Source organism: Sipha flava, unplaced genomic scaffold (genome assembly GCF_003268045.1).
Source record: "Sipha flava isolate LNK unplaced genomic scaffold, YSA_version1 43_pilon_pilon, whole genome shotgun sequence".
NCBI lineage: Eukaryota > Metazoa > Arthropoda > Insecta > Hemiptera > Aphididae > Sipha > Sipha flava.
This window is the reverse complement of record NW_020273171.1, coordinates 443-144,621: the sequence shown is the minus strand read 5'-3', so window position 1 is coordinate 144,621 and position 144,179 is coordinate 443. Positions and strand designations below refer to the sequence as shown.

General features: G+C 29.4%; 6 protein-coding genes across 15 annotated transcripts in view; 4 read left to right on the top strand and 2 right to left on the bottom strand.

Annotated features, from left to right (window-relative positions):
- Positions 1 to 16,811, bottom strand: part of LOC112689307 (protein borderless) — a 22,089-nt gene extending 5,278 nt beyond the window's left edge. Inside the window, exons 1-9 of one of the 2 annotated variants that reach the window (XM_025562952.1) lie at positions 16,409 to 16,811; positions 14,799 to 15,114; positions 12,848 to 13,126; positions 11,519 to 11,709; positions 11,172 to 11,387; positions 10,521 to 10,774; positions 8,507 to 8,682; positions 7,113 to 7,340; positions 232 to 349 (exon numbers count right to left, since the gene is read on the bottom strand). In XM_025562952.1, the coding sequence (XP_025418737.1) occupies positions 333 to 349; positions 7,113 to 7,340; positions 8,507 to 8,682; positions 10,521 to 10,774; positions 11,172 to 11,387; positions 11,519 to 11,709; positions 12,848 to 13,126; positions 14,799 to 15,114; positions 16,409 to 16,624 (1,893 nt within the window). In that variant the 5' untranslated portion in view covers positions 16,625 to 16,811 and the 3' untranslated portion in view covers positions 232 to 332. Of the gene's footprint in view, positions 1 to 231; positions 350 to 7,112; positions 7,341 to 8,506; positions 8,683 to 10,520; positions 10,775 to 11,171; positions 11,388 to 11,518; positions 11,710 to 12,847; positions 13,127 to 14,798; positions 15,115 to 16,408 lie in introns of those variants that run through there. The other variant, XM_025562951.1, reaches the window with a different exon arrangement.
- Positions 16,812 to 18,687: 1,876 nt separating this feature from the next.
- On the top strand, positions 18,688 to 25,613 carry LOC112689352. The gene is made up of 11 exons (XM_025563022.1): positions 18,688 to 18,791; positions 18,883 to 19,020; positions 19,093 to 19,302; positions 20,683 to 20,867; positions 20,928 to 21,003; positions 23,967 to 24,018; positions 24,086 to 24,134; positions 24,228 to 24,388; positions 24,460 to 24,490; positions 24,865 to 25,023; positions 25,431 to 25,613. Exons 1-11 carry the CDS (start codon positions 18,744 to 18,746, stop codon positions 25,567 to 25,569), a joined length of 1,248 nt encoding a protein of 415 aa, XP_025418807.1. The 5' UTR covers positions 18,688 to 18,743; the 3' UTR covers positions 25,570 to 25,613.
- A 1,106-nt stretch (positions 25,614 to 26,719) lies between these two features.
- Positions 26,720 to 40,766, bottom strand: LOC112689351. Its single transcript, XM_025563021.1, has 4 exons — positions 40,612 to 40,766; positions 40,469 to 40,523; positions 26,881 to 27,002; positions 26,720 to 26,814 (listed from the first exon to the last, which is right to left on the bottom strand). Exons 1-4 carry the CDS (start codon positions 40,642 to 40,644, stop codon positions 26,797 to 26,799), a joined length of 228 nt encoding a protein of 75 aa, XP_025418806.1. The 5' UTR covers positions 40,645 to 40,766; the 3' UTR covers positions 26,720 to 26,796.
- LOC112689350 (UDP-N-acetylglucosamine transporter-like) lies at positions 36,036 to 42,284 on the top strand. Of its 3 annotated transcripts, none has more exons than XM_025563020.1 (2): positions 36,036 to 37,381; positions 42,077 to 42,284. In XM_025563020.1, the coding sequence occupies exons 1-2, from the start codon at positions 36,522 to 36,524 to the stop codon at positions 42,258 to 42,260; spliced, it is 1,044 nt and encodes a 347-aa protein (XP_025418805.1). In that variant the 5' UTR covers positions 36,036 to 36,521; the 3' UTR covers positions 42,261 to 42,284. The 3 variants fall into 3 exon arrangements, with proteins under 3 accessions (XP_025418805.1, XP_025418804.1, XP_025418803.1); XM_025563019.1 differs by lacking the exon at positions 36,036 to 37,381 and adding an exon at positions 40,871 to 41,025 and having other exon boundaries at positions 41,140 to 42,284; XM_025563018.1 differs by lacking the exon at positions 36,036 to 37,381 and adding an exon at positions 40,871 to 41,025 and having other exon boundaries at positions 41,115 to 42,284.
- Positions 42,285 to 58,360: 16,076 nt separating this feature from the next.
- LOC112689330 lies at positions 58,361 to 113,883 on the top strand. Of its 3 annotated transcripts, none has more exons than XM_025562980.1 (15): positions 58,361 to 58,756; positions 90,900 to 90,951; positions 104,771 to 105,069; positions 106,509 to 106,751; positions 107,368 to 107,592; positions 109,287 to 109,615; positions 109,696 to 109,861; positions 110,346 to 110,597; positions 110,662 to 110,850; positions 110,933 to 111,261; positions 111,325 to 111,536; positions 111,600 to 111,816; positions 112,263 to 112,550; positions 113,427 to 113,535; positions 113,606 to 113,883. In XM_025562980.1, exons 3-15 carry the CDS (start codon positions 104,827 to 104,829, stop codon positions 113,756 to 113,758), a joined length of 2,955 nt encoding a protein of 984 aa, XP_025418765.1. In that variant the 5' UTR covers positions 58,361 to 58,756; positions 90,900 to 90,951; positions 104,771 to 104,826; the 3' UTR covers positions 113,759 to 113,883. The 3 variants fall into 3 exon arrangements, 2 of the variants coding, with proteins under 2 accessions (XP_025418765.1, XP_025418766.1); XR_003149118.1 differs by lacking the exon at positions 113,606 to 113,883 and adding an exon at positions 113,290 to 113,365 and having other exon boundaries at positions 58,362 to 58,756; positions 113,427 to 113,517; XM_025562981.1 differs by lacking the exons at positions 58,361 to 58,756; positions 90,900 to 90,951 and adding an exon at positions 101,412 to 101,710.
- Positions 113,884 to 119,529: 5,646 nt separating this feature from the next.
- On the top strand, positions 119,530 to 142,956 carry LOC112689359 (G1/S-specific cyclin-E1). Of its 5 annotated transcripts, XM_025563038.1 has the most exons (11): positions 119,530 to 119,993; positions 139,904 to 139,990; positions 140,446 to 140,777; positions 140,837 to 141,034; positions 141,102 to 141,315; positions 141,382 to 141,493; positions 141,570 to 141,700; positions 141,783 to 142,038; positions 142,106 to 142,269; positions 142,356 to 142,366; positions 142,486 to 142,566. In XM_025563038.1, exons 2-10 carry the CDS (start codon positions 139,937 to 139,939, stop codon positions 142,359 to 142,361), a joined length of 1,467 nt encoding a protein of 488 aa, XP_025418823.1. In that variant the 5' UTR covers positions 119,530 to 119,993; positions 139,904 to 139,936; the 3' UTR covers positions 142,362 to 142,366; positions 142,486 to 142,566. The 5 variants fall into 5 exon arrangements, with proteins under 5 accessions (XP_025418823.1, XP_025418818.1, XP_025418821.1 ...); XM_025563033.1 differs by lacking the exon at positions 142,356 to 142,366 and having other exon boundaries at positions 119,534 to 119,993; positions 142,486 to 142,955; XM_025563036.1 differs by lacking the exons at positions 119,530 to 119,993; positions 142,356 to 142,366 and adding an exon at positions 136,101 to 136,251 and having other exon boundaries at positions 142,486 to 142,956.
- Positions 142,957 to 144,179: the final 1,223 nt, after the last annotated feature.

The following is a 144,179-nucleotide window of genomic DNA, read 5'->3' as shown; positions in this document are numbered from 1 at the left end:
AATATATTTTATTTAATCTAAGGGAATTAGCAAATGTTTACATTGTTCAAACATTTAATAATTACCTTTTTAAAAACTTTTATATTATTAAGTTTAAATAATACATTCAAAATTTTTTTTACAACTTATTGATTTTAATATAATTATTTATCAAATTCAATTTTATAATTTAACCAATGTTTTGTTAGTAGTTAGTAAAATACAAAATATAAGTATGTTTATAGTTATTTTACAGTTATACATTTTCAAAATATTATTTACTTATAGTTAAATTTGCTTAAGGCGCTTTTTCACCTCAGACTTTTTCCATCGGTCACTAGACAGTGGCGCAATTAGACATTTGGGGGCCCTAAAATAAATTATAAATTAGGGCACTTTAACAAAAGATGAAAATGGTCTTAAAAAAATTTAAGATACATCACTTCCAATCCTTCCCATAAGGTAATCAAAACCATAGCATTTTTAATAATTTCATAAAATTAATATCCTTATAAATTAACGTTTTTTAAATATTATAAATTTATAAGTTATAATTATATTATTTCTAGAGCATATTGTAAAAAATTATCTACAAAATGCTTAACCTAAGTAATTAAGCTTTTTAACTGTTTAACTTTTACTGTAAATAGTAACTATCCCTGTGACACCCACTTTCCTGCTCATTGGCTATGGTTTGTTGAGTTGCGATCAGTGGCGCATCTACCATAGCAAAGGTGTTGCTTTAGTAATACCATCGATTAAAGGGGGGTAGGTGTGTAGGTGCTAACAGTTTCAGCTATTATATATGGATTATGTTAGAATAATTAGAAAATAATATATTTATATCGTGTGCCATATTTAAAAACTACGAACTACAGATACAATACAGCAGAAATTAGCTTTAAATATTAGATACTATATCCAGGTTTCTATTAACCAGTGGCGTCTTGTGAATAAATATTTTAGGGATACTACAAATTTAAACTATTAGTAGCTTACATTTACATGATAATTATCAGTGGCCATCACTGGGAATTATAATTAATACTTCACAACATGACCATCAAAATTCAAAATAAATCATTATAATTAATTTTTATTTTATTGAGTTATGAGTGTATATTTTATAACCTTTGACGATTGATTTGTAATCTGTATAATAAAAATTAAAACTGAAATAACATTTGTAGTTCTTGTAAAATAAAACAGGAAACATTAAATATTACAAATTTGTCGAGACATAAAATATCTTGTTTGAAACAAAAAACTTATAGCCAGTAAAAATATTGCTTTTTTTTGTACAAATGCCTTCTTCTACATCTGCCAATGTTATAGGTAAGTGTTATCAGTGGCGAACATACGGGAGGGGGAGGGATTCCGGGTTCAAACCCCCCCAGGGCCAAAAAAAAAAAAAGAAGAAAATTATTTTATTATTGATGACGTGTAATATATTTGTAGTTTCATTATTATGCTTTGAACTTAAAATATACAACCATACAAATATTATGATTAGAGCGCAGATTTGTATGCACTTGAAAGTATCGAAATATGCAATAAAAATCATGAAAATATGCAAAAAATATGCAGTCAAAATTATAAAAATATGCAAGAAATTTTTATTTATTTAAAATTTATAATTCAACTTATAAAAATTAATTACTTAAATACTTAATACAAAAAAATTTAGGGAATTTTCTGAACTTAATTTATTTTTAAAATTTTTATTTATTATTAAAATAAATAATCATATGCATTTCAAATTTATCTTCTGTGAAGCTATGTCGTTTATCGGTTAACATATTTTTAAAGACTGAAAACGAACCTTCGATGTCAACCGAAGTTATTGGGGCATATTTGAAGCAAGTGGTATGTCGATACGATAATCGACTGACACAGCAAGAGCGATTAAGTTATACGTCGTTATCGATTATTTATTTTATAACAAAATATATATATAAATTATTATTTAATGACTATGAAATTTATTTTTATTTTTCTACTAGACAAAATACTATTTTATAAATTTTTTTTTAAATTTTCACTTCAATATACAATTAATTTTGAATTTTGCCAAAATATGTAAAACTATGCAATAACCTCTAAATATGCAGAAATATGCAAAAAAAAATTTCACCATTAGCTTCAAATTATGATTCGTGGAGATAACTGACAAAAAACCAAAAATGTTGAAAGGAAAAAAATATGCGATTGCATAGAAATCCGTGCTTTAATTATGATAATTAAATAATTATATTGATAGGAGTTTGAAAAGTTTTGTTAACTATGCTGTTTTTATATTCCAATAGTTATTAATTTACTGTAATGTAAAAGTAAACTGTAAATTGGTAAAAAAATTGTATAAAATAATATCTATTTATAGCAGTTATTCATCTTATTTATTTGTGTAACAAAAAAAAAAATAACGATTATTTTTATTAAACCCCTCCCAAAGAAAGATTGAATGTACGCCATTGAGTGTTATTAATTATTATTTTATATTATGTTATAAATATCCATACAAAATTAACCTACTCATTTGTCTTAACTAAAATCAATTCATGTATTAAAGTAGGTAATAATTATCAATTAATAATTTATTGATACCCAATTGCTTGATTCTTTCTTTAAAATGTTCATCCATAGGTTGATAAATATTAATTTTTTTACAGAAATATGTTGTTCACTAAAATATACCTCATTTGATTTCTACTTTAAAATTTGAATTTATACTTGCTATAACTATTGTATTTGATTATCTAATATTATTAATCATACTAAATTTATAGTGAAAAAAATGCGTACCTAATCTTGTGTAAGTTTTACGTCAAGTTTGAAAATACTTTTCAAAGTACTTAGTATCAGGGACCGAAACCTTGATGAATTGTACGGATCCTAAAAAAAAAAATTGGTTCTGGTTTTGATGCCGATTCTAAAATAAATAAAATTTGGGTTTCGATTTATTTTCGATTTAAAAAAAAAAAAAAACTAATTATTTTAAATTTAAAATCGCATGCATTTTACAATTTTTTGATTAAATTGCTGCAACTAGGTAAATTTTGGACTTAGGAAGTTGGTTTAAGTACCAAAATTCATTGAAAAAATAGGCAAAAAATAATTAGTAGTTAAAATAGGTGGTTGCCATTTCAGAAAAAAAGTTGTACTGCGCATGCGCAAGTCTATTTAAGTTAAAAAAATTAAAACTTGTAAGATACTTGTCGCTTATCGTGACTGCCGTTTTTCGTTCGATTGTAAATCCCAGATTTGCATTGTAATAATATGACACGACACACGACAATGGTCCAACACTAACTGCATTGAAAAATGGCAAGTAAAATCCCCACACCAATGGTAATAATAACCACCATTCAATACGTCTCGCTAGGTATAGACATAATTTTAGAATTCCTCGTTATTATGGAACTGAAAACTCACAAATATCAATATGCAGTAAATAATAACTAATTTTGTTGCAATTCCTATTACAGTATTACATTTTTATCTGTTGTTACATAGAATTATTGTATACTTTTATAGTTAAATGACGTCTAAACTCTGTAAGTACTTGCATGATTATTTTTGAATATTATTAATCCCGATAATAATAATAGATCTACGTATTTGTATATTTACTACGAGCCGCTACTGGTCATGGTAATGATTTTATAATATTGTTAAATCAATAACTCGTAGTATAATATATACTCCATAGAATATTAACAATAACAAAACAGTAAAAATATAGCATAAATATCTCATTTAAGCCGTATGTAAATGTTTATAATAAAATATAAGATAAAAAACCAATTTTTATTGTTTGTACGCCGAATAGCCACCTGCATTATTAGGGGGCCTAAAAGTTTCACTTTACCAACTTATCCTCTAGTAACGTCACTGTCCTTAGACATTTCTTATACTATCAAACTGTAATGTAAAAACTACCTATGAAGATGTTCGATTTCTAAAGTCTTAAATCTAATTGGATAAGACGCTCTTTTGTTCAGGAGTTTAATATAAAGTGCAGTGATTGTGTGAAAATAAAAGTAGACATTTTACTCGTTTAAATGTTCTTATCATATTCAGTGGCGTAGCCAGGAAAATATTTGGGGGTAGTCTATCAGACATTTTGCGCCGCGGTAGACGGCATTTGTACGTGCCGCAGCACATTTCTGAACACACACTATAAAAACATAGCCCACCCGGTCGAAACGTGTGTGGTCGACTCCGTGCAGCCTTTAATCAGACACGATAATGAGACCGCTTGTGAGGTGGTCGGTGCACCGGGCAAAGAATGTTCTGAAATATTCTACATCAGTGGTACCCAAACTCTTTTGTTCGCGGAGCCCTTATGTTCTTAAAAAAACAATTACGGAGCTCTGAATTTTTATTCGAGACAGCAATAACTATCAATATTTTATATTGAGAAAAATACACAGTCTAAAATTAAATTTTTTTTAGAAGCTCGGATTTTGTCATTTGCTGTGAAAACTGTGGTAATTTTACGTTTTATTGATAAATTTGCTTCATTTAACTTTGTGAAAATATCAGTCAAGTAATGAAGTCGGAATAATCAAATTTTATTAGAAGTCTCAGGTGTAAATTAAATGGGTGTCACTAAAATGTACAATTCATTGCACAATTCGAGTAATCATATCAGTGTTTTTCCTCAATAACTAAGAAATATAATAATATTTAGATTTAATTTATTCAGATATGCCCACGATAAGGTTATCATCGACCCACGGTTATCGATAAGTCGATAATCTACCCGAGTCATGGGTCTTACCAATAAGATATTCCGAACAATTGTGTTTTTGTCAATAAACTCAAGATATAGTCTATTAAACTCAGTGGTTGAATTGGGGGGGGGGACGCAGAGGGTCTGGGCTACTCTTCATTTTTCTTCATATTATAGCGTACCCCTTAATTTAATTCATCAAGGAACGCAGGGGACGCAGCGTCCTTCAACAATTATATGAATATGAATTTGTTTCTAAGAAAAAATTAAATAAATATGAAAAAAAATTGGAAACGATTAATATTTTATTTAATTTTTGGTATTAGTTCGTAATCTGTTCATTATTATTAGCACATATGTATATTAGGAACGCAATAATAAAATATATAATAATGTTATATAATTTATGTAACACGTTTCAAGTGTTTCCACTGCGTATTAATTCGTGGTACAAACTGCTAAAAATATAACTATTACGAAAACTTCCCTGGGTGTACCGACGATAACGATCTATAGTAAACCATTGACAATAATAATATATTGACTCCGTATTTTGAGAATCCGTCCGTTGTTTTAGTTATCGACGATTAACAAATGGTGATCGTTTTCAAGGAAAATTAAATATTATTTATATTTTATTTGGAAACGAGGTGCGCCACGAATGAGTAATCAGTATTATGTTAGCTTGTCGCGTACTCGCGTATGTAATTTATAAATTGTAATTTTGTTGAAAATAGTAAACACCTCAACCGCACTCCTACAGTCCTACATGACACGTCAGCAATAAACAAATAAACATGAATAAACGTCAAAAATTGTCCATATCGGACTTTTTCAATAAAAAGAAAAACAATAACCAAGGTAATTAAAACACTTTAATTTAATAATAAATCATAGGCGTGCGCAGATTCCTGTTACCGGTGTACTTTTATTTTTTTTTGATAATCCACCCTCATAAATCCCACCTTAAAAAAAAAAATAGATATACAAAACATAAGTAAGTAGAAATAAAATTTATTAGAAAAACTGATGTACAATCTGATTATCAATGAACGTCAGTCCCGGCAATTTTTATTTTTTTGTAATTTGATAAAATTTATAAAAAAAACTTGATTTTCCAAAAAAAGTTATTAGCCCTTTTTACTTAAGTACCTAGTACCTACCTAAAAAAAAAGTTAATAAATACAGTTAAAAGTTCCTTAAATTTTTTTGGTCATACATTTTAAAGCAATACATATACATAACTATGATAAAAATAATTATTATTTAACTCTCAGCAAATCTTAGTCCTAAAAATAATGTGACGGGATGAAATAAATTATTTGATTAATATTAAACTTCAAATATTAAAATTAATATTGACAAAAAAAAATTAATATACTAATTACAGAGTAACATTTATAATCTATAAATTTAATATTTACTTTTTGTAGGCAACAGTAAAATACATGAATTATTTTAAATTGAAAGTTAATTGATTAATTAATTTTATCATGTGGCTATATATTTACATTTTAGATTTTAAATTTGCTAGACGTGTTGCTGTGTTGATAGAATTAATACAAATAAATACCTATTAGTATTGTTTATTATTTGTTATAGATATCTGTGTTAATCATTAGATATATTTAATTATTTATATTGTAGATGCATTTAGGTGGTGGGGGGGACAAAGTCCCTCACGGTTTTTTTTAGATTAATTTGCTTTAGAACGCTAATTGTTCAGCTACATTTAGAGTCCACCTTTATTTTTTTTTCCAATTCAACCACTGATTAAACTTTACATTTTTATTACCATTGTTATGAAACGGATTTGTATTTCACTTAACATATGCTTAACATGTCCGATGTAGTATAAAAAACATGCAAATGCATGAACTTAAGAGCTCTGATATCGACCATATTGAAAGAAATTACGTTTAAAATACAAAATTTCTAGTATGATTTGTTATTTCTCAAAAATTAAAATATCTAAACTACGTATCGGATCCAATCACATTAAATTTCATAAATTTTAATTATTTATAAAATAAATTATTTTATATTAAATACCCCGTAATTCACGTGTATTCCGCATATATTTTATGGTTTGTTTTAAAATATTCTAGAGTCATTACCCCCTGATTATTAAATTTTAGTTAGTTCTTTGGTGCTCATACATAATAACAATATAATAACTAATAACTTAAACTATATATTAAATTAGAAGATTTTCCTAAATTCCTGATTATCAGCTGGATAAGCCACACTACATTGGTTACTGAATTTATAAACATACGGGTAAACATATTTTGTAAATCACATATTCATATTCTTTTTCTAAGGCTAGACAAGTGCTTGGTTTTACCAAACCCCCTTCCAAAATATACCACTATATTATTGGCACTCTAAGACTCACCTATGTGACGATCATTGGCTGCTGTGGATGCTGACCCGAGCTCTTTACCGTCGACCGCGTCGTACCATTTCACCACGTACCGTTTGACGCGCTTTTCGCTGCTGTGATTTCCTATTGTCCACGACACGTTGTAACCGGTCCCGGAACTTTGGACTCGAACTTCTAAAGGACCATAGTCCGCTGACGCTATACCACCTTTGCGTGAATCCTGGCTGGATCTAATGGATTCTATATTTGACCACCGTGGGACAAACAAACGAAAATATAAATAACCAACGGAATATTACTAAAATAATAACGATAACACTATTAATTACAAATAACGATAATAATAACACTAATAAGTAATAATAATAAAAAAAAGGACGTGCAATCACATCAACACGGCGTACGTTAAGTACTTTTAAAAACCAAGTGCTATTCCAATTGATCGTACTGTTGTACTTCATATGCCAATTTTAATCTTAATGAAATATTAATCACGTAAAATGAATAATATTTTTTTGCCAATAAACTCAAGAACCATGATTTCAATGATTATTTTTACATGGGTTCATGTGCTACAATATATTAAGAAACGCTGATTCGATTATTTTTTATACCACTCGATTATTAATTTTACGTTTTAATCGATTATTTCGATTAATAGAAAATCAATTTTTAACGACTGATTAATCAATAACCGAATTTTTTAATATCTGAATAACCGATTAATCGATTTTTTTTATTGACTGATTGACCGATTAATTGATTTTTTTTTAATGACTGATTAACCGATTATCGACTTTTTTACAATGGATAAATTGATTCCTTAACTTCTACACAATTTTCTACAAGATTTACAGGATGAAATGTTGATGTAGATGTCCACTTTTATACGTATTATTATTCTTAATACATTCCGAATCATTGAACTCAGAACATCATATTAGCATTTAGCACAGATTTAAAATTTAAGTATGTAATCAGGTAATCTAATATTATTTATATATTGATTAATTAGAAATTCGATTATTTCTATTATTTGGCGATTAATCGAATTTTATAAAAACTAAAATAATCGACAGGGAAAAAAGTAATCGTAATAATCGATTAATTCAAAATAATCGAACAGTTGTATGCTGACCTATTAAATTTTTTATTTTATACATGCACGGTTAATTTTTCAATTTTGTTTTTTCAATTCAATCGAAATTTCCGAATTGAGCGAGTAAAATGTATCGTTATGGGTTTAATGGCCTTTAAATTGTAATAGCAAATTCAAAAATATTATATGCACACATTTTCTGGTGCATAATATTATTACTATTAATTAAATCATGTTACATCGAATATAATGTCTATAAATTTATGTTTTCTCAATTTAAGTATACAATACGGGGAGACATTTTTACCTTTGGGACGCGTTAGAATAGATCTGCTGAACAAGGACTCGCCGCTCGTCTCGTCCCGGCACGACACCATTATCTCGTACTCTCCGTCTGCGTCAAGGTTCCACAAAATCGCTTTTCCTTCGCTGGACGTCGTTGTTGCATTCCAATTAGAAGTTACTGAACTCATGTCCCTGCTCCTGTAATAGTAACGGACGTGTAAAAGAACTATTTTAGCTCGAAAAAAAAACTATATTCACATTAGGTGTTTTTCATCTCATTGATTTTTTTGATTTTTTAAATTGGTATTAAAATTGTAAACTTATACTTACATAAATATTCTAGGTGACAGGTGAAATAAGCACGTGGTGTAAAACACTGACGGTTAAATAAATATTATAAATGTTAAATAATAAATATTTTTAAAATGTCGCGGTATAGCAATAAGAACTTTTTCGTAGTGAAAGGCGAGGATATCTACTACAGATATTTACTGTTTATACTAAAAAAACTTTATTGCAGTACAGTTAAGTAGTTAAAAACTCACTAAAAAGGTTAATAAGTATATTTATTTTTGGTCAAATTTAATATAACTATAATAATATAAAACTATTTTATTAATATAACTGATTCCTGTTTTACTGAAGGTTTTACTGTTTTACACCTTTAAGTATTCCAAATATAATTAAAATAAACTACTGAAAAAGATGATTAAAAAGTACTATGAATTATATTTGCTAAGGAAACTAATACTCCATAAAGTCTAATTTGCTAATAATTTTTTTTTTTATTATTATTACTTTTAGGCTTTAATGACATCGATTATTATACTGAGTATTAACGTGTTCATACACCGGTATTTGTTGACATGTCCATCAGTGTTTGGTAAATGTTGACCACATTTGAAGCATGATGTATTTAAAAGGTATTTTTGTATTATTTTGTAAAATCGATAATATTTTCCATTGTTGTAATAAATAAAACTATATATAAAAAATTACTATAAAAACTATATATTAAAAAATTAATTTGTTAAACTATAATTATTTATGAATTTGATATCTATTTGATTATATATGTTGTCAGACTTGTCAACATTCACTAAATAACTATTGAGCATGTCAACAAATATTGGTAAATGACCGCATTGTGAAATATTTGAAATAATTGATAACATTCACCAAAATGATCGGTGAATGTCAACATACACCAGTGACGTTTATAATTCACTGTCATGCGGTCATACACCTTAACATATATAATATACGACCATTATACCAAAATACTTATTCTATTAAATCAAGGGTTTATAATAATGTTACTAAGTTTTCGATTTGTGGGAATGACTAATACACAATAGACCAGAGGCGGCCAAACTTTTTTCGGCCACGATCTACTGAAAATATACTTCACCTTAGAAGATCGACTTTCTTGGAAATTTTTTTTATAAACCAGAATAAATGATAAAAACTTTACAGGTAAAACTTATCAGCAATTTGTTCATGACCACCACGATTAATTTTTGTGCGTGTGGCCTAAAAATAAATTCTAACATGATTGACTCAGAAATCGTCCGTGATCGACCGGTCGATCGCGATCCACCGTTTGGCCGACCCTGCAATAGACTTATAAATCCCGATATCCGATAAGATTTACCTTTAGGTTCGCCACTGTGTTCGGTAATATATATATATATTAGAGACCTTTAGTTAGAGTTGAAGAAAATAAATATTATAGAAGCTGTTGAGTTAACATAATCGTATTAAAATTATATATATTTTTTTTTTAATTTTCTTACGTTTACCCCACTCTTCCAATAAAATATAAAAAATCACTCCCTCTCTAAAAATTAAATTTTTTTAGTTGCTATTGAATAATTTATAATGGGGGCTCAAAATTTTGATGTGCAAGTAGTCAAGTGGTCTGTTTACGGCATTGTCTATATATTACTTAAACAATACACATATGTACTTATAGTCTAAAACGAATTTAATTGTACGGGCTAAATATGATAATATCTTTTAAGCTTATTACTTACCACACGGTGCACAATGAATACGGTCGTTTCCAATAAGCCACGATGTTCTTGTCGGTCGAGTTCACGTGTACGTCGAAATGTTTTCGATGGAACAAGTTTTCCTCGACAATCAGTTCCGTTTCGACCGAAATGGTGGCTGCGATATTGGACGCCACACACCTATAAACACCTCGGTCTTCACTTCTTACGTCAGTCAATGTGAGGTTGCCGCCCGTGACCGTCACTCGAGGATTGAACAAACTACCGCCATCTGCCTAAAGTAAGACAACAATGCGTACTGCAAAGAATAAATTAGCGAGTGCACTTTTCGTTATTTCCCTTCCCCCTCATTTACGAATAATACTATTAGTACGCATAGTGTGGAAAACCCGTGGAAAGTCTATAATGGATAACGTCTTTCAATAAATTCTGGATAAAGTAATAACAATCAATATTATTGTATTTATATTGCAATGTAGAATTGCTACTAAAATTGGAAACGATGAACGTAATGAACGAATAGAATGGTATGAATTCGAAGTGACGCCAGATGTGTTTTTATTTTTTTTTTTTTTTTACCGGGTGTGAAAATTGTTTTAATTCTTAGATCTTTTCTTAGATTTTTTCTAATGTTCTTTAATTATAAGATATTAAAATGACGGATAAACCAACTTTTTGCCAAACGATTGCCGGGTCTTTGTTATCAAAACGCTCCGCTTCGCATGGCATCGTGACATTGTCGCCAAGGTTACGGAAGTATACCACTTTCGGTACAGTTATTAATTTCGGAGGATGTTGCACGATCACGTCCATCGGCGTCGAAGGCCCTTCGGTTCCCAGATCGTTGAACGGAGTGCACGTGTACTTGCCACCGTGTTCTTTTCTCACCTGGACATGTATACATTTTATGTTCTTGTGATATATTATTTAGTGTGCGCATACAACAGGGATCGGTTGAAAAGTTATTAGTATAATTATATTAAACGCGTGAATTTTAAAAACAATAACTTCTTAATCACCCTGTTAAAGTATAGGGATCCGTTCAACTTGTGGTACACTTCGGGTACGTTGTACGTGTCGAACAGAAACCCGTCCTTTTCCCATCGAATCTTCGTCAGCGGCGGGTTAGCGTGGAAATGACAGTCCAACGTACCGGGTTTGCCGAAAGCCAGGAATACCTCGGCGGGCGAGTAGACGATCTTCGCTTTATCTGCAAATGAGATTGGTCATGTTCGCGTGTGATTCGAGCGTAAATTACGCTTTATGTCATGCATACGGATAAGAGCCAAACATCAAAAATAAATTAATCGTTTACACTTATTTACTCATTCACTTATTCACAACATCGCGTTTTAGCGTTCGTGGCTGAAACTCGATAGAACATGAAGATTGATAGTGATTCAGAGCTAATGCTAAAATCTTAATTGGTAGTGGCGAGGGGATTTTAATTATTTAAAAAATAAGGTTAGTTATTGGAAAGTGCTATGAGCAATATTGCAATATTCCGAAGATTCAAGTCCTCAAGACAATATGTACTCGGTTAAAGGAAGACTTTTCAGGATTAATTTTTCGTCGGCGGGGCACGATTTTAGTTTGGTAAGCAATATAGTTACACGAACTTGCTCAGTGATAACCATTATACATTGTACGCTATATTATGTTACATGTTATCTATGTAATATTTTGTATTTTTTAAATAAATAAATAATAATAATAATATAAGAGTATAAATGTGAGCAGAAAACGGTATGCGTGTTTTGCAGCCTTGTCTTTGGCACAGCCGCTTATCATGATTAAGTATTTAAAGCTATTTGCAAGGTTTTTTTTTTTTTTTTTTGACTCAATATGTTAAATATTAGTCTAGACAAACTTAAGAATAAACTATAAAGTTAGTTATAATGTTACTTCTTTTCTTATTGATAATACAAGTTGAAAGCTAATAGATAGAATGAACTTATTTGGAAATAAGTTAATTTTTTTCTAACTAACTAATATATTATGATATTTATATAAAGCTATATTAATATACATTATTTTGATCCCTATTAAAAACAATAATTTATATAAAATGCTTTATATTTGGATTTTTAGTCTCTGGGATTTAAAAAGTACTGTACGTGACTGTATAATTACTTCGCAGATTTAATATCATATCATATCATATCATATCATGATAGCTGCATATTATGGCAAACATTTTAATTCGTTATATTAGAAGTTACATTAAAAACAATTATCTTGTCTGATAACTTGTCAATTAATTTGAACTTTTTAACTCGTATATTCCCGACCTTGAGTATTTTCACATAGACGGCCTATTTCTTTAGCCTTAATGTATTTTGACTTACACTGGACGTTGAGAAAAGCGCCTGCGGATAAGGTACCCTTGGCCGAAACTATGCGGCATGAATAAAATCCGTTGTCCTTGAACGCCGCGTCGTAAACGTCCAACGATCCCTCCGGGGTCACGTGGAATCTGCCGTTCAGCGATGGCAAGTCGTCCAGCGGCACGCCATCCTTGTACCACTGGACAGTAGACTCGGGGTCTTCTTTCACGCAACTGAAATGGACGGACTCGTGTTCCATCCGAGTTTGGTTGATCGGCGGTATGCTCATCACGTCTCCACCTACGCTATCACAGGGTAATCAATAATACATCACATGCATTAGTGTCGCCGTTCGGTCTGTATAGTTATTATTGCTATCGTCACTCATCGTGTAGGTAAACGCGTACACAGAGATATAAAAATTATGCAAGTCCCGGCACGTGACGGTATGCTAATCATTGTACATCAAATTCCATGGGAAATTATGTACAGATATGATAATCTCAACACATAATATGTCAATAATTATAAAAACATATCGTATTTGAAACATTAAATTATGTATGCTTAGCAAAATAAAAACAATTTATTTGCATACAGGTTATATGTGAGTTATATATGCATATATTTCCTATTAAAAATTGATCTAAAACGAAGTGATCTAATCTCTTAAATATATACTGAATATATCTAAGAATTTGTCTATTCTAAATTTTACAAAGATAAATTATTACTGAGTATGTAACACTAATATTCCTTTATTTCATTAGCTTATAAGATGTTTGATAAAAAGTAAAAATAAAAAAAACATTGAACTGTGTACGAAAAATATATTAGTATTTATACAGAAAACAAATGACAGTTTAAGTAGGTACGCTTTATTTTGACGTACGTAGGTAGACGTTCACGCAGTATACGCGGAAGTGTTAATTTAATTTCAGTGAAAACATTTAGGTATCATTGTATTACTTGTATTATTTATTATTCACGCTTTAAACCTGTAATTATATACTCTATAGAGTCTTGGACAATTTTATGATGTTGAGAAACGATTGCTAACAGTTCACGAAGTGATCGCTCAACTCGGGTAAGTACTTATTTTCTTTGCGACATCTATGAGTATAAGGACCGTATCTAAGTAGATACATATTATGAAAGGGAAAGGTTTAATTTAAAAAAAAAATAGCATATAAACAATAAAATATTATCATAGCAAATTTAATATAATATGTAATATTCATTGACTGACTCTTGCGGCGGGATATTCATGATTAGTATATTATAAATGCATATAATACGTCATGTTTTAAATAAACAAGCTATTATTCTCACTTCTTCATATACAGTCCATCCTGTCAACAATAAATACCTAACAATAAATGAAGGGACCCTGAATAATATTTACTAATAAGCTGACCTCGTAATCTCCGACGATGTTAAATCATATCAGTAAGTCAAGGCCATAAACTAAATCTGTCACAAACGCTAAAATAAGCATTACTCAGAAATTCACCAGAATGTAGATCGTTTAGAAATCACAACTCTCAGACAGCGTTTAGGTTCACTATATAACTGAGTGTAACTCTTTGCTCACCAACGAACCGAGACCTACCAAACATCTAATAAGAATATTTTAGTATTATTTGGAATTTTTTGGTAAAACGTGCAATTAGAAAAATAATAAAATATATTCGTATATTTAGATTATAAAATAGTTTGAGATGTTATACGTTGGATGCACGAAAATGAATAAAAATACGTGCATGTATAGATGTCACAGACACAGAAGAATCCAACGTGAAATTTTTATAAGTAAATCGCGTTATCTACGAAATATTTTAAGTGCCTAAGGCTACAGTTTCCATAGCCTCCCTCCCCTTGTATTTGGCCCTGAATACACCCCTTTCAAGCCGCTACTGATCATATATGTATGAACATAAAATATATAAATACGCTAGTTGACATGGCTCACCTTGTACGTTGAGTCTAAACCGCACACCTTCACTAGGAGTACCTGGACCGTAGACGGTCAATGTCGAGGGTGCAGTGCTCGACCGAGGTGACGATTTGGACGGCAAAAGAGATGGGGTCGACGGTTGTGGGATGATTCCGACGCTATACGTCACATGACACTCGTAGTCGCCCGTGTCCGATTCCCGAAGACTAGAAACGTTGACGGCGGTCGCTACGATGCCACTGAACTCGGAGGATTCTACGATACTGGTCCGCCCATCATATCGTTCGTCGGTGGTCAACGCACCATTTGAACTCGTGAACACCGTTTGTCCCTGCGAAGTAAGCACAACATAACGGTTTGGCTCGAGTTCAACTGAGTATATACGTGAAATCCGCGAGGGCACTATGGCCTATATGGGATCAAAGATTTGAAAACTCACGACTTGCCACTCTACGGTAAGGCTAGCATAGGGTAATCAACAAAATGATTGTCCAATTATCCCGACAAGTTTTTAAAGAGACGCGTTTTGTTCTGTCCCACATGTAAATGTCCCGCTTTTTATTCTTAGTATTTACTATTTTAGGATTTTTTTTTTTTTGAAGCGCTGAAAACTATTAAATGAAATAAGTTCATAAGATGAGTACAGAAAACATTGAGTGAAAAACGCGTAAAAGAAAAATCCTCAACACCACGAAATTTAGCTAATATTATTATTTTTTTTTAATCACTGGTTTGAAATTGTGTGAAATAAAAAGAACAATTCAATTTCCCGAACTATTTAAAATTTTTGTTTTATGTATTTTTATTGAAAAATATAAGTCAATAAAAGTAAATAACAAATTTTTACGATTTTTTTTTTTTTAATATATTTAATGAACGACTCAAAATACCATAATATTATCATTAATGTATTTAAACCGATTTTTATTATTTATTTTATTTATTTATTTTATTCTAATATTGACGTAAAATCAAACAATCTACATATAATATATTATAACGTCTATAATAATATATGGAGTATACAGTTACGTTAGTGTGTTTTAATACACATTCTAACCCGTAGAAGACGTTAAAATTGTATTTTGTTTAATTTTTGAGGACGAACTATAAATACATAAAAGTTCATTAATTCATGGAAAATCAGCATATTTTCGAGATAGAATGAACCTCAATTTAAAATTACCCAGTAGAACCTCTACTACTCGGCGGCAGTCATAAGGAAAGAAAATTTTAATAATCTTTTTTGCGCTTATTTTATTTGTACCTGTCGAAATTTTGCTTATATGTACTTGAACTCGAAGTAAATATAGCTCTAGACTCTATTCGTGTGAAGAATTTCGAAGGTTTATAGTAAATTGTGATTACAGCATTGTATCTATAGACCTTGGAAATAGGAACGAATAAAACACGTTTTGGATTTAGTAAATTTACTAAAGTAAAGTTACTTAGTAACCGGTTTACTATCCTCGGATGAATCGAGCGAGAGAAGGAAGTCTATTTTTTAATTTTTTTTGAAATTTGACCTGCCACAAGACTATATTGATTCACGAATACCGCAATACACCTTTGATGCAACAAAGAAACGAGAGAGAGAGAGAGAGAGAGAGAGAAGGACCACTCACGTCTTTGGTCCACCGTACGACGACAGGACGAATGCCGGCGTCTGCCTGCGGGGACTGCGGGACAACCGGACACTCGAACACCACGTACCCGCCGACCTGAGACGTCAACAGAATCGCGATACCACTGCCATCAGTGCTAGTCGCAGGGACCGTTTGACCGTTGCAAAAACTGCGGATGTTCGCGGCTACAGACAGCAGCAGGAAAACGCCGAACATGGCGGAGACTCGTGTGCGGGACGTGTACAACGAAAACGTAACGGGTCCGATCCGCGGTGCACGAGAGTGGCCCCCCGGTGCGGTGGCGCGCGCGAATTATAACAATGCGCAAGGAAATCGCGTGCAACTCGGCCGACAACGATGCGACGGGGCCACGTCTAAATTACACGCGCCACCATGACAATTTGTCCGCGTGCGTGTGCACACGTACATAATACGTCTGTATGATTATTATTGCTATTGCTAATAACACGATTGTAACAACAACGCTATTGCTCGGTGTGGTCCCGCGGTCGGCCCACGCCCGCGGGACCATCTCACCGTACAACGAATACGGTATTGCCGGTACGAATATCGTTGTACCGGACCGAGGAAGAACGCAGTATTACGTTTAATGCATCGTAATGCCGTCGTGACGTTTTTTTTTATCCCAACGAATCCCTACGTCCGAAATCGAACGCGCGCACGTGTAGGAGGAGATTCGGGCTTTTATTTTTTTATTTTTCTCGTTTTCTTTCGTTGGCCAACAATATGCACGAACGTTTCAGCTCCCTGTCGCCGCCGGATCGCCGAGCCCGTCGAGATCGCGCGCGATAAAACAAAACTCCATCGCTGCAACGCTACGCCAAATGTTCTATTATTATTACGATTATTGTTATTGCGTATACGTATTATATACGTCGTAAGGTTTACCTACATGATTTTCATAGGCTGTTGTCTCCATCGTCGTCGTCGTCGTTGTGCACAAGTTCGCGTGATTACCATACATACACCCCCGTTGATGGATCACGTAGTGCAACGTTATTATATGCTAAACATTCAACATCAGAAGATAAATCAGCTCAATGTAATAATTGAGTTCGATATAATAAGACTTATCACAACGTATAACGCTAACCTTACAGTTGTACTACCTGCTGTAATATTACGTTGTTGATGTTGAATTATACATCAACAATGCAATATTTTGTTGATCAATTTCGTCCTTGATCAACATTTCAGTTTGTCCTTTGAAATAGATTTCACCAACAGAATGTTATCGTTATCTACTAGGTTTATACTTAATAGTCATGGTTTTCGCGTAGGAATTTCTACGGTTGCTTATATACGTATATACCTACTTTTATATGTAAACGTTGTTTCATTATTTTTTCATATTATTAGTTTATAAAAGAAAAAAATGTTCTTGAATCAATTGAATAACTCGAAAGTATTAAATAGTTTGGAATAAATTATTTATATGAAGCATAATTTGTTAAATTCTTGACTCTGCTTGAGTTTTTAATTTATTTAATATTATATGAGCTATAAAGATTAATAAATATAAAGAAATGTTGTGTTTTTTAAGAGCACATCAATTTGGTATGATTAACGGTGCAGGTGGTTCAGTTTAAGAAATAAGTTAATAATTACTAATATTAGACCATTTTGATAACTTGGATAACTTTTTAAGAAATTAAATATGTAGGTATATACTCAAAATCCAAAAAAAAAAATAACAATTGGAAAATATCATTGACATGCCGAGGTTAAGACTATTACTCAATTCATGAACAAATTATAAAATATAGCAAACGATCCAATATAGATTATATGTCTCCCAAGTATTCATATTTAAAATCATATGTTTACTTGTATCAATATCATTCGTGATGAAAAAACAATAACACTGCAAATAGTTTAAAATTATAAAATTCTATACTATGATTTAAATATGGAACATTTTATGTGCATCAATTTCTTTTAAGTATCGGCTTTTTTTTTCTTTGTCGCCGTTTCTATGGCAAGTGTAGATAGTTACTGAATTCCATACATCCATATTATGGGCAATACGATTGACAACAAATAATACCTTACAAATGTTCTTAAACGTGATTCAGATACTTCGTACACGATATTCATATCTTAATATAACGTTGGATTATTGAACCATCTTCGCAGTTATAGGTGTTGTAGTACACAAAAGCACGTTACCTTGGATACACCGGCAAAAGCTCTAAACACGCAAGGACCCGAGCTTGTACCGTGTGGCTATGTAGGAATGTTGGACTGATTTTCGTCCAATGCACATTCTCGTACTCATTTCGTTTATATATCCGTACGCAAACAGTAGTCAACTATGTCGTGTAAATCGTTTAATATTTGTGTAGTTTTAGATGTTTTGGATGTGAGTATATATCATTATCATCATCACCGACAATAGTATTGGTGAAATATAAACCCAACGTGATACATAAATCTATAATTATTAACTACAGGTTACGTGTCCCGGTGTATGCATATGTCCCAGAGGAATGGTGTACCTCGACATTTGGCTATTCGGCAAGAATGTTTGCACGTCGTATGCGGAGCCCAAATTTCCGATGGTCTTCAACGAAACGTTCAACTTTCACGAAGTAAAATAGAACGAAGCGCGATACTGACTGCTTTTATAACACGTTTTATTAAAATGTTGTTCGTTGTTGCAGAATCTCACAGATCTCGTAGACTTGAGAGATGTTCAGAAAACTTTGGAAGAAAAGTACATGCGTATTGCATTAGTGCAGTTCCACAAAAAGAAACAAATCACTTTAGCCACGTACAAATCTAGTGTTGATAAAGTATTGTACCCCGAACCTAGTCGGTTGAGCTCAAACGGAGAATCAGCGTTGCTTATGAAAAACGAACCTTTGTTTCCAGTTAGTACCTACATAACATTTTCAATAGTTAATTTAAATTATAATACTATACTGTTTTATCGAAACACAATATTCACACGATTTAGTAATAATACCGCAGAATTAGTTAGCAAAATCAATACCTGTAATACGTTTTGTAATCATTTAAACTTTACTCGTACAAGAAATTAACTAAGTTTGATGAAGTATAAATTTTTAAATTATACATCACAAACATTTTAAAAGGTTAGGTATCTGTTTCTTATCCATAGAATTAAAATATAAGCATTTGGTCAACATTTTTGGTTTTACGTGCAGTTATTTAAATGTGTAAAATGATACAACATTGTGTATCCACTATAAGAAATTAAATGCTCCGAGTGTAATTGTTTTTCTTCAATTTCCTAAATAATTTTCTTGAAAAGTGTTTTCTACGCGCTTTCTTCTAAGTACCATTCGTGATAGTTTTCCAATAAACAAATACAAATTGTACTGCAGGAAACATTCTATTCAATAAAAAAATAGATTCTAATAGAATACTTTATCATAAAACTAACTATTATAGATTGTTTGATTCGTTCAGATTTGAGCGTGAATATTTTAAAAAATAATACATAATAAAAAACTAAATTATTTCATTGAATTATAAATTATGAATACAATTTTTTGCGGGCAATATATCAATAATATTTGTATTTTTTGTTATATAATGTTTTAAATCTTATAGTTTTACATAAAGAGAATATAATACTCAAAAGTGTGCCCCAGTTAATGGGGGCTTAATGTAAGGTTTAATGTTTCTTAGGTTGACTATAGGGACTACAGTAGGAAGCGTTTACATGCGAGTGTGTGATGCATAATTGTGATAATATTTGTAGGTCCATTAATAAAATAATCATTTATTTAAAATTTTTTGGCAGACAAACAATATGGCGTAGGACAAAACCATTGAATGTGAATTGATAAAAGAGGTTCCTTTTTAATATATTTAAAAAAATTATCTGTTGTACCTATAGCGCTTTTGTTTTTTTTATTAATTTTTTTATAGCCAAACAAAACATTTTAACTTTTAGAAACGTTGATGTATACATAATTTAAAAACTACTTTTATGAGAGAAAAAATAAAAACGCTACATCACAGATTTTAAAAAAATATATATGAGCCTTTACTATATGAATTTATACTGAATAGTTATGTCCCATTTAAAACGTATTTTTATTCTTAAAAAGTACCAACTGATAAATATCACATCCTCTTGATTATTTTAATTTGACGCTATAATTTGTACAATATAATTTTAAGTTGGAACCATTGTTTCATGTTTCTATTAGTATAACGAACAATAAAAACACGCATGGTAGTCAACTAATACATTATTATAACAATGAATATAATCATAGGGAACCATTTCACCGAAAATTACTCTGGTGACCAAGACCAGCGTTACAGAACAAATAAATACGATTTTGTACGATGATCAGCACTCGTCGCAAATTTCGGAATTGCCTTGTCGACCAAACAGAATGAAAAAAGTTCATCACACAAAATCAAACAACTGGCAGTGTTTTCATAAAGGAGAACATAGGTTATTAAATGTACATAAAATCAATGCATTAATATTATTTACCATCGATCCTATGTGCAGGGTTTATAATGACGATGGAAGCACTATCACAGATTCTGAATCGGAAAGTCAAATGTACTGCCAAAATGCTATTAAGGTGAAATTTCATACCATATTACCTTACACTTACTTAAATCGGACATGGACGTTTTGGCATAGCAGTTTTAATAAATTGTGCATTTGACAAATATATATATATATATACAGTGGTTGAATTGGAAAAAAAATAAAGGTGATCTCTAAATGTAGCTGAACAATTAGCGTTCCAAAGCAAATTAATCTAAAAAAAACCGTGGGGGACTTTGTCCCCCCCACCACCTAAATGCATCTACAATATAAATAATTAAATATATCTAATGATTAACACAGATATCTATAACAAATAATAAACAATACTAATAGGTATTTATTTGTATTAATTCTATCAACACAGCAACACGTCTAGCAAATTTAAAATCTAAAATGTAAATATATAGCCACATGATAAAATTAATTAATCAATAAACTTTCAATTTAAAATAATTCATGTATTTTACTGTTGCCTACAAAAAGTAAATATTAAATTTATAGATTATAAATGTTACTCTGTAATTAGTATATTAATTTTTTTTTGTCAATATTAATTTTAATATTTGAAGTTTAATATTAATCAAATAATTTATTTCATCCCGTCACATTATTTTTAGGACTAAGATTTGCTGAGAGTTAAATAATAATTATTTTTATCATAGTTATGTATATGTATTGCTTTAAAATGTATAACCAAAAAAATTTAAGGAACTTTTAACTGTATTTATTAACTTTTTTTTTAGGTAGGTACTAGGTACTTAAGTAAAAAGGGCTAATAACTTTTTTTGGAAAATCAAGTTTTTTTTATAAATTTTATCAAATTACAAAAAAATAAAAATTGCCGGGACTGACGTTCATTGATAATCAGATTGTACATCAGTTTTTCTAATAAATTTTATTTCTACTTACTTATGTTTTGTATATCTATTTTTTTTTTTTAAGGTGGGATTTATGAGGGTGGATTATCAAAAAAAAATAAAAGTACACCGGTAACAGGAATCTGCGCACGCCTATGATTTATTATTAAATTAAAGTGTTTTAATTACCTTGGTTATTGTTTTTCTTTTTATTGAAAAAGTCCGATATGGACAATTTTTGACGTTTATTCATGTTTATTTGTTTATTGCTGACGTGTCATGTAGGACTGTAGGAGTGCGGTTGAGGTGTTTACTATTTTCAACAAAATTACAATTTATAAATTACATACGCGAGTACGCGACAAGCTAACATAATACTGATTACTCATTCGTGGCGCACCTCGTTTCCAAATAAAATATAAATAATATTTAATTTTCCTTGAAAACGATCACCATTTGTTAATCGTCGATAACTAAAACAACGGACGGATTCTCAAAATACGGAGTCAATATATTATTATTGTCAATGGTTTACTAAAGATCGTTATCGTCGGTACACCCAGGGAAGTTTTCGTAATAGTTATATTTTTAGCAGTTTGTACCACGAATTAATACGCAGTGGAAACACTTGAAACGTGTTACATAAATTATATAACATTATTATATATTTTATTATTGCGTTCCTAATATACATATGTGCTAATAATAATGAACAGATTACGAACTAATACCAAAAATTAAATAAAATATTAATCGTTTCCAATTTTTTTTCATATTTATTTAATTTTTCTTAGAAACAAATTCATATTCATATAATTGTTGAAGGACGCTGCGTCCCCTGCGTTCCTTGATGAATTAAATTAAGGGGTACGCTATAATATGAAGAAAAATGAAGAGTAGCCCAGACCCTCTGCGTCCCCCCCCCCAATTCAACCACTGTATATATATATATATAATATATTAAAATATAATAAAAATGATGATATCACTTGCATTAGTACCATTTGAAGATCTTGACATAGCCACAAAGGTGGATTCAGCTTCTATTCACCGTCGGGCTACTGTATAAAAGAAATTATATGTTATAGCTGTTTATAGGCATATGTAAGGATGATCTTTATCTTCAAAAATAATGTTACAATATTTTACTAAAACTGTCAGCGTTTATTTTTCTTATTGATCATTTAATTCTTCTAAATATTATTTTTTTCCAACGAGGGTGGTACTTTCCCTCAAATCCCCCTTGTATTCTCCTATGAATAGCAACAGATTTATTTGCTGATGAATTACCCGATGAAATATTACCATTACTTGATTAATTTGAGGAATACTATGTTGGTAAGAAAAATTGAAGAAACACCGGTCGTAGATTATCCCAATTTTCTTCAGATATTTGGAATTTATAACAATGCGTTTAAATATTCAAATAGGAATCACAACATTTTGTTAAACATAAATATAAATGTATAATTGTTTAAATTTTATACAAACTATATATAGGTATATATATTACAGGGTGTCCTGTGTATATAATTTGTAAAAAGCACAATTTTTTTTTAAAGCTGCGGCACCAGAAATATCTGCATTATATCGAATCAACGCTTAAATGGCGGTGCTGAAACGTCCAAGACTGCACTTATATAATTCCTAGGTATATTATGTTTATTCTATAATTACAAAACCCATGTAACAAGACATAACTTACAATAATAAGATGTCTCTTTAAATTGTTCAATCAAAGGTGATATAAATTCACAAATGTGTATTGTATAAAAACAGACACATTGTATGGATAAACATTTATATTATATCCTTAATTCGGGGAATCAAGTGACCTTCTTCCCAGACTAAACAAAGAATATTCAGAAAATTTATTTTAGGTACTTCCATCTAAGTAGGTACACTTTAGAGTTTAGATGGTATATTTTATACAACGTACGAACGTTTTTTTGCACATACATGTAGAAATATTTTAAACAACGGAAATTATAATTTTTACTATACAAAGGTAATTCGTATAGAGTACAAAATATGCCACAAATAATATGTGTATACTTAAGCATTATAAAGATAAAACTACAACTCTTGCAATGTGTATAAAATTAATAATGATTATTATTTATTACAAATATAGACTACTAATATAAAGGATTGCGAGTGCCATTTGAAAAAAAGTTGTACACATTGTAAGTTTTAATATAGGTTTATAAATATATAAATGTATATTTTACTCTGTAAATATTTTATTAAAAGGTGAAAACATTAATAAATTGAAAACAACTAAGCATAGAAATGAAACGAGGTAAACATAACATATATATAAATAATAAAAATTGCACAAACAAAATTAATAATGTTAATAATCACCTTCTATGTACTTTCAAATTTTTTTTAGTCATCAAAAAAATATTAAAACGTCATTAGAAATTAAACGTAAATCCTTAGATGATAATAAGCACCAAAATACTGAAATAACATCAAACAAATTTGGTAAAAATATAAAAGCGACAGTTAAAGTACACAACAACAATTGCTGTCAAACAAAGTTAAATAATAGTATGTACAATTTTAATGTATCATTACAATTTCATTATTTTTAGATATTTAAAAAATTGTTTGTATAAAAGGCAGCAGTATAAATGAATCAATAAAAACAAGGTAGGTACCTATTTCATATACCTAGTTCATTATTTTGGTGTCAACTAGATGCCTTGAATAGTAGTAGATTTTAGGAGTGGACCAGATGAGAATTGCCTTCTTTTTGGATTTTATTTTGGGATAAAGTAAAATTAATAATGGAAATTTGATTTTAAAATTGATTTATACGTAAAATTTTGTTGATTGAAAAATTTGTTTGATTTTGTTGATTTGAAAAAATTGTTTCATCCAAAAAAAAAAAAAATCTGCACTTATCAGGGCATATTGAATATCCTAAGTGCCACCGAGGATTTACTGATTTTAAAACTTGGGAAAATAGTAAATCCTCGTAGAGCACTCTTTATATTTTGAATTTTAATACAAATATTTCATAGTGATCAAGATTCCATTCACGAAGAAAAAAACATTAGAATGTCAAGGCATGACTCTGGAGAAGAGTCGAAAAAACTTAATCCTAAGATTAAAGCTCAATTACACTTCGATGTACATCAATGCAGATGCAACAAGTCTAATTATGCATCAAGCCCAAGCTGGTAGGTATAAAGTACTTTATACTGGTATAAAGTTTCAGGAATTAGTTTTGCATTGCTCAATATTCATTATTAACATATATTGTAAAATAAACTTTTCTAATCAGACTTATTGTCATTTCAAAATTTTTTTATTGGTAAATTTATATAATCAAGGAACAGGGTAACCAATAACAATATGACCTATTACATTGAAAGTAGTTTTTAACTAGTTGGTTGTGTTGTCTGAACTATTAATTTTAACCATTTTATTAATAACCATTTTTCTGAACTATTCTAATCAAGATTGCATTCAGAATTTTTTTGTTGTACAATCTATTAATAAATACATTTTTGGAAAGAAATACATTTAATTATTTATGGTTGTAGAATATTGTTTGATAATTTTTCAAATAATTATGATAAAATAGGAGAAACATATGCAATGAAGTCAACACAACAGATATCGTGGGAGATGAAATTAAATACAATGTATCTTTAAGAAACTACTATAGGAGACTTTACGATGGGGCCACTTATCAACTCAGTAGAAATCTTAAACTCCTTTGAAAAACGAATTTTCATTAGTTTTAATAAGTACATTTTAAGTATAAAAGTCTATTATGAAACTATATTTTATAAAAATTATTATCAGAAAAAAAATTATTAAATTTAAAATATATTTATTATTTAAATGTATAAAATTAAATGTATTAATAGAAAAAATATTGAAATTCTGTACATTTTTCATTTAATTATTTATTGGCTAATTTTATAAAAATAACTAAAATGTTGGTTTAAATATTAATTTTTTAAGAAGTACTAGCCATCTTAATTTACTATTGAAATATACAAATTATCAGATTTTATTTGTATAATTAATAAATATAACCTTCATCTTCATATTATAATACAGTTATCTCAAAAATTAATATATACTATAATACTGACAATTACAATAATTGTAAATCATACATAAATAATTTGTATGCCTCAATCATTGATTATTATATTATATAATCAATAATAATTTTCTATGTAAAAATCACAATTAACTAGGTAATGTAAATAATACAGTAAAAGAAATGGAATCAATAAATTTAAGAACACATTCAACGGTATTGTATCCGTTAATATTTATTTTATTGTTAGAGTTAAATTATTTTATATTTATATATTTTAAGAATGTGAAATTAAATAACCAATACATAATACATATATACATTTATTGGACGATTTGACATTATCATATTAGTCAAATTATTGTGCACATATAGATATTAAACATAAAAATTAAATACTTATATAGTATTATCTAATACCCATTTGAAATTATATATAAATTTCTTAGTTCATGAAAATTGTTCATAAAAATATATTTATAAAGTAATAAAATAATATTTTATATTATATTATATATTATTTTTTATTTTATATTTTATATTTTATATATTATAGAATATGTTAATGCAATTTTAAACAAGCTATAAACTGTTTACTAACTAGTGCACAAAAGCAACTAACAAATGTTTCTAATATAAACCAAGATTTTCAACAGAGGTTTATTGGATTTATAGAGTTCTGACCTTATTTTCTGCTAATATTTTTTAAAAATATTTTATTCTACACAAAAATGTAAATCAAATAGTTTTATTAATTAAATAATAAATATTTAAACATTATAATAAATATATAAGTATGTATCTTAATACTGTGTAAGTATATTTTTAGTTCAATTTTTATTTTTAACTAAGTATCCAATATTTAAAATGAGTATGAATCAAAATATTAGAATCTTCATTCGGCTCCTCCACTCTGAAAAAAAAAAAAATATTTTAAAGAATAACTTAAAATCCAAATAATTAATTTTGATTTAAATACATTGATAGCATTTATTTCAGCATCATCCAATGTAGGTCTTTTAAATTTTAAAGGAAGTTGAGTGTGTTCAAGTGTTTGCACTAATCCAGTGGCAGAAGTTGAAGAAGTTGATTCAGGTTTATCTGTAACACAAAATATTGCTAAGTAAATATTTTTGTTTACATCTTGAACAAATACATCTAAGTATTTTTAAGTTATGTAAATTTATTTAGAATGTAAGAAAATATAATAATATTCAATGTTATGAATTTACGTTTTTCCACAATTAAATAACCGTAAATAGATAGTTTTTTTTTCATAAAATGAAATAAAATATACCTTATAAAATTATATTTTTATAACTAATAAAATATATTGTTAAATTAAATAATTACTTTTATTCAATTAATAATCAATATTAAATATTTAAATTTAATATTTGTGGCTTGAAAATGTGGTACCTAATATGTAATTTATCCTTAATAAAAAAATAGACTCAGATGCTAAAAGTTCATAAAATACAGAAAAAAAGATAAGTCAGATGATATTAGTGGTATATTTGAGGTATATAGGTATTAGTGGTATATTAGAGCCATTTGCCTCCCCAAGGCTTTTTATCATGTTTATTGTTTTACGGAAGCTGTGATTATAAGTTAATTATTATTATTATGACTAGGTACTTGCATGTCATGCATTTCCATAAAATACAGTACCAAATTTTGTAATTATAAGAGAGACGTTTTTAACATCAATACCACATTCTGTGTTATAAACAACAAAGAAAAATGTATTATCTATAATCAATAATCAGTATTCTGTTCTAATAGTTTATTTTTGTTATACTTTATAGTTAATTCTGTTTTTTGAGTAGGATAGTGACATTAATATGATCAAATAAAATGTACAGATTTAGCTCTCCTTGAAAATTTGTCCCAAATACGCCAAAGGTATGAGATACAATTATTCTTTTAAATATTTAGTATTTACAATGAATATCAATGTACCATCAATTGATTTCAAAAAAACGATTCAGGGCAAAGGAGGTCCTGATCATTTTTCTAAGTCAAAATATAGTTTTTATTAATATACTTATATAAGCATAGCACATAGGAGCAGTGGCGGCGCGAAATATTTTACTTCATGAGTCCTGTAAGGATTTTGCACACCCACTCACCCACCTAAAAAGAAATTTAAGGGTAGCTTGTAAAAAGAGCTCCCCCACTATTCGTTCTACATACTACATACCCCCTCGATACCCAATGGTCAATACCCACCCACAGACTTAAGTTCAGGGACTCAAAAATCTGCCATCACGCCACCACTGCATAGGAGTAAGCAGATTACTAATGAAAGGAGTTAACGGTTAAATTACCTAAATAAAAATTTAAAAATGAATAAAATATATATATAATAGTAAAATCAATACATTTCTTTGCTCCATATAAAATCTAAAAAATGTAATATTATATAAAAACCTATTTATTATATGTTTTTGTAAAAATATAATTTATTACAAAAATCTAATAAGTATTTAAACAAATTAATAATGCAATCCTCATTTAACCACTTTAAAATGATGCAGTTATTACTTCTACACGGTAACACATTATTAACAAAGATACAAAGATATATATAAATCAAGTAGTCCATTGATAATAATACATACATATGTATCCATACTTTAACTAGGACAATATTACTAATACTATTGAATTTAGGCCAGACAATTTTGAAGCATTGCCAGAGGGAATCAAATCAAATTTATTATTCTTTTATTTACTGTTTATTTCAAAGGTACCCAATAAAAATTATAATAAAACGATTACTTACAAAGTCATACATGTATAAGTTATAAGTAAACCAAGGAAGTTGTTGCATTCCCAACTTTTTTTCTATTGTTCGCATTTACTGATAGTATAGCTTATTTAGATCACATCATTTACTGAGTAAAGTACGATAATTTTGGATGAGTTTTGCATTCTTAAAATAATTTACAGGAAGAAATATTTTAAAATTTTCAAAGAAAATAAATTAGTAACCTAAATATAATTAACATATTAAAATAAAATAGGATTTTTTCCATTAATTCACTACTACTCGACTAATGTTCTATTGCTCAAAAAACTGTATCTTATCTTATCTAATCTAAATAAAATTAAACTCATAGTCTAATAACTATTAACCCGAAGCAGAGGGTATTTGGTTTTGATTTATAATCATAAAGAAAATTGTTTTAATTTTTTTTATTTTTTTTTTCGAAAAATCGGAACTTTTATTTTAAAAATTTTAGGACTTCGCTCCTTCCGGATCCACTCACCAACTTGAATGCCACTGCGTGGCACTTTTCGGGGGGATGGGGCTTCGCCTCAAGGCGAATTATAGTCTGAGCTTAACCTTGTTTTTGTACAAACCTTGATACTGTTGCAAATGCTTTCAGGGTCGGACTAGGCCACCGGGGCACCGGGGTATGCCCCGGTGGGCTGCTGTAATTTCGGTTAAATAAAATTACTTAGATTTTTTGTTTTTAATTTAATGCGTCTACCTTCTATTCTTAAAATAAAATAAAAAATATCGCCTTGTAACATGGCATTACTAGTGAATGCGGTGACACAGGATTAGATAACTCGGAGTTGGAAAATTAAACATATTTAATGTCGCAATAGACCGATTGATAACAATGATTTCATCAGAATATTTATAAATAGAAAAATTGTAGGAAATTTGAATATAAAAGATGTGTACAATATGTTAATCATACGAAGTACGGTTCGCGTTTGTTCAAATAACATTTTATCGAAATAAAATGTTGGTATGGGTCACGGTCTTAGAAGATTAATTTTCTAAGAACATGGTATGGGTAGACATTGTCGCGCAAGATATGGGATAACAAAATTTTTTTTCGATAATAATAATTTTTATAAGATTTATTACTTTTATTTAAAAACATTTTAATAGTTTTGACGTTCAATCAATAACAAGTCTGTTACTAGTTTCCAACCTTTATGGACCAGACAATATAAAACATTTATATGATATTCAATGACATTTGCTAGTTTTGAAATTTACTGTGGGTCGCATAAGAGACATTAGTTGCCGACCCTACTGTTCTAACTCAATTAAAATTAAATTTATAAATATATTTAAATCAAATAATTTTTTTTTTTTATGTAAAATTTATCTTAATAGGTAGGTCATTATATCAATATTATAGATAAGATATATTATGCGTAAACTAGATTTATTTAAGATATAACATTAAATCTGAAAATATTCAAATGTACTTGTGTGAATATTGTTTTTTGAGATATGAAGATACATTTTCAGTTAAACAATAATTTGATTAGGTATTTTCTACATAATTCTTAATAAAATAGTTAATTCTAATAATTTTAGGTACTATTTTTAACACTTAATCGCTTAAAAATTTTTTTAAGAAGCATCATGTCGGAAAACAGACTGAATGGGTTAGCTATGGCTAATATAAATAAAAAAGAGCAATTTGATGAAAGTGAAATAATAACTGAATTTGCCAGAAATTCGCCTAAGAGAATGCAGCTGTCAGAGTGGAGCAAGTGACTGAACACTGAAACCAAAATTATTATTATTATTATAAATTATATATTAATAAATATTTTTAAAATTATACTAAAATGCTTGAATTACGTTTAGAAACTTGGTGGTAGATGGTGGGGGGTTAAGGGTGAATTCTCATATCCTCTCTTACCTTACTTATCCAAAAAAATTGGTTAGCCCCCCCCCCCATTTAAAAATCCTGGCTACGCCACTGCACCTCGTTGATCTCGCGGTACAGTAATGTGTCGCGGTACATCGGTTGAGAGCCACTGGTCTATATAATCATAATTTTAGTAACCGAAAACCCTTTAAATAAGGGCTATCTGTTTATTCTATAATCAGTGGTAGAACCAATAATTTTATAAACAATGAAATCAACTATATCAACTGCTTTATTTACATATAAATATTGTTTTTTACATAATTTCAGTCCACTGTAACAATAAGTGATCTGATACAGATATAATCACAGTAACTGAGACAATACATTTTTGTTTTTTTTTTTTTTTTTAAATATAAGTGTAGTATAATATATAGTATTAGGCAATTAAAATTCAGGTCATATTAATGTCACATTAAAAAATAAGCTAGCATAAACATTTTTTTAATTTCTTCTATTAGCATGTAAGCAAATTATTATATTATTATTATTATAGCTATCTGAATGTAAATAAGATAGATGACGAACTAATAAAGTGGTTTTTCCATTGTAGTTGTGTGACACGACTACTACAGAAACATAAGCGTTATTTTAATTGTTACGTTTAAAATAATTATATTTTTTGTGTCTATGCGTACGATTTAATTCGGCGTATACGACATAACCTATTAACATGACTGGCGTCAGACAAAACTATATTTAAAGCTGGATAATAATTATAGTCTATTGGTAAACGAATAACTGCAGAAAATACGATAAAGTTATGAATATTAGAAAAAACGAGATCTAAAAGAGCTATTAAATTGAATAACATCAAATTAGTCAGAGATAAACTCGAATAAACTCGGTTCGCAAGAACTAATAAAACAAAACTAAAACGTACGTGTATTATCAATAAGTATCCAATTAATACTTAGAAGACTATAATTACCTAGAATTAAAGACTGAACTAGCACTATCATAGCGAATGAGAATTTTTGTAAAAAATTTTAACCCAAGGAAATATTTTGTAAATTAATTTGATGGCAGGTTAACTTTTTTTTTGACACCATGCACATCAGTCACATTTTAAGTCAATATATTGACTACATAACCACTTGTTTATAATCGCTTGATTGGTTCCTAGTAAAATTTTATATTTTATAACATAATACAATCATGTTGTAGTTAAATAATGCAGCATTCATAATGATTATAATAATTTAGAATGTAGAGGATCCGCATTATGGAATTCTCACTTACAGTTCGAATAAACACTTTTAGTAGGTAGTAAAAATTCGAAAAGTGAGCGCCGTGGCGTTAGGTTGCGCGCCGCGCTCATACGTGCCTAACCGTGTTACATAAATATATTTCTGAGAAAAAAAAAATGATGTTCTAATTTATAAATTTATTTCTTGCTTTCTTTAATACAAAAAATAAAAATGTTATTTATATAAATAATTTTTTCTTTCTTTTTGGGAAGCAAACCCTTTAATTATATCATTGGTATTAATTATCTCTAAAACATTACTCTCTGAATACAAAACCATAAAACTATATACTATTTTATATTTGTTTTTTATACGAGGTAAAGAAAAGAGTTAAAAAAAGGAAAACCCTACTATCCAACAGGGGCCTACTATTGTTTGATATCCGTTGTGGGCTCGGGGTCATGGTCTCCTCTGACCCTCCCATCCCTTAATCCGGGCTTGATGACATGATAGATGATATATGACGGATTAGTTTTATAATCGGTTATAATAATAAATTTATATGGATTGGTTATAAGAAGTTGGTTTGACTTTTTTTTTAAATAATTAAGACATTACTCAAAGTATTTATAGAATGTATCACTTTTCCTATTATCTCTTCTGATTTTAGTTCGGACATTACATTTTGGATACATCCATAGTACAATAAATATACTAATAGCGTTTTGGACTCGCTGCATTCTTCTAAGTATTTATTCAGATTATTGTTGTTGTGAACATAGTGAAAGATAATCAAAACAAATGATACATATAATAACATCTACATCCGAAAAAATGAAATATTTTAAAATACCACATTAATGTACTAATGGAAGTTTTCAAATATTTTAGTTCTCAACATTCCTTGAAACCGGTAATTTTCAAAATTAACTATTTAAAATTGTGAAATCAAAATTGAGTGTATACATTAAAAAATATTCGAAAAATCACATATTATACCTTATTGAAAATTATATAGTTAACAGGCACCTATAAATTACAATTTAAAAACATCACCAAAAATCAAAAAAAAAAAATCTGCTTACATATAATGAAAAATATTGTAATCATGCTTTACTTTTGTCACGATTAATATACTTAGAATAATAACAATATAAATTGTTAAATCAAAATTCATTGACCTACCAATTTTTTGATATTTAATTTTTAAATTATAGTAATATTATTTTGTGATTACGACCAGGCACGTAACCAGACATATTTCTATAAGGGGGCCAACATTTTTTGGCCCCTTTTTGTAGTGGTATTTATCAAATGTGCGTTCGATATCCGTATTTGGAATTCCTAGTTTTCAATCTATTAATACACGTACTATTGTCTTATCTCAAATTATCAAATGACGAATATTTATATAATAGAATCTCAGAATTTAATTTTTGTTAAACGATAGTTAATTATATGGAATGGGCGCATGTAAACTCCGTCACAAGTACCATTTTTTACTGTTAACTCCTACTACTGTTAACTAGAAAAATAAAACAGGTAAAATTGGGTTCATGTAAACTCCGCCACTAAAAAAAATCATGTAAAATTTAATATATGTAAACACTGCCAGTGAAGAAAATCAAGTAGTAGTATAAAATTAATATGATATATTATTAAAAGTAATACGTAATAAGTAATAATAAGTGAATATTTTTATTATATTATACAATATTGTACCTCCATTTTATTTCACCGTCTGGCATATTTTATATTTTGGTTATATTTGTAGTTAGATGTTAAATAAAACCAATAAATTGTCTCGTTGAGCAGTAATTAATTTTATATTATTACTTTGTTGCAACATATTTTGTTCAATAAAAAATATACACGAAGACACGCAGCTAAGAATGATTATGTTCGTCAAAGTATACTTTACGTATACCTTACCTACTGCCGACATCATCAATGGAAATACTAATTTCAAATAATATGAAGATAAAATTATTAATAAACGAATCAATGTGGATATATATTTACCTTGAAATGAATGGAACCATGATAATAATTTTATCAATTTCGACATACATCAACGCAATAAATGTCAACGTATTTAATGAGAGAAGGCATGTAGCAATGTGAGCACTGAGCAGGTAAACAAAAAAAAACTGGAGTAGTTTACATATACCCATAAAAAAACCTGCGGAGTTTACACTAGACCTTTTATTATCTTTTTATCTTAACCGATATTTTAGCGGAGTTTACAATCACCCATATGGAATATACATTCAGAATTTAGCCGGTTTGGGACAACTTAACACTATAATATTTAAAAATCAAAATCAAGGAGGTCAGTTCGGGGCCACTGATTTTTCTTAGGGAGCTAGGCCCCTTAGCCCCCCCCCCAAGACGACGTGCCTGATTACGACGAAATATTTACAGGTATGTGGAATTTTTGTATTCAAGCCTTAAAGGGATTGGAAGCGGACCTTTTTTTAAGGAGTTGAGTATAGACAATACCTTATACGCGTATGTTATGTCTTGTGAGTGTGTGCGTTAGTAAACGATTATTAGTGTGTGTGTGTGTGTGACTTCCCCGAAATAATACGCTCCAACCTTATCAGTAAACGGACTGTCATTAGTCATTATCGTCGTCGTTCATACGCCGCAAGACATGTAATATTATTCAGTATTATTATTATTATTATTATTATTTATCAATACATAATAATTAATAAGTATAACGCATTTGCAATTCAAGTGCGAGAATCATAGATGCCAAATTTTATAAAAAAAAGTTTTAGAATAAATATTCATAACATCTAATTATTAATTAATTCAAGATGTATTAGAAATAAAATAAAAAGCTAAAGGTGTTATAATCATAACAAATAAATTTGTATGTTTTATGGTAATTATATTTATATAAGTTATCACAATAACTATAATAATAATTATCATATCTACAGCTATTGTAAACTTTATTTTTAGGAATGCTTGACCTTATTGGTAATCCTCGATCAAACCTAGAATCGATTATTTCTGGACGTAATAAATCCATATAAAATCGAGTAACAATGCCCTGAAACATCTGAAACTAAACGTTAAATGTGGCTCCTATAAGAGGTACTAAGTGTCGACTCAATCCATAGGTAACTGCGGCATAATCGTACAGTATATGTAAAAACTCATTACAATAAATATACCAAATTAAAAATATAGGTAATACAATTTATTTGAATTCCCAATAAGACTATATAGGATCTATATAATATCATCGGTTCGCAGGCGGCTGGAGTTGCGCGCCGGCATTTAACGTTTCGGGGAAACAATTAATGGTTCGCACGCGCATGCACAAGTTAGGTTACATTTGATGAAATAAAATATTTTGTTCCAACGAAGTCTGAAAATTAATCAAGCCTGACAAAAAACGTCAATTCCAAATGATCGGATTTCAATTCTGTAAAAAGATTTGAGTTGACCAACCTTTTTTCTAGGTCATTGTGGAAGTCGATTTTAGAATCACTGTTTAACATTCTTAAAAAAGACACTTAAGTAAATATAAAAATTAAAAAACAATTGAAAAACTCAAATAAAATTTAAAGACAATTTTTAAACAAATTTCAAAAATTGATTTCCACATTAACCTAGAAAAAAGGTTGATCCACTCAAATCTTTTTACAGAATTTAATTATGATTTAATTAAGTATGCACAATCTTGTCAGGCTTTTAGGTCTACGTGAAATAAATACGCTGCTTCTAACCGCCTTAAGTATTAAAATTGGAAATTTTTCGTTGAGTTCTGTGAAACTTGAAAACTTAAAATTTAAATGAAAATAACTATTAATATTTATAAACAAGAACAATATGTGAAGGACTTTATATACCAATTTCAAGTTTTTTGGTCGAACCAAAATTAATTACATTAACAAAGAAAAATAACATTTCATACATCTATAAATAGTACAAAACTTAAGATATTTTGAAAATTATACTGTTTAAAATGAACACTTATATAAGCTTTGAGTTAAAATTTTAAGTTCACAAATTTTGAGTGAAAAAGAAAAATTAAATAGGATTTTGTTGAAAATTGGTTTCCTGTAAATTCTCGTTATTTTGTAATTTTTTGTCTGTTTTTTCAATTATCTCAAAAACTGTTTTCATTCAAAAACTAACATTATATATACAATTAGACAACATTAAGCATCAAATAAAAAAATAATTTGATGATGGAAACAATTAAAGTGATTGAAATCATATAGACGGACAAAAAAAAACAATCAATTCCACTGAATCTTTAACGTTTAAATTGATACTGATAATACGCATCGGTAGATGAATCAAACAGTTGGGTGGGTCTAAATTGCGTTGACAATATTTTTAAATACCATGGACTCCGGACTCTAGACCACTAATCTATATTATATTATACTACTACCAACTAGTCGATGGGGAAAACTTTGATTTCGTGTTGAGTGTGGCCGTATAGAACATGAGAATCTTTTTATAGTTATCCGGTGCCATGATCAGTCGTCGTTCGCATGTGACGTGTGAACTGCATACATCGGGTTTATTTAAATCAATCGCTAAGAGTGATTAACAAGATCAGACTTCTATAACTTCTTGTTTTAAAATTTATTTAATTTTTCGTTATAACATACTCGATCACCGTAACGGGTAAAGGTGATACGTTCGAATACGTGTTAAGTGCTTAAGTGGAATTATTGTCACAGCCACAAAGGGTTGTTTAGGTACTAATGACAGAGGAAAAACATGAAATACAGTCGAAAGCACAAATGGAAAATCTACAGACGATCCAAAACAAACGTAACTCCTTGAAACTGATAATATTGGTGGCGTTGACGATCCAAACTGCTATTCTTTCTCTCAGTATGTTTTACGCAACTTCACGGCCCGGCGACATGTTCATCACGTCTACAACTGTCTTCTTGGCTGAGACAGTTAAACTCGTTGTAAGCTTGATGTTGGTCTACCAGACTGAATCCATATCATGGAAACATCTCATATCCATACTAAACAAAACAATCATTAAACAACCTATGGATACATTGAAAGATTGTATACCGTCTTTGGTGTATGTAATACAAAACAATTTGCTGTACGTCGCGACTTCAAACTTAGATGCAGCTACCTGTCAGATCACTTTGCAGCTTAAAATATTTACTACAGCTTTATTCTCAGTGCTTATACTAAAACGTAAACTTTTGAGACATCAATGGATTGCACTAGCAGTATTGATAGCTGGTATTGTTCTTGTTCAGCTTGATAATTCAACTGATAAAACTCAAAAAACACATCCAGAACAAAACCGGTGGATTGGACTACTGTCTGCGCTTGTTGTATGTTTTTTGTCTGGATTTGCTGGAGTTTATTTTGAAAAAATATTAAAAGGAGCTGAAATATCAATATGGATGAGAAATATTCAATTGAGTTTTGTTTCTATACCATTAGGTGTCATTGTGAGCCTTAAAGACTGGACCAATATTTCCAATAAAGGGTTCTTCTATGGATATGATCTTTACATAGTATATTTGATATGTTTACAAGCGGCTGGAGGACTTATTGTAGCAATGGTTGTAAAATATGCTGACAATATATTAAAAGGGTTTGCCACTTCATTAGCAAATATATCACCAAACATATGTACTGATCAAAAAGTATAAATACTAATAATGTTGAAATTGATACTAATATTTTCAGAAGTTAATTTTATAAACAACAATTACCAACAATAAAATTCTTAAAAATCTACCAAGACAATGAAAATGTATTATGTATACTAAATTAAATGTTTTCTTAATTCTCTGTTGCTTAAATTAAAAACTACAGAATTTGCACAATATTGTTTTAAAACTTAAAAAAATTTTGTTTTAAATTTAATTATTTAATCAATTTTCAAAAAAAAATTTTAATATAAATCTTATCCTTATTAATTATGAAAGTATTTATAATTTTTGCTAAATTTTAACAGTCATATTTTGAAATTAGTAATAATTTATAGAACCAATCAAACAAAAATATGTAATTTAATTTAATAAACTATATATACATTGGATAATATATTAGATGTTTAATTTATTTATTATTTTATTGAGATCAAAAATATGTAATATTTTGTTTGAGATTTTATAATTTATTGGTACATAACAATTTTTTAGTCAATTTTTTAACTGTCTAATTTAAATTTTCTAATTTGGTACAGTCAACCAACATTATATGGACAGATATAAGCAAAACATAAGGTTTAATAATTTATTTAGAATAATAGAATACTCAAATATTTTCACATACACTTAAAATTAATATAAATACATATATGGAACACAATAGAACTTAGATTGTCTAAATGTCAATCAACTGGACGTCAAATTAACCTGACAAGAAAAAAAAAAGTTTGGTCATTTAATAACTCATAAATTGTACTGCTGCTTCATGCAAGTCGAAGTATGGAATTGAATACAAAATTGCACTTTGGAAAGGTCATGGAATAAGTTACTGAAGTAAGCTGAGGATACCCAAAACGTCGAATTAAATGTTGACATAGATGAAATACAGGAGTGTGTAAACTAAGTTCATGTTTTTGGGGATTGTGATAAAGAGAATATAAATGAGTGGTTGCATATGGATATAAATGGTCCTGGATATAACTTTCAGATGATGAAATAGTTAATAGCTTATTTAAAGAAGATGATACTGAAGAAGAAGAAAATGAAACTGACAATTTGACTGAAGATGAAAATGGGCGTCTCATTCTGAAGCTTTTGATGCATTAGATTCGGTGTTTGAAAGTATAAGAGGCAAGAAGAATCGAACACTACTTGATTGTTGTACTTAAGGAGATTAAGAGATTTAGCTGCTCTAAAGAGAAAATCAACTATGAAGCAAACTAAAATATCATAATTTTTCAATATAAAATAAAGAATGTGCCAAGTCAGCTATTTTTTTTTTTTTTTTGTTTTAAGATATGCTATTGTAATTATAGTTTAAATCTTTTTCAGTTAAATTTAATAATAAAATTATTAGTTTATTGATAAAAATGTCAAATAATATTACAAATAATAAATAAATTCATACAATAGTATAATTATGATAAGTGATATGTCAATCATCCGGACTACCTTTAACATTAATTAGTTCGGATAATCGAAGTTCTATAAATAATTAATTCTACCCTTTTTTTAGGAAATATTATAAATTAATAATGGAAGTAAATGAGTAAATTAAAAAAATTATACTAGTATTTTAATTTTATTTAGTTTTATACCACTGACAATATATATTAATATATCTAGGGATATCTGTTAATTTTTGTTGTCATAAAATTGCAATATTAAATACTTATTAATAATATAATATAATATAATATATAGTATATATATACTATAAAGGTCGGATTGGAAAAATATATCTTAGTGTGGGAAAATAATAATTAGACTGATGCATGTTCATTGCCTAGTCTACCTTTAATGCAATAATAATGAATATACTAGTTCAGCGATTCCCAACCTTTTTAGTATTGCGGACCACCAATCTCGTAGAAAATCTTTGAGGCCCACCAATATTTATATATGTATAATGTGCACAAATGTCAATTATTACAATTTATTTATTAAAAAACAATTGTTTATCAAAAAAAAAAAAAAAATTCATTGAACCAGATTATTCAATAGTTAAACAATTTAATGTAATTTTGGATTGCCCCCCCCCGCAAGAGAATCAATATCTGGATTAAAAATGAAAAGTTTTAGCCTTAAATCACTCAAAATTAAATTTATTTCTCCATTTTTTTTTTTTAAAGAAATTAAAAAAGAAAAAGCTCGTTCACATAGACACACAGGTTGTCGAAATACAGCCCATTAAGTTTCTAAGTGAAATTTTAGAAATTGCTGGAAAGTCTTGCCCAATATTTAACTAGAATGTTAATAATGGTGTAGTTTTAAAAAATGATTTGAGTCTGATCACATTAAAGTTCAATCAATGAATCTTTTTCACTTACTGATATTTAATATTTTAAAAATATATGTAACTAATGTTAATATAAAATGGTTTACGACCTAGTACCGCCTGTTCATAGCCTATGGGTTGGAAACTGCTGTTCTAGTTATTGCTAATGTTATTAACCATCAGATTTTACTCATTCAGAATTTATATAGCATTTGTGATAGAGGTGCACAAGATTAAGAAAAAATTGACTTTTAATTTTCAATCAAATTAAATTAAATTAAATTTAATAGATATCTAGAGGTCAGAAAAAACATTTAATTTGCAACATATTGTAAAAATTGTATTTTCTTATTTCATAATTAGTATTTGGTTTGATTTATTACGAAAGATCACGTCGAGAGTACTTCACAGTAAAAATAAATTAGCAAGTATGTTAGTGACCAATTAACGTATACCTCTGATAAGCAAAACATACTCAAATTTCAAACAGTCTTAACTCAAAAAATATTGTTTTTCGACATAGTTTAAAGAACATAGAAATATATACATAGTTTTCAGAGTAAAAATAAAAGTATTGGTAAAATTTGGGTGGAACCTATACTATATTTAAGCCAAAAATTGAAAAAAAAAATAAAGTAGTATTTTACTTTTGTTGAATAAATATATACATAAGATATATAAAACTTAAAATGTATTCAAATAAGTTAACAGAGATTTTGTAATACTATTTTGTACATACTGATTTCTGGGATTCCATACCGAAACCGGATTGATGGTTGGTGAGGTTTAACGGTCTGAAAAAGACAAAACGACATATTTATAATATTGCTATTATTATTTTATAGGAACTCGACATCACCCATTATAACTATTGAGATTTACCTGATAGAATCGTACTAATACTCGGGTGTTCATGGCGGCGAACTTTCGATTCACAGTGTTAAGAGTTGTAGTAATTGCAGATTAAATAATAAGGTAAGCAAGAGGAGCTCGTGAATTTTTAGAATGAATCCGCGGCGACGAATGTTATAAAATATTGAAATCTGTACTGATAACACGTTTCGGTAGATAAAAGTCAGCTGTTTAATCCAGGTCCACGTTGCGTTAAGTGTACATATAAATGCATAATATAGCAGTTTACTGTTTACACGGCTCCGGCTTAGCCATTCGGAGTGGACTCGATTTTGTGTTTACGTGTATATTTTAACAAAATTAATATTATTCTCCAGTATTACAGTAACAGGAATGTTAAAAAAATACCTAGTTCGAAGCATTTTAATCAGTTTAATTACACCGGTTAGTATGATAGCTTTGAATATTTTCATAACCGTTTTCGTTATGATTTTTTACATTTCCTTTTTTTTTTTTTTGTAAAATATATCTAGATATTCGATTTTTGTTACATGTAAGGCCATACATTCAAATTATCAAGTTAACAGCACCCTTTTGTTATTTATCTTCAAAAAAAATAAAGCTGTTGGTTTTTAATGACTGAAGAAAAAACAGAAATACAGTTGGAAGTACAAGTAGAAAACATGCAGTCAATCCAACAGAAGCGTAATTCTCTCAAGCTGATAGCTTTGGTGACTCTGACACTTCAGAATGCTATTGTTGCTCTTAGCATGCGTTATGCAAGAACACGAGCCGGTGACATGTTTATTGCGTCTACTGCTGTCTTCATGGCTGAGCCAGTTAAACTCATTGTATGCTTAGTGTTGGTCTACCGGACTGAATCCATATCGTGGAAACATTTTATATCTATACTAGACAAAACAATCATTAAACAACCTATGGATACATTGAAAGTTTGTATACCGTCTTTAGTGTATGTAATACAAAACAATTTGTTATATGTCTCGACTTCAAACTTGGATGCAGCTACATATCAAGTCACTTATCAACTTAAAATATTTACTACAGCTTTATTCTCAGTGCTTATACTAAAACGTAAACTTTTGAGACATCAATGGATTGCACTAGCAGTATTGATAACGGGTGTCGTTCTTGTTCAGCTTAATAATTCAACTGATAAAACTCAAAAAACACATCCAGAACAAAATCGGTGGATTGGATTACTGTCTGCGCTTGTTGCATGTTTTTTGTCTGGATTTGCTGGAGTTTATTTTGAAAAAATATTAAAAGGAGCTGAAATATCAATATGGATGAGAAATATTCAATTGAGTTTTGTTTCTATACCATTAGGTTTCATTGTGAGCCTTAAAGACTGGACCAATATTTCCAATAAAGGGTTCTTCTATGGATATGATCTTTACATAGTATATTTGATATGTTTACAAGCGGCTGGAGGACTTATTGTAGCAATGGTTGTAAAATATGCTGACAATATATTAAAAGGGTTTGCCACTTCATTAGCAATTGTTGTGGCATGTGTTTTCTCAATGTATTTCTTTGACTTTACAATAAGTATTCAGTTTGTGGTTGGTACATTTTTAGTAATGCTTTCAATATTTTTGTATAGTTATACTAAGGGAAATAAATCGCCTAACTTAAATACTATACAAAAAGCATAAATATCTATAAGATATCACAATTTTCAAATGATAATTTTATAATATTTACTAATAATAAAATTGTAAATTATTTGTAAATATAAATATTGTATATAGAAAAAAAAATTATATGTACCAAACCAATATTAAATTACGAAATATATTTTTATTTTTTTTTATTTATTATTTAAATTGGTAATTATAAATTATAATTATCATTACAAAATTGTTAAATAATATATTTAAAAAAAAATTTAATTTTAATTTAATTTATATTATTATTATTTTATTTATATTTATTAGCTATTAACAATTTATGTTCCAAAAAGGTTTTTTTACCAAATATAAACTTCATATTTATACAACTTTTCAAAAAAGTAAAAACAATTTTCCTTAATTATAACAGTTTTGAAATAAAAAATAATAATAGCATCATGATTTATATTTACATAGTAAACAAAACAGAATTTTATTTGTAATAAAATAAAATGTTCATAATTTTTGTTTTATTTATACAATGCAAGAAGTTTATTAAGATATCAAGTATGTAAATATTTTTTAAATGTTTTTATTATTTATTTGTACTCAACACTTTATTTTACTCAATTATCAAACAGAATGTTTCATTTGATAATTGTTGAATAACATTAAAAATTTATGGCATAATAAATTATATTAAATGGTTAGGTTAAATTGGTTTAAATTATATTTTATTAAATTTTATAAAATGTTGAACATTTTTTATATACATTCAAATGTTAATACTGTGGCAAACTACTGATAAATGTAAAATTAAATTAAATAAAAAAAATTTAATTAATACATATTTATTTCAGATATTTGTATTATATTGTTATAACTTTTCACTAATTTCAATGTAACTACCTACATATTCATAAAAAAAAACCCCATTAAATGTAACTTACTATTAAATAATATAAGGTATAGTCAATTGAACAGCTTATTTGATATTCTGCATGTTATGTTGTGTATTTTGTAAGGAATTTTCACTGGACGACAAAAAATGTTTTTCTCAAAATAGTCAATATAATACCATAGTACGGTTAAAGTATTACACGTTTGTTTCGCATTATTTCGCCGAATCTTTCAAAATATTGTCGACAGAGTATAATCATTGGGCGACATTTGTGTCGCCTAGTTAACTAGTTAAAAAATGCACTGTTCTGTTGGAGTATTTTATAGTAAATAATCAGTGAATTAACATTTAAAGTATTTTTGTAAGTTAAAAAATAAATATTCAACAATGATTCAACTACTTAATTTACACTATGTTTTAGTATTCCTATCACTTCTTACATCAACTTATGGATGTACATTAAAATTATTTGGTAGTTTATACTTCTATATATTTAATATATAAGTATATATATATTATATTATATTATATTAAAATGTTAACATTAATTTTATATATTAAAATAACAGTTTACCTTGATAGTTTTGTATGCTTTGAAATAACAAGCTAAAAAATTTCACAGTAAATGTTTCTTTCATAAGTATTAAACCATAGTTGCACTATAATCAAAATGACTGAACTTTTAAATATATTCAAGATACTTTTGAACATTTTTATTAAATTAATATTATTGATTCATTTTATATGAATACCAATGATTGAAATATAAAATGTAAATGTTTTATTAAAGACCTAAAAAATGTGCGGTCATTTGAGCATAACGCAACTAATGCTGGGTTACTTTGGTTCTTATACAATATTTATACAGTGTGGTCTGTTGTAGTATTTCAATGGAAATATCTTCCTATATATTATTTTTTAAATTGTTATGCTTTAATAGAGTTTAACATAAGTAGGTCGCATTAAATATTTATAGTTAAATTTGTATCTGGGATAAGTATATTGAAATTTTAATTTCTTATGTACAAATTGTTATAAAAATATCAGTGTTCAAATTAAAAATCAAATTATTTATTAAAGAAATGCATACTGTAACTTAAATGTTTAATTATAAATTAGTATAAATTAAATATTCTTTTATTTTATACCGAGCTATTATTTATACAGGTGCACTAAGTGCACTATTGTAGTAAAGGTTATTTAATTTATTAACTAACCAATAGCTACCTGATATATTAATTCTTCTGTAACCTAATGAAGTAATTCTTTAATGTTGAACACAAATGAAATACCTAATAATTAATAGATATAATATAAACCAACAATATTATATTTATAGAATAAGATTAAAAGAGTTTCCTAACAATTTTGCTGTAAGAATTGAGGACTCTTTTTACAAAATAAATATATTTTTGTTTGGTTGCAAGAGTTGGTAAATAATAAAAAAAATGCATCGGCTACATATAACTATGTGAATATGGCATATCTATAGAGTAAATATGTACTAAAAATTACAATTTTTAAATAATACCTTGAAAAGTACATTAGAAAACCTTCAAATTTTTTCAATAGTTTCTGATATGAAGAAAAGTCAGATAAAATGTTTTTCAAAATACAAACGTATAATACATTTTGTCCACAAAGTATTTATTTATATTTATTTTGAAAAATAAGTTCCTACATAAATATAATGTACAAATTAATTATATTATAATATTGAAATGTATAGTCCTGTAATATTAAACTTAATAATTTTAATGTCATTTTATTAGGGTTTGGAAATTGTTTAAACAAATGTAGATACTGTTTTAAGCAGTTCAATAATTTGATTTATTTTACAAATACTGACAATTTTTAATTCAATCTTTATGTATGGTATACTTAATTTATTATTATTTATCATATGTAACCAAATAAAACATATAACTATAACTAGTAATATACAAACATATACAACGGTACATGGAATATTGGCTCTGTAACATTCTTTACCAGTTTTTTTTATAAATACATTTATTAAAAATTAACAATGACAGTTTATGCTTAAATTAAAATAATCACCTAAATTAATTAATCAGTATATAACAATACCAATTAGGTATATCAGTTAACTATTAAGCTGATAAAAAACCATTTTATTTAATGCTTGTTATTACTATATTTACTACAATAATGATTGTAATATTCTTGTTATGGTTAATATTATATAACGAAATGTAATTAAAACTAAAATTATTTAAAGGAAATTGATCTATTGTTAGGTTGAAGAGAAAAATTACAATTACTGCACAGTAAAAATTAACAGAAATATAAATTCTCAATGAAAAATCTTATAAAGGTACCTATTTATAATTTTATAATTTAGGTAATTGAATATTGAAGATATAAATCCATGAAGTTTCAACAAAATCATAATCTATACATAACTTTTAATCGATACTTATGAATAATGATTTATAATTAATATATAATATAATTATAATTATATATAACATAATATATAATTATATAAATATAATATAAATTTAAATAGGTATATATAATAATCCTAACCTGGAGTTTGAAATGGTAGGACTATTTTGATCTTGTCTAATTCTGGATGTTTTTTTTTTACGAGCATACTTATATAGATATACATAATGCGCATTAGACGTTTTAAAATTATTAAATTATTGAGATAATATTAATAATAATTTCTTTTTTTTTTTTTATGTCTTAGGAGATAAGTTTCTAAATAATTGTTACTATCTCATTATTAGGACGTTAATTATTGTTAAAGGGTTAAACATACATGTTAAAATATAAAATACAATAAGGTGTAAAATTGTAAGTTTTTATTAGTTATACCAGACCATTCCTAGAGGGGAGCGAGAGGTGTGTGTTCACCAGGCGTCATGGACCAACGAGGCGCCAAATGCATTTTTATAATCTAAGTAATATTACTGAAAATTCAACTTATATTTATGTTAAAGGCTCTCTCCCTGTTTACATATTATCATCTTTAGAAGTGCTTGTACATTGTACATGTTGACAAAAATGTTTAACGTGAAAATAAGGTAAATCTGATGAATCTGTCTCAAACTCTCAAATAATGATATGTAGACTTTTTAAAGTATAAAAATTTTTGGTAGAGGGGGTGAGGGTGCTAGAAATAATTTTTGGCACCGGGTGCTGATTATGCAAGGCACGGCACTGAGTTATACCATAGATTATAAATACTAGTATATATGTTTACCTATGTTTTAATTATTGATAAGTCGCTACAGATACCAAATTTTTTTTTCAAAATAGTCAGGAAAATCCATAGACATATTAAAATCTTAATATGTCTATAGAAAAACCTTTTTCAATCAACGATTTTTAGTATGATGGGCTCTATGGAATATTTAGTACTATCGATATACTTGTCAATAGTAAGCATAAACTAGTGAATAAAAACTATTCGAATAAATCGTCCTTTAACAGCAGTTGAACTCTAAAGTCGAAACGTTGAAACATCTTTAGATTAAGCATTGAGTCATATACTCACCTAATAATTGTTTATATTGATTAGTATTAAAGTTAATTTAAAATTTTACTAAATAATTCTGAAGTCTGAAACTATCGAATAATTGAATATTTCGGAACAATCGAATATTTGAAAAAATTGTGGAATAGTTCGATAGTGTCCATCATTAATATGTAGTAAGTTTTTAATTACTGAGTGTCTGAGTAGAAAATTCTATAATAATATTATTTATTTATCTAGGTATTTGCTATTTTGTATTTGTCTTGAGTATTCTCCGGGTCATATTTTTGGCTGGTGTCTTATTTAGTTTTTATCTAGGTAGTTTAATTTTTGAATTCAACTGCTAAACATGGAATTACCTCTATATGGACGACCAATTCCATGAACATTATATAGCACCAACATACTTAACTGTAAGTACCCATAATTTATTTATACTTTATTCTCTTACTATGAAATGACAACTATCAAAACAGCTATTAATTATGTAAGTAACTTATTTCTTATTATATAATATTACCTAAAAAAGAAACATTACCTACCTAGTTATATTTAGTTTACGGAATAAATTAATGTAGATAGTTACTGAAGTTATAAATGTTAAGGTATCTAGGTACCTAAATTTACTTTAGTTTTTAGAGTTTTAATCATACGTTGAGAACATCCATACATCCCTGTTGTATCTGTAGCCTATAAAAATAAATATTTATGATTGTTGGTATTAGAATATTAGTTATATTCATACTAGCTACCAATAAAAATTATCAAAATGTTTAATATTGATTCATTTTATAAAACATTCTGAAAATAGGTACCAAAATATATATTAATAAATAATTTATTCACAAATAATAATTCTTAATAAGAAGTATATTTTGCTTAGAAGAGGATCATAGGTTTTGACTGCTCCAGGATTAAAAAAAATTTATTTAATTCATGCCCGAATTAAAATGTATTACAATTTATAGCAATATAGTATTTATATTTATAAGATTACATTATAAAAAATACTAAGAAACATGCATGAATATAAGGAGGTCTATGGGAGCTGAAGCTCCCCCTTAGATATTAGGTAGAACCATATCAGACACAGGTACTTTAAAATATTTAAAAAATTAGACGTAGAAAGAGTTTGTACGAATCGACATGCGCAATGAATTATGGCAGTAACTCACTTTACTAGCCTCTTCCCCTTTTTTCATTTCTATATCCACGCCTGCTAAGTAATTGGGTTCACAAGTCATAAATGACTTGCTATGCAAGTACGAAGTAAGAGAACATTATATTAAATATTTACTGTTTAAAAATATTTAAATTATATTATGTTGTTACTTGTATTAGAGAATTAATAGTGAAAATAGTTTTTACATGTTAATGTTGTTACAGTTCAGTTAAAATACAACGTTTTATTATAATGTAATAAACTTACTTCTTCTTCTTCTTCTCTTTTCTCCCAACTATTTGGGGTCAGCTATCATTGTCCTAAACTTCCACTCGTCTCGATTTTCTACATCCCCTATGCTCACACTAATAGCCCTCATATCATCCTCAATCATATCTAACCATCTCTTTTTTGGTTTTCCTCTTCCTCTTTTCCCTTCAATGTTGATTTTCATAAGCACTCTTACTGCTTTTGTTTCCTCTCCTCTCATCACATGCCCAAACCATCTCAGTCTATTTTCACTCATCTTGTCCACTATCAACACTACACCAATATTATTAACTTATTTACTTTTTAGAAAAAATTGATGATCTCATATTTAAGAAAAATAATTGTAAATATAACAATATACTTAATATATTTAGGTTTTTTCACTTAATCATATTCAATTTACTTAATCCTTTATGATTTTATACTTTATTATTTAAAATATGTTTAGGAAAATAAAAATTTTAAATTCTTTGTATGTTATACTAGGATAAAAGAAGATAACAGTAAATTATTGCGCATACTATATTATTATATTTTGTTATATATTTAAGAGTTTCAAAATGTTTTATTCATTTTTAATGATGAATATTCCAATTAGTATAGATATAATATTGAAATTTGTTGAAAAATTGCCCATTTCACCATATTAAGTATTTACTATACAGTTTTCAAATATGAAAAGTATAAGAATAAAAGAGAAGAAAATTTGAAAACTTATTGTTCATATTTGTTCAGTTGTATTATTTTCTGGAAATCTCTTAAAAGTTTAATAAATATGTGGAACTTATAAAAACAATAATTAGATAAATAAATAGACAAATAGTGTATATATAGAAATAAATAAATAAATGTTTAGTGTGAAGTTATATTATTTTTGTAAAGTACAACCAGTTTCAAATTAAAAATTCATCGTCAAGTATATATAAAATCAATAAAATCGCAAATGAATACCTATGAAAAAATAAAACAAAAAATAAATTGAGAAAAGTTGATTGTTTTACAAAGAAATAATTTAATTTAATAAGATGGATTATTTAAAATGAGTTCTTATTATACATAGATATGTTAAGAAATATAAATACTTTGCTTATTATAATTTGATGTCATCTAAAATGTATTGATATAATTTGAGTATATAATTTTTAAAATTGGTTTGTACATTTAAATTATTATTAAAATTGTTTTTATTTATTTCATTGTGTATGTGTAACTTCTAAAACTGAATTAATGTAAATGTTATTTTGAGTATTTAATATTTCTAAGTCTGTATTGACATTAAAATGTATATTATGGTTATTTTCTAAAAAAAGTTTAGCAAAATTTTAATTAGGGAACAGTCTCTTTTTTCTGTATATTTTATAATTAATAATATTTTTGGATTCATAATTTTGCAAATAAATTTCAGATGAAAGATTACTTAATAATCAACCCATAACTAACCCTTAGTTAAAATATTAACTGTTTCTATACATAATCAATGTAAAATCCATGTAAAATATTACTAATTATTTATATATTGATATTCCTTGAGGCTGAATTTAAAGAAAAATAGAATGAGTTTCAGATTAGGATTTCCTCAAAATTGAAATTTTTAAAGGTAAATACAAAAAGTTAAGATGATATGACTATGAAATTAGTGTGTATTAATAGTGTTGTATGTAATTATATCTCTCATTTTTTTTATTTAAAATTTCTCCTCCAATATTCAGCCTTGGAGCAACAATGTACTTCAATAAGTATTCGATATTGCCTTTAAATAATAGCTAATTTATATAACATTTTATTTATATAATATGGGCTAATAAAAGCGGTGGTTTAGATAGGCAATTTATAATACTTATTTGAAAACCGGCGACGTACTTTAAGGCGTTTAAATTAATTTTGATTAAGAATAACCAAAATTATTACAAGTGTGTAAATTTGAATTTAAAATAGTACATATGCTCGCTAACTTTTACTTATTGATTGCACATAAATTTGCAAATTAATGAATACTTAAAATATTAAATCTAGGAAAAATATTATCGTATTTATGTATGAAGAGTTATTATTTTTTAATTGTGCTTATAAAATATTTCCATTGATTATAATAATGCACAATATTTTTTCAAAAAATATAAACAATTTATGGACTATAGTGAAAAACCTTTTTAGATTTATAATTTTACATAATATTTAATAAGTTTTTCATTAATTTTAGTTTAATTTCTTTCGTACTTCGTCTCGAAACATTTAAATTGGCTTTGGCCAGACTGTTACGAATCAGTGAGTAACTATTCTTGTTACACTTTTTATTATTTAAAAAAATGCATATGAATTATATAGTGTAGGTTAAAGAAAACCAGTCATGAGTGCATCAGCAGGTTATAACGTGGTGACAGTATAGAGTATGCACTATCTAAATTATATACCTATCTAAATTCTAAACATGCCCAACATAATTGGCCTAGATGTGTCGCTTTTTTGTCATCGATATTGAATAGTTCTGTTATAAAAATTTTCGTACACCTTGGTATTATTTTTATTTTGTATACTTGTATAATTTTCGGAATTTACCGCTTACTCAATTTCAAACTCAGATGCATTTTTATTTTTCATATCTTATAATTATTACGTAAATTACAGTTATTATTTTAGAGTAACTTCTTCTTGTTCTTCTTTTTTGTCTTTCTCCCGATTATTTAGGGTCAGCCACCTTTGTCCTAAACCTCCACTCGTCTCGATTTTCTTCACCCCTACGTACATATTAAAAGCCCTCATATCATTTTCAATCGAATTAAAGTTAATTTTTACAATTAAATTGAAACGACAAATTTCATTCTTGAAAAAAAAAAAACAATATACTGTAGCTGTTTTCAAAGAAAAATCATTACTGATTAATCATAAGAATTTGTTACATGTTGAATACATGTTAAGTTTTTAATTTAAAAAAAGTAACTGTCAAATTAAATTCAAAGCAAATTAAAATAAATCTACAAGTACTAAGCGGGCACTCAGCTAATGGCTTATGCGTAATATTAACTGGTATAACATGATCATTAGCATTGCTAATATTTATGATTTTCTAACTTAATAATAAAATCTATATGATACCATGAATAATTTCGATAAAATATCTACTTTCCCTTAGTTATGTTCATGAGAACTTACAGCTGTAAAAATGGAACATAAGAAAAACATGTTTCAATGGTTCAATTCGATACTGAACTGTTTTAAATAATGATAATACGAGTACGAATTTGTGTCTATTACATGCAATATCATGTATGCAGAAGGTGAAATAATGGAACTAAAGTGCACGGTTTGGTATGTTTTTGTTATATATACAAGAAATCAATTGGATTTTTTCTTTTTTTTTTTTTTTGCTTTTCTCGTCGAATCTGTGAGAGAGTGATTTTGACTCGGTTAAATTACAGGTTTTTTTTCTCTAACAGATCAATCATGATATTTTGTACTTTTTGTATAAAATATGACACCTATTTGAATTATAGTTATACATGAAACGAAAATTAATAAGTTCATATATAAATATGTATTGAATTAATGGTACACAAGAAAATGTATAAAACCGGTATGTATTTAAATGTTTAAATGCATAAAAATTAGTAACTTGTAAATAGTAATAACATCAATGTTTCAGATTTGTTAATTTTTGTACCTAATAAAGCATTATTATAGCGTTATAAATGTAAATATATAAATGTGAACTGAAAATACATAAACATTTTAATTATTTTATTTTTTTTATTTTTTATTTTTTTTTAATATTACCTAAGACAACATTGGCTAATGAAACTACATTATGCCCCATATTATTTATATAAAGAAAAATTAAATTAAAGTTAAACATCCACTAAATTACTATACATTTTTTTAATTTGTACAGATGAATTACTTAATAAAATTTGATATGATGAAAATAGAAAATATTACAATGTGGTTTAAAATATTTTATTTTCAAGTTTCACTTATTTTTTATGAATTCAATGGTATAGACCATATCACCTATACCTACGACGATTGGGATGGGATTTTGACCGAAAGACTCCAATAGTTCTTCTTGTATAATTACGCGCCTTCTGATATCCGAATAATACGAATTTGCGATATTCTGTCATTATGTGTTTGACTGTTATGTGGGTGCCGCAAGTTGGACATATTGGGTAGTCACTTATTCATTAGGTAGCTGTGGGAAATTTGAGTGTGACCTATGCGGAAGCGAATGAGTATAACTAAACTTTCTGGGTAGGTCTATAAAGACAAACCATTTATATTTCGTTTTATTTCATGTAATTTTATTTGTGAAGATCTTTAGCTTTTTTTTTTTCATTTTTCATTGCTAAAGATGTTAATAAATGGTATTATATTTTGTTTCGTTATAGTCTAACTGTATTTGCTAAAAGATTTATTACAGCATCTTTTACTACTTAATCTGCTATCTTATTTCCGATCATATTTGAATGACCTGGTATCCAATATACTGAAATAATATTTTCTTGTGCGAATTGTTGTAGGTTTTGTACTTGCACATTAATATTATTGATATTATATGGATTTTTAATGTTATTAATCGCACTAGAGAGTCAGAAAGATAGATTGTATTTGGTGTCTTGAAGCTTATAATTAATTGTATGACCTTAAGGTTTGCGTGTGATTTCACGGTAAAGAATGAACATACGTTGGGAAGTTTGTACATGTGTTTTACATCGTTCCAAATTATCGATGCACTTGCTCCTGCTAGAATTTTTTAAGTATCCTGTATACCTATTTTCTCAACTGTGTTATTATGTATTAGGTATTTGTAGGTATATTTGCTTATATATACTGTTGTTGGTGGAATCTTTTTTAAATTCTGATAGATCCATTATGGTGTTGATGCAGTTAATCTAAGAGAGAGTTCTTAGAGAACTTGAAGGGAAAATATCGAAGTCTTGAGTTTTTTCGAGTAAAAAATGACGTTAAATTTTATACATTTGGTGTAACCTCGTCGTTTTAATTCGAGTTAAGTGCAAAATGTAGTCTTTTTATTTTGAAATGAGGTATCCCTGCTAAGCTTATCATGTTAGGAATGGGGCTTAATCGATATGCTCTATTTGCCAATCGATCTCCTGTATTATGGATTCTATCTAATTTTTCCAGAATTTTTTTTTAAAAATTAGCTATATTTTTGCAAAAATTAAATAAAATTACAATCTTTAATTTCTTATTAATTCGTTACAGCCATATAATAATAATTAACAGAACAAAATTAAAAACTAAAAAAAATATAATATTAAAATGAATAATAACATATTGTTGATACATATTCATCAATCGGAGTTTGACCTCTATTATATTTGTTAATTCGATTTTGTAATTTTTCACTTTTTTTTTCTGTTATAGAATTTTGGTATTTTAAGAGTTCATTTATATATATACTATTTAGTTTAATATATGTTTCTATTTGAATTAATTAAAATTTTTCTATAAACATGAAAATATTTAGATGAATTTTATAAATCTAGAATTAGAAACTAGGTTTTAATTATTTTAATGTTTAACGATTCATGGCTGTAGTTTAAATTTTGTTCAGTAATTCTGTTGTCTTCACCTACCGTTTTTAAAAACTCTGTGCAAGTTTTAACTGTACATCGCCACTAAACGTCACCCGAATTTCGAGTCTGTTTAATTTTATGAAATTTAAAATTTGAAATAATTTTCAAGCACTTTTTGCGCTGCAACACGAATTGTTTGGCCATCGTGACTTCACTGATTAAAGTAAACACTATTGGTACTAACTAACCTATGCTGAATGTACTGAGTGATAACCTACAATATTTATATTATCGCAGTTATTCGATAATGTATTTTTACGAATACCATGGTTTTTGACAAAAATAAAATTTCGTTGATATAAATGAAAAAATATAGGACCCTAGTTACTATAATAAGTCAAAAGTTTTGTATATTTTACAAACGGGATACGGCTTAAGCTGTACCTTTGACAAAAATAAGCTTAAGCTATATCTTTTTCACATTTTAAATGTAAATTGGTTATGGTGGTAATCATTAATTTAAAATATTGTAATTCATTTATAAAAGTAAAAAAAAATTAGTTAGAATATTGGTTTTTTCATATTGCCCTCCCTAAAACTCAATTCCCTCCCCTGAATAATTGATCTAGCTACGGGTTTAGTTGACGTTATTAATTGAACATAAAAATAATTAAATGTATTTAGTTCAAATAAATGACATGCAAGATTCAATTGTTGGGAAATTAAATAATAATTCAGAGATTTTGGATAGTACATTTCGTAATATTATGATCTGAAAGATCATTGTGTTGCGGTTACGAATCGAATAGTTCAAAACCATACTATATAAATTTGTATATAAGTAGACATGTATTCGACAGGTTTACTATACTATAAGCGAATAAATATATCCAAGTAAATAGAAAATAATTATCTATAGTTAAAACTACAAACATATTATATTATTATATTTATCTTACATAATAACTATAGTATTTCTATATATATGTACAATACAATTGGTCTGTATAAAAACCATAGATTTTTTATTTCAATTGTGGTCACGTTTAATGCGAAACGCGGAACTATGCCCATATCGGTGTACACATTATGTTATATATGCTCACAGCTACTTGAATCAGTGTTTCTTAAAATTTTTAGTACACAGAATACAAAAGAATAATATATTTTATGCGGAATCCCTATAAAAATTATCTTCAATAAAGGAACACAAAACATGGCGATATACGGTAACATTAAAAATACACTAAAATACTCGTACAAAATTCAGCAAATGTAATTAAATTATTAATTTTGAATTAACATTCATGAAATAACATTATATCTGAATTTAATAATATAACAAAAAAAATTATAATAAATTTAGTACATGAATGTCAATGGGAGGGGTGACCTTGAATGAGACTGTTACTTATATTTTCAATATCTGGAGTAAGATTTGATAATGAAAATTTTAGAGTTGGCCTCAAATTCAAGTTATTTTGATATTTAGACTTGATTGCAGTGACTGTTGAGATTCCACATTAATACATTGAAGAAAAAGGATGTAGGACTCTCAATGCCTTTTCACCTAATACCTCGTATTCGTACTGCATTGTATAACGTCGCGTCACTCGAACAGAATACACAGTATTGGTGCGATCAACGGACGTATTGAAATTCAAAACGTCATTTTATCTGTTTTAAATACGTGGGAACTTTCCACGACTAATTTTTCGTTACAAACGGTTATTTTTGGACTTTTCTTTTATTGTATACCTAAGTATAAAATACTAATGACTATTCATTATTAATGTATAGTAATATTTTTTAAAAATGTACGCCTAATACAAGTTTTTTTCACTAGTTACCTCTGATCTTAAGTTCAATTTTATCAAAGTAATTTTTTTTGAATATTTTGAAAAAAAAGCACTCGAGTTTCATAGAACCGTGATCTATGTGAAACACTGGGTCTCATGGAACACAGTTTGATAAACATTGGCTTATACTAACTCGAGGGAACGAATGTATAGTGTTCTTAAATTTTTATTTTTTTAAATTTAATAAGCCTTTGTCAATGAAGCATTATGGTTCGACAATTATACATAATATATCTATGGTATACATATGATCAGGGCCGTGCTTAGGGGGATGCGGGAGGTGCACGTGCACCGGGCGCCATAACCACTGGGGCATCAAAATTATTTTATTTATTTAAATACAAAAGTAGTTACCCCCTGTACTTATGTAGTCTCCTTATAGCCTAAGATGTACAAATATTTGGTAGAAGGGGTGAGGGCGCTAAGAATGATTCTTAGCACCGGGCGTTAATTGTGCTAGGCACAGCACTGTATATGATAACAATATTTTTTATCCAATACAGTAGATACCAATAATAATTAGTTGTATATTATTGTATTGTAAATTACTCAAAATATTAATAAATTAAAGAAGACGTTGATACATCAGTTTACCTGCATTGGTGTACTGATTAAAACCATGACAACAACGCGGAACAGAAATTGCACGTTTATAATATTTACGGAGAACACACCCATAATTATATAAGATACTAGAAAAATATTATAAGACTAAAAATAAAATGTTAACTCTAACATAAATAACTCACATACACATTTATGTACATAATAACTTCAGACATCGACGATATAAATGTCGAGATATATTAACGAATAAATAGAATGTAGGTAAACTACTGCGAAGTAGACATAATCAGACGATTATTTTTGGTGTGTTGCGTTATGTTAGTTAAAAATGTGAGGTAGCTATTTCGAAGATGTTACATAGTCGCGCGTTTGTAAAAAAAAAAAAAAACGATAGCATATATTATTGCATTAAATTTCGGAATTTAAAAATTAACGCATAACATATTATATCAATGATGTTTCTGATAATTATTATGCAATATACATATATTATGACATCATATAGGATATATTTTTCAACTTTTATTTTTTGTAATTTCTAAATTGTGAAAAAATAAGATTTATAATGTTTTTTTAAAACACATATTGAGTTTCATAATGTTATTTGATAATGATTTCCAAACTTAATTTTTAAATGTTTTTCTAACAATCACGAAAAAACCAACATTTGACTAACGAATCCTAGTATTGAATAATAAATGAAATTCATTATTTTACAAACAATATAATCATTTAACTTAGTGTTCAAATGAGAATTACGTCGTTTATGAAATTTACCGCTTGATTATATGGCTTATATGACTAACGAGTGTTACTAATTTAACGCGTGTTTGTTTTTATTAAAACATATTTTTGTTTCTATTGACGGGTGTCGCTGATTTAAAATGTAAAAAGAAATGTAGTCAACGAAAAAAGTGAGCTACAAGGCAATACGGTATAGAAAACTCCAATACCTATTTAGAAGAAGTATATAAAAGCAAATTATAATGTTGTCGTCGTTAGTCGGTCAGTTTTTCCGCGAATTTATTTTTCATTATGATCAATAGGGAGACGTCATCGAACTACGGAACCACATCAGACATCAGTTTCCTGACGTACATTTTCACAATAGAACTATGCACATTATACTGAACTCTATCGTCGCAGTCGGTTTTGTGTTATAATTGATTGTTTTTTCAGTTTCTTTTCATTCTTTGTATGCTGTATATAGGTTACACTGTATTATTGTGTATATTGGACGACTCGTCTTATGAAATGATTTTTGTTTCTGTCAACTAGTTCTCATATGCCGTTGTGCTATTTCAAAACAATCGTTGATCTAAATAATTGTCGAAATCGCAAACTATAAAGTACAAAAAACCAAGTATATAAAACTAAACTCGACACGAGGATAGCCCCTCTTGCAGCACAAGATGACCAAGAAACGCACTATCCCATGCATTAGGTATATTATTGTATAGTATCTAACACGATTATAATCAATATAGTTAATAATTTGGGTACCAAAAAAGTATAATTTTTTGGTCTTCGATGCAATGACGTGTTTTTCACATTTTATTCCCATTAAAAGTTTAAACTTTGCGTTTGAAAAAAAAAATAAATAAAAACCATCGGTTAATTTCGTTTGATTGAACCGCAACGGTATACTTAAAAACGCGTGTCCACTGTATTCAATTGTTAAATATCGACTTTGTGTTCGACAGTACACGTTTTAATAATTGTTAACTAATGATGTGTGTATAATATTACATTATTTTGAGACCATCGTTCCGCAGTCGGTTGGCAATACGGTTTCGGAACCAGAACCCAGCGCAACGACAATGCGCTGCGACTTCCATCGCACTGCGGGACACGGCACACATCGATTGTACACGAGAATACGTTAATAAGATTCGGCGTGTAAGGTACATAATCTTCGAACACGTGGTTAACGTTGTCCGTGCGTTATGTATGTCATTATGCCACTGCAGGAAAATTAGAAGATACCGATTTACAGCAACATACGATCGATCGACGGTTAAGATTTTTTTTTTTTTTTTCTCCGCGACGGGACAGCGGTGGAATATCGCAACGGTGCGGAGAGGCTAAAATCAAAAATATTCGTATCCCCACTCCCGGGTACGACGATCGAATTATGTCACCCGCGTATCCGGTGCAACGTTCCATCGTACGTACTACGATAAATAATATTCGACGCGAAGACGACGACACCGCGGCGGCCGTGGTAGTGCGTGCGCGTGGCCCCGGGCCGCTGCGGCATCGGTCGTCGTGGTGGGGGCAAAAGAAGGTTTTTACGGTTATGAGAAGACACCTGTTCGCTCGGATTCCTGCGCGCTGCTGGCAACTCGCTTCGGTTCAGTCTCCGCCGAAGACCTCGTGGCACGTATCAGTCATTTCGCGGCACCGGTTAGCGGTACACTCGTGCGTGTGCGTTGCGCGTGTGCGGTTTTTTTTTTTTCCCCGTCGTCGCGCGTCCGTTTCCCGACACGCACACACGCACACCGTGTGTTTCACACAGTGCTATCAAATATTCCAATAACGCTTATGTGTTTGTCGATCGTCGTTCTTTTTCTCGTTATTTTTCCCGTCTTGTCTACACGAGATTTTTTTTTTTTTTTCTACGGCGCAGTTGTCCGCAACGTGTGCACCTACACCCGCCCGCTCCCCGTACATATTTGTCTGCCTGCACTGCACTCCCTGCTCCGGCGGCCATCAAGGATATTCACCCTGAGGGATAAACGTAAGTGGCATTTCTTCGTACACGCGTCTTGTTGTTTACACGCCCCCGTCCGCGGCGAGGGACGCCATGTTGCGACTCGGAAATATCATGTTATACGTAGTTGATACGTTCCCACGGACAGAAAAACCGTATTCGTGGAATATTGTTGCCAACCACGGCAAAACCATTACGTTTCCGTCGGGTTTCAGTACGACTCCGTCACGGAAACAGATCAATGGCCCACAGACGCTTCTAATTACACACTATTTAACAGCACGGGTATCTAAAATTTTTGATGTACTTGTAGTTTCTGCAGCGATTTACGACTGTTGCAATTACAACATTAATGGCTGTTATAAATCAGTGTATCAATCATTTTTGTCGAGTATAATAATATTTTTGTTCGTTAATTTTCCATATATATTATCGTTTCGAAGTCGGTACTAATTTGGTTAATTAATATTTCGAAAATTTTCATCGGTGTACCAAAATCTTGTTGCTACAAACATCTTGTTTTGGAAATAAATATTTATTGACTGAGAATTGTTAATATAATTTATATTTTGTCATAAGCCCATTGTGTGAAACAGAAAAGGCGTGATAAAAAGTTAGCATACTGTGTATAGTTTGATTGAAACGTATGACATAAAAAAAAAAAAATTATGCAACGCAAGTAGCTAATGTCTTTATAAATGATTCCCTAAACAATATAGTTTATATACTAATCGATTCAGTACGTGAACATGTTTTGCAATGATTGTATTTTTAAAATATTATTTTGTTGTTTTGTGAATAATTTTACTTATTAATTAATTATTATTATGTACCCCTATGTCGTTTGGTTTAGTTTCGTTATAATATTTTGTTTAAACTATTACTACGAAATACGTTTTTTTATACAAGAAGACTCCTCAGTCATAATTTCTTAAAAAAGAGTTATTAGTATCTAAAATTATATATGTTATAATGCAATGTCTATGCATAGTATATATATGTAATCTCTATTATTTATAGCTTGAAAATAAAATAGATGTTCACCGCGATTTATAGAGGAATTCAAGTTGAATTTTCATATTGCCTTATATAATTTGAATAGAAATGTAAGAAATATTTTTACGACACTTAAACGTCTTCGGAAAAAATAGTTAATGCATTTTTAGTTGAATGATAAGTTTGATTTTGAGTACTTTAATACTTAAGGTTATTTGTATCAATATTTAAATTGTTTAGTTCATGGTTAGTGTACTTAAAAAATAATAATATTATTTTGTTTTTACAATCGCTCTAAAAATATAATGGAATATTTGCATGCGAAAAAAGGTATTTTGATAAATTGAATAGTGAATGACACATGGTCATTATTTTAAAATATTTTCAATGCTTTAAATATAATATTAATTGTATATTTTATTATTAAATAAAATGTTGTAGCTTATTAAATTTGGTTATTTTTTGGAAGATTTGAAATTAAGTAATAGTTTAATAGACTTATTATTTATTAATAAATATAAATTATAGATAAATTATATAACTTAATACTTGGTTTTTTTTTTTTGTACTGAAATGAAGGGTTATTAGCTATTTATAAAAATTTGACATTTTAACGTTAGAAATATTTTTCACTTATCATCCTATGAGTAATAACAATGTCCTGTATAGTAAAGGCTTACTTGGTGTCTCAAATTTTTAAAACTATTGTTGTTTCAAGTATTTTTGAATTACTATGATTATAATTTGACAAACATATAATTTGAAAATCACAAATATAAAAGTAAATTATTAATTCATTCCCATATTTTCTGTTCGTGTATATTTATGTATATATACACACACATAAGTACATCTTGAACGCGTGACTTAACTCGCCCATTGAACATGTTAGTGACGTCGGCGTGTTCTCCAAATCATCCATTGTACTCTCTATTAAAACATAAGTGCCGCTGTCGGTAATTTCATTTCGAAAGGCAAAAAACTTAGAGTTTATTATAAAGATTGTGTAAAACAACATATGTTATTGATAATTTATTTACCACATTAATAAAACTATAGAACGTTGATTTATTCAAATATTATTGTAATTATATTTATAGCGGTATAAATAAACGTATTGCCATCTACAGTTCGGTGCACTTAGTATGTAGATAGTAAATATTAGGCGTGTGTACTCGGGTGGGTCACTTTAGTTAGGTGGTTTCCAACGGCCGTTTTTTTTTTTTATTCTATGTTATGTTATTTTTTCGACACATAAAACCATGCATTGTTAAAACTATTGAACGCATGAATGAAGTCGATTGAAAACGACCCACATGCATTGTTTGCAGTAGTTAGTCGACTTACATTATATATTTTGTTCATATTAAGCACCCCGGGGAAACGAATAATATAACGGATTCATTATTCCATAACACGAGCCAATCTTGCATTTCCTATTTTAACTGAATTTAGTAATGTCTTCTTTTTTCCTTTTCCTTTTTTTTTTTTATTTGTAATTGTACTCACCGTTTTGTATTTTATCTAAAAACAAAAGAATATAACATCAAAACAACTGATATAATTCAAAGAAATATTATTTTGCGATTCGTTCTGTTAATTTTTATTACGTTTAAGTATTGTGTCAATTATTTTTTTAATATACTAGGACAAATTGTGGGTCAACGAGTAAAGCAAACAATAATAATTGTTTCATTTATTTGTTTACTCATAATTGTTGATCACAACATTTTCTTAATCATTTTTACTACAGTTTTAAAATTCCATTTTATGTTCTTCAATAATATAAGTTGTTTGAAGTTTATCATTATTAATTATTATTTCAATAGTGGTTTGCCTTGTTCCCATTTCTTCAAGTTTAATGACAATCGTCTATGATATCTGATTTGATATCGTGAATTTTTTTTATAAAATTTGATATTTTAAAATATTTCATGTTCCTTTTTTATCGTCCATGATTGAGTAACATAAATGTTATATTAATTTAGTTATTCTCAAAATTCAACCATATTTATAATAATAATACGAACTATTGAAAATGTTTCCATAAGAATATGCCATTAGTGTCTTTCGGTAGGCATATAATTATTATTTAATGGTTACTGGTCAGAGTTATATATTTATATCATTTGGTTGCATTGAACTGTTTATAACATTGAAATTATCTTACCTATAAGGAGGATTGACCGTTCTTTATATAGATATTATTTCGAATGGTGAAGGTTTAAAATATCTCAATTAAAAAAACCGAATGTAGGTACATATTATTGTACAGTATATTGGTATAAGTTAGCCTTAAACATAATTATATTCAACTTCGTGTATTGAACTAAATTAATAGTATATAAGTTAAATGTTTTAAAGATTATATGATTTGCTTGTGAAGTGAAACATTGAAATGTATATGCGTTCAAATATACATTAAAATGTTAAAGTAGACATTTTATCGTGATAACCAACAAAAAAAAAAGAAGATTCTTTAAATAACTTAATGTTATTTAGCTTTATACATATAGTTTGAAGAACATTAGTTTCATGAAAATGCAAAATGTTCACATTTTATCTAACAAAAATATAACGCAGGTAATAGCATTCATAAGTTACACAAAAAATGTCAGAAATCCTAAGTATAATATACATTTGGAGTAAAATTCAAAATATAAATTTAATAATTTTGTTTAACAATTAGTTATATTGTTTCAAATATTATTACTTTTAAACATACAAAATAATAAGATAAAATACCTACTTAATTTCGTGTTTTTTTATCATTGGTTAAAATTTGTGCGAAAACCGGATTTCAGTGAAATAAGTTACTTATATATTCACGCACGTGTACATAAGTTAACCAATAAAAATAGCGATGAATTTAACTAATTACTTATACGTGGCTTCATTAATTTAGAATTTAATTTGTATGATTAGCTATTCCGTTAACAAACAATACATAAACTGCAATGAGATAACGCCTTCATACATAATTTTAAATTTAATAGGATTTGATTGCTGATTGGTCTTTACTCATATAATAGTATAATCATTGATTATAGATAGTACTATATATAATCAATGGTATAATGAATAACAATTGAATTACAATTGATCCTCCGAGCTATGTTCAAGACACTGCGTAAAAACCGACATAATTTTAGTAGTCATTGTGACAATACATAATATATTGTTGTGCTATCTACATTTGTATGAGTTATGGTTTCTTTTTTTCTTTTAAGCCGATATTAAAAATAAACAAATTCTATTCCCTTAATTAGAATCAAAATATTTTTTGAATTCAGTGTTTTTCTACAGTATATTTTTTCATCATTTTTTCTCGTGTGATGAAGCTGACACGACTTTGTGATTCCAAATCATTATGGCAAACGCATTAAAACAAATGAGTGACTAATTCCTGACCTTAAGTGGAAATTTCAAAAATGAAAAACAATTAAAATACCTCCGTCATCAGTGGCAACGTTATAATAATATAATTACTAATCGTTGTTTTGGAATGACGTGAGTATTCATATACTGTACGTATTGCGCTCATAGAGCAGCTTAATTTGTGAAGCTGCCGTCGTTGACTCCTTGTCGTTCATAATTTTTTTCGGCCCGTAGGGAAAACGTCATTAATCAACCGAATGACTTGGGGGTTAACTCATCAATCAAAAAAAAAAAAAAAAACCTCACTCGAACTCTGTCCATCGTTGCCGTTTGCATGTACAGGTATTAGTTAGGTATTTCACATTATATTCTCGTACACTTCTCTTCACGTCGGGGGTAGCGGTACCATACGCACAGAACGTAATATTCCAAGTGTGCGATTCTCCTGATGAATCCTGCCCGAGACAGCAGGTACGCATTTCGATCGGTGGGCTGTACAGCCAGTATCCGTATTAAGTGCGGTTTCAAGGTCTAAATAACAACAACGACGACTACTACGTCTTTGCTCGATGCCGTGTGACCCCTGGTTCGGGTGCAGTAACGCGCATAGTATTTATTTCCGTCTGTTAACGAACCTAAGCGATTTATATTTTTGTGTGTGTACTTGGTCTTACATCCAGGCGAAACGCGTCACAAGCCTCCGTCGTTAAATCCCACGGGTCCGCCGGCGGTGACTACGATGAGAGAACGACTGCAGCGTTTAATCAATGCTAGTAATATATTATTTATATTATACATAAGGTTGATGGAACATGGCGAATATTTCGTTACTTAAGAAATTATTATTGTTGTGTGCAAGTGCGAATCTAGAAATGAAAAAAATGGGCGAGGCTAGTAAAGTGAATTACTGCTATAATTCGTAGTGCATGTCAATTTGTACAGTCTTTTTTACGTTTAATTTTTTAAATATTTTAAGTAACTACGTCTTATATGGTTATCCATAATGTCTAAGGGAGGCTTCAGCCCCCATAGTCCCCCCTTGTATCCGCGCCTGATTATGTGTACATATATGGTCGACGCGGCCGCCTCAGGGAGGAAACAGTTCTGCGCATTTTGTACTCACCGCGTGGCTATTACGCGGTCGCCGTGGAATATACATAATATGTATTTCAGGTTTGTTTTTAGAAACGATCGCGTTTCCACCCGGATCGCTCTCTATAGGTAGACGTAATTATTTAGCAATTTCATAATCGTTCTATATACACTTAACAGGTATCTGCCGCGGACCGTACCACCCGTCGGCACGGATTTCCAAAATAAGAAATAGTCGTATATCTTTGACAATAACCACTTACGAGCACTGCAAAACCGATTATTAGTATTTCGAACAAGTTCGTTTTTTTCTCTCTATAATCTCTACGCGTATGCACGTGCACACGCACGTTGTGCAATGTGCACATGTGTACGCGGAGTATGGAAACGCATGTCTTATTAGTATATATCGTGTACGTGTGATCCGCGGCTAAACCGTACCCAGTATTGGCCTGGTCGGATTATCGGTGTATTATTGCGCAGCTGCAGCGGAGCTCACCATCATGAGAACTGTTCGGTTTTGCAACACATAATATTGGTAATAATCGTGTGGCACCCCGGCAATAATAATCGAAAATGAAAGCACGGATTTACGCTGTACGCTGCACAATTCTGTACAGCGTTGGTCATAATACGGCAACTCGTTACATTCAAATGATAACATCGCAGCAGTGTAATTTCAGTTTATTCGATTGGACATTAAGATATCCAATTACCGTGGATTATCTCCCCGCGCTCGGGATAGCACGATATGGATATGTGGTAACAACGCGATCTTATGAATTATTTTTTATCGTTTTTACGCAATGTCGTTAATGAATAATTGTGTATCCGAGTCGACGAGTTACACGTCGATTATAATATTATGCATGTGCTGCGCACGCTTTATCCGTACGCGTTTTTCGCCACAAGGACGTTTTTTTTTTTTTTTTTTTTTTCACGCATACGTTTTGTAAATATTTTCAAACGTATTACAATACAAACGAGTAATAATATTTCACGATTCATCAAATGCCAAAATCGTATTACATATTCCGTACGTTATTATTATTATGATAATAATTATTTACTTTACGGTAATTGTGTTGTACTTACCGGAGTAGGTACCTATTATACCGATGGTGCGCCCATATAGTTTTGCCACTTGACAACACGGTCGTGTAAACGAAAAGGGTAACGCGCGCGTGTTTTTTCAAATCTTGCATTGGACAAAACTGGAAGGTTAAATTAGTTGTGTAGTGCTGTTGTGTGCGCACACCTGAGCGTGTAATCGTGAGTGTACGGTACACGCATTCGATTCCATTGATAATACATATTTCACGGATCCATTACACTAGAGCCTTGGAATTTACATATATAACTTTCGTGCACAAGGAAAACCGGTGCGTTCGCGTGTCATAATGATACGCAGTCTCTTCTGCAGTATGTGATATTTCGTTTTATTTTCTTGGACAATATAGCGTGCGGAATAACCAAATCCGTGCGCATTCATACTTACTTGCGTTATTTGCGCACAGGTATTATTTTACGTGTTCCGCGTATGTGTGTGGGTAATAGACGGTATCCATGGTTTTAAAAATTCCTTACCCATCGTGAAGTTGGTTTTCTTTTCAAAAAAGGTATAATATGTGATACGCGTTAGGAGGTTAAATGTGTTGGAATTCTTATGCTTTTTGGTCGAGGTGGAACAATATTGTATTTTTCGTTGTCATGCACATTTTGCAAAAATGCAATGGTCCGGTAAAATAAACTGATAAACACGTGGATGCGTGTAATATTGTGCTTGTTATCATATCCGTATGCCTTGAATGGTTTTGTATTTACGGATGTAAATTTTCGTATGAAATAATAAAACAAAAAACATTCTTTTGATGACACAAACCAATGGTGGTATTGGTGCGCGTCGTAATCAGAGCGACATTACGTGACGGTTATTGCGGTGAAAGTGTGATTTACATCAAGCTGAAATTAATTACTCGAAAATGTGTTCTTCGTTTTTAATTGTTATGCGCATAGTAAAATTATTAACCAACAATTAATCGTACAATTTTTAAGAAAAACGTAATAAATGTGCTTATCAAAATTTTATTCGTGTGTGTGTGAACCGACTTGAGAAAAAAACATTTTAAATAAAATCCACTAAAGGGGCTTTCACTGAAAATGGATTTTGTTTTTTGTTTTACCGTTTCCGGTATAAAAGAGCGGTCTATTACGTTGTATTTTTTTTTCGACAGTGCCATAAGATAACATACGTGGGATTTTGGTGGTTCGCATTGGGAGTATAATGCGAAAAATCGCAAGAACAAAAAAGTTAAATAACGTGAAACCTAGCATAGAACCGTCAAATGTATAACTAATTAACTGTATAACTATATTGAAATTTCTAAATTTTTAAATGTAGCGTAATTCGTATCCAAAAAACTATATCCAAACATCAAATTTATCAGATGACATATATTATATATAATGTATTTATTTTAATTATAATCATTTAAATGCAGTGATCAATATTTTTAATTTATAGCTGATAACTGTTTAAATATTTAATTTACCTGTAAAATTGAATTTTATAAAAAGTTTTCTATTTTTTTGTTCGGTGGATTCATATATATAATCTGGATAAAATATGGTACCATTGCTCTGTACCAAAATGTATATCATAGAAAATTGTGAATTATTTGTTTTTCAGGTCAAAATCCGTAAAAGAATGTTGGTATTGGGGGAAATTGATGATCCCCTCTTTTTATAAGAAGAGGATACTTTAATCTTTTGTCCGGAACATTACGAATTTTTTAGATGTTTACTATGTTTCTCGGACACGGCCGTGACCGATTGGAATTCTTTTTTGTCGATAACAACATAATAATACTAATAAATTATCGCAAATTACTACACTATCGCTTATTACTCTATCAACTATGTAAATAAATTTTAAATTTTAACTCTGAAAATATATTTAAAATTGAAAATTTCTTAATATTCAAAACTATTTATGTTCAAAGTAATTTAATTTACTTTATGATGTCTCTTAGATTATTATTTATTACTTTATAATGGTGATGAAGTATATACTCGTAAATACATTTATTTGAGTGATTTTTTTTTTAAATTGCATATGGAACAAGTTTTAAAAACTCATTATATATAACAAAACAAACATTTTAAATGTTAGCATTCGTTTGAAAAATGTTTATATGCTGTCGTAGATAATAAAAAGCCATTTAGAATTAGATGCTCAATTACAAGTGTAAATTAGATGTTGGTACACAATACTTAAAATTTTAAGAGATGATATAAAACTGCTAAAGATATAAGTTAAAAAGCAATTTGTAACGTATATTATTTCATCGTCAGATTCTAAAGACCATGTACATATTATATCTATACGTAGAATATTTCGAAACCAAATTCTGTCTTTTGTAAAGTTAAGATAGAAATAAAGTAACACTAGCGTCTTAATCACAATTGTTTTTCTTTTTGTACATGTTGCTCCAGCGACGTTTAAAAGAATTTGTAACGAGTTTATGTGCCGTAGAATGTTTTCAGTTAAGATGATCAGGTTCGTTTTTATAAGGCCGAACTGTCGTATAATATTATAATAATAAAACCTTAAGAAACTTTTTGATTTATCGCACACCGCGAACACAAGCAGAGTGCGAGCGAACCGCAGCGTATACATATTATTATATAGCATTCTTGTTTTTTCTGCTGTTTAATTGGATTATCACTTTCATATCGCGACAACGATACAATATTTTGTATATCTACAGAGGTTTTCGGACGGAGCAACCTCCATACACACTTTCATCCGACGTGGTATAATAAACATACACGTTTCAAGATAGCTAAAGCTACTGCGTGTGTTGAACTGCCTAATGTTTCTGAATAACGATAAAACCATAAACAAAGATTTGTTTCAAAATGCAACGTTAGATCACACACACACACACGCATGTATATATAATACGTTTATTACACATATACAGATGTATTAAATACAATAACCTATATATAAAGCGAGAATAAAATGTAGTTTAGTCGTTGGTCGCGGCACATTTCACGTCTGAATTTCGAATTTCCAATCGCAATCATCATCGAAACGAACGAGCGAAAGTCACTCGGAAATTCTAAAAATGTAATCGGTACGATTATTATACGTATAGACGCGTTATACATAATAATAATAATAATAAAAAGAAGAAAAATACTTGCAAATAAAACTAGCAGTGATCGCGATTCGACGACATAGTATACATGTACAGATACGCGTGTATTGAATGGAACAATTTTTATAAGAAATAATCATGGTAATATTGGCTTAGTATCATTGAATAATTCGAACTGCCCTGGTAGTCGTGTCAAGGCATTTTTTGCATTTCATGTCTGGCAAATATACCGAAATTAACAACCATTATTTACCCTTTTACAAACGTGGTTGTTATTGGTATATTTATTATTCCCGCGATATCTTTCAAATTGTAGTGTAACGCGAAAAGAGGTTAAGATGATTCACTTTCTGATGGATTTCCTGTAGTGACCTATAATTTAACTTGATAAAATTCAATATAATATATTACAGTGCGATCCCAGTTATCGCGGCAAATATAATAAGCAAATTGTTGTAAACTTAGGAGCAAATATTTATACAGTTATTAATTATGAACTGAAATTTTTTTTTTTTTAAATATCTGCTTTAGCATCAAAAATACTTGTAATCGGGTAAACATGAATAATATATTTGACTATTACTTAAACTTTTATCAATAATTTATTGTACGTGATTGAATTAATAACTAACTATATAGTAGGATTCACACAACTATGTATCTGTTATACAACCTAATGTATGAATATCGTCGAAATCTATGTAAACTATTGTTCTAAAAATATATTTCTCCCGTTTAACTTGAATATCATGTTATTGCGACCGGAGATTTTTTTTTTCGCATAGAAAATTTGACCGATCGCCAAAAGTATTCCCAGTGATACGCATCGAGTTTGATAAATATGTACAGTTTTAAAAATAAATACTTTTTGTATTACAAATGGTTCTAGCGATATCATATTTTAAATGTATATTTTCACTTTGTATAATGAACCGAGCCCGCCAGGATCAAGATAGTTTGGTAAAAAAAAGTCGGCAAGTAAACATGGCCCACGGACACACCTTTATGAGTAAAAAGTAGCATAAAGTATTACATAATATTATACGCACACGCGAAATGGTCAAAACGAGTAACCTATATCTTTGCAGCGACGTACTTCGGCTGCACATGATGGGTTGGCCAGATACACTGCTTATTTATTATACTAATTAATTACTCTGTATACAGTAATATATTATTGCATACGCGCGGCCGTTCGAACGGTTGGTTATGCGATAGAAATTTTAATTTTACGTACGGTAATGTGTGACGTACGCATATGGAGTTGGTTGATCGGGCGTCCAATGGACCGTTTACCGAACGATCCGCGAAAACTTACTCGCTTAGTACACTTGCACAGATTATCAGGTACATACGATTTTATTATAATGATTCGTTTAAATTTAAAAATAAAACATGTGTCATAGTTCTATACGTACGCTTTGTTATACATCTAGATACGTCTAAATATTTTGTAGTGAACTATAACGTAACGGGTTTTTATATCCTTCCGATAGACGCGACCAGTGCAACGCAAAACGGACACATAAACGCGTACACGTATACATAGTGTCTAAACGTGTACTTACATTTACTATACACGTCCATATCCCGTTCGACCGCACAACGTTGGTGTTTGATAATGCTTCGTAATATATATACATACATACATACATACATACATACATACGTGTGTGTGTGTGTGTGTATATACTTTTGTTCGGTCAGTCGAAAACAACGTAACACAATAATAAAAATAATAATACGCACGCACACTGGTGGAACTATGTGTTACCCAATACACGAATCAATACGACGACGGAATGTTTATACCGAGTTGTAGAGTATATAATACTCGAAGATGGGTCGACGGCGAACCGTATGTTACATTGTAACAACAATGTGCACGGCTCCGCGTATGATTGAATAACGATCGGAACAATTTTGTGGATTTTAAACCGTCGGACACGATTCCGCGCTTTAATGCACGTACGCCGATGTACAGTAACATAATATTGACGATTGCCGCCGTAACGTGCGTTCACCGAGTTCTACGTGTGTGCATTTTGATATTGAACAATGACCTATTCGCGGAGACAATCCGCTGAAACCTATATGTTATACGAGAAATCGTCCGGATACGTTTTAACAATATCGTTAGTCGATTTACTACACGGCAACCGATCAATGTGCGACGATCGTGTTGTGGATTATTGTCTAATAACTACGGCGATTGTAGAAAACCATCCGTCGAGTTGCTACTGTTGCTGTTGGCGCAGTCGACCGATGCAGCTAAACGAAGGGAATAATCGAATAAAATCCGCGCGATTACGGTAATAATATAATGAGTGGAAGCGGTGACGATGGTAATGCTTTAGGTACATACGTGAACAACCGTTATGGCACTAAGTCGTCGTCGTCATCGTCGTAACTGAACACGCGCGAGTACAAAGAGGACGAAGAACAAGTGTTTGTTGTGTATACGTTAGTGTATTGTTTGTATTTAAAAAAAAAAAATTGGCCTCGTTATCGTTGCAGCTCCGCAACACCAATTTCGGGGAGGAAATGCGTACGCAAAGCGGTGTTGTCAAACATAATATTCATAAGTACAATTATGAACTGCAAAAATACTACTCGAATACTATACGAGTAATACAGCCATTAAAATACGTTTCAATAATATTTGTTTATTATTACCACAAGTTTTTAAGTATCTAAAATTATACTAAAGGAATAAAATAGATAAATCAACTACCGATAGTTGAGCTTCACCTGTGATGTAAAACGTCGTAAGACCCAAATTAGCTCTTCTATAAGATTCGAAGTATATAATTTGCAATTCCATCAGTATTGCTTAACGAATAATGCAATATTTTTTTTTATTTTGTTATTGATGTTTTATCAACAGTAGGTTTACATTATTTACTTGGTAGTGGTACGTCTTGTACAGGGGCGTATTTTTTTTTTTTTTTTTGCTGAGTTAGAGAATTTCCTCTAAACAAAATTTCACAATTCAACCAATTAAAGGCAAAAATTAGAATTTCAGTAAATTATTTCAATTTTTACTATATAATTACTATTTTTTGTTTATAAAATTGATGAAATATAATACCTACATAATAATAAAAAATTAATAGTTACACTATAAGCGCGAACAATTTTAAATTAATAATTCATAAAACATTGATAATATGAACTTCTACAATTTACATTTTATAGGCGCCCTACTCATAAACATGCCCCTGGTTTGTATGTATGTACGCTATCGTGTGCGTACACCTGTGATCAGTGTTAGGATCGGTCTCATAGCCTTCTACCGAATTTCTCTCCTCCACTAACTGGCCAATTTGTTCAAGTCAATCGTAATGCAATCAAAATGATTTTATAAAAATTCGAACTGTATAAGAACGTACATTCTTCTCTGTGATCGGGCATTCTTTTCAAGACGATTGGATCGAAGCAAAATACAATTACGATTTTTAACATGTCTTATATTTGAATACTCAAGAAGTACAGGATCGCTTAAATACCATGGTATCCGATGCAACGAAAAAAATTATTTAAATATCGCTTACGGCATTCGATCACTACTCGAATCACCATGGTATCGCTACGTGAAGTGTTTCGACACGGACGGTCGAAATTTGAACGGCATCAGCACCTGTGATTGCAACCGATAACGACCAATATCCGCATATCGTCGCGATCGACAATGAGTTGGGCGGACGGAGAAAATATAACGTTTACTCGGGTACAAATTGATTTTCATCGCGTTTTGCTGGGCGCTTCCACCGCGGAATCCACGCGCAATGATACAAGTTCACATCGTCGAACATGATATTCGTCCGATACCGCGTTATTATTGTTGACGTACATGTGCATAATATTGTTATTATTACGTTTTACTTACGTTGCACATATGTGTATACGAGCGCGTGGCCGCCGCAACCGTTCATTAAATTGTTTAGAAAACGAGCGTTTCCTCTCGGCGAGAAATCGTTGTTCCGATGTATATAAAAAAAAAAAATCAAAAAATCTACAAGGTTCGCAACCGGCCGGCTAGTTCTGTTCGCGCCCAAAAACAACACAAGTGTACAGTGTCTGCGCAGCATGCCTCCTATAATTATAATATACGTACCTGCCGCGTAGACGGTTCACGCGCGTCCCACGGCTCGTTACATTTGGTCGCATAATGGTTGTAACCGATCGTCGTCATAATATAAACGTTTGAGAGCGTACCACGACTTAATTCATTAAAACTCGCGTTCGAATACGATGCGCATATTTTATTATTGTTAAGCCGTATACACTTGTGTGTTTCCGCTGCGAAATATGTCGTATTTACAGACGATACTTATATGGGCAACGCGCGTGGAAAAAAATGACACGAAATCGTCTGTATAACCTTCAATAACCGTGATATTGCCGTGTTTATCGATTTAATTTGTGCGCGGGTATATCAGATGTTCAATAATAATGCCCATCGCGTTATGATTGATTTTCTACACGCCGTGTGTGTGTGTGTTTTTTTTTTTTTTTTTTTTACTCCGTGTCGACATTCGCATAAGTACTCCGCTGTAACCTCAGTTATCGGTTCTTACTTGTTTTTTCCAATTTTCCCCTTTTTACTTTAGAAAGTGCCTACGAGGTATTAAAAAAACTCTTGTATGATTTGTTTTGATTCGCAATAATATATGTACAGTACAATAATGAATATATAGGAGTTTTTTGTGAGCCGGGAACACAACATTTTTTAAAATAATATTAAATACCTACTTGTCAACAAAAATATTTTTTAGTGTTGTATAGAGATATTATGTATTATTATACTGTAATATTACGCTTTTGAAGAGTTTTTACCTTTTTTCTTCTAATTTTTCTAAATCGATAAGTCTGAAAAACTGGACTGACAGAATTATGTATTGTTTTATTTTTTTAAACTCTTTACAGTAAGACAGTTAATTTGATGTTATCGTTGATATTTATAGAATATAACATTTGTATGCACCATGATTTCTATAATTATTAAATGTTGTTTTATTAAAGTCTAAAGTCGGTGGTCTGTAGTTATTGACTAAACGATTACACGTTGTGTTGTTAATTATTTGCGATAATGATCATTCACTAATTTATGATAACTACATAAGTTTTCAGAAATATTCAAACTATCGGAATATTATTATGTTCTACTATTTCTTTGATTTGAGTTTTATAAACATTCAGATTTTTCAACTTACATATTTTCTAATTAATTTTAAATTTTAAACTAAATTTTTTTTCTTTCCAACTTAATAGTTTTTTTTTCGAAAGTTCTATGTTGGAAAACTAAACATATATGATTATTTTCCATATTTTATAATTATCACGGAAACATGACGCTGTGTTGCAATATTTTAGTGAAATTTGATACTTTTGATCTACGATGGTCATACTATCTATTTGATTTTTTGTCGATTTTGGCGAGATAATCGAACGTGGTAGTACTACCCATTACTCAGCTTTCTCAATTTTCCATTCTAAACAAGGGCATTCGAAACCTACGTTGAGTTCATTACCGGTCGAAGACACGAAACAATCGGTAGGGCCTGTGGACTTTCACTGTTTCCAACGGAATGTGTGCAACTACATACATGCATATCGTATTAGAACATTGTGATGTTTACACGATTGACTTTATTTGTACTTGAAATCATATTTTAAATGTATCGAAATGTTATTTATGATACACCTAGTATATATTATAAAATATAAATGTATTAGAAAAAAAAATAAATAAATAAATAAAAATAATGTATATAATTTATTTTATATTGATTAATTTCCTTTAGTTTAACAAATTGAAAATTGCTGTGTTTTATTCACGTTTTCTCCGGCTATCTAAATTGGTTCTGCCATATTTTAATTATTGCATTTTCTATAAAAATAAAATACAGAAATAACAATTGATACATATTTATTATGGGCTATTAAGGACGTTAATAATAATATTTTCCGAAAGAAACATTAATATAATTCAAAACTGGATTATCGAATTCAGTTTTGCGTTTCATTTCGAGTAGCATTGGCCTCGTAATATTTTAAATTTATATTAAAATTGGATTACTATAATATCCGCCATGAATCTTAAAAAAAAAAATAAAAAAAAAAAAAAAACCCAATTATTGCAAACGTTAAGCTGAACCATTTCCATTGATTTGTTTATTCTTGCCGCGTGTACGACTACTGTATAATTTTGATCGTTGCCGACAAAAACCGTTAATCTATCTTTACGGTCGTATGGTAAGAAAATATAACAACCGGTTCACGTTGAACATAATTCGCATATGCATAATACATGTCTGTATATAAATATTAGAACGCCGCGTTAGTACCGTAATAATAAATAATTATAATACCGATGACCGAACGACGAACGCGAAAGTGGTTTCGCCGTGTACCATACGTCTGGTTCGCCCCGAGGGTTGTTTACACGCACCGTAATAATACAAGAGGAATTCGTGAGAAAGTGAAAACGCTGTAGCCGTCGGTACACATACATTTTGACACATGTGCATGTGCAATTAATTAATAAAAATCGAAAATAATTAAATGTCGGTAATGCTTGTATATGACGTGAAGATACGATGTATTTACGGTGTACATGCTGTTCGGACGTGTATACGAGGACCGGTACAATATACTCGTATGCTTAAAATTAACGCTAATATACAAGTGTTGGTGGTGTATAACTTGCGAACAGTAGTACAATTATTCTTTTTGGGCCGCATACGAATGGAAAATTCTATAAAATCCGATCCGTGTATAACACAACACAACAAAAAAAATTTTTTTTTGGTGCCTGTATTTTTTTTACCGATTATAACTTGGTGTGCTGATTTCAATCACACAATCAATTTTTTTTCTATCTATACTGTATATCTCAAAAACAAGAGCTGATAGCCAAAAATAAATGCCATATTTGGGTTCAGCAGCTGAAATTCAGTTAAAAAAACCCCGGCACCAAAATATGTGTTGACCCGTGTAATATGTACACATTTCGTCCGTCATGATAATTTTATTAATAATAAATTACTACCTAATTGAAATAAACGATAAAACAATGGTGTATTGTCAACAATAATGGTTTTAAACGTGTGCGCGCAATTATAATTTTCACCCGTCATCGTTATGTACAGTAAAACCTATATTTAATACTGCTTGATTTTCAATCGCGAATTCTTGCGCACGCGTTCGAGTATTAGTGTCCATAATTTTATCTATATTCAATAATTAACTAAAATTGGTAGTAACTGCTGTGTTAGTATGTTGTTATTTGATGATTTAGTGTTAATGACAATGGGCGCGTGAACTCATTAAAATATGCTTTCAAATCCTTTTTAATCAAATACGCATTTATATAATGTTATGTATGAGTACATTATGTGATGCATAGTGTATATCGATCGAAGCGTCTAGTAAATGTATACCAATATAAAAACATGCGTGATCATGGTACGTAGTTATGAATTAAACTCGTTTCATTTTCTATTTGATAATATCTTCGGTAAAATGTAAATGTTATAAGTATAAAAGTATTAGTAGGCACGTATATATTATATGTTCAAGTATACGCCAACGCCTACCTTTGTAAATCATGCGTTTTTATATGTTGATAGCTTACTATGGATCATTAAATAAAAAATGTTCGTGAAAATTTGAGGTAGAGAAAATTTCTAGTTAAAAAATAACGTAACTCGTTTATGCGTACGTAGTGTATTAGAGCCGCACCTTTGTCGTTGCATAGCGAACTTCTATTGACATTTTCCAAAATGCATAGAGGCGCAGCGTAGTTTAGTATAAGAATGAAACGGCCTTTCACTCGTTCGGTTACGGTGATGACGGGCTTATCCTCAAATCAATAACGGGTCAAATAAAGGTAGGTACGCGCATAGATAATAACGAATAGAGATTGTATTTTAATATAAACGCAGACAAAACTACAAAGCCGTCTATAAAACACTATGAATGTTTCGGTTTTTTTTCTAATTTTTTTTTTCAACCTGTTTATTCAATGACATTGTTTTTTCATCGGGTAAAATAATTTTCTATTTCGAGTTGCATTAAAACCTACATTTATAACTAAAATAAAATTATCAATGTCGATTTCTAATCTCTAACTATAGTTTCAATCGGTCCGAAATATATTTCCCGTGTTACTGTTGTACAAATTAGTTGTTGAGGAAATCGAATTTACATATATAATATATATGTATATTGTCCATCTGTTGACCTACTCGTTTTCTTTAATATTTTTAAAAAGTATATTACACCGAATTAAATGATTGACCAACTTCGATTGATTTAAAAAATCATAACTTATATGATAGTTGATTTTAAACTAAAATAAAATATATTTAACAATATTTGAGAGTGAAGTACCATGGCTTAATAAAACTCAAGGATATAGCGATATCGTATTATTATTACCATTTATAAAATCATTACCAAAATAAAGTATATCCAATCGATTTTAGATTCAACAGTTAAAAACACATTATACCTTGTATAATACAAGATTCTGTAATAAATAATGTTCGAATAATATGTATATATATAAATAGCATTGTTTTCATCGCGTTTATGTTACATGTACCATCTGCGTACAAATGTATAACCTGTGCGACATAATCAATTGTTTATAGGGATTATACCAGTTACTCTTACATAATATAACGTAACGCTACACATAATTATTTTGTTTGTTTTTTGATTTCGTTGATCAAGACGTTTTAGAAACAAATGAAGATAAAATATTGTTCTAACATAAAAAATATTGTTCAAAAATGTACATTATTTTAAATTTAAATTTACCGGATCACAGTGTTTTCGCTATTGGCTGTAGTAACATGAAGTTAAATAAAGATAACATAATATGTGTATCCGTATATTATACGAACGCCAGTGAGAAAGCTATTAATATTTCAAAATCGTGATTTATAGCTGGATTTATTAAATTTATTAAGTTATTTGTATGTAGAAATAAATCATTGACGAACTCACATAGACACACTTGAAATGCGTCTAGTAGTTATTAGTTTATTACGGATAACGCGCCGCGCTTACCGTTCAAAGATGTATTATACCGTACACAAGCACTTTATAAAGCGATTTGCACACCGACATAATAAAGTTTATCGCGTGTGAATGTATATATTTATACATTTATGCGTGTATAGGTAGTAAAATAATTATCTACCACGTGTGTTTTGCCGTATCATTAACTTTTGAAATTCGTTTGCAGAATGAAAATGTTGTAACGTTTTGCCAACTCAATGATTATATTATACGACGCGCGTCTACGATAACACACATACATATATATGTTTATATACCATATACATACGTACGAGTTTAGAACATAATCAAAAGTATGTATTTTCTCCGTGTGGTATAGAAAAAATGGCCACCAAATCGTAGATTGTAGTAGGTCAGGGTTTTCGCTTGTACATATTATAATTTTACGGAAAAAAGTAATAATAAAACCACGGTTTAGTACAATGTACGAGTACTTATGCGTGCGCAGTCGTTATTGAAAAATTACTGCTTTCTATATCTGGGTTTTGATTCACATATTTATACTACGTGTTGGTACGTAAACGTTTGTGGAAAAAAAAAGATAATAATAATAATGTAGTTTTAGCATAAGGAGAGAAACACATTCGGTATTTCGATTGACTATAACGGGGGCGAATCGCTTGAGCATGCAACTAGATATCGGACGATCACACTGTCATGACAAACTGTTGGACACGCGATCGGGCGTGCTGCTATGAGATTGTCTCCGACGTCGTCGCCACGCGTAATTGGGTCGTATTACGATAAAAATGAACGTCGTGAGTTTAACGCTATTATTGTTATTGTTATTATTATCATCATTGTGCGTTCACGCCCATCACAATGGTAGGCCCTCCTGTAGGTATAACACGTGTTGGAATGCGCTGTCGTCAATTTGGTTCTTGGATGGCTGACCTGCTATCTCATGTAGTTGCGGTGTCGCGAAAAGATGATGGACGATTGTTTTATTATTCTTCAGCCGAGTACAATGTTCATTCAGTGTACAAAAACAATTGGATGTGTGTGTGTGTGTTCAAAATGAGATGTATGATAATATTTTAATAATTATTTTTTTTTTTATTTATTATACAATCAAACGTTTGTGATGTCTTGTATACGATTATTATATGGTTGTTTGGAATTAGAAATGTTCTAATAAGATTACATCTATAAATCTGGAGATAAACATTTTATAACGTTCTTGTAGTCGTCGAAGAATTTATTTTATAGTCACCGTTGTGTTCCGGAATATATTTAACTTGTCTTCATTGGCGTGTAAACTTACGACTATATGTATCTATAATATTATGTGCAGCATACAAAATAACATTAAAACGAATATACTTATAAATTACTTATAAAAATAAATATAATGTAGTAAAACTGTATGGGCACGCTATGTAGACAATAAAATAGATAAATAATAAAACAAAAATAAAATACGTCTTTTTTTGATTAAAAAAATATAAAAAAAATAAACTATTTTTATTATAATATTATTATTAATAAAACAATTTTGTTTTGTCTTCAGAAAAACAAAATAATTGTGTTCTCGTATTGTATTGACACAGGTTTTTTCATCATAATTTGCGGAGAGTTGAACGCCCGCATCGTTGTCATAAAAATATATATACTGTTACGGCGTATTATCTGATCATCTTTAAGCCGAACTCGCTTAACAGTAAACCATGTGAACATTTTAAATTCCACATTACTTATATAAACCTACAGCAGAGCTATATATATACTATATCATCGCGTCATATACTTGTACAATACTCGTTCATCAAAGATATATCAATTCAATCAATTATTCTAAAGATTTGATTATAGCCGCTAATAGCTGCAATAATCGTATATCTGAACCTTGCAGTGGTTTTTTTTTTGCACTATTCGATAAAAATGAATAAATTAACATTAATATAGTAACCCGACTGCATCTTAGTCTTTGTGATGATTTCTGCAAATGCATTGAATATACGATTCTTATAACGATTGAAATACTCTTATTATTCGGTCTACTACGAAGTTATACGAATTTTATATAATATAAATATAGCGTAACGCGTAGAACAATTTTACAACTATATATACACATTTAAATAGTACCTATGTATATTATAGTTACAAATGAAAATTTGAATAGTTTCGTTTAGATTACGCATCGGTTGGGTTCGTATCTGTATGTATATTATGATTGTGGATCGCATTGTTTCTAGATTTTTGCTGAGTAACGCCGTGCACTCTTCTTCCGGGCTCATCGCATCAACGTTTTAATGAACGTTCTCCGTCGAATGGAAGAATATTAACTGTTATTCATTATTGTTAATTGTAAACATCAACTACTTTCACTCTCGCTTATAGCAATAATGAGTGCATCATAATGGTTCAGAAGTGTTTCAATATCCGTTCGTTCCAATGGGTCGATCTCGACTTCAAAATGAAAAAAATACCACTAAAAACAAAAAAAATTAGAAATTTCATAAAATAACTGTTTCGGCGGTTTGAGGATAAATCGGTTACATTCGGGTAGTTTCCGGTTTCCATAGTCAATATAACTTTTTTTTTTAGTTTTATAAATTATCTTATTTGCTATACGCTTATATATTTGTCGAATAATTTAAGCCGCTCAGCTATATATATATAAATTTACTAAGGCAACGATAAAAGTCAAAGTAAAAAAATATAGGTGTTGTATTAGAAATCGTATTTTTTATAACTAAATAATAATATATATGTGCACGCGTTTTCGCGTTTAGGTGAAAATTCAATTTAATCGTAAGTTTTTTTTTCTTTCAACGCACTTCGAACTGTGCCAGGTTTTACAAGGTGCGACTATACATATTATAATACTGTATAATATGCATATATAGATACATTCTATGCACGCTTAGTGTTTCGGGAGGAATAACCGTTTAACTTAAATTTTCTGTATACGTGTGCATGGGTTGAAACAAATTAAAAAGTGTAAACACAAAAAACGATGCGAGATAATTTATGTTCGACACACGGCTGACGTACGTTCAATTTTTGAGACAATTTTTTCCATTAATCACTACGGACCTTCTTCGATTCCACGATGAGGAACTAAATACGTTAACGTAATTTGTGGTTGTAGATGTGTTCAATGGGCACTGCTCGTTATTTCATCATTAAAACAATACGAATATAAATCACATTAAGAAATTACATAAATGTTTATAGTGATCATATTAAGTCCAAACGCAAACAAGCAAACACACGACTCCATCTTTTTAGACCACTTCTTAAATCTAAAATGCATTTTAAACTCAAAATTTTTATTTATAAAGTTATAAATCGACTTATGTGGTCATATGGAATACAAATTTAGGGTCCTGCAAAACTATTTAATATACAAATTATCCTAGTATTTCAGTTTATAAGTCTCAGATTTATAACCAGAGATCCTTAATTTATTACAAACAAATCTCTTTATAATGACTTTAAAATACCCACCATCAAAGAACTGACAAAAACAAATTATAATCGTTTTCATGCTAAATTAATAAATCACTCGAATCCTCTCATCCGCAATACGTCTTCTTTATCTCTCCTTAGAATTTTTAATGGTCGTCTAAAAATTAATTGGTCTTAATTTGATTGATATCCAAAAGCTAAAATAATAATAATAAAAATAATTCCGAGATATTATTAGTGAACAATTTTCTCGAAAAATCAGTAATGTGCTGTAAAATATATACTTTTAACCTACTTATTTATTGTTATAACTAACATATTGTAATAAATATCTTTATATAATAAAACAAAAAATAATGTTTTTAGCACGATGGTTTGTACAAAATATATAAACGTTTGTAGCTCTACATTTTTAACGGAAAAATATTACGTTATAGATGCGAATGGGATATAGGACCACTGCTACTACACGTATGCGCGAAACGGATAGTTGTGTCCTGTGACTTTTGTGTCTTGTTCGGCCTGTTGGACTCGCGTTTTGTATCTTTTGGATTTACGCAAACGTACGTGTACAACACCGGGTGTACCAGCGTACAGGTTATCGGTAGTATTTTAAGCGATCGTTGTTTAACAAAATACTACAATAATTATAATTGTAACCGACCGTTAGTGCGGTTCGTTCGCGTGCCCGCGGTGATCGGTGTCGACCTTGGATCCACGGCAAGAAGGCACCGACAAACGATTGACTATTAAAAATTATCGGCTCGTTACGTGTACGAACAACAGCAGCAGCAGCGAAGTATTTTTTATGGGCCGTGTCAGGTTCACTGGCGACGGCGACGACAAACAATTCGAGCGGAATGATTCGGTACGCGCTCTACCCACCCACCACAATAACAGTCGTTGGTGCGCTACCCGCACTGCTCCGCGTTTTTAAAACGCGTCGAGTGGTTCTCCGGAGTCTTACAGAATATTATAACAAATTATAATCAATAACAATGAATAGATCGTCTTTATATTTTAACACGTGCGTGGTTTTTCTCGTTTTTTTCACCCCCCCTCCACCCTTCAAACATCACGGTGGCCCACCCGGTTCCGCATATATAATATAAAATTGTGAGTGCTTCACAGCTGACGCTGCGCCGAAGCCGTAGGTACACGCGAAGCCCACGTGTAAGAGAACCCACCGAAGAAGTTTGCTCGTACGCCTACCGGCCTGTATAATTATTATTATATTTATTTTAGTTGTCGCGTGCTACGTTACGTGTAAGATTGATTTTCACGTTGGTTTTCGGTTCGGTATGTTTTCGTAGTTATAATAATTTACCTTAAGGATGTCCCGTCGTATAGTATAGCATTAACGCTTTGTAAAATTATAACTTATACCTATTTACATTTGTTTGAATTTCCTTAACACGCACCACGCGTACGAGAATAAACGATCACCAGATTATAAGTTCCAATCGTATGTTTCGTAGGTTGAGAATATTAAATGAATAACTAATTAAGAAACTACACTTTTAATAATATTTAAGTTGTTACGTGGCTGAAAACTAGTCTTTTCTGTGAGACTTTTATATGTGTTTTTTTATTTTTTTATTCTTTTTCAAAAAAAAAAAAAATAAAAAATAAATACCGTAAATGATTCACTTTAAAATATACCGATGTAATCGTATGAGATATATAATACTTACAGGAATTTGATACATATATTATGTATGTATAATACTGTGTACTGTACAGTATATAGTTTTTCATTTATTCCTTTCACTTTTTATCGTTGTCATCTGTAAGTATATCTAGGTTTACCGTAGTGTATACTTGTATTTGTTTACTGCGTTCTTACTAAAATAAGAAAAATATTATGTTCCAATATATCAACTAAACAATAGTATCTTCATAGTAGCATTAGTAATTTTCATAAAAATTCAATCTTTCGAGTAGCATGCACTTTTTTTATTTTTATAAATAGTATTATAAATTTTACACCTGTACTGACATATATATTGTATATTATTTTGACAATATACAATGCAATATTAATACGCGTATATGTTTGTAACAACAAAATACTTAAATATTTAAACAAAATCAGCAAAATGATGAAATTTTACGATGATCCAATGAAATAAGACATTTTTCCGATTATTATCAATTTTGTAATATGTAACTGTCGTTCGCTTTGTATCAACATGTTTTTTAAATATGTATTGTTTATATGCGTGTACACCGACAATTTTGAGTCGATTAAAAATAAGTCGAATCAGTTCAGTTGTGAGAAATTGTGTGCTCATGTATACCTACTCGAAGACACGATTTTCGTTTTAGGTGCTCGTATATACACAATGAATTAATATTACACCAACGAATAAATTTAAATTATAAATTCGTGTACTTCACATAATTGAAAACGACGACGATTTCGTAAATCGTTCATTCCTCCCGAGGTAGTTGAACGCTCACGACACTATACGGTTGTCGCTGTTGTTTTCAATTCATATCGAGTATGCAAAAATAAACTCGAACGGTCAAACGTGCGCTTAAATTATTACATTTTTCACCTGATACAAATAAACGATATTCTGTCCACATACACCGTTCGTGACGCGTGTACGTGCACCACGAAATCTGCCAACGATTTACATTGTATCGATCGAAATGGTCGTGTCACTGGTGCGCATCCTGACTAAATATGCTGTCGGAATTTTAAAAACGAAAATACCTAGATGCCAAATTTTCAATTCCGTTTTCATGATCATTATGTATAAGAACGTATAAAAAATATAGTATCTAATCATGACACATAGACTTCTGAGTATCAATGTACCCAGCTTATGTATACATATATTTATCGTTACATATAGTTAATCTAGCAAAAGTCTAATAAAAACCAAACTGGGCATGAATGTGTTTATGATATTATTTAGCTTGACAGTACTAATTATGACCACAAAACTTGAGGTGTACTTAGTATAAACATTAAAGAACCGAATTATATGTGATAAAATCGAATTATTTATGTAAATGCAGATAATGCGGGACTGAAAATTAAACGGGTCGAAATTTTCAACGCATATTTTGCGTGATCACAAATAAACCTTCAAAAATCACTTTGTAAGATCATATAATATAGAATTTTCTAATGCAATTAACTGTTACTTCTTTTATCCAAATAGCCTATTGAATAGTTCTCGGTAGAGTCGGAGTAGGTTAATGAAACATTCAATATCGCTAATGATGATACACAGTGTGACCATGAGAACATAATCGTCGTTCGACATTTTCGAGTACTGCAGTTGATGTTGTTGTCATAAAAAATATATTTATTTTTCCTAGAGGAAATTTGTGAGAAAACCGCGCGTCGCGTTCTGCTTGCTGGCTGTGAAAACGTTTCCGTATATGCTAAAGCAAACGTCATGGACATTTGTCATTTATATTATATAATGTCTCACTTAATATATCCTGGTATATTTGCGAAATAATTCTATTCCCATTTATAAACGCGATTTGTCAAAGAGAGTGAGAAATAATAATTGCCGATCGAATGAGTATCCGATGTGTGATTCATTGCATTGTTTAACACACGTGAGCGAGTGAACCACGTGTGTTTTACCTAAGGATAAACTCACCTTCTAACTTTATTATTTTTTTTCATGGACGGTTAAAAGTACGACAGAAGTAAATACTTTTTACTTATTATAATTACACCATTAAAACCATTTAATATTATAACGTGTATATTATCTTGTTACCGGTAAAATTATTGAGTAGATGTTAAACATTAAATAAAAAAAATGTAAAAATCCTCTAAACTCGTGACCGGCGAGAACGTAAACGTATTACGGGACGGGACGGGATGTATCATTTACGCGTATATAATATATAATAACGCGTGCGCCGTGCGATGTTTGCGTTAGCGTGCGCGGGTCGGGTGAAAAACACATTCGCAAACAACATTTTACGAGATAAACAATAATATTACGGCGAACGGGAAAGGCCGGGACGGTGGTGGTCCTCAGAATAAGTATCGGCGCGAGTCGCAGGAGCGGTGCCGTCGAGGATCGCACGACAACCCGTTTGCCTTGAAACATTCCAACGCATTTCGCGGATCGGACGGCCGCGGCGCCCGCACGTCCTGCGAGTACGCACGTTTCACGTATATTGTACCGTGGCAGCTGCAAGCCCCCGGTTTGTTTATACCGTCGTCACCGCCGCTGTCGGAGGGGCCCGTTGAAGTGTTCCGTCCAAGGTCGCATGCCGCGCAGGTCTCGCACGGGCAAGGTACCCGCCGCAGCTCCCCTGACCGACGACGGTCCCGCCGATTGCCGTGCGCGCGTGCGTCGGTCCGCGGAGGCGCGGTCGAGGGGAAAAAAGCGCGTTGCCGTGTTCGGCCCTCCCACGTACACGATTACCGCGGGTCCGGGCGCGTTATAAACAACGCGTACGTGTTGTTTTGTCCGTCGCGTGTACCAACGATCCCGTACCAACACGCCTGCACGTCGTGGTGCGCACTCAGGATATCGATCACGGACGACCCTGGAGATGGTTTGAACTTCTCACCGGGGCAGATTAATTTAAACCACCCCACCTACCCCGAGAAAATTGTTCTGGCTTCCCTCGTATCACGTTGAAAACAACTACTTAAACGCTAAAACGTCAACTGTGCACTTCCAATTATGTTCATAAATAGTATGTCTATTAAATTTTAATTTATTTAAACAAAATGTACCTACATAAAAATATGTTTTTACTGGGGCATCGCCCCGGTAGTAAGTGCTCACAAGTCACCTCTGGACGACCCTCCGAGTCTTTTTACAGCGTGTACGCGGTGTGTAATAATATCGTTGCGTTACGGTACGCGTCGGACACGGGAATCGTTCGTGTATCACCGCGGTTTTCGGTGCGCGGTACATGGAATACAGGTGGGCTCGGAAATCCCTTGTCAGTAACGCACAGAATTTCTTGCGCTCGCCTATGTATTATTACAGCAGTGGACATCGAGAGGAATCTCGATTACTGCTTAACGATTTTTTTACACTGTAATTGACTTGGATATTAAATATCATACATGGGTTTGTTTTTTTACGACGTCCAACATCATGGCACGTACAATCTAATTCGAAATTTTATTTCCGAAACCAAACGTACGTGTAGTACGTATAATTTCGAGGCATATATTTTTAAGTAATAATAATACACTATATATATCTATATGACTGCAGTGGTTATGTAAACGTGAAATCCCAAAACTATGTAATTTAACTACTCTTATGTGGTAGTAGTGAAAACTATGTATTAATGCTTACTCATCTCTCTGGACAACGAACATTAATAAATGTATCTCTAAAAAAAAAAAAATAATACATATATATTACTCTATTCTTCGATAGCGTGGAGGACATCAGCAAGCAGTACGCACCACCGATCAACAGTTTTGAAACTAGGCTGCTATATCGACCGTTAATATAAGTTTTACCGTACCACGACTGTAGACACGCGCGTATTGTTATATCAACAAAGTATTTTTACGGCATAAATGTTCAATATTTCAATTAGCTCCTCATTATATATTTTACTTATAACTTTACATACGTATTTTCTGTGAAAGTTCATAGTATATCAGCACAATATGGGACAAAAAAAAAAAAAATTCTCTCACACGAGAACTAGAATATCGTGATTTTTTTATCCCGCCGCTTAACTGCGACAATATTATTATCTTTCATAATTTTATGTTTCTATCGTGACCGTTTATCGTTGACAAGTAAATCAATTTAATAATCATTTTTCCAGCTTTTATTAATTGTGATTTTCCATTGGTCTTTTTTCCATACGCCATTGTGAATATTATATACATAAAAAAAATAATAATAATCGCAAACACGATCTCATGTCTTAGTCACGCTCTAGTTAGATCGGTAATTTAGAGAAGCTTTTGCCACCAATTTCTAGATCCTATACTTGTGATGTATGTTATAAATATAAATATATTCATATGGATTTATATAGAACCTCTGGTTGAATGATTAATCGTCTTTAGTTCGCATAATGACCCACCGCACATGCCTATTGATGTATTACGAGGCAAACGCCATCCTGCAGCAAACCTTGTTCTGCAAGATTTTATGTACGCAGTTGCAAAACCAACCGTGATACCGTGGGAACCATTTGTTTTACGTACTATGCAATGTCTGTGTGTGTTGATAAATGAAAAATAACATACCTTACGTTTTATTATATAACGCGTGTATTTGAGCCAACATTCTCAAATTTCAAATTTCAAATAATTAATCTATTTCCTACTTTTTTTTTTAACTTATGTTTTTTCATAAAACTTTATGTGATAGGTTTTATTTATTTTTTAATACCCGTAAACAAATTAATTTTTTATAATTGTTTCGACTTTCATTTATACAAACCTAAAACGAAAATATATGTAAATCTTTTTCAATGTATATAATTATTATTTTAATCTTATGATAAAATCAAATTAAAATAAACAGTTGACTTTGTGTATAAGCATATTAAATTTACATTAAATCGTAAATGATTTTTCGTTATTTTCTTCAATTGCTATAATATGTTTTATTATATGTTTTTAATGTATCAGCGAAACAAATTAACAAAGACCCGCGTAATGAATACATCATAGGTATGCAGTGAAACGTAGGCAATGCACATTTGAATTGCTCATCTGAATATCTGATGAAATTCTATAAGTGTGAGATGATATGGTTCCGTCAATACAATATTTTGTTTTCTAATTTTAAACCAGTTATTGCGTGAATACACTTGTGTAAATATAACGTGTCGGATTCGAGGCGTGTTCACATTTTCGCTTAGCCCATTTCGGCTAGAGTCCACAGGCGTTGAATGATATATCATTTGGACATTTTTTTTTTTTTTTTTGCTAAATGCATTCGTCTAAAACAATTGATTCTATTTCACAGTACCCGTCGCCGTCGCCGTTGATTCAGTATTATTATAATAACAATTAAAATTTCTCAACGTTCCCGAGCGGATCGTGGTACACGATACTATCGTGATTCAGGAAAACAATAGATACCAACCCAGTATTATTCCGGTATTGAAATATTACATAGCGTATTGTTATGTTTCGGGTGTTTCGAAACCGACGCTGTTGTTTAATTGACCGTCGTGAACTGTATACGAGAACAATGTAGGGGGGAATATACCACCACTATCATATAATATATATCATTTTAAACGATTATCATACGCACGCTTTAAAATATTATGTTAATTTTTTTTTCTTCTGAAAATAATTTTACAAGTAAATGCTTAAACATCGTAATTTGTATATTATTATCATAAGCGTTTAAGAATTATACGCAGTTGGTATGCGTAATGCGTGTGTGTATAATAATATAATATACGACCTTCCAAGGACACATGGGCAGTCATTATCGCAACTTCAATTCTCACTCACGTTTATGTACGCGTAAAAATATTCGTAATGTTAAAAAATATTATCTATATTGACATTATTTTCGAATCCATTTTTATCTCGGTATATACGTATTCTTGGTTACGCTAAAGATTAGGTTTTCATGATTACCCGCGTACGAAATACATAATTATGAAGAAACGATATTTAAATATTTATGACTGAAAAAAGTGTTACAACGCAAATCGTTTGACTGTTGTAGAATCTATAAACACATGTTTTAGAATGCAATTTTTTTTTATTGTTTTTTGCTTTAATATGAAGTGAAAATTACAGTTTTTAAAACCAAATTGCTTTGGTAAACACCGCATTATGAAGTGTAAAACAATACTTTATTCATTGGAGAAATATACTGACCCACCCCTTTACTATAATATAGGTATTAAGAACCTATTGTACTTATCGTCTGTAGAACATTGTTTCTCGGTAAATCACCGAAGAAGTTATTGTTCAAATTTGAATTTACCAAATAATATACGATTTACATTTATATTCCTCCTTAAATATAATTTATTGAGTAATGGAAATACATTATTAAGTGTTTAAAATGAAAACCAACTACATCTTAGTACATAAACATGTATATATTTATTCGTATTAATTATATGTCGTGTAAAATATACCTTACCATGATTGATGGATTTTCATGGCAACCACTTGGAAAGATTTGAATTGTACACAGAATACAATTATTTTTTTACATTGTATAAATCGTTTGTTATATTATTTGCTCATCAATACTGATCTCCCTAATGGTTTTAAACCATGCCAATATGTATAAAACACGACTATTAGTATTGAAACCATACAACTTAAATTACTTCGTCTTCAAACCATTGACCTTGTTAATTTACTCTTCCGGTGCATAAAGACAGCAATGGAAAAACGATAATCATTGCTGCGAGAAGTTTTATTCCCTTTTTCGATTGTTGGAGAACTGCTATAGGATGCTCGACGAACCGTATCGGCCTATACGAGTGAATGAGAAAAAAAAATGTTTACAACGTGCAGATACTGTTGGTTTTTTGTCGGTCAACTACACTGTTGTACAAAAATCATTGCTATAATAATATAGAGGCTCGATGGAATAAATGTTCGGTAGATCATGAGAATTGCATACGCGAAATACGTAATGATAAAAAAAAAACTAATAAAATTAAACAGAAAGGTTATAGAATAAAGAAAACCGACAAGAAACCGTTGGTTTTCTGCGCGCTAACCAGAACAGATCGAGCTACTCGTGGTGTTCGCGTATATTATATATATATATGTGTGTGTGTGTGTGTGTGTATAAAAGTTTGTATTTTCTTAAATAAAATTATATCAAAAAAAATCTGCACCACAAGGTGGTACAACGCGTACTATGTGTTGCGCACACGCATTACGTTTGAGATACATATATTCTGGATATATACTGGAGTGTATTATATCGAGTGAAAGGAAATTTAAATTAAAAACAAAATACCAGTCGAACTACATTCGGCAATGATATCGGTTCAATTGAACATAAAACGCATTTATAAATATATATAAATGTATATAGTATAGTGGAGATACGTCACTGGAGAGATTCACTTTTTCTCATTGTAAATATATTACTTCATTTTCGTCAAGTATATTATATGTACGTATATAAGCACATAATATAACGGTTTGAATTGCTATAATACTGTGCAGTTTTAGACGTATAATAATTACAATAATTGAAATTGAAATCCGCGTGAGAAATAATAGCTATTCTACGAGATGCATAAAACCAGTGCGTATGTGTATGAGTGTGTGTGAAAGAGAGAGAGCCATTAATGATGTGATACTAGTGAAAAACGAAATCATATTCTATGTAAAAATCGTTATGATCAAAAATATGAAATCGGAAATTAATTTGTTATTTTGAAATCGATGCATAAAAGCTTAATCGGATTTAATTTATTAAACCAAACTTTTAAATGAATGAATGAATACTGATTATTTTAACCGTCTATTAAACTCACGTATTCTTAACCAATAAAAACAATAAAATAAAAGATTTGAAAGTCCCAATTGACAGAATAAAATAATCATTATTTGTATCTATACATTCTATGAATTTTTCCAAACTACTGTTTTTCTTTTATCTGACAATATGTATTCAAACGATAAAAAATTGCATTTGTTACTTTTTAAATATGCTTCTCTTATTTTATTTCATAGACACGAGAACGTATGAATTATTATAGTTTGCTGATATATTTATATATAACGCATATCATCATACGATCATAATGTAACAAGCATTTTTCACAAGCGCTCAAATGTAGGCTAACCGAGTCGAGCGGGGTCATTTACCTATACAACTGGGTTTATTTTATAGTACACTGTGTCATCTGTGTATAAGATAAGCTCGTGTCACTCGATAAGGAATCGATCAAGAGAAAGTCGATAAAAATGTTTTATTTAACAGGAACGCATTGTTTTTACTTATAATCACTTAATCGTTTTTGATTCGAAACTAATTTTTAATTTATGTTGTACTCAGTCACCATTATATTTTATTAATAAATTATGATTATTTTGCTTGCAGAACGCATTCAGAAAGAAACGAATCATAATATTTTCCAACACTACCGTTCAGGGTAAGTAACTAAATATGGGTAAAAACCATATGTACACGTTATTATTGCACAATGCACGTTCATTGATGTTTTACCAAACGGTATATTGACCGTTTGATGATTCTTTTCCAATTTTTTATTGATATTTTTATATACTTCAATAAATAAATTATATGGAAATCATTACAACAAAGTATATATTTTTCTGTGCTGAAATACAAATTTAAAACTTTAAAAAGATTTATAAAAAAAAAAAAATCATTAATTCAGCTCCTGAATAGTAATATATTATGCCATTATTCTCAATTCTTAATACGACATTTATTTTGTTACAAAAATATGGATTTCTAGCAGATCTGTGTATCATTTTTAATGCAAGTATAATTTAATCGTGAAAACACAATTATTTTTTCATAAACTCAATTTGATTGAAACGAGTAGTGTACTTTCCATTATTTTTTTGAAAATACGGAAAAATGATAAAAATCATGATTTAAAATATTATTTATGCTTAGTTACCAATATTTATTAGAATGGTCACTACTAAAATGTTAACAAATAAATAATAAAAAATTCCTTCAGGCTATACAAAATAAATTATTAAAATCAGTAAAACTTACTATAGCTCTTTGCGTATAAATAATTCTAATATGGTATTTTTCTATTCAACTAATTTTTTTTTTTTTTAAATAAGTGTTTTACACAAAATCTCGCTTTACGTGTTCACCCCGCGGGACTTCACGAAAACCAATTAGTGCCGGTTGATAAGAAACAGTCGGTAACAAAATAAAAAGTAACTTTTTTTTAATTTTAGCTGAATGATCGTGATAATGATATTGTTGAATTTCTATGTAGTAATATAATTATAAAATTAAATGTTTCCTATTACCAAAATATTACAACAGAATCTATGTCCTTAAGTAATCTTATTATATTGAAATAAACATGTCGGTAATTATTGGTTAACATAGGGTTCAATTTACATATATGGCTTGAACAATTTTCTTTATGTTATTTACTGATTTGATGTTGGAATAATAAAATTTTGATTATTCAATTAAAATTAAAATAACTCGAAATAACTTTTGTTCCGAACAAAAGAATTATTATACGTTAATAAATATTCTTAACTGCTATGTATATTTTTAAAAAATATTTACTTCCAATAATTGTTTAAAACAATATTTCTTCTATTTTTATTACTTATATTCATACTTCAGTTATAAATTAATTTGTGACCATAAGATATACTTGTATATTCTTCAAAAATAGTGTTTTTATATTTTAAATAACTATGATTATAGATATTATAAATTATATATTATATATTATAGATATTAGCAATTACATATAAATGTAATATTTTAAAAAAAATAGACCTAATATCTTTATTTATTTATTTGATTTTTCATTAGAATATGTAGAGCGAACTGTCTTGTTAAAATATTATTTTCACGATTTATAAAAAACTCGATGAAATTATAGGCGATAAAACCATTTTGTGAAGTGCGAACTATGGGAACATTTTATTATCTGGCCTCAGGATACTCGATCCTCAGGCTCATGAAAACATAATATAGCACGTCATAATATTAATTGTAATAACATTAAATCACGATCCTTTCTATTATTTTTCTATAAATTGTTTTCGGTTTTTGCAATTTATGATCTACGGATTATGACCTAGCGGCATTGTATGACTCAGGGGTAAAGGTGAATTCCAAACTTAAGAAAAAATTCTATATTCGTTCTTGACAGTCTCTATTTATCAAAACACACTCGTTTTGCGGAATTAGCATTAAAAAGAACTTCTTTCACGGAAAAAATACATGGAGATGAATTGTACATGTAGTTTGTTATACAGTTATATAGTACATTATGCATATTTATTATACATATATTCTGTTTCCTATGTATATTGCGTAAATAGCACAATTAATAATGACAAAATGTTTTAAATAAATTAGAAAATTCTTAAAAGTACACGATGTTATAAAATAATTCTAAAATTACATATTACGTATTTTAATGTAATTATGATTATTATATTTTTATGTACCTTTGTGAGAATTAAATTAAAAAAAAAAATCGTTCTACCTTCATTCATTAGAAATAAAATAAACTAAGTACCTTTCCAAGCTATTTTTATTTCACAAAATGAGAAAGAATCAAGACAATATACATCAAATATACTTCAAAGTAAATGTACTAATTAACATTAATTAAATACTCTTATTTTATAATTGTTTTATATTTTAAAGAAAAATAATGTTGATAATTTGTGTATAAGGCTCAACTTAAATAAAAAAAAAAACAAAACAAACAACAAATTAAATAATAGTCTCTATGATAGATTCGGGTACTTCTTATTAAAATATTTATCATCAGTTTCACTAGGGATCTTCATTATGTATACATGCCAGACCCAACTTTTTAAAGTCTAGGCCAATCAGTGAAAAGTTTTTGTCGGAATTTTCCATGGTTTTATTTATTTTGATAAATAACTATATCACTATTATAATAAATATGTATTCTTGTTATGTCACGATATTAAATGTATCATATTTGTACAAGTAAAAATGCGTGTAAGTATTGCGTTAGCCTTCGACCATTGAATGTATTTTTAATATAATATTATCATAATATATACTCTGAAACTAAGAAACTTTTAACATTCAACGTGGAGTTGATATTATGTAAAGACTCGAAAACAGAATGATTTGTTTATTTTTGTTATTATACATTTTAGTCGTTCAAATATGAGGTTTATAATTTCATACCATGTTATTTTTACGATTCATTAAGATAGATAATTTAGTTTTTCGATTACAAAACATGATTTATTTTTAATCGAATATTTTAGAATAAATTACTTTAAATTTGAGCAAGTTAAAATACGAGCCCCTTACTTTTAGACATAGATTGTAAGGCCCCATTTACATTTTGGATAGGGGGGGGAGATCCGGGCACGCCTGACACCCTTCGTGCGCATGCCTTTGAATTGTAATATTCAGCTTTTCTTTTCAAAACGCATATTCATGCCAATATATCGCATTAAATTGACAGATCATATTTAATATATCATTAATGTGAACCGACCCTTTTCACAACATGACGGCAATGATTTTATTCTTTTCCCGTGATTTTATACTTTTTTTCATAGTAATAATAATAATAGAAACGTGATTGTTCTAAGAATATAATATACATTGAAAATTGGAGGGCGTATTAAGTTTCCATGTATATCAAAACAATATTACCGCTGGTTATCACGATTTCCATTGCTGAACGCTACATAATATAATACTTGTATATAAATATATAATATATTTCTTTGACAGTGTTTTGAATTATGCACTGATATAAAATAACTGTTATGAATGTACGTATAAATAGAACGCCTACTATAATTTAAATTGTTATATATCTATCCTAGTGTGTCGGCTATAGTATGTTGCGTACACGAGATTCGTATTACATACATGTATACACATATATACGACTTGGTCCGCGGGACGAGAATTTTTTTTTTAATAATCTCTTAATACTTTCTGAATCCAATCAAATCAACAATATTATAAATTATTGTGTTAATTATAATTCAATGATATGCGAAAACGTGCTTTAAGCTACTGCTGTGGTCGTAACAGTTGAAATATTATAATATGATGTCAAAGACGGGTACCGCTTCGGCCTGCAGTGCAACAGTATGGGTGTGTTATAATAAGCTGGTGCCGTTAAACGTTTGCAGGAGAAAGGGGTTGATAACGATATACATAATAATGTGATTTACAAAGTGCAAGTTTTCACTTTTGTTTATGCACAGTTACGCATATACTGTATGTATATTTATATATGGAGGTGGACGTCTGCAGATTATTAGAATAATAATAATGTACGCTCGGGGCGTCGGATATAGGTTTCACTTCACCGGGTAGTGAAGTAACCGGCTGCCACCTCGAGGCGATCCCGATTTCCATTTGTTTTGGCTCTCATCTCGCTTCACCTCGGGCATCCAGTCAAAAATATTACATACGTACACACACACCTCCCGAAGCTATCCGCTTTTATACCCGTTTTTGCTATGCGTATGTATACGACCCCCGGAGGCGATACCGCCGGTGAAAATAATATCCCGTTAAATGACGCGGCATTGCACACACCCCTTTCACTCTCTTCCGCTGTTGACGTGTCCGCCGCATTCGGATTCCCCCCCGATAAAGCGTGTTTATGTTTGTTTCATTTTTTTAACCATGACCAGTCATCAAGATGATAATGAATCACCGCGGAGCGCGCGCGGGCCATCGACCTTCACATTTCACCGTGCAGCCGTCGATCAAATTAATGTAATTATATTAGCTATGAGAATTGTCGTTAATACTTTCTCCCGATGTATCGACCACGCGGGTAAAAATGTTTAAAAAGCCATAATCACATTAACCTTGGGATCATGAAACATCGCGACGGTATACGCAAGCAATATTCTTAATAATTATATATATAATAAAATCGGTAATTGATAATCAATAGGTTTTCTCTCGCGTTGCAGTTATTATATGCACGCTCGAGGTTCCCAAATATTCAAGTCGCTTGTTAAAATATTAATAAAAATATATTAGTTTTTTTTTTCGACTAAAAAACATGATAAATATTTTGTACAGCCCATAGTGGCAATTTTGTTCTACTTCATACGATCGACGTATAGTAATTGTATAATGTGATATATTGATGCTCGTATTATGTACGCTGGAGTCAAGTAATTATCTTTGTTGGTAAATCTGAAAAAGGCTGTACGAAATACCTAGTAGTAAAGTTCACATAATTAAAAAAAAAGATATGATTACAATATACGAAAACGAAACGTATCTTTAATACACAACAATCCTAAAAACATATAAATATATGTATTCTTACTACCCATGTGAATGGTTTTAGTGCAATATAAAATTACTATAAGAAAATAACCAGTTTGTTGAGCTCATCCATAAATCAGTGTAGGTACGTGGAAAAGTTGGTCATATGAGTCACATGGCTAAATTGCCGTCATATAATATCTGATGTATACCATATACGCATTGTTTAGCTGTAAAAATATTCTTCACATAAATTGTTGACCAATTCTTTATGAGGAAAAATCTTTCCTAATACTGGAAAAAAAACGTCATTTGCCTATTATTAATGCGTCTATATTATAATTGACAAATCTTTGACAAATTATGGAGCTATAATAACGTGTACGTTTTCAACTATTTTCTTATAAACTGCAATAGCAATATATTATACACCTCTTCTATTATATTAATTTACAATTATTCAGAAGCCGTTTTTTAAATTTATGGCATCATAAAATACTACATGATTAACTGTCATTGCAGAACATCCCTCACGCTGCTCCATAGTCTTGTTAAATATCCAGTACTTAGCGACATTTCGTTTATGAATAAATTATTTTATTAAAATGTGAATACCCTCAAAGATAAAAGTTAGTGTTCCTTCTTATTTTATAAGAGACCAAGCTATTTTTTTGGGTTAACCTGCATCTTCAAAACTATGGCCTAATAAGTGAATATGCCCATATTACCCTCAGAAATTTAAATTCAAAATAAGTGAAGTTCTTTTTTCCTTTTCTAATCTATATTTTATCCATACATTGTACCAATATTTAATATGTAATATTTATTCTTATCATTGAAATTTGTTTTCTCTTTTCCTTATTTATAGTGTTAATTTATTTATCTGTTCTTGTGCTCTCCAAGACATTATTAATTAAAATAAAATATTAAATGAATTAAAATTTATTGATGAACGGGATTATTGATCACATTGTGTGTACAGTAAGTAGATGGATTTCTTTTTCTCAAATGAACCCAACGAAATATTATACTCCATAAAGTTGTAACAGCGTATAATGTTCTCTGTTTTCTACTATGCGCGTGTAAAGAAAACGTTTAAAAAGCAATTATTTTGGCGCGTAGGCGATTATGTGCTCATTACTGTTTTAACCCGACCCGACACGTGAATCTCATCGCCAAAACATTTACAATGAAAAATATATGTACCCTACAATATGTCGTCTAACGATTAACGATGATCGTATTTGATAGTGTCGTACGTTATATATACATATTTTATGGACAGGGCGTAAAGTTGAGAGGCGCAGGGGAACTTAAACCAATACCTCTCATAGCCCTTTCAAATGGATCGTTCAACTTTTTGATAAAATTTATTGTCCACATTAAAAATTAACAATTACTCATAAATGTATGGTAAATGTATTTAAAAAGAAAATCGTTTTCATTTTATGATTATCAATAAATTAATTAATTTTGCCATTGATCGATAATTTATATATTAATTATTAATTATACATTATGTATATATATATACATATACTAAATTAACTGCACAGATACGAGTAGATGCATGTAGAACACTCAAAATGATATAAGAATTATAGTCCCCCTCCTGCGTTTTTTCTGATCTTTTAAGTCCCGCGTCTAGGTATTTCGCTTACTTATATCATACGTTATATTATGTACAATATAATTTAAAAGGATTTACAAACGACGATCGTATACAAAATACGAAACATCGTACGCACCGGACGTTTATTCAAAACCGATCTCGTTGTTAATAACGATTTTACACGCGCGTAAACCGCATTCTCTAAATTTGTCGCGTGGATTCTGTTGGCAACCATTTTTATCGCTTTGATACGGATTAGATAAAGAAATTGTCCGTGATACCGGTCGGATCGCACAAAACCGTCGCGGCCAATAATATAACCCGTGAACACCGACATCATCTGCGTGCACTCACATCTGTTCCAAACTTCTTCCAGGATAATAAGGAAATAACTCCCACAAAAATAAAAATATATTTATATAATCTACATCAAACAACAGTTAAGATTTCGAAGATTAAAAATATGTCTTAACGCTTTGTCCGGTAAGATGGTGTCCTTTTGTACTACATATATTCTTGAAATGAAAACGTGCCTCGTCCGCCATTAACAAGTCAATCATTTTTTTCTATTATTTCAAATATTTTTGAAATAAGAGCGTATATTAGACGTTGATGCGGTTTGAAGGATGTACAGTTTTTGCTAATTATTCATCACTCAAACATTGATTGAACTTTATGTACCTATATGATTTTCTCGATTTAGAATTGTATATAGGTATGCTGCACACATAACGAAATGATATTGGCGGATGACAGTCAATACTTCACGCGCGAGTTAATGTCATAATCGCAACCCGAAAAATAATTAAAGATATAATTACAGTATATTATATTGTATTATAATGATTATAGAAATTTCTCCGATGCGCGTTAAATACTTGTTTTCGATCTCGTTTGTGATTTGTTACACTGAACATATTTATTTACGAACCATTCATTATTAATAATATTCATAAAATGAATCCGTTGATACGGTATAAGAAAACAAGGAAATATAATTGAACCTTTCGTTAAATAATCAAAGTAATACATTGGTTAACGATGTTTGGATCAAAAAAAACTTTCGTTTATTTGTTATTATTATAAGAAATCTACAGTGTAAAAGTACTGATATTTTACTACTTCAAATTATACGAATTATCTAAATTACTTAAACGGAAACATATCAAACATTAAAGATACAATACTCGTATAAATATGCAATTTTAAGGTAACATTATTTTATTACTAATACTCAATATGCAACGAATGTACGGGATAATACTGTAAACAATTCGGCTGTATTCCTTATTATCCCCTATTATAGGCCTGTATTGACATTTCAATCGTCCTATATTTCTTTAATAAAAAAAAAGGAAACGTTTATTGAAATATTCAATGATTTCGTGGCCGATACCGTATGGTTAAATAAATGTGCGACGGCAATCGCAACAATCATGTTATTGAAACACCAAACGTTGTCGTCGACATTTCGTGAAGTAGTTTTCTTAATTTTTTTATCATTCAGTTAGGGGGAAGGGAAAACCAAGCCGTGCGCTACCATCTGTGACAGGATCGTAGAGATGAACGTTTTGCGACGTACAACTATATTTTCCACGGTCCGGAAAAATGCGCATGAATATCATTATCGTCATCGTGTTTATTATAATGCCACCAAGAACAGTTTTAAGTGGCGGAGTTTCGCCGCAGGGAGTCATTTACATTTTGCGGAACCAATCACATTATATAAAAGCACCTATATATATATAGAAAATGCTCAAGAATTGCCCGGTGCGTACCTATGACCGCTCTTTACAAGTGTACGAGTTTACAAGTGGCTCGGACCAACCAGTATTTTTTTTTTTTTAAATACCGTTCATTCATGAATGCAATTGCTTCGATTATGACGAATGTTCATTGGTTAAACACGTGTGTATATATGTGTGTGTGTGTGTGTGTGTGTGTGTGTGTGTGTGTGTGTGTGTGTATGTATTTAGTAATCCGATTCTCTGCAGGTAGACATTCGAGAAGAAAGTGGAATATCAAACGAAAGCGCTCGTGTCTGATTTTAATGTACGATAAATTGAACGTAAAAATATATTTTTATTTATTCAAATCTTCGTATGATAATAATATAATATAATAATAACTTTATAAATCGTGATGGTATTACAAGCACAGCATATATATATATATATATATATATTTGTGTGTGTGTGAAAAATAAATAAAGCGAGAAGAAAAATAGTAAAAATTGATTTGTATATTGGAATTATTTCCGTAAACGAGTAAAAATCTGTAATCGTTTATCGAGTGTGAATGCCCGGCAGTTTCTGTACATTACAAATATAGGTTTCAAAAGAAATGAAAAATTAAACAGCCTTAGGCCACTGCAATGCCGCATCAGAAAGGAGAGAAATTGTATGCTCGTGGGTTTTCAGATGAGTCGCGCGAGAAAAAGAAAAGAACTGGCCCTCAGTGAAAGATTTATACATCTCGTAGTTTCGAACTTTGATTTCTTTTAAGTCCCCAAGGACATATTTTAATCACTGAATTCCGAACATAACTAAAGGCAATAAAAACATCGATAACTCGATAGTTTTTTTTAGAAAGGTATACGTTTGCGGTTGGCCCTTCATTTAGTCAGTTTAATAATATATAGTTAGATAATATAATAATAATAATAATAATAAGTAATTGAAACATAACGTGAAACATGCTCCGTGTGATCTAAGTAAGACTTTCGTTCGTAATCGCAGTCATGCGTCGAAAAACTTGTTATCGAGTAATACTTTTTTCCTTATTGAAATCATTACATTATGTTCAAAGTGTTTTTAGTTGCGTGATTTTAACTGTGACTAGTACGATTATTGGAGTTGTCTCGTACATTAAATACGCTAAATATTTAAAAATTAATATAATAAAAATAGTGCCATAAACATTGGGGCACCAAAAGCTTTTTTATAATCTAAATAATATTACTGAAAGTTAACCATATTATTTAATTCAAAATATTTAACACATATTTAACCTAACCAAACCATGGTCTCGAAGCGTAGTCGACATCATTAACATTATGTTGAACGGCGGTGTTGCTAGTTTACTTTTGCCACGAAATCGGCGAGATGACAAATTAACAATAATATACCATTTATATTCTATTATTATTGTTAGTTGATATAATTAATTTAATAACATTAATAACATAAACGAACATCGACTTGATTGAGTTGTACGATTTTATTTTAAACTCGTTTACAATAGTATTCACATCCATGTAGACCAGGGTGGCGTCGAAAAATCAGTTTGAGTTACATTACGTGTGTTGTTCTTTAATCGTCGATTATTTATTTTATTCATTTAATAAATACAAAATAAATAGTTATATAAAACCTCCTATTCTTAATTAGTCGTATTGTAGCTCAAACTTAGCTTTAATTATAGGTTGAAAAATATTTTGTCGAGGAGTGATGAGGGCGTTGAAAATGGTTTTCGGCACCGGGCGCTAATTATCCTTGGCTCGGTACTGTATGTATCGTAAAACTCGCAGGACACTTAAATTTCGACAAGTTATCGAGTAAATACACAGGTAACGTACCGATTAAAAATGTCAATCGGTTTCTCCGCTGTAATAGCGGTAATAAGAGGTTTTCCTCGGACGGTAAACGGGTTATCGAAATCGTTGTTTGAACAAGAAACAAACGCCTATTAAACGCTAACGCGACCGAAGTCGATTGTTTTCGTTCGTTTCGTCACGTACAATAGTAACGTTTTCTTGCGACGATTCGCGTGACGACGTCCAGGACGTATTACAAATATTATCCTGTATTGGTCGGCGACCGCGCCGGAGGCGCTTTACCGATGGCCGCGGATTACGTGCTGCGACCGCGGTCGACGTGGAAACGTTATAAACACACGTCTGCGTTCGTCCGGTATTTCGTCCGTATCGCGCGGTCCGTTTCCGCCGCCGCGAGCGCGCGCGTGGCGGGGAGCGCGGATACGACCGCCGCCCGGGCCGTCCGTCACACAGTCATAACGGTGTCTGGCCGGATCCGACCCGGTAACGGAACACGTACACATACGCGCGCGCGCGCCGCGACCCGTCGTTGTTCGCGTCTTCCGAAATAACGTTTCGCTCGCCTTAACGACGTTCGCACCGCACCGAAAACCCGTCAAAAACGGACGGGAAACATCCGTCCAAACCGTCGTCGTTTATTTTTTCGCGCAAACGTAACGATAATGCGATTGAGCATCGAACGAATCGGTCAGAAATCCGATTACTTATCGGTCGTCCGACGGCTGCGAGACGCGAACGGGACGCCGACAAATCTTAAAGGTACCTATGCGGATTTATTCTATTTCTTTTTTATTCCCCCCCCCCCCCCCCCCTCCTCCCCGTCGTCGTCGTCGTAAAAACGCGCTTGTGCGTCCGATTCGCTGCGATAGCGATGACTGCCAGTCCGTTTGTTTTCAAAATACATAATGCATAATACGGGTTCCATGTGTATCTATTAGACCCAAAATGCGTACGGCGTGAAAACGTGGTTATCGTATGGTTACACGTAAATTATGTACTAGAACGTGACATATATTATCATGTACAATATGTAGTGTAAATTATAACGCGCGAATGATTTAAAAACAATACGTTAAATGTGTGTTACGTTAATTATGTTCTTTTTAAAATGCAATTAATTATATATATATATATGTACGTGTGATCTCGCTACGGTGAGATAAATCACATTTTCTCTCGTTCTATGACGTGGTACAATTTAAAACGTGCTATTTTTTTTAAGAATTCTGTCTTTAAAAATCTGAGTGTTCAGTAATTTCTTTTTTAGTTTTGTGTTTTCTTTCCTTTTCGTCACAAATATTTTATATCACTGCACTTTGATGTACAAATCTTTATTAATACGTCATTTAATTCGAACTGAAATATAATGGCTAATAATTTTGAATTGTAATTCCGATATAATTATTATAATAGTTACTATAGATGAGTAAAAAAGTTTGAAAATTAATCAATAAACACCAACCATCGTGTTTAAAAAATGTACTTTAATTATAATTTATTAAGGATTTGAATTTTGTTTGTATAAAATGTGTCGCTCAAAGGTTTTTTGAGTTTTGTTTAATAAAATTTAAAATTTTACATACCAAAATTTGGTTATAATTCTTCATATTTTATTTAAATTTAAGAATCTCAATAAACTAGCTATAATTACAAATAACAGTTTAATTTTAGTTACAATCAAATCTTGATTTCTCGACGAAATGTTTTAATTATTTTTCACAATTAAGTTTCGAATACAACTTGAAACAGTTTTAAGGTAATGTTACAATATGAAATTTGTTTTTTTTTTTATTTCGGAAAGTCTCGATGGCACTGATTTTTTTTTTTTACGAATATTTATAATTTGAATTATATATGGTTATCTGAGTTCCGTTAAAATCGTTTTTCGAATAAAATGATTCATCATTGCTTTCTAATTATATAATTTTAACATAAAATACGAGTACGATTGATCAACACCCTGTCACTGTGTTGTGAACTAAGATCCTCCGTTCTTAACTCCATTTAAAAGAAAAATATAGCTGACAATATTGTGTTCGTTAATTTTAGTAACATACCAGTTTTTTAATTTTATTTATTTTTTGCTCAAGTTCAATTATTCGCAATCTTATGCCCTGATATTTTTAACGGCCATACTACAGTTAAATTAGTTATACTCGTGGCGACGGGGAACAAATGCTTGAATACGATACTAACGAGTGTGTATTTTGAATTTTTAAACATTCATATTTATTTATTATTAGCTTCAATTACCATTTAGTATTTACTTTTTTATTTTCTATTGAGATAAATGTATTTATTATAAGATCATCTTGTTCTGAATAACTGAATAAATACTATACACAGTTGTCAAATATTGTCAACCGTAAAATTTTACATCGCTATTGAAAATATAATACGTACTGATAGTTGATACGAATCATTATGATGTGTTACTTTTAGAACACTTTAATTTCATAAAACTCGAAAATGTTTGTCCTTCGGTGGATAATATAACTAACCCGTTATGCAGTTTTTAAATCAATTTTACAATTTCTTAATAATAAGTATAGGTGTATATATTTACGGACTGCGAACTTAATTGTTAGCGATTTCACCAGCAATAATCGTTATCGTTATACCGAAAGTGAGTAGTCATTTAAGTACAAGTGCACTGAGTAAAACATAAAATTATATTAGTATACCGGGTTGGATCATTTTAAACAAGATGTGGAGAATGTATTTTATTAAAATCTATCTCGAAATATATTCATAAGTGCATACTCATAACCTAGTAGTATATAAAAATTACGTTTCGTAAGTTTAAATGAGTTTGAAACTATATTCACATATTTAATTTTATTTTATTCTTATTTTTTTATCTACGCCAAATAAAGATAATTTTATAAACCGTATTAATGCGTCGGTACATAATGTATGGCCATAATAATGGACATCGGTATCACTCATGCATCCATATAGTAAACGTATCAACAATCATTGCATTATTGGAGTGTTGTAGATACCAATAAAATTCGTGTTTATAACTTATTCTTCTTCGTTAACCACATTTTTTATCACGGCTATTATTTTTACATTAAAAACGTAACTAGATAACTATTTGAATAGCACGGTGTACGGTGTTGAAAACTCAAAAAGAAGTAAGCCTAATTAAGAAATAAATACGCAGACCATATGTAGATGAAAATGTAGGTGAAAAAACCTTTTGAATATAACTCCAGTTGAAACGTATTTTGAATGCTAAACTTGTTTTCTTTCCTGTGCGGCCAAGAATTGTTATCGATTCACTTAATTACCATTAATTAGTTGGGTCCGAAGTTTTTTTTATCAAATTATATTTAGTTTTCATAATTTAATTAATTAAGTTTCATTGCATACTGAAGATATTGTAAAATTTGCTTGTTAATACTCAAAGAAACAAAAAAATCGTAAAAATCTTCTCGTCCAAAAACGAATGAAAAACGTGTACAGATAAAGCATGCGGCAGTCGATTGAGCGCGCGAGCGTTCTACTCTCTACACATAGCAGCTCATCATGAAAACACGTAATTTGTTATGATTGTTACGTTTGCAATCGAAATGATCCGCGAATCGAAAAATTGTAATATAACATATAAATGTAAATAAAATAAATAGTTCACACGTGTACATGAAAATATTGCGACATTTCGGTTTCATTTTCTATGTTTTTTACCTGTACACTGCCTCGAAAGTCGCGAAAATGCGCGTCGACCGGATTCCACTACAGCGATATTTATCATTCTCATTTAGTTATTTGAAATTCTTCTTCCTATCTATCATGTTCGTTTTTTTTTCTTAGATGATCAGTACCGTGTGATGCCCAGCGTCAGTCCGTAGTCTACAGCTTCAGCTGCGATGGGTAACTCGAACAGTCACGGCAGCTCGTACGCGACCAGCGACACACAAGTGATACCACCGCACTCATGGGCTTACTCGTTCCCGCGGTCGCAGTACTTCAGACCACCTGCCACGGGCTCAAAGGTGCTGCCGCCGCACGTGCCCAGCCAACGGCTCAGACCCACCGAGAACGGTTCCATGTTGCACAATGTCGGCACTATAAACGGCAAACGGCCATACGAGTACATACACCGTGACGACGTGAGTGCATATCATAATATTATAATTTATACCTGCAGGATCAGAAACAATTTTTTTCTCTAGTTGTGTTTGAGAGAGAGCCATTTTTTAAAAAAGTTGTACAATCATGAAAATAACAATTTTTTTTTTTTTTTTAATCGTCTCTCAACCAGTTAAAAAAAACTTGTTTCATTACTGTTATAAAATATATATTTGAACCAATAACGCAGTGGGTCTTCTGTATTTTTAAATTATATTTTTCATCATTTATTTCAACAGAAACCTCACCTGTAAAAGTCAGGAACCTCTCGATTTCGTCTCAAACGGTATTATTTTATATCTACTTTTGTTTGCCAGTATTATAACATCGGTACCCGAAATCATCGAGATATTCAGGATCTAAATGAAAATCGCACTATCCTTCGTATCTACATTATTAAACTTCTATCATGAATACTCGATATATTGATTTTCTTTTTCAATAATAACATTTCTTAACCGTTTTGAAAAAATGATTGAATTAATTTTTGTAGCTCATATAATTGTCCAAATGAAAAAATATCAATGAATACATTAATATAATAATTTCTTAACTAATTTTGACCGTGACTCCGTTAACTGGAAAAAAATGCATAAAATAATAACATACTAATCCTTGAAGTATGTTAAAAAAATGTGGAATGTTAAAAAGAAAACCATGGAATAACACTGATAAATACGAGTATATGAATATGATGATACTTTTCACAATGCACCTAAGCACGGATGTACTACGTTTGCCTATCTAAAACTCCTTGTTACAAATATTTATATAATATATAAATATGTATATTATACCCATAAAATAAAAAATTTTACTATTACACAATAAATCAATTATAATGATCATTTATATTTCATAATTTTTATTTTACTATAATATTAAAATCAAATTTAAATATCAATAATATTTTTTTTACGTATTATTATAATTATTTATTTTAGTATCATTATGTAAAAAATTAAATATTCATGTTATTCATGTATGTCATAATAATTTTTACGGATTTTGCACTAAATAATTGTGTTATATTAATCTTATAACCTATATTCATTTTTATTGTATAAACAATACGTTTCTGGTTTTTTTCATGTAGTTAACATAGAAAAACATAATGGTCAACCCATGCGTTATGTATATAAAACAACAAATATGTAAACATACAATATTGTATATTAATACTAAAATTTCCATGTTTATAATTACGTGAATTGTTGCTTTTAAAACAACGGTATAAAACTATTAATATTTTAATTCAAGGATATTATAATTAAATCATAATATTTGAAAAATAACATCAAGCCCGTGCTATTATCCATATTATGACTGTAATATTTTTTTTTGCTTTGATATAAAATGAAAAACTCGACAATCTTAATCGCGTTTGACATGCACAAATATAATGATTGTCGTCTTTTAGCTACCTCATGGATATGAAATGCAAAGACACGCACCACGGGATGGTAGACGAGATCGTATGGGATACAACATGTACACCAGTGAACCAGATTTACGGTTCACAGACTCTCGTCAACCACCACCAATGGGTTACCAACATCATAACAACCATGGGGATAATGGAGCTGTCAAAGGTAGAATGTCCCGGTCAAAAAAGAAGTATAGAGCACCTCAAATACCTCCTGCTTCGTCACATCACAATGGAGTGAGTAGACCAAAATTGATATTGATATTTATTTTTATTTTTAACAGTATTTTCAAAGAGGGTATGTGAAAAGTAATACGTTATAGTTGTCGTTTTAAACATAAATAACATAATTATAAATTCTGAAAATTTACTAAATTCTACGAGTGAACCAGATCGTGTTCGAAAAAATTGATTAATTAGTGGTAATTTTTGTTTTAAACATTACTACCCACACACTATTGTTATTTGTTATTATTATTATTATTATTATTATTATTATTATTATTATTATTATTACTTGATATAAAGTTAAAACTATTATATTTATTCTAATATTAATAAACCAACACTGATTTTTAATTTTTAATTCTTGGAAATATAAAATTAATTTTTTTCTTATAATTTAGCAATAAAAATCCATTATCTTATTTTTATACGATAATTTTTATAAGATATTTTTTTATCTTATCTTTATATTTTAAAAAATATTTCAATACTTTCATAGACTTATATAATGATATTTTGTTTTGTCCGAAATGCATCCAAAACGTCAATATACACTGCTGAAGACATTGATTAATCAAAAACGAAAGTATGTTAACATATAATTTTCGTTTTCTTTTCTTGTGCACAGATGGAAAGTTCTTCGCCAGACTCGTATCAACACTGGGAGAACCACAGAGATAACAGTAGGTCTAGTCAAAATAAGGGTGGTATGCCGAGGTTAAGATTATTTAAGACTAGAGCAGAGACAAAACGTAAGCTTAGTAAAGATGAAATAAAGAATGAAGAAATTCAGTCTAATGTCCAACCCCAAGCCAGCAATTTACACCGAAGCATGTCTTCCCCACAATTTCAAGTGAGTACAAAACTATCACGTGTTTTGTTTTGTAATATTAAATTGCTACTTATTCAATGGTCGTATCTTCGATTTAAAGCAAACGACTATGTTGTACTTTGATTATAAATAAAAATTATCTTTAATATTGCCATATTTTATATAACTGTGTCCTGTTTAGATTTCTTTTTATCCAATAACTGCAGTCTCGAAAAAGATAAAAAAAAATAATCGTATTTATTTTTTATCGGAATTAAAATATGCCGTTAAAATTTCAATGAACTAATCTGAATTGTTTTGTATAAAAAAAAAATAGATATACTTAACATTGTATTTCATTTCTACCAGAGTTTCTAATATATGGAATAAAAATAAAAAGTAAATATATACATTGAAATATTGTAGTCATCAAGAACTTTAATCGTACCTGTATAGGAACAACAGTGGCGGAGACATATTACCGCGACCGTTGTTCCCATATAATAAGAGAAAACATATTCTGAATCGCACCATTTGGTTTTTGCGCGACGAAACAGCTCGGGTAGAATAGGAAATCCGCCTGCTCGTGTGACGTGACAAATTACTCGAACCCACTCAAACGCGGAATAATCGTTGGTTCAATAACACGAAGAGATTTTCCATTTTACCAAAATTATAGATATATTTTTCAGTGTACATATTGCTCAACAGTCGTATATTGTACGCTCGGCGATACATTTTACGCGTGATGAAATATTTTTCAAATTTCCTAACCTTATCAATTGATAGTGACTAGTGCGACTAGTTAACGACTAGTGTTAAAATGTTATCCCAGCATTATAGACTGCAATTGAAATAATATTTATATTTATCATTCAATACATAATTTTTTAAGTTATTTCAGTGCTGCGTCATTTCTTTCAAGTTTAATCATATTTTCGTCCGTTATGACCATCGAGAATTGTAAACGTGAATTGTGAAGATCATGGCCGAACAAATAACTTTGTTAAAATTGTTTAACACTTATAATAATTATAACTCATAAATCAATTCTTTAATTTTACGTTAATGACATATACTAAACCATACCGATAATATTACAGTAAATCGTTAAGACATTTATAATTTTATAATTTATTTTTTATTTTTATTTTTTTTTGCTAAAATTATATCTGAGACTAAATACTTCATTCAAAAAAATAAACATTTGAAAACGGTTTTTAAACACCTTTTTATGGTAAATATATAAATATATATATATTTAAAAAAGTAAAAAATGTTTACAAATATTTAAATTAAAACTACCCATAATATTATCACGCTAGATTCTGTTTTGATTAATGGCACTCGAATTATATTTTCCTATTGTATCAGTTATAAAAGCCGTTGCGGAAACCAATAAAGAAAAAAAAACAATTATCGTTCAGAGAATATTTACGCTGATAAATAATTTAAATTTGACAGTAACTTCTAAATATATATTTTTTTTAGTTGGTTACTTTATATAAGGTGATTTTAATAAAACTATATAAATTGTACTGTATATAATAATGTTTATACATTTACTGAAAATCAATTGTGATAGGTAAAAAATGTTTTATATTATTTGCGTAATATATTATACCGTATTATATTTTATTCGATGACGATTTCTAATTGTTAATTCTCAATGAATACCTAAAAAAAAAAAAATTAATAGTTTTTAAACCGCCTTAAAATGCCTATCGTTTTCATAGGCCGAATTGAAACGTGTTACGGAAAGGCTGAGAGAAAAGGAATTCCGTCATCCGCCCATAGGCCGTGCTTCGGAAAGCTCGTCCAATCCAGCGTCCGAAGAACGTGCGGTGATCATCGCTAACAACGACAAGCACCGAGAGAGTCCTGTGAACTCGAACAGAGAACGGTTGATGGCTGACCGGGCAAAAAGGATGTCTAGATCGATACCGAACCTTGCGACAAAAGTACAAGAAGACGATGATGTACGTTGTACGGGCGAAGGTTCATCGGCCACGGGTTCCAACGATGAGAACGCGAAGAACAAAAGAGACAACAAGCCGAAAACAAGGTAGGTACTCTACTGGAGTGTGGTTACAATGTTATTTAGATTTTATTCTTTATTTAATATGTTATACACCGTTGTTATAGTGCACCAGATACTAAACCGAAAACATTCTATTTCGGTATGAACGAATTCAACGACGAGAAAAAACTAAACAGGAACACTGGAGACGTAGACCGATTTGCCGAAAGTTTTAATAAAACAAACGACTCACCATCAGATAGTATTGTTAGTAGTGATCCGACGGACGAGGTATAATATAATATTTTATGTTCGAAAAGTAGATTTACATTAGCATATAATGTGATACGTGCGTAATTAAATTGAGAATGTTAATTAGAGCAGAAACTGTTGTACCATCGTGTGAAATTTGTTTTTTAATTTGTTGACGATTTAGCTATTGGTCTCTCACATAATATATATTCAAAAAGAGTAAATAGTCTTAAAGTTTTTTCTTTTTATAAATTTAGATTAAATTGAAAATTTTTTAACAAATATAATATATTAATCAGTAATAAATTAAATAATTGTGATTTATTTTCGGAAAATATTTTAATAACATTTATCTTTATTGTATAAAAAACATTGAAAAAAGTTCTTTTGTATTTGTTTAAAATTTAATTTATTATTTTAAATATTTCATGCTGAAAACTAGAATACATTTAATTTTTTAATAATGTATCTATATTTAATTGATTTGATGTATATATATATATATATATTTTTTTTTTTACAGAGTGGTGGAGACATATCTCTTCAGCTAAGACCTACATTACCTAGGAAACAATTTGATATCCCTAGGTTTAGTCCTACAGCTGCCTGGCGTTTACTAACTGCTTTAGAAAGTCCAACTCCAGTTAGTCCAAATTGTAGTGGCGGAGAGGAAGATTTGATACCAATTATAGATCAGCCCCACAATTCTGGAGATAAATCTGGAGATAGTGGTATTTCTGGAGATGCTAGTCCACATTCAGCCCACAATTCACAAGTATTACATAAATATAATTGTAACGCATTATTATATACACAAATATTATAAAAATAACTTTCAGGTGGCTTGGACTCCTCAGCAAGACTTAGAAGAAACAAGTTCAGATGGAGGGTTGGATTCAACACCAGTATCACCTCAAAGTTTGGATACTACACAATTTTCTAGGACCCGTACAGTGGCTAGGCCAAGTTTTTGTCTATCCTTACCAAGAGATGAAAATACAGGACTTGACAAAAGATATGGGCAGTTGGTAAATATTTTTTATGTCAAAAATATTATCTTTTTTTTTATATATACCTATGAAATATAAAAATATATTGTGTTATGTACAGAATGAAGATTTTTCACCAATGAACCCGCCTAAATCCAATGGCTATTTCAAATCTAAATTAAACAGAGGAAAAACCTCAATTGATAAAAATAAATCACACTTGGATGAAAACTGGGTGTTGAGTAGAAGTGTACCAGATTCATTACATCACTCAGGTCTAGTTGGTAATTTTCCATCGCAAAATTGGACCCAATTTAATCATCAAAACAACGAAGAACTGGCTGATGAAGAATTAGCTATGTCTTCACTGCCCAAGTTTTCATATTTGGCAGCAGGTAGACGAGCTATGTATTTGCCAGAATACAAATCTTTGAACTATTTATATGAGAAGTATATAGAAATATTTTAATATGGTTTTTAGTCCTTTTTTTTAAACATTTTTATAATGCATAGGGATGTGATGAATGTACTTGAGAATAAAGCCATTGTATCAAAATCATGTGAAGATCTTACAAGAGATGATCAAGAGGACAACCAGTTATCAATCACGAATGAAAAGTCTAAACAAAAATCCACTAGTAAAAAGTTTGCATTTCAGAGTACCATACGACAAATTGAACGAAAAAAAATAGCTGAAAAATTATCAAAAGAAGCAGAGTACAAAGGTATAAAATTCTATTTTTTTATTATATACGACGTTTAAATCGAATCAAACATATTGATTATAGAACGCCAAAGATTAAGTGAAATGGAGGCTATGCGTCGAGTGGAAGAAGAGTTTCAACGAAAAAGGGAAAGAGAAAAAGCAGATATTCGACAACAGTTAAGGCTTTACACATTAACACAAGGTGATAGAGAACCAGCACAACCTCTTCCATCCAGTACTCAAATTCTTTCAGAATTTAGAGAGTCTAGACGTGACTATAAAGACTTCAATTCTTCCAGGTAAAAAATCATAAGCATCTGATTTTTAGTAATGTTTTTAAAAAAATAGAATTAATATATAATTTTTCAAAAACCAAAATACAATTTAAATTTATACATTTTAATTTTATAATTACATTATTTAATTTAAGACAAGACATAATATCTATCATGTTTTATTTAGCTTAAAAACTACTTTTTACTTACTAATCTATGCCTATTTTGACCACTGTGCTCCTTGTATATCTTCTCAAGTCACCCAATATTCAAGTAGTTTATTTTTACATTTTATTTGTTTTAATAGTAAGAAGTTAATAACATTGAATTTTCAAAAATAATTTAACTCTTACTAAAATAAGAGGTTATATTTGGGTAAAATTATTTCTTAATGAACATGTTATTATACTCATTAACAAATTAATCAATTGAAATATATAAATAATATAAATATATAAATACACTTTTAGAGTTGAACACGAACCCAGTAATCGTGCTGAAACTCCAGTTAAAAAGTCCACAACTATACATCCCAAAGTTGTGTACCAGATGCCCAAAAGTACTCCAGTGTATGTAACACCAAGTACTGTTCGTAAACAATGTAGTGGAATCGAAAAGATTGGTTCGTCTACACCAACAACTGGTAACTACAGAAGAGATTTTGCTCAAGGAGCTTTACCACATTCGGTTGCGAGTTCAGACTCTGAAGTTTCAGTGTCAAATACTCGACCAACTTCGCGTACAAAGCATAGAAGCAGGTAAATATAATATCTCAAACCAATGTAACCTAACATTGACTAAAAATCATAACTACCGGTTAACTGAATTTATACATAAACTGGAAACATTCTATTACTAAGTGAATTAGAAATGCATGATTACTTAATTCAAAATGTACTCTTATACTTAATTACACAAACAGTTAACAATAATTAACAAAAATAATAAGTATTTATACTAAAAAAAAAGTGATTATAGAGTGATATTAAAATTGAGTATTAATAAAAATCATAAAACCTATAATATATTATATAGATTTATATATATATATATATATATATATAGTTAGTAAAAATAATTTAAGTTAAAAAGTTGACTAAATTATTTATTTTTTAGTATTTGTTATAATAGTTTGCTTGATATTATAGTATATTAATTATTTGATTATTATAACTTCTTCACTCTTAAAAATACAATTCTGAAATATTGAAAAAATGATTGAAAAACTTACTAAATATGACTAATTTAAAATTTAACTATTTTCACACAAAATGAATACTTTCTAATTAATAGAATTTCAAATTATTTAAAGAACCTATTAAAGATTAATTTATACTTATAATACTATACTATATTAGCAACTCTTGACAAACAAAAACCATTAACTGGAACAAATTAGACAATACCTCTCACTTAACATTAATAAACTTAGTGTGTAATAACACAAATCATTACACTTCTAACTGTATAATGCTTTAATTAACAATTCTAACACAGGTTTTAACAAGTACGAAGCTCGGGATTAAGTGTATATTCTAGTCAACAAAATCAAGTCACCATTTCACCAATATAGGTTGGTAGTAAATGTTGCTTGATATGTTGTACAATAAAAGCTTATTTCGTTTTATGCATAGATCTGCCAGTCCAATATCTGATCGAGAAAAAGAAAACAATGGTATTGGATTAAATCTCGATTATGTGCATATCATCCAAAGTTTAAAGGAAAAACAAAATAACGAAAAGGTAAATCTATTAATAAATCTTTTATAAAATTGTATATTATTATGTATCTAATCTAATTAATTTTTACTAGACACTAAATGAAGTTACCAGTGAAATGATACCGGCTAGATCTATAGCCGGTGTGAACTCTTTACAACCATTTATAAAAAATAAAAATTCAATGTACAAACCTATTGTTTTCAATCCGATAAACAAAAACAAATTTGCTCAACCATTGATGTAGATTCAATTTTATTAATTTTAAATATTGATTATTATATATATTTTTTTTTTTATTATTATAATTTTTAATGAATTGTTTGTATTCCACTAAAATAAGTTACTCGACTAATATAATTAGTATTAATCAGCTAATATATATATATATATAGTAATTTTAGAAAATACATTTAAATATTTGATGAATTATATAACTTAAGTATACCTGATTATTATTTTTTCGCTATAAACATTATTTATAAATTTCAAGTTTTACATGTATGTTTCAATTATTGTTATCTTATTTTATTTAGTTTATAATACTGCAGCTTAATATAAACAAATCACATATTATATTATTGTTAAAAATATCACATTTTATTTCATTTATATGTTGTAGAATATAATATTCCATTTGGTTGCCATAATAAATGTGTTAAAAGTTAATAACATTGGCATTTAGTTTTTATCAGTATTTATTTTATATGCAATGTTTTTTATTCAGCATTCACTTGAAATATAAATGGTTATGTTACTGGCCATTAATGATTAGGAAAAGTTGAATAAATAATTCAGAATTTCACTACAATATAAATTTTATTCAGAAACAAATTTAAAGAAACTTAGTTTGATTTATAACAACATTAATTATACTTAATTTTTCTGAATTCAAAAATAGTTATCATTATTATTTTATGTTTATTTATTTTCTCTCACTTTTCCTAAAAATCTACCAAAAAAAATTAAAAAAAAAAAATGTCCAAGAAAAGTTCTTAATTAAAAAAAAAAAAATTAATATAAATAAATAAAATCAAATGGTTCTTCCACTACCAACCCATCAAATTAAATATGAGGTACTGTTGCTAAACGGGTTCTCTCCATCATGCTAATCAAGACATTTTATTATATTTTATTGTGTCATCTCATTAACTTATTATGTTTGTTTGTATAGATAATAAATTTATTTTATTTAATAAAATAATGTATTAATTCTGAAAGATAATACTTAATTAACTTACATATTTAATATGGTAAGTGTATTTAAAATTTTTTGATTATGATATTCTTATTCTTTAAAAACTAAATTTAGGTTATTTTATAAATTTTTTGCTCCATTTCATTTTGAATGATAATATAGTAAAGTAGAAAAATTTTAATGTGTATTTCACATAATTTTAATTATGAAATTCTAACAAGTATAATAAAAAAAATTATAATAGTTGATAATTGTGGTTGTTCTGTACACGTAACCTCAAAATAAATTTATAAGTATTTTTTTAATTTTGAATGTTATAATTAACTTCAAATGGAATAAAAATGAACAATTGATTGCAATTTTTTTTATTTACCCATTTCGGCATATTTTATAAATTCGAAGTCCAATTTTTATTTGCAATCTTTAGAACATTATTTAACCCTCTAAAATAATTTTCAAATTAAAAAAACATGAGGAAAAACTGCATTTTTCCCCTCTGCTCAGTTTTGTAAGTCAGGATCATTTTTTACGGGCACCTAGTAATATTTAAATTAATAACATGTAATTATAATACATAATAATTGAGTAAACCAAATTACACTTGAACTATCGTTATAAATTAAGCAATATTAATATCCTAGTTATTACTTATTAAGCAATATTTTGGTGTTTTTTTACGCTTACACATTTTAAATCATGAACAAAACTGTAAAAACCTAATACCTATAAATCTGCACTTACGAACACGGGCTCTGGATTGATAGGTTTAAAGCCCTCGGAAATTTGTTTTACGCCTACCACAATATAAATGCAATGCGTCAATTGTCCATCTAATGTGTGTATCGTATAATTCAAAATCATTAGGAATTAAAGTTTTCCCGATAATTTCTATTGATGCAAATAATATTTAACGAAAATTTATTACAAACGGCTATCCTAATAGAATCACGATTTTTCTATTGTTGTTTGTCGTTTGGTTTAACGAAAATTGTTACTTATTATAAATAAATATTACCGTAACACATATGTGTTTGTGCAAAGCATACAAAAACATGGATAAAAATCAAGGGCCCCAAGGACAAATTAATCTAGGCCCTTTTCACACGAGGTATTAAACTTGCCACTGACATCCAGTGTCTTCTTTTAAAGTGTGAATACCAAAGAGATAATGTAATCGCAGTTATGGTTATTCCACAGACTAAATGAAAATAGTTATTTATAGCCTATGGGTCTTTCTTGAAAATGTTATTTGTCTACGTTTTAGATCGATATTGTAGTGTTTTCACTTTATTGTCAACTTGTTACTATACAGCATACGCTATAATTATTTGGGTAAGTTATCAGCACGATTCATCCATAAATAGATCGACACCATAATCAAGACGTAGTGAACTTGGTCACACCCGGGCCTTTTTTGAAGCCCGGGCCCCTGGGCTACATCCCTAGCTATCCTCCCTTCTCGTCGGGCCTGTACAAAAATAATACAAGTATTTGTTTATCAAACTATTACTGTATCGAGATTTATAATTGTTTAGTTTTCATTATATGTGAACGGTGAACCATAAATGTATTATGATTAGAATGGATATAAAAACGGTTACTAAAATGTAAATACATTTTAATACGATTAACTGATATTTTAACACGTTCTGTGTTTTCAAAAAATAAAGTTTTATATAATATATATATTTATTTTTATAGTACCTATATATTTACCATTTTCGTAAAAGGTGGCCGGCAGGTACATATTTTCTAATAATACGTTTGCTTTGCACACAATGAAAAATATTTCTACATAAGTTATAGGTAAGCAATAGAAAATCAAGGTTTGAGGGATTTCGACACCGGTGTCTTTTTAAGTAAATTTTCACGAAAATTAATAAATATATATTTTCGTCCCATATAAAAAACGCGCAAGAAATCGATGTCTAATAGCGAAACAAAATCGTGTATCCTGTTTGATCTGTAAGATTTTATATCAACTCGTATTAATGCTTAAATAGAAAAAACATTATCTATTTCATGGGTTACGTTAAAAACTATTATTTTATAAATATTGAAAATAAAATTTTAGCCAAAAACATTCATATCAATCGCGCGATTTTCAAACGATTTTCATGGAATACCTCGTATTATGTTTTCTAACCTCTGTAGCATGAGCTTCCGTGTTCGCGTTTTTTTCCCGCCCTACAACACTAACCTTAAATTAAAACTGTCTGAACGATTTGATGGAAATAAACAAATGCAAAATACTATCTATTCTCATTGCGGTGATTTGGCGTTATAGAACATATCGTATTATAATATTATTTGCATACCGAGTATCATACAAACACCAATACGTGTGTACCGCGAAATTTAAATCTCACCGCATTATTCGTCTGATAGATTTATTATTACTTTCGATAGAATTTTTTCCTAATCTCATTGCGTATCTATCGTCCGAAATCGTTGAATATTATCCTATGCATGTTATACACGATACATACTACATGGCTTCATGGCTTATAGTATTGATAATTGCAATAGCTGGTTTAGTCAGAGGAAAAAAAACCTACTCGTTTAACTATTCACCACATCGTGTCGAACAGTTAAATAATTAATACGTACGAGATGAAATTGCTTTGTCCTTTTATGAGAACTTGTCTTGAATTACTCATGTAACATCCAGGCACACTTTCTTCTTGAAGATTAAAATTACAATTTAAAGAGTACATTACGCTGATCGCTTATTTTTTCATGAAGTTCGTTTTGAACTGAACACCGATATTAATCGTGCATTTAAAATACCTATTGGTGCACAATGTGGTGGTAGAATATGCAAGTACACACTATTATTTTGGTGTTTTATATTTTTACTGTAGGTAGATATATTTAAATATTGTACAGCAGATGGGTAGTGTTTATTGTCAACTTATTACGAATACTCACCGTATTGACAAAAACAATTTTATTTTCCACGGTAATTTATGAATGTAAATAATTTTACACATAATATGACATAAATAGCTGGTCGTAGGCCGTTAATTTTATTGAATAATCGCCGCATAATCGCCATCTGAGTACTATCATTCATCATCGGCCGTGGTGCCGTGTAGTTGCATCATACCAAGACACGCTATTGACCAATATTTACCATTTCAAGACGCTTATAGATTTATGTAATCTTGATCGAGGAGTGGAGAGCCTGTATGTATACACGTACCTAAATACGTGTCAAAAAGGAAAAATCAATCTATATAATATTCATAAATCTCTTTCTCGTCCACAATCATTATTCGTTGAATACATACTTAAATACCTTCCTTTTTAATTTGAGATTCACATTTTATATGAGTTATCATTAACATAGAAAACAGACGACGAAGCCGTTATGGATTATAAAAATAATAAATAACTCTGATTTTTTGTTAGCTGATTTTCAGTTATTGAACTATACGAAAACAAAAAGGTATTTATTATATGAGTAAATGTTTCATGCTTAGGTGGCTAAGAACGTGGATTAATTGATATTGGTGGTTCCGGAGAAGGTTCCATAGCTGAAAAAATGTTAAATTAACTAATCTAAAAAAAAACCGCGAAAATTATAGGTTTCTTTGTTATTTTTTGTTTTTTGCTGTTCTTGAATTCCGGACAACCCCCGAAGGTTCACGAAGAATTTCTCTCTATATAGGATAAAACACGTACACTTAATCCACTACCGGCAATACCACTTGAAATTCCTGAGCACGCCCGTTCTACGTACAACACCTTTCTATCTGCAACGGATCTAAGGGGAGGGGGGTTCAGGAGGTCAGCTGGTCAACAGTAAATATTTGTTAACAAAATTGGGATCTTCGAGACTTCTTATATTTTTTAGTGTGCTGAATATAGGTTGAAGTTAATACTAGACTGGGAAAAATGCCCCATTTGCTACCCTCCAAATGACTCCAATGATTCAATTGTACAATACAGTAAAACACATCTCTATGCCGGACCTCGTGTAAGACGGTATCCTTCATTAAATAAATGTTAATGTTTTCAAGAATTATGAATTAACTTTAAAAACTCATATTATATTGTGTTATTTTGTTACAAGTTATACATTTATAATCCAATTTCAGCCCTAATAAGTGGCCCCTTGAAATAGCCTAACCTACAGTTTTCTAACCGTGGAACCGCTCCTATATCCTATACTTATACAGCATTACTATTACACATACATCAGCTATACCGTAGAAAAGCGAAAATTTCGAAAGATATGTTTTACCTGTTGGAATCAATGGCGTACCGATGTCAAATACGTACGTAAATATCGTAAGAATGGATTGTGCTAAGTATGTAAAAAATTATTTCCATTACGCGTTGAAATCAATTCTCAGAAGCTATAGGCTAATTTTTACTGCAGATCGCATCACAATGACACAGGCTACGAGTATTAATTTAAAATTTAGTGTGTATTACGAAAAATTCCAAATGTCAGACCCTATAGGGTCTGATATTTGGAATACGCTATACGTATACGCTTGCCCACACCTGGCTATACATCCCGACAGTCGCGAAGACTGCGTAGCGCGTGTACAACGCATATAAAACACGTATAATGAGCCGTTTGCGCGGTTCGGATTGTGTAGCCGCCCGCCGGCAACAATGCTCGGGATTCGGGGACTAACGATGGGGCGGTGTGATTATCTTGATGACGCAGGGACGGGAATATTGCTGCTGCAGTTCTCGTTGACGAGGAGGGTTTGGCGCGGTGTTCCAAGGGTTCGCGGAATTTCCCGCGCAAAGACGCTACCGCGTACCATTTCTCCCGCGCAATATTTTTCTCCATGTCCGCGCTGCGCACAACTATTATTATAGCATAACATGAAAATACATTCCCGCGGTTTCGACTAGCGCGTATCGTGTTATCCGTTCAACGGTTATGGTGTATTCGATGATATTACGACTGATGCACTCACGCACGCTCTGCTGCACAGCTGATTCGTCGGTAATCGCATGTGATATAATAATATAATACTCACCAATATATTACGTTACGAAACGATATTGTGGTCTTGCGACGACGACGACGACGACGACGACGACGAAAAACGAGAAAAAAGAAAAGAAGAGGGGAAAAAAAACCACCGAAACAACAACAAACTCTACGGGCTGGAGGTCGACTGCCTTGGCGGTATTTTCCGATTGTGACGCAGGCAGCGACGAACCACACCACCATTCAAGTCAACTCAGCCGCAAAACTTTTGCCGTACCTACCGCCTACACCTTAGCTATATAACGAAACCTCATCGTTCTCGTGGTAAGTTTTTTTTTTCGTATCCGCCTATATGCACGCGAGCAGTTTTATATTTACATGTTTTTCACGTTACTCAGTGGAGGGTCCTACTGCTTTCGGTCGGATACCACGACACATGTGGTCGGTAAATGTATGTTTTTCAAAAGCTTTTTCATGTGGTATTTCCAATCACCAAAAGTCTCTGGTCGATAGTAAATACCTATCGAACCTAAAGGGTTGATTCAGTTTGAATTTAGCACCCGCCTAAATAAATTTTCATGTTCTTGTATTGTATAGGTGCCCAATACCAAGTATTTTATTTTAAGGGATGCACCCACTTTTAATGCTTGTTCATTGTCCATCTCAATTGGTTTTTGTTTTATAATCATCCCTTCGGTATTATATTCTGTTGTTTATATTATTTGAAATTAAAAAAAATTGTATGAAACATCACTTTAATTTGTGTAATTTAATAGTACTTCTACATTTTAATTATTTCTAATTAATAGATACTAATTTTAAATAGGCTTAAAAATACCATGACTGCAGGTGTTTTTTATATTATAAATTTAAAACTTTATTATTTCAAATATGCATACTTTACGTTTATACTACAATATTTGTGTCGAATGGTATATTGTGGTAAAGACAAATAAGATAATGAATTTTTTTTACTATGGTATTTAAATACAAAAAAATTATTCAAAATCATATAAGGTATAAAAAGAGTGAAATGGAAAGATCTGACAAAATATGTCAAACAAATGTAATTTAAAAATTCTTGTTGTTTCCTGTATACTAGTGAAATAATTTCTAGAAAATCCTAGTTAAATTTTTAATTTTTTTTTAAATTATATTTTATATAGGTAAACTGGTAATGATACAATATTTATAGAAGTATAAATTTACATTTTTGTAAACGGAGTAGTGATTAATATTCTATTACTTTGTGTAGATTTGTTAAATAATCAAAACATTATGGGAAGTAAATTATATTCTAAATTTATATATGTAATTTAACATATTTCTAATTATACTTTTAAAGGTAATATGAATTTATCTTGTAATATTAGTGTGTTATATGCTCAGCTATTGACTAGCTGTATTTAAGTATTAATGAATAATGTTTGTTTTTATAAAATAATTATTTAAAAAATTTGTTTTTCTAAAATATATTATAAAAATTGCTAAGTATTATGCATAAATATCTACAAACTATCAAATTAGTTACGGTTTCAAGCTTAAATTATTAGTATTGTTTGATAATTGTATTTTTATTTAAAAACAATATTTTCAATATAATGGTTCTTATTAAAAATAACTATATATTTTAAAACGGATCCTCTTATATTTAATTTTATTTTATTTATAATATCAAATAATTTAAAATATATTAATATATTAATATATAACAATCTTAAAAACATGGAATTCTTTGTTTACCACATTTATAAAAGCCCAATTTTTTTTAAAACTCATTTTACTAACATGGACCAGTAAGAGCTATCTTATAGTAGATATATACATCTATCATACCTTTTGAGGTTATGGTTTTGGAGCTTGAGGGATCTGTGCATTTTAATTTTATAAATGAGAGAAGGATGAATGTGTTTTTCTTTTATTCTTTTTTACGATTGTATTTTTAGGATAACAGCCATTGAATTTAATATTTGGTTTAATTTCCTAAAATTGTATTAAACGGATTTTAAATAAGTATTATTAATACTTATTGTAATTTAACAATTAAGATCTTATTGTTTCTTATGTAACTCTTATCTTTGGTATGTATGAACTATAAATACATCTTTTTTGTCTAAATTACTATAATAATTATTTAATTATTAGTGTATTTTATACACTGTATAATATAAACAGTTTAGTTCACTTATTACAAAAACATTTTGTGTTGCTTTTATGGTTTTATATAATGTAGGTACAGTATATATGTAAAATAAGCTTTCAAATTAATTTAGTGAATTATTTTGACAAAGTTTCTTTTAAAATAAATTTTGATTATATGGATTAATTGAACTTTTGCAGAAACATAATGTTATTAAAAATTTAATTTTTTAAATTTACACACTTATAAAAATTAATTTTATTTAAATTTAAACTTATAAACAAAAGATTTGTTAGTATTCAACCCCATTTTTTTTTTTTTTAATTCATTATTTTATTACTATATGAGTATAGGTATACAAAAAAATACATTTTAAAATAGTTAAATACTTATCTATTAATTGTTGGCTTGTTTTTTTTCTAATAAGATTAAAATGTACATACCCATCTTCATACAATGACAACTTGAACTTTTCTTGACTCACATTTTATATTTTTACACCACTTATCCTAACAAAATTTCACTGCTTTCCAAAAGGTGAATTCATAGTTTTTTAATGGATAAATAATAGGTATTTAATTGTTATGTACAGTAAATATATAACTCTGTATCATTTTTATACCAATTATATTCATATTATATGATATCAACCTCATTAATACAATTTAAAAATTAAATTCAAAACAAAACAAAAAAAAAAAATAAAAAATGCCCATTAATATTTCTGTGAATTACGTGATTCAAATATACTTCCTTCCAGTTGCCACTATCTTCATAAAACTGCATACATATAACTTGAACAGTTCATGACTTTATATACTAATCAACCAGGGTCATGAAGTAATTAATTATTGAATACATTAAAATAAGAAAATATGCTAGAATCTCATCTAGTCATGATCCTCCCAAATTTGCAGAAAATTGTATATCAGATATATATATACATCAATATATAATTCTAATCAGGTGGTTGTTAAATTACACTTAAATCATGAAGAATTTAACTATTAGGAATGTAATTTGATGATTATCAAATCTATTCAACTATCCTCTTTCACGAGAGCAACTACTTATTTAAAACAATATTTTTGGATTAAAATGGATTATGGTATAAACATATTAATGTGTACCATATATCTTTATTGATTTATTATATAATTTTTTACATATTATATTGGATATTAGACCTAAAGCTATTGAACCTTAAAGTATTATGAAAGTAAAATGACAGAATACATTCAATTAATACTCATTCAATATACTACAAGAATTTAGTATTATTTTTTCAAGCATGTGAATATTTTAAATTGGAAAACCATCACTTGTAAATAATACTATTAAATCAATAATAAATGTATTCATTCACTGCATACAATATGTGTTTGAAATATTAATTTTAATATTATTACTTATTCAACAATTGTAGTTTTAAACATGAAACTGACCATTTCTATTGTAGAATTTATTTTTATGTATTTTCTTACAGGTTAATGGTAGGACCATAATTATGGAGGGGCTAAGCAGGACTCAGTCCCCCTTCCCCTTCCACGATATTTCATAAAAAAAATAAAAATAAGCTTTGACCCTAAAAATTGTAGAATCTCATATTATCATTATTATCATATTTCATGAATTATTAATTTTATTAGTAGTAGTTATTTATACATCTGACAATTTTGGTTGTAATGATTAAATTTAAATTTAATATAAATACTTTCATTATATTATGTTCATTTTCTATTATTATGTAGGTATTTAATTTCATTAATTTTGTAAATTAAAAATGTATGATTGTACAATAAAAATTAGTAAAATATATATAGTTACTATGAAGTTGCTATAAAATATATAGATGAATTGAAAAATTTTGTTAAGAGGAAATTCCCCCTTCTCCCAAAATTAATAAATAAAAATAAAACTAAATATGCCACTAGTTAGTGGTATATTATTTATTAGTTAATAAATATAACATACGGTTTTACAAATATGGGTATAGTTATAAAAACTTAAAATATTTAAATTGAAATAATATGATTGTTACTCAAGTCATATAATAAAAACTAATAGTAAAACTGTGAATAATTCTAAAATATTTATTTCAATCTTTTGTTTACTATTTCATTTTTAAGGAGTATCCAAAATAATACCCAATTAATACCAAATAATAATACCAAAATAATTCAAAATTATACCCAATTTGACCATTAAATAATCAAAATAATATAACGTACAATTATATTCATATATTTTGAATAAATTTGGTATATACCTATTTAGTATAATATATTTCTTACAGTTTGACATTAACTCTTTTATAGATGTACCTTATAAAATAAATTATGTAATTGATACCTAATTATATTATAATTATATACAATTCAAGGATATTATAGCTTATTGTTATTAGATTATTTTTTACTATTGAAAATATAAAATAATCAAATTAACTCTTCTGATTATAATTATTTGGTTTTACCTAAATTTAACATTTAATATAACATTTCTTTATTTAAAAATTAAAAATTATGTAACGCCTAAAAAAAATATTTCCAGTAGAAATTATAATTTTTTTTTTTTTTTTTTTTAATTTGATATATGTTGATGAAATTATTGAAAATAAACAACAGTTATTTATTTGAAGTTCTACATTTTGTATAATTTTTGTAAATACTGAAACATTTGATCATATATTATTTAGTCCTAAAAAAAAATGTATTGCCTCATAATATATAAACATTTGTGAAAAAACTATGTTTTATTAAATTTATTGTTGATTATCTTGTTTATAATTGCTGATAAATAATTATAATTTGGTTTATAGTAGTTCTAATTCTTAATGTAGCATATATTCTTATAGCTAAAATGATAACATTAAATAGGTACCAACCTAAACGTTATTATAACATGTATATATTTGTAATAATTTTAAATTTTGTAAATATTTTATTTGTAATAAGATATGCTCATAAAATGTTATTTAAAAATTGGTTATTAGTTATTACAGGTTATAAAGGTCACTGCTGTGGCACACCAAGGTATCAATCCCTTTCTCTTACTGTCAAAAAATATATTTGTTTATGTTTATATATACATTTTTATGGTACAGTATTGTAGGTATGTAGCTAAATTTACTTTATTTTTAGTATTTTAAGGATAGAACATATTTTCAATATTCATACTAAATAAATAATTTTTAGAATCAGGACAATATAACTCATTTTTAAGATATTTTCTTATTTTTTTTTTTAATATGATAATTAATAACACGTGCATCTTTATCTTATATGTTAAATAATAATGTCTAAACATCGGTAGTATTCTTATAATATTTGACTCATTATTTTTATAGTTTTAAGCCAATAGTTAATGTGCATATAAACGATATCTTAATTAATAATGAATAACAAAATATAAAAATAAGAATACGCTTAAATAATTTATTAATATTTTGTTACTATTACTTTTCATTGAATTAATACATTTGAAGTAAATAAATATTCATATATTTACATTTTTAACTGTTATTATATATTTATAATCTTCGATGTCTTCCTTGAAATTACATGCACCCTTCAGTTGATGATTTCCGTTTATTTTGTTGTAGTTTTTTTCCCATTTGGGCGTAATGTAATAGCTTTAGCACCATGAATATTACCACCCTGTTTAAATTATAGTTTAATAATTATTAATGTATTGTGTTATTTCATCAAAAACTGCGCAGTAAATAATCCAACGCTTGCTTATTATACTGCATCCGTGTTCACACGCCTTCAAATTCGGTATGTCACCTATTGTAAAATGTTTCCGGTTTTTCTGTTCTCATGGTAATTTAATGTCTACAATATTTTGTATATACAATTTATACTACAATACGATATTTTAATCTACTTACCTATGTCAATCTACCTAGTTTTTACACAATATCTTGAAGACAGTAACAAATTGTTCTTATATTTTACAAGTCTTTCAATCATATTTTAAATAAACGCCCGAGTATATTTTATCAAACTATATATTTTTTTCCTTTGGATATATATAAACGTACTTATGTTTTTTTTTTAAATATAAGTCTATATTGTTAAATATTTACTATAGTATTCAATTTGTTTATTATTATTTTGGAATAAATTCATCATTTGGTTCTAAAAACAATTCGATAAACTCACGTTCTTTTTTTGTTCTTCATTAGATAATTGAATGCCCTGATTTATCTTTTATTACTATAACATGCACAACGTATTAATTTAGACTATTTTCAATCGATGTAATGGGTTTTTTTTTTAAAAATCTACTCGAAATCTTTTTCGTGATATTTGTTTTTATCTTATAAAATTTAAGAAAAGGTGGATTCCCCAAAGGAAAAAAAATTGTATAAAAATACAAATGGATTAAAATACTATTCTATTTAATAATTGGGGTGGCAAATTTTTAGCCCATAGTATCGTATTGTTTATATATTTTATTTTTTAACTAATTAAAAAATAAAATATAATAGTTAAGGACTAAATAGGTAGTAGTTAGGTTACTAAAAGCTTTTATAACTTAATTCTATGTTTATATTAAACTATGTATTATGTATATAATTTATATTAAACTATGTACTATGTAAGTTTTTTAAAATCTATTTTCCAATTTTTAATATTCATAAAGTTAGATTGTACAAATAATCTCAAAATAGTTTTTTGTACTATAAATAATTCTTAAACTGTTGTTCTTTTTTAATAGTTTTTAGTAGTTAGTATAAATGTTTTACGAAAATAACTAAGTAATTATATTTATAAAATCATTTCGTTTTAATTTTTGCTGTAGAAATGTTTAACAATTTAGTATTAATTTTATAAAGACCATAAATGAAAACAAATAAGTGCTAAATGTCAATGTATTAAAATACTATTGAATATTAATTTATGTATTACACACTCTAAAGTAAGACTAATTTGCATAATTCTTTTTTTATAAAATCCTTAAAACTTCTAACGGTATAGTGTTAGTTAACACTATTAAAACCATATTGTTTGAATTATTATTTGAACACATTATTTTCAACATGATTTACTTATTTATTAGATTCATAAATAAAGATTATGCCTATAATTTTATCAAATTACATTTGTCATATTATTGTAATTTATCAATTAAAATTCTTTGCCAATATAAGATTTGTTTTCGCCGACAGCTGTCGTGACGTCACATACATAGCAACGGACTACTACATCAGCTGACAATACTGTGTCTGATGGTCTGGTTTGATTTTTCTCTTTTTCCTTCTCGCCTTCTTTTGTTCTCTGTAAGACCCCTCTTAGCCATTTATATATTTATTAATTTTGTTCGTTGTGTATATGCTTCTTTTTACCTCTCATAGCGTCGACCTTCAGAATAGAAATGAATAGACCCGTAAAGCGGCATTCTTAAGTTACCATTTTTTTTCGTCTGGATTTATCAAGATGCCGTCCCGGTTCTGGCTATGATCGGTGATACTGTGGAGGGGGAATAGAGATGTAGAACCAAAAATAATATTTTATTCATGGTCCGGGGTGAATGGCATTTTATATTTTTCAAGTCTTCTGAAATAGCTACAATTAATTACAAATCATAATAAATAACATAACCTTCATTCCAGATACTACAGATATTTTGAATTATATAATGTTATTGGATAATATTTAAATTTTAAATTAAAATTAAAATTATTAATTTATATTACTTGAAGTTATAATTTGATAATTTTTGTATATAATAATATGAAATATTTATTAAATAAAGATACTAAACATAACTACGCCGAGCTATGTAATCGTGCGTTAGTGTGTGGCAACGTGAATACAAATGTTTCTAAATTTTTACATAGTCGGAATACTTCTTTTGAATTTATTTTAGGCGGTAAAAACGAACCGATAATTTTGTTTGAATTAACTAGGTTTTATTTATTTGATTAATGGATGTGTCTAAAATTAAATGATACAGTTCAATTTTTCAAATCGTTTCAATGAATATTTTTAGTCTTATATTATATGCAATGCCTTGATTTGGTCAACATTGTTAGGTAATATTAAAAGCATAATTGCTGTCAAGATAATATGGTACAAAAACGAAAGAGAGAAAAATAGTGATACTGACGATACACTGATGGTTGAACTATTTGAATTTCAGGTCTCACTTGATCTTGTTTGAATATATCATAAAATTAAGAATAATAATCATTTTTGCATGCGCACATTGTATATAATGTATATGCATATAAATATAAATACTCCTCTTGGCCTTGGGTAAAGATCATAGAAGATTCCATCCGGTAAATTTGCGCGCGTTTTTAACGACACAAAAAGTATGTATTCAACCTTGTGCACAGCTGTTATGTATTCTTCGTGTGAGACCGATGTGGTCCAGCTTCCTGTCCCTCCCAATACACTCGCACACACGCACAAATTTACTTGTGCGTACGCAAGTGTGTGTTATTCATCTTTACCGAGAAAACGAATGTATAAAGCCGGTCTGATGGACAAATCAGGTATTACAACACTCGTGAGATTCAGTCTTGGAGAAGAAAAAAGAGAGAGAAAGAAAACAACAAAATCCACACTCAAACAGGCTACATATCATATGCCATGCATTTTACAGTTTCGTTCATGCGGTGACCGTAGCAATTTATTATGGCTACAATAGTTATTGGTGTCCGTTTTTTTTCTTTTCGATGCTCCCAGTGGACATTCCACCGCACTTGTTTGAATGAATAACCGATCAATCCGCTACATTGTTGCCACTTAAGCGCCCCGTATATATGTACATTACATATAATAATATTATATGAACTCTTTCGTGGGCTCTTTGTAAATACCTGTCATTTTTTTTTCATTCATTTCAATAATATGCCATCCTGTAAAAACGCCCCCGCCGACCGGCTCATACACACCGAACTTCACTCTTAATTTTGCTTATGTTGACATGGCGGATATTTTTGGGTCCGTTGAGTGAGTCAAAAATACAAATTAGTATTAGGAAAATCAATATTTTTCATCGAGTGTTGAAATAAACTACAAACCAAACATTCATTTCATAATAAGCTATATTATGTATTGTATCTATTGTATACAGATATTAGGTATTATTTTTATCTTTTTGTATTAGATTATTCTCTACTAGTGTATTATTTCGTATATTTAATATAGTTGTTAATTATTTAACTTTAAAATAAAGGCCTTTAATTCACGATCACATATAATTTTCAAAGATACATATTTACTGTGTATAGTCATTAGTAATGACTCATTACACTTCACAATGTATTAAAAATTAAATTTTATTCATAAATTATTTTTTTTAGTTAATGTATTTATTATTAAATTATCAATGGTTATTTTAATCATTATAATATTTATAATTTTGTGTTTTATTACATAAATATATATGGATATAAATTTATATTATAATATTTTAAATGTAACCAAAATTTCGGTTATAAATCTTTCACATTTGAAATAAGGGTAATCAAGATTTACGTTATCCTATTTTATCGTTAACATTTTTTTCGACCCACAACTAAATTAAAATGGGGAAATATTGGCGGTAAGTAGAACCATACAATTTCATGTCTACAAGGGTCTCCCAAGCCGACGGGAAAGAAAACGTGCGTCTTCCCTCTTTTGTTCCGGTAAAGCCAGTCGGTATCGGTTTGGGGGCTCTCCCTAAATACAAAAGAAAACTCATTTGAAAAATAACGGTCGCGACGGGTGTAAATCTTGGGTCGTACGTCGTAGTGGCTTAAACTCAAAAAACTTGAGTTATGGTTTGTAAGACTAGTATTAATTACAAAAAAAAAAAAATTAATTTTTAAATTATAAAATAACTTTGAATATTTATAAATCATGAAATTAGTTTACACTTATCGTAACTATTTAGTTCACTTAAAAATTATTAGTAATTTTAGATATTAGTTTCATTTATCTGAGTAATAAATGATCTGGCTATCAAATTTAATTTATAATATAAAAAAAAACCTCTATATATTAATTATTTCGTTTATATCTTATGTTTATGTATAATGTTTATATCATCACTCAAATAATAACTATTTTATAAGATTTTTTAATGTCTGTACGATTATGTATATTTGTTTATTTTATTACTTATTTGACTTGTATTCCTTTCATTTACGAAACATTATTTGAATAGAGTTTATATACTAATCTATTTTATTAATAATTTTCTATCGATTTCTTTGGATACCGTATGAAGTTTACACATACAGTTTTTTTGCTACCTACTTACATATGTAATATGATATATATATATATCATTATATATTATGTATACATATATTTAAAGTAAAAAAGCGCGCCAAAATTCCCCTTTGCGTTTTAACCCAGGGTTTACTATCCAGGTGCAGTGGTAGCTGACTATCTCCCTTTAGTTGACCATAACCCTCGATCGATAACCCTCTAACTAAAATGCACGTGTGCATTCATTTTTATAATCTTTTTCATGCATAATATAATCTGCCATAACACAGTAAATCTTGTTAGCACATTAAACCGGTTGTGCTGGTTTACACTTTTAACTATTAATTTGTGTTAAAAATACATAAAAAGGGTTAATGTCTAATCTTCTAAAATATGTAAAAATACAAAAAAATTTAGTGGAATAGTGTAAATAATTTAATAAATAATAATTAATAAATTCCTAAAATTCTTATGTATCAATTTAACAAATTTTACTTGTTTTTGTCAACATGACACGTGTTCTTTCTTAAAAACATTTCTCAATTGCCTAAGGAATCATATCCAATTAACTATAAATATGTAAACCAGTTTGCTCTTTTAAGAAGAATAGTTTAAAATGTCTATTATTGTTTTTTATTTTCTATTTATTTCATAGTTGAATTAAATGTCTAAGACTTGAATTATTTACAATTTTCTTGGTTAATTATTTAATGTTATTGTGTATTTTTTAACTATGTTTATTTAGCTCTCAACTAATTTACTATAATTAATTCATTACATATGTATATTGATTTATAGAGTATTATATAATATATATTATATTATAAAGTATATTTTGAGGATCTTTTAAGAACTAAATTATTTATTTATTTATAAAGGGCTTTATTGGAAGATCTGTTTATTTATTTTTTATACATATGAAAGTAGTTCATTAGTGTTGTTATTATTTATTGAAGTCACTTTTGAGTGTTACCACCATTATCTGTTTACGATATGGACTTAATATAGTTCAGGATAAGATACAGCAGTCAGTTCTAAATAATATTTTCATACAAAGATATGAATAATCTATAAACCTTATATTTACAGCGTTAATTTTTTTAAAATATCTAAAATTACATAATTTAATAACTATTTATTGGAGTTAAAGAAATATTATCAGTTTAGTAGTTTAATCACTTAAAAAAGACCCTGATATTGACTAATATAGAATTTTAATCTTCCTATATATATTGGAAAAATATGTTTAGGAAATATAGCAGTAACTGCATTTTGAGTGTGGCTATAGATTATATTGTTAGTTAGCTAATGCTGTTACGTACTAAAATTAATGATGGCTATAATTTCGTAGCATATTATTTTTACTTTTTGATATTCATTATTAGTATTTTTTATTAATTTTCATGTTGATTAAAACTAAGTATCAGCTTATATTTCATATTAAAATATTCTTATCTAGTGAATTTTCTATTTTTACAAAAATAAATGAGTTTAAGTTGTGTCGACATTTACTTATTATGAATTACAATATAGTTATGATATTTATAACAGTGAAAAATCAAACATTTTAAATGTGACACGTGCCAGTGCCAAGATTCTATTGAGTTTATGCAAATTCAGACACATTGAACCATAAAAGGTGGTGCACAAACTAAACAATAAAAAGAGCTAGTGACCATTTAACATTTTAGTTAAGCACATCCACATGTGGCTAGTGTTGTAGACCGTCTTTTGTCCTAGTTTCGATAAAAGTCGAACCGGAATTGAAAGCATCCATCTGTCGGTTCTGTTATGTTGGAACAACCCCTTGTTATTATTCCTTCGTTACACCTGGAGGATTTTGATCAAGCACTATGTAGTTGTACGGCATATGAATAAATGACCCCTTCATAGTTTTTAAAAGCATTGAATATGTTTTTTATGGTACATTCTGATATTTAATCATGTAGGTACTTGTAACATTTTTTTTTTTTTTGAGAAACTTTGAGAGAAGTAAAAATATGTGTTTTTACATAATGTATTAAATATGTATTCAAATTGCATATATTATATAACATTTAGTTATGAAAATTACACAATTAGAATAGGTTTAGTTTATTTTTATAATCGTATTATAAAGGTTATTTCTTTGATATAACGCTATTAGTAACATAATTTTGATGTACAAACTATAATTGTTTATTAATTTCTAAATGTGCAACTGATAAGAAAATTACTTAAGAATTTTATCTTTCCAAGTTTTATGTATTATTTTATTTGAACGTACGTGTTGTATAGTTTTTGGTATTAATTAATGGTTATTACTTTTTTATCAAACACCTTGTATATTCATGGTTTCCAACAGTATATAGTTCTTATGCTCATCTCTAATCTAATTTTAACCTATCTAATTTTCGAAACAAGTCCTCTTTCTATGGCTTTTTTGATGGTAATTTTATCTAATACGCATTTACTTCTAAAACTATTCACCCCTTTCGTTTGAGAAAAATGGCACGTAGTTAGTTGTTACCCTCCGATACAATGTGCATGCTGGCAAGAGTTCACCTAGTGCGTTTTGGTTGAGGTATTTTTTTATATATACATTTTTTTATTATGCCTATGTACTACTATTCACTATGACTACTATGTATGCACTCGGTATAATACTAGGGAACAGCTGCATGACTGAAAGCGTGAATTTACGCGGGGAAACACTTCACGTTGCGCGCGTATAGTAATGACGATTGGGGCACGCGACCCCTGACAATTAAGCTGCCTATACTATACTCGCTCCGACCGCCCGCTAAAGACAAGTCGACTACCGCAGGTGGTATATTGCAATAGTATATTGGATATTTATGAAAAATCTAACTCTGAGAGTTTATTCTCGAGAGGGTCAGTAGCACGTTTCCATTACTTTTAGGTGCTGCAATAGTTGTGTTTATATATATACACATATATTTTATTCCTCCCTCTCACCAATCTTCATTTATGTATGAATAAGTATATAGATCTTTGCATTTTATTGTTCGATATTTTACGCCGGAAAGAAGAGGAAACATATTAATAACACATGGAAGTCATGCAAAAAACATCTGGTTTGTATCAATTTCTCAATGACGAATTTTGTGTAAAATTTATTCGATTAAATACATAGTCGTGAATATTCTTTAAAACTTTACTATTTATTAACTTTTAATCAATCGACAGTTGATCGTTACAGCTCATGGAAGTCAAGTTAGGAAGTTAGTTAAGTTAGGTTAATCAAACTATAATGTAATTAATGCATTTATTTAAGTGGCGTGCTAGTAGGTTAAAACTATCCGTCATTCATGCGTAATTTTAGCTAAATGACCAAACACAAATTGTTTATTCTGTATATTCTTAAAATATATTGAAATTTATTTAATTTAGGCTGTGTAAAATTTTATTTTACCCTATGAACTGTTATATTATTATGAAACATTTAATGTAATACACATTATTCACTGTCTACTGATAAATTATAATTGAAATTCAAAACTAATAAACTATGATCATCAGTATAATTTTAATTTGCATTTTTCCTATATTAGAATCTATTATATTATAAACTGAATCAAAAATTGAATATTGAATATTAATCAAAATATGATAAAGTACCTTTGAATTTGTGATTCTAGTGATATTTAATAAAATTTAATTAAATGCTAAATCATTAGATACTCACCGTTAATTTTTAGTTTAATTAATTTTGATCGATTTTATTACAATTAAATTTGATGTACTATTTATTGTTAATAGCAAATATATTTACATATAATATACCTTTAAAGTTTTTTGTTTTGAATATACTTTCCATGCCAATATATTAATTGTAAATTAATAACCATAATTTACTTAAACTATTTACAGTCGAAGTTCTTAAAATATACTTATTTTATCGGAATTTTATGAAAACCAATGTCTTATTTATGTGGCACACATAGTTAACACGTTTAATGTTTTTCGTATGTAATTTGTTTAGCAAAAAAATTGAGGGCCCCATTTATAAGTTCGACCTTATTTGCTGACCTTCCGTTGATGGATGACGTGACAGTAAAAATAAAACTTATCTGCCATCACCATTGTGTCCGTTTGAGTTTTCAACAAACATTAATGTATGTAAAAATATTTAGTTTTTGTTAGTCATTACACTATATTTATGTTATTGCATTGTAACTAATATATTATTATTTATTTTTTAGAGTTATTTTACACCCTTTGAAGATGTATTTAACTATACCAAAAATATCTAATATATAAGTGATTTAGTATATTCACATTCCATTGTAAAGTGATTTTCTCCTTATTTTTCGGATTCATCTATTTAACGAAAATCATTTATTATATGTATAATGTATTATGACAAGGCGGCGATCGTTCGTCAGCTTTTGTTAAGTCACAACTTCTATTACTAGTACTCGGATGGGTGACCACTATTTTTTTTAGGTGTTAAATTTATTGATTTGTAAATATAAAAAGTACTTTTTATTAGCTAGTTTAAAAAATATTTAACCGTAATTTTATAACTTTGAAGATTTTATCGATCTTAAAATCTATTCTATTGAATTTGAATTTAAAAATATTTGTAATTGTAATTAATGGAAAAATTATTTTAATTTTAAATTCTGTAGTTGTCTAAAACACTTTCCTGAACAGAACCTGAGGCTTATATCTCCCACGATGCTAAGTCACGCGAATCTTTGGCGGTTTTTGGATATAACATGTGTTCGTTGTAGTATATTTACCTCTAAAGACCATGTGAGAGAACTAACCATCGTTCGGCAGTGAACAATTTATGCATGTACATCTATAAACTGTGTCCAAATGAATATTAAATTATAAATGTACATATATTTTCCGGCATAGTCGAATTGCACTCGTTCCAAAAGAGTTATAATGGAAAACCCTCTAAAAATATTACGAATCTTTCTGTTGAAGAACGCTACAGCGTACTTATTTAATAGCATTAGTTCGTGCCATTTAGATAACGTAGATAATATTATATATAATAGTAACATATATACTCAGAAGCGTATTACCAGGGTAGAATTTTTGAATACAGTTATTACTACAAAAAATGATCGAAATGTCAAAAAAAAATTATAATAATGACAATAATTAAATTTGACGATTAAAAAAAAATGTATACCTAATAATAATAATATATATAATATAATATAATGTAATGTATAAAACAATAATTTTTAACCACGCTAATGATTACTAAATGGTGGTAATAAATGTAACTAAATAAAATAAATCTAACCCCTTCAAATGCATGATAATTTTATTGAAATAATTTTTTGAGTCCAAATGCAGTTCGACCACTACCTGTTTTTTACCTAAGTGCAATTTGACCATACCCATATTTTCATCATTTTATTGAAAGATATTATATTTTCAATGTAAACAGTGTTACCTACGCATTAAGTATTAACGTGGCGTCGTTACCCTTATATAACTTTTTATACGACTTCGATACTGCTATAGTTGAATGATCGAATGGCATTGAAACTATATACTTGGCTGTTATAATATAATTGACATTTCATTCAAAGATATAATTATTTATAAAAAAACATCCTTGAATATTTTTAACTCGTTAATATTAACTCTTGTTATAATTTTTAATTTTAATCAATATTTCATCCCGTTTAGTTTCATTTAAAATAATATACAGTTCATTATTGTAGAAATTTTGAATTTGTTCCACGGTCAAGTTGTTCCAACACCTGGTATTGCTCACTGCAATATGATGTTATTTTTTTTCATATTAGTGGCTCAAAGACATCCTAATTTATGTTATGGTACAATAACTCCTGAACGGACGTCCTTTTGGTCACTTAGACATGCAATAATAATTAGATACGATTACATTATAATATGTTATAGTCGTATGAACAGTAAGGATGTAATAATGCGTTCGCGCCAATATATCCCGTATATAGGACCGGACGACATATTATACTGCCTTTCTTATTCTGTAAGGACAAAAAGAGGCACTCCGTATAGCCGCCAAAAGACCCGTACATTATACGGTTCCTGGACCACGTCGGCCTTGTAATAATAATCCCTTTTGTGCTACAAAGACCAATTGGCGCCAACCACAACATTGAAAATGGAATGCTGCTGGTAGCTGCCGTCTTGTACATACATTTTGAACGCTTCCCACTCCAACGGGTTTTCATATATTGTGGTAGAAGAAAAAAACATCCTGTAACAGGTGATTCAAAAATGTTACCTATCGATTCTTATATGGCATTCTCTGGTTTCTAATAATTTTTGCTTACATATTCTCACTGGGGAGTCTTGTGCGTTATGAAAATTTGTTTGGAAATAACCGATGATAAGTGTTGGTGGACATCATTATTCAAAACCAATTACCATGAAAACAATCAGTTTCGAATTAACATTTGGTCGATGATTTGTGTATTTTATACAATAGCAATATTTTACACATATTATTTTCGAGTTAAAAGTTTATTGTGATACGTTTGTATGTAGAGTCGTAACGATGATTTACTGATACGACTTATGTTAACCAAATCAATATTTATCAATAATAATATATAACATATTACATTTTACAATAATAATCGCAACTGTAATTTCATAAGTTTCAATATATTCTTTATTTAAATTATTTTTATCAAGTAATAAACTAAAGACAATTACTTTTGATGAGTAAGAATGAGTAATGATTTTTGCTCTGAAGCCATGTACAAACATTAAATTACTTTATTATTTTTGGATATAAACATATAATGACTTGGTGAGTATAGTATCTTCCAAGTAATGTTTAACGACCAACGCTAGGTTTTAATTCATGATAACCTTTAGAAGAAATACCTGGGCATTCCAAATAAGTCGCCAGTAAATATATTTTTTTCCTCGGATTTCATTGATAACTTGTGTGTTTTGTATGTACTTACATGGTCACCATAATATATTATAATATTATAGCCGATAGGTATGCGTTTGTACCTGAACAGAATAATAAAGAATCCCTCCAAAAACTCTGTTCCAAACACACACGTAAACGCACTCTCACCAAAAAAAAAAAAAAAACATGCAATATTTTCTATTCTCTACGAACAGTGCGAGCTTTAAAAATTTTACGCTTTTGTAAATATCTGTCCTGAATTTTACTTCATATTTCATTAATATATACTAATAAGACGTTTTATGTATTTTCACTTAAAATTTTTTTTTTATTCATATAATTCGAAATTTAGATTTTTGATGTAAACATTATTTTCATTTTGTCATGTGTTAAGTATGGTCGATAGGTGTAGTACGTGTGAGGGGTCGACAATTTTTTTGGTAGATAGTTTTAAAAGAGCTTTGCTCCTGTATACATGATCACTGAGTAAATTAAATAACTGCACAATCACATCTCGAGATTATGACGAATAATGTTGATGTGTTTGCATTAAAACAATCTACGATTATATTATCAATTGGTTCGTACATTTTATCAGGTATTTATAGCTGTGACGTGGTATTTTATATGTAATACCGTGCTTATCTGCGGTTTAATTTGCTCATCATTATTTCAATTTTGACGAGTCACAAAACCACGCGCACCTTGTTGTCACGTTGTACATTCTTAAAATGTGTTTTTACATTTAGGATTTTCGTAGAATTCAATCGATTACACACCTTAAAACATAACATTCATGTATGCTGGTGTTGTTTTGTCGTACGGCACATACCGTATTCAAAATATTATTATGGTGAACGAGCAACAGTGTTCGTTCAAACACGCACGGTCCGCGGATAGGAAAAAAAATCATAATAATATCGTTACATGTTATAACAGTAATAATGGTTTACAGAATCGTTTTAAAAAAAATGTATTATAATATCACCTACATCTCGTGTGTGAACGGAAATCATCGAAAGAAAAAAAAAATTATAATAATCTCAATAATGACCGTGTACGTGTGTGATAGATACCCACGCAGTGTTGGTGTATCATTGTGCTTGTGGCGAGCCAAACGCGCGCGCGCGTTGTGTGGTGTGTTACTGATAAACACTGACGCGGAGCTTTGTTTTGGCGGCAAACGATAGTCGGTTGGTGGATGGCAAGGCGGGCGGTCGTTTGTTGTTTTTAGGCGGGATGTACCGCGGTAGACGACGGCGCTAGACGGTCAGCTGTTGCCGGTCGATCAGCTGATCCGTATTGTCAACAAAGCGACCGCGCGCGCGCAAAGGGGGCCAGCATTCCAACGTTCCTCGCGCCCCTCCGTCCGGAAACCGGTTCCGTCTGTTGGCTCCGGCGACGGCGGCCCCATCGGGATCATTGTCTCATTGCCGACCCGAGCAGTCGCTCGTTAACCGTGAACCCTTGGACGTCGACCGTTAGCAAATTTCCTCTCAATCTCCGAGTGTGAACGATCGCGTTCGACGAGTTGATTTTTTTTTTTTTTTTTCATTTTAGTCACGCATTTTAAAAAATCACGCGGATATATATTATAATATTCCAGTGCGCCTATAAACTTATTCATATTATTTTTGACGTTATAAGAAAACCGAAAAAATATAATACTGTACGTTTGCGAATCGTGTGTGCTCGTATCGTTGTCGAGTTTCGCGGTTTCCGTCCCTGCGTGTGCGTACGGAGACTTGCCGCCGTTCCGCGATCCGCACGACACACGTAAGTCAAACCACGAGTCAATATTTCAATAACCGCTTTTTAAGATTATATTTTCCTTCGACTCGTTTTTTCTTTTGTTTTTAAATTTTCTTACGTTCCTCGTTGAAAATGCGCACTTGCCATTAACTCATGCGAAATCCTCCGCCACGAGTCGTTTCTTGACGACTATAACGCAATTGCGTTCACTTCTATTAATGATCGAAATGCACCCATATTGTACGCTTACGTGTTAAATTATTGGCGTCGTGTCATCTCGTGTGTATCGCGTGCTAAAAAAAAAAAAACATTTAATCACACATCGTACGCGTACGCATTCTTGAAAAATAATGCTTTGTATATACTTGTACCCATGTACGTATTATAAGTAGGCATGTAGTAAAATTCAGTGACCTCTGCCGGAGGAGGCCCCCTTGTAGGAGAGCAAGCGCGCGCGGTTGACGGTGGACAATAGGGAAAACGCATTTGGCGCCCGTTTCCTCGCGTCCTCCATGTACTGCGGCGCTTGTTTCCCGCCGCCCGCGATCAAAAGCCCGCCCAATGTTGTTTGTTGGATTTGACTATCCACGCGTCACCTTTTTTTCACATTAGTTTTTCATTTGAGTTCCGGGCTTCTCGATCTCTTCAATTACCTACTTGTCTTCACGTGTCTCTCATAACCTCCACTTATATTCTTTTATTTGCGGTTTTAAATATTTTTGAAAAAATAAAAATTCTCATGATCTGATTACCCGAATTTTCTGATTAATTATATTCATATACTAGATTAAGCATACGTTTATAAGAGGTTGACTTTAATTCCTTAAACTGTGTTTGTACCTACTTGATGTCAATCATTATAGAAGGCTGTTGAAAATATTACATTAGGTATACCTAATTCAATATTTTTTTTATTTTTTTTTTACAGCATTAATTAGATTAAATTCTTAAGCTTCATATTAATATTAGTTTGTTCTTAAATACTTTATTAAGAAACCTTGATTATTTTTTAAGTGTTATAATATTGTTCTATAGATAATTATTTTTTTAAATTATTATACATCATAAGGTTAAACATTTTTATTTTATAAATTATTTATTATAAATCAATTTTTTGACAAGTTATTTTTGATTCATATAGAAATTTAATAATGTTAATTTATTAAATATATATTTATTCAAAGCTGGTATTATCATTATACCTATTTTTTATTTATCCATTTAATATTTTTATTTTCAGATTTATTCATTGAATTTTCCGTACTCAACGACAATGAATGACGCTAATTCATCTAGCAATGATGAAGCTTTTAAAAGAAAAAGACATGTAAGGATATTTTCAACTTAAATTATCTCCTTTAAAAAAAATTATGTAAATTATATAATGTAAGCATAAGACATTTTAATATTGGATGAAATCATAATAATATTTTTCTGACTAATGAAGTATTTTAAATTCCCAAGTTATTAAATAATAATTATAGAATTATAATAGGTGCAATATGTTATTAAATTAATACTTATTAATGTTGTTACAATTTATTACTAATAGTAACTAATAACAAATTTGATTATATACATGTTTGATCAATGGTAAAACAACCATCGATGATGCTGGTATCTTGTGTCTGTTATTATAATCCATGATTATATAATTCCTAATATAATACTTGATGGTTTAAGTAATTAAAAATAAAGACCAAAAAAAAAGTTTAAAAATATGCAATAGTTCCTTGCAATTTTAGTTATAAATTTGAATGATTTACTATTGATATTTTTCAGAATTCTGAAGGTTATTTATACAATGGTTCTATAACTGGCAAGAGGATAAAAGTGGATCATAGTCCTGTTGACCTTCCAAATATTTTATCTAGATCTAAATTACATAGTTCAACACAGTCATCGCCTTCGGATGATTCTGAACATAACTATTTTATGAATTTACAAAGAAATTCGAGAGTTAGAACTGACTCAGATTCTTTTGAAGTTAACTCAGAAAATAGTGATTCCTTCCAGCAACTGACTGCTGGTAATAATGGAAGTGTAGAACGACGTCCATTATCTGAGTTACAAGTACTGTCGCCTGAATCCCATTCAAATTTTTCAGACGATAGGTATATTAACATTTATTTATTATTTAAAAATATTTTTTCTAATTTTGAAGTATACCTAGGTCTGAATCTGATATCAGTAGTCCTGCTCTTAGTGAACCAGCCCCATTACTATCTGACAATGAACAAAGCCCAGATTGCATTGATAGTTCTGAACCAAAGAAAAATATTGAAAATGATCCACCCACATATGTTCCAACTCCACGTTATTCAAATATTCATGAAACTGCTGTAAATGCAGTAGTTTCTACTTGGAGCAAGTAAGTTAAAATAAATATTTAAAGAGTGTCCTTATTTATAAAATGTATTTTATTACTTTTCTATTAGATTTCGTGATTTAGCCATTAATCAAAAACCTATTGCATTGAACGAAAGACCTTGTCCATTGCCAGAACTTCCATGGGGAAAACGTGCAGCTTTTTGGCAAATGATATGTAATAGGGATTCTGCTACATTAACCTACAGAAATCCTGATTACCAAGAATACCATGAACATATTACACCTCGTATGAGAGCTATTCTTTTAGATTGGCTAATTGAGGTATTTAACTGCAAGATATTTTTATAGACCTTTTTTTTTGTTTATTTATTTAAGTATATTCCTTAGGTATCATCTGTTTATAAGTTGCATAGAGAAACTTATTATTTGGCAATGGATTATTTAGATCGATATCTATCAAATAGTGAATCTATTCCTAAACAAAAACTTCAACTCATTGGTAATTACATTTAATTTTTTTTTATGCTATATAAAAGTGAGTTAATTTAATATTAAATTATTTTGTGTATATTTAGGAATCACATGTCTATTTATGGCCGCCAAAATGGAGGAAATATACCCTCCTAAATTAACTGAGTTTGCATATGTTACTGATGGAGCGTGTACTGATGCTGATTTATTAGACATGGAAAAAATCTTATTGATGGTAATTTAAATTTATATATAGTTATGGAATTAATTAAAATCAACCAATTTATTATTAATTTTTTTAATTTTTCTTTGTTTAGCATTTGCGATTCCGTTTAACACCTGTTTCTATTAATTATTGGGTGGAACTGATGTTGCAATTCATTTGTGTTGATGATAGCACTGCTGAAGATAGTCTTATTACCCCACAATTTCCTCAGAATTTATTCAATCAAGTAGCTCATCTTTTAGATTTAGCTTGTTTGGATTCCAACTGTTTACGCTACTCATATAGTGAACTCGCAGCATCTGCCCTTACTATAGTCCTCAATAAAAATATTGCATTAACCATTTCTGGTAAGTTATTGATAAAAAGTACTTTATATTAATTTATTAGTTTTGATAAAATCATGTTTTTTTACAGGTTTATCAGAAGGAAATGTATGTAATTGTGTTGAGTGGATGTCTGTTTACTGGAGTGTAATTATAGAAGAATATCAATATGAAGAAATTGATTTTGAAAATGATTCGGAACAAGTAGATGGCACCCATGTTAAACAGCAACATTTAGTCAGTATGGATATGTATGTAAGTATCTTATATTGTAATGTTCTTATTTTTAAGACAATATTAAAATATTCTTATATGTATTTATGTTATATTTTTGCGATCAGATGTAAGTAAGGTAAATTTCTTTGTCAAAATAATAAGTATAAATTAAAATTTATATGCTGCAGATCATTGATTGATTTATACTATTGTCCTCTATGCCAAAACATTACTTATTTTATTTATATATTTTAGGATTTAGCACAAAGCAGATTTGAACTTATTCAATTGGCCAGGGTCAAGGGTCCAGTAACTCCTTCTAATTTATTAACTCCACCGTGGAGTGGTAAAAAATATCCTGTTACAGCTGAAGACTGCAAACCCTCGTGCAGCTATAAATAATCAAGTACTGCCACTTCCTATAGTAAGATTTTTGTAAATTTTAATTTGTAATTGTCCTTTCAGTGGATAATCAAATTCAGTTATTTTAAATTTTTCTAGTGTTAAAAAATGTTTTTGATTGATCAGTACTGTCTTGATGACCTGATAATTTAAATGTGCAATATATATTTAAAAAATATTTAGTACAGTTTTTAGTAAATTCTGAAAATTTTTTTGAATCAGATATTTTACAGTAAGTTTGACACTAATGTAATTTACTGATTATCTTTTGAAAAATGTGTAAAATTTAAAGTCAACAGTGTTGAATTAAATATGGTGTTCCTCTAATTAAAATTATAAATTACTCTACATTTCATAGTTTAAAAAAATATGACCATTTTGAAACTATTTAAATTTATATGTAATATTAATTTGTAAAACTGTATATGTTATATATATATATATATATATATTTTTTTAAAAAATCCGGTACTATGATTGCTAATATAACTTTTTTTTTACTAGCCATTTTTTCATAATAATGCAGTCTTTTAATATTGACTTTTTATATCAAATTACATTATCCTTTTGTATTCTAGTCTTATTTAGTTGATAATAATAAAATTATTTTGTATAGTTTCTTAAGAAGTTTTATTATGTCTAAATATATATATATATATATTATGTATGTATATATATATATGTGTGTAATAAAAAAAAAAAATAAGAATTAATTAATTAATTAATAAATTGCATAAAACATTTATAGTGTATACTCTATATACTAATAGAGTATTTTGTATGTATGTAAAATACTCAAGTTAGATTTTTTCGATTGTGCCAGTTTCTATGTATTACTATTCTATTGTAATTACCAACATTTTTAAAAATTTTGTATAAAATGATCTCCGTTAAACATAAAATTGTAGTGTTAAGTATAGATTATAGAACATAAAATGATGAAAAATGTTTCCAATTTTTTTTTCTACAATAATTATGTGAATTTCATTTATCAAACATGTCTAATTATTAATCATTCTTTTTTGACAAAGTAATTATTAGTTACATTATAAATTGATAACTAGGCCATTTATGTATTAGAAAATAACCAGGTATGGGATACTTTGCATACTTCTTAAGTTTATACGTATTTAAATCTTATCAATGGGAGTATATATTTTATTGGGTTAATAAAAAATTTTGTTATATTATTAGCAGTTGAACATGTTTGTTGTATAGATAAAATTATTTTATTCACAGTTATAAATCTCTATAAACATTATATATATTCTTATGTATAAATTATTTTTTTATTTGTACATGTCTATAATGTAATATTAACTTGGCTTCTGATAAATTATAATTATTATAATATATTTATTGTGTTGTTTCTATTATTATCCTTTCTAATATTTATGTTTATTAAAAACCTTGATATTATAGTTGTTGTTTTACTATAGCTAAATGGTAAAAAACTAGTTATACCACTTAGAAATGTAATTTGATTAACTACATATTAAATATTTTTAATGATTCGTATTTCAAGATCTGTATTTTGATGTTTGAAA

What these genes read in the sequence shown, in the direction of transcription:
- LOC112689352 (XM_025563022.1), top strand. Translation starts at nt 18,744, where the DNA reads ATGTCGTGTAAATCGTTTAATATTTGTGTAGTTTTAGATGTTTTGGAT. An exon ending in TTTCATAAAGGAGAACATAG is followed by an intron (nt 20,868 to 20,927) that starts GTTATTAAATGT and finishes TCCTATGTGCAG; the next exon opens with GGTTTATAATGACGATGGAA. An exon ending in GAAAAAAAGTTGTACACATT is followed by an intron (nt 24,019 to 24,085) that starts GTAAGTTTTAAT and finishes TTTTATTAAAAG; the next exon opens with GTGAAAACATTAATAAATTG.
- LOC112689350 (XM_025563020.1), top strand. Translation starts at nt 36,522, where the DNA reads ATGACAGAGGAAAAACATGAAATACAGTCGAAAGCACAAATGGAAAAT. An exon ending in GTAAAATATGCTGACAATAT is followed by an intron (nt 37,382 to 42,076) that starts ATTAAAAGGGTT and finishes TGCTGACAATAT; the next exon opens with ATTAAAAGGGTTTGCCACTT.
- LOC112689351 (XM_025563021.1), bottom strand. Translation starts at nt 40,644, where the DNA reads ATGAACACCCGAGTATTAGTACGATTCTATCAG. An exon ending in TATTAGTACGATTCTATCAG is followed by an intron (nt 40,524 to 40,611) that starts GTAAATCTCAAT and finishes TGTCTTTTTCAG; the next exon opens with ACCGTTAAACCTCACCAACC. An exon ending in GTATGGAATCCCAGAAATCA is followed by an intron (nt 27,003 to 40,468) that starts GTATGTACAAAA and finishes TTTGTGTTACAG; the next exon opens with ATAAACCTGAATCAACTTCT.
- LOC112689330 (XM_025562980.1), top strand. Translation starts at nt 104,827, where the DNA reads ATGGGTAACTCGAACAGTCACGGCAGCTCGTACGCGACCAGCGACACA. An exon ending in AGTACATACACCGTGACGAC is followed by an intron (nt 105,070 to 106,508) that starts GTGAGTGCATAT and finishes GTCGTCTTTTAG; the next exon opens with CTACCTCATGGATATGAAAT. An exon ending in ACAAAAGATATGGGCAGTTG is followed by an intron (nt 110,851 to 110,932) that starts GTAAATATTTTT and finishes TGTTATGTACAG; the next exon opens with AATGAAGATTTTTCACCAAT.
- LOC112689359 (XM_025563036.1), top strand. Translation starts at nt 139,937, where the DNA reads ATGAATGACGCTAATTCATCTAGCAATGATGAAGCTTTTAAAAGAAAA. An exon ending in TATTGCATTAACCATTTCTG is followed by an intron (nt 142,039 to 142,105) that starts GTAAGTTATTGA and finishes GTTTTTTTACAG; the next exon opens with GTTTATCAGAAGGAAATGTA. An exon ending in TAGTCAGTATGGATATGTAT is followed by an intron (nt 142,270 to 142,485) that starts GTAAGTATCTTA and finishes TATATATTTTAG; the next exon opens with GATTTAGCACAAAGCAGATT.